This window comes from Myiozetetes cayanensis, unplaced genomic scaffold (assembly GCF_022539395.1).
Source record: "Myiozetetes cayanensis isolate MyiCay16 unplaced genomic scaffold, myiCay2020 scf3, whole genome shotgun sequence".
NCBI classification, from domain to species: domain Eukaryota; kingdom Metazoa; phylum Chordata; class Aves; order Passeriformes; family Tyrannidae; genus Myiozetetes; species Myiozetetes cayanensis.
The window spans coordinates 21,672,289-21,794,184 of NW_026087521.1; the positions used below are offsets into that span (position 1 = coordinate 21,672,289).

Below are 121,896 nucleotides of genomic sequence, written 5' to 3' on the forward strand. Positions count from 1 at the left end.
GCTGCCACAGCACCTTAAGCATATCAAAGTTTCTTTGGCAAAAAACTTTCCTATGTATTCTTATTAAGCATGGTGTGCAAGTTTAATTCATTATCTACAACAAGTTCTTTCAGTGCAAAACTGGTGTAATTTTTAATTTAAGCAATTATTTTTTTATCTTAGGATGGAGTTTTAAAGGAAGAAATGTACACACATAGTTGTTTATGTGCAGCATTACAAATCCAAACTGGTCTGAGATTTCATTCTGTTGGTTTTGTCTGTGAGAGTTGTTAGCTCCTTTTTAAACAACAATATCATTCCCATTTTCAAAGCCACTCACCCTAGCAGAGACCATTGCATTTGGCAAAAGCTGATGAAACACAAAAATGCCTTATGATTTTTTCAGCCAGCAAGCCTTTCTCATCTTTTTTCAACTTAAAGACTCAGTGGTAAAAAGGGTATTCAGAAAACATTAAATACCCATGTTCATGAGTTGGGTCGCACCAGGAGAGTTTTATCTACCCCAACTTTGGCATCTGGTGAGGCACTGAGGTCTGAGTTGATCACTGCAAGGAGCTCTCAGTTTTGGGGGAGTTCAGCAGATGCCCTGGCATGGCAATACCCCTTGGAATGATGAGCTGCCCACTGTCCCCCATGGAGGAAGGGATGAGGGCAGAGGCTGCCAGGCCCTAACCTTCCTCTGCCACACAGACCCCAGGGGATAGGTTGCGTGAGCCATGACTGATGCTGCCAACTACATACCAAGGCTGCTTACTCACCATTTATTGTCTTGAGTGACAATACTCACCTTATGGCTTTGCTACCACTTCCTTGTGGATTTTGTCCACTTCCTTAGCCATGGCTCAACTGTATGAGCAGCACAATGTGAATCAGATAGAGGAATTATTCTGACTTTCGGAAAAAAAGCGTTCTGGGGAAGCACCTTTTCTTTAACAAGGGAGATTTTGCCTTGGATGGTTTCCCAATCCAGATCAGGGCAAGGGCCCGTGAACAGCTGTGCCAGCACAAGTAGGGGACAACACACCATGATACAGGGATGGGAGTGAGAGGAAAGTTTGGATCAAGTTGGAACCAAAACCCCACACATCTACCAGTAAGGCTGAAGTGGAACAAAATGAGTCCCAGCCTTTCCACACATTTATGAGTTGATCAGAACATACAACATTAAGGGCAACATCCAGCTGTGGTGAGAGAGACAAAGAAAATAAGCATAACATTTCCCCAAATATCAAAGTTTTCAAATGCTAAATCAGCAAACTTGAGAAAAGCTGAAAGCCTGCCAGTCTGTTGGTATTGTTTATCCTCAACTAATTAGAGGACTCTCCAGCTCAGCATTTGGGAAGAACTGGGGTCTGAGTCCATGATCATCTGATTTTTGTCTTCTACCTAAGACAACCTTGTGATGAGGATAACGAACTGGGCTTGCAGTTCTTCACAGAAATATATGAGCCAAATTAAAACACCTTTGTGTCCAGGTAGATGTACTACCACAGACACTCATACACTCTTCTGTGTGAAACAGTAATCTAATGACTAAAGAAGAGCCATTGGGCAAATTTACACCTGATATAAACTGACAGAGCCTTATGGACTTGCACAGAGGTCTACCAGTATTCCCTAATAGGGAATATACACAACAGATTGAATCAGGAACATTCATGCTTCACCCACAGTATTTGTATAGTTTGCATAAACTTCCCACAAAGTAGCAGAACTTTAGCTGATGAAGACCTTATGTCAGTTAAGTTGAATTTATGCTACCCAAATAAACTGTGTATATGTCACAGCACTGTTTATTCTTATAAGCCTACAGAAATAATGAAAATGCTTTACAAAGTGACACAGAACATTTTATAAACACATTTCACTGCCGCAGTGCATGAGCATTACACCCTTTACCCATCAGTTCTGGTTTCAGAACACAGGACAGCATTACACAAAACAGAATCATCCAGTTTTAATCCAGACCTATACTGGTGACAGGTATTTAGCAAAACTGGGCTAATTGTTTCTATGCTCTCAAGATACTAAAGTATGTGTACGTTCCCTTGAATTTTAACAAACTCTGAACTGAATGAAGGAGTTAAAGCAGAATATATATAAAATCAATAAAACCTATTTTAAAATGTAAACACCATAACTTCAGTCTAAAGGTATACGCCTTAATAGCTATGCATTTTTCTAAACTTTAATTTTAATCCTATCTCTCCCACACCAAAGTAATGAAGTTTTTTATCTTCCAGTATACTGTCATCTATTGTCATCACACATTGCAAAGCAAAAGGCCAGTAGCAAAGTTCTCCTGTAGCTTCTCAACACCTGTCATTACAGAGTGACTCACTACAGCTATCACTAAGTCTCTGTTTAACTGAAGTCAGTCCCATTTCGATGTCTGAGTTTGCAGCACATATCCACTGCAGATATTTTGTGAGCTGGGTCTTTGGTTGAGTGAATCAAAGCTTTACGTTTCACATTGGTTGTGAAGCTGGTCCTGGCAAAGCAAAGGTAGGGTTTTTTGTGGGGTTATCATGAAGAAATATTCAGAGATAACCAGAGATTACACAGAACACAGGACACCCTAGCAGATTATAATGTATAAAGACATGTTAATGTTTCAAGTATTTTAGGGCAGTATCAAGAAGGGAGCCTGAGGGCCAGATCCAGACCTCTTTACTCAGCTGAGTATTCTCTCCAGATAGCCTTGCTGATCTTAATCAAATTGCTACAGTAATAGGGCGCTATGTACTGTAAGCGATGTAGTCAGGACACAGATGATCAATACAGCCACTGGTAAGGGCCAGAAAAAAGTTTTAGACCCGTATGTGGGTTTCTTATTAATGTCTGTGTCTGTCATTGGGAACAATATTCAGTTCAATGCATCACACAAAAGCCTCAAAAGAAAATCCTCTTAGTATCTTCCATAAGTCAGAGAGAGGTAGGGAATATTTTGGCTTTGTCTTCAATTCAATGAAAGCATCCATTGTTATACTGAAAGGCTGTGTGGAAGACAGAGAGGTCTTTGATGAAAACACATTTGTGCACACATGAATGTGAACCAATGAATAACTGCAAATGAACATGCCACAGTCTGACAGCATGGCGTGTTATGGATGCTAAATTAACCAGTAATCAGTAGTTCATTAAGCTATACCACCTTCAAAGAGGTTCCCATCTGAAGTTGAAGGCTGCAAGCCAAAATATTCCAATGAATAGAGTTCTTCATTTTCTCCTGCCCTGCATCAGGCAACTGCACAGCGAGAATGGGATTTGTCAGCCTGTTCCTGTTTCCCAGTCACTGACCAGACAGTGGAAAGCATAGACCTGCAGCAGCTCCAAAGGCAGCAGGGGTGCCAAGGAGCAAGGCTGTCTCCTTACCAAGGGCTTGGAATGAGCAGAGAAGTGCTCCTGCCCAGGCAGAAGGAAAGCAGCAGCCAGCACTGCTCTCAGAGCTCAGGAGCCCCTCATCTAAAAGGAATTGCAGAGGTGTTCAGTCAAACAGTACCTTTGAAACTGATGGCATTGTAAATACTGATACCTCTAGAAGTGATACTAGTCAAATTAGGCCTCAAAATACTGAAATATACAATTTTAAAAGTGTGTGCTGATGTAGAACTCAATACTCTTCACACTGCCCATGCAGAAGCAGTAGTATCAGTGAGCTGTAGTGGATGTGGCTTTGGGCACAGCGCTGCTGCTCACACAAAGTGCCACTTGACTTCAACAAGAGCTACAGTGAACAGTTTGTGATCCCTGGTCCACAGGAAGACTCTCCTCATCACCATGTTAAATCACCCAGCCCTGAAATAAAGAGGCTTCATGTTCCTTATTTTTTTTTTTTTTAAATAGTTTCTACGTGGTTGAATCTTTGTACAATTTCATTCAACTTTTTTACTCAGGTAGAAAAGTTCCACTGCCACTGCAGAAGTATCTGTTGAACTTATGAGTAATTCATGAGTTAGGAGTAAAGGAGCTGTTAAAAAAAAATAAAAATATCTGCTTTCAAAATGTTTAATGTCTGAAGCAATTCCAGGAGTGGGAGGTGAATAAACCAGAATAAAATCATTTAATCCACAATGCCTTTTCCCTGTGCAATAAAAACTTGCTAAGGAACAGAACTCCTAGAGGCACCACTTCTTACTTCCTTCCACTGCCTCAGAACACTTCAGTGTGTGGAACAAAGCAGAAGAAGCTGTGTGACTCCTAAGAGGAAGATAAAAAGCTTTTGTTTCCTTGATCTACTGAACACTACGTGAATCCAGCGCTCCAATAGCCTTTGGTCAGGCAATTCACAAAATATTCCTGTCCAGCCCTGGTAACATTGGCAAATGAATCTCTGCCTCATGGCTTCAATACTCTCCAGGCTGGGTTCACCAGTCACCTGGAATCTGTGACCCTTTTCTGAGTGATGGCTTCGGATCTTAAAATCAGTAGATGACAAATGGAGGTAAGCAGAAGAGTTGCTGATTTTACGGATACACCTTCCATTCTTCTGGCACAGGACTTTGCTACAGAGTTTGGCTGCTGAGGTCACATTAATGACATAATGTCCTAAAGGTCCATCAACGTACTGTTTCACAGTTAAACAGCTCTCCTGTAAATAATAAAAAACCATGACATATTTCTCAGTAGTTAGCACTATGCCCAAGTTTATTATATCTAAAATGATAGTACTAAACTGTTCTTGGCTAAAGTAACCAGTTGAGATAAATCTTGCTGGACTTACTTACTGGAGTGATTTATTTGGTTTAATGGTCTTACTTCCAAGTGTAAAATTAGAAAAAGATTGACTTTTACTATACTGTTTATTTGAGTGCCTGGTAGAAACATACAGTATTAGGCTAGGGAGGAGTCCCAGGAAGCAGAGTTTATGTGTTAGTCTGAGACTAACTAGTTCCTTAAGTACATATTCCTGGTGACTGTGGACTAGGAGCACTGCATGGGACTAACAGGTTTTAAAGCACATATTGGGTCACCACTCTGGCCCTGATTTCTCCAACTCCTTCATTCAGTTTACCAGGAGCCACATAATTTTCATCGACCAGCAGAAAAGTTGTTGCAATTGCAGCTAGAAAGTTCAAGTTCAGATTTCCTGCTTCCTCTGCCCCAGTCAGCAGTGCTTTGCCAGAGACTTAGGAGGAGGAGAACAGACTGCATGAAAAGCAGAGTGGGCATCAAAGCCTAGCCCTAGGATTGAGTAAGGGCTAGCCTGCCATGCCACCTGAGAAACCCCAGTGCAGCCTTCCATCTCCTCCATCACTTCAAGAAGGATTATTTGTGAAAGCCTGAAGAAATTGGCCATAGAAACTTGGGCTTTTCTTGTGGCAATGTTATTTCCCATGTGTAATTTCAACACTAGCAATCAGAGAAAATACTCTGCCTTCAGATTCCATTTCTTCTCAGTGGATCTGTACAACTGTCATAGCTACAAAGTAGAACAGAATAAAACAAGCTGCACTTATATTTGTATGGCATTGTTCCAAAACATGTCTTTCTTCTCACCTGGACTCATTATTCCACTGAGCTACAAATGACCTGCCCAAAGCAATGTGATCTGAAGCAATGGGACTTCTCAACCTAACAAAAGTATAGAACTAAGAAGGCCTGAAACTAATACTGAGCCAGCATCCTCAGTTGCTGGTTGATGACATTGATAAAGATAGATAGGTACTATGGAGGGTGTGATGGCAGAGAAGAGTTATTGAGCTGACTCCTAATTGTTGATAAACTGATAAGACATACCTTTGAGCTGGCATATTGCATACTGCCCCAGAGAACAACTCCTGATGCTCCCAAAGCTGCACTTTCCCCAATGGTATTGACCAGATCTGTCTGAAAAAGAAGGCAAAAATCACACATCAGAAAAACAAAGACACAAAAGTGAAAGTAAAAAGGCACTGGATATGGACATCATATTTCCCCCCCCCCAGAGGCAATATTTTTCCTGTGGCATATTCTTCACAATAAAATCCATGTTTAGTTTAGAAAGCTCTTCCATGTCTCTCCAAAGGTTTGCATAGGCGGCATTCATGAGTCTGACTACTAAATAATAGTAATTGAAATCCTTATAGTTTATTCACAAGGGTTTTTCCAACCAAACTAGTGGAGTAAGTAAGAATTGAGTGATCAGTTTTATCTACCAGTCTTTGAATGATTACCAAACCTACGCAGGCACAATTTTTGGCAAGTGATGATAAGTATGATCACACATCGTTGAATCACCCTTACAGTGTCTAATTACTGTTGATGGGCTTTAGGTAGGAGTCTAACTCATGCTTCTTCAGCCATACCAACATACTTATAGGGCTGCTGTATCTACCAGAATGAATGCCATTAATCCAGGAAACACAGCTATGAAAAATAAGCCTCTCTCCCTGCTACATAGTGCCAAATGGGGGGGGGGGGAAGAACACACATATGCATACTGATTTTACCATGTCCACTTTAGTATTGAACAAATAAGCAGCCAAGCTGTAGCAATAGCAGTAGCAAATCTACCAGAGCAGCCTGAGTGTAGAAGAGGAGTCACTGGTGCCTTGCCAACAGCATAACAACGTATCCTGCAAGTGTCTTAAAGTCGTTCCCTGAGCCTGTGAATATTTTGTCTAGAGAAATGCAATTCAATCTTAGAAAATACGAAGGAAGGAACTTATTCTTTCCCTGAATTTCAAGGCATGATCAATTATATCTAAAACTATTTCTGCCTACAGTAATTGACTAAAAAGTAATTTCTGATCAATATTTGTAATGAAAGATATTACAAAATGTCTTGGGTTGATGAAAAAAGAGCAAATTCTTTTCACCACTTTTATGAAAAAGCAATCCAAAAGACCAGCCAAATTATCTTGGTATTGTGGCAGCATCTTAGAAAAGCAAAATTATAGAGTGGATGAACCATGTTATTATTGTTAATTACTACTAAATAATTTATTTCTCTGTGTAAGTTGGCCTGTTCATTTATCAATGCATAGTTATAGAGTCCCTGTTCCTGAAACATTTATGGTCAGAGATATAAAATAAGGCACAAATAAATGCTCTGGGAAATGGAGGATCTGCTGAAGAGCTGAAGACAATTACAGAAAAGTGAGAGTGAGCAGAGGCTTTGGCCCTGAACTAAAGGTTGGACAAAGCAGTGCAGGAAAACCTGCAGAAGTATGGAAGAATAGAACTCACCTACTGGCTTTTAGTGCATGGTTCATATTGATATAAAGTATAACCAATAATAATCAATAATCAACTGTCAAGTTCAGCACTTTTCTCAGGCTAAGGCCAAAATGTGGCATTTTATTGGAATCTGTGTTTCCCTAGGGATGCTTAAAGGACTCTTATAACACCTGCACAGGTACTGGATGCTGGAGAAAACAGCAGCTCACTACAAAAAATTTGCGTGGGACTTCATTTAAACACTCTCCTTATAGCTTACGTTTCCTTTTTTTGTATTCTTTACAACAAAGGTCAAGTGCTAAGAGTCCTTCCCAGGAAAAAAAAGAATTAGAAAGACATGTTCTGAATTTTTCTCTCTTTCCCCATGCTTAACAGATACACATAATTTCCAGCTAACCCTCCAGAGAGGGTTACCTTCACTGTGTAGTTATAGATGATATTTCTTTCTGATACCATTTCACTTTGCACAACTCAATGAAGGTTCAAATTAGAACAAGAAACAAGTGGGAGCCTGACTACATCTTATGATAAATTCGTTTTAATAGGTAGCATACCCATAAGGAAACAATTAAGGTTTCTAACTCTCATAGTTACATATTTTACTGAATGACTGTGTCATGTTCAGTACCTCAAAAGCTATCAGCACAGAAGGGCTCTTCCCCAGATAACCTATGGACCTATGGTTGTGCCCTTACTTTTATTTCTCCTCTCTCATCGCTTGTTCTTTTTGGTCTGGTGATTCCTTAACTCTTTTCTGGTGCCTAACACATGGTTCTGGATTCATCCTGAGTGGGCTGGGAAGAGAACAGAAGAGCTTCTACACCAGAGGTAGGTGCTGTGATCAGTGGACAGTCACACAAAGAGGGAGTCACCACCACCACCCTTCCCCTGCCACAGACAGGGTTATAAAATAAAGATTTCACTCCCCATTTGCACATTTTGAGAAAAGGAAAGGTGTGCCTCTCCAAATGGCTGAGAGTAGCAAACTGGGAGCAGAGACAGGGAGGTGCCTTCATGAAGATCTGAATGAGGCATACAATTTACACCAGCAGCCTCTGGTGAACACAGCAGTCTTGTTTTTGGGACTGAACCAAGTGGCCCTCCTCACACAGCACAGCCTGGCATTGGTGGGGGCTCACTGGCATGGCTCTTCTGTGTGAGCATAAGAAGTACCTCATCAAGAAGAAAACATGCAATTAAAAAAAAAAAAAATAGCTATTTTAAATACGAGCATCTTGGCATTTGTCTAGGTGGAGAATTCTAATTTGTTCCTTGTATCAGACATAGGCAACTGGTATTTCTCCAAATGATTAAGTTGACAAAGTTTCTTCCCTTCTGTTGCTCATTCTTGTTCAAGCTTTCGGGGACAGTGTTCATCAGCCAGAGATTCTCAAGACTATGCAGGGCTATCTCTAACCAGAAAGCTGATTTGGCAGGGAGGAGAAGGCTTTAGTTTCTGTCAATGTTTTTCCATATTTAGATGAGCCAAGTCACTGCATTGAACACTAAAAAAATAGGTGAGACAAACCATTTCAGTTTTGGAGCTCGACAGTAAACAGGACAGTCAGTTCTAGTTACAAGTTGAGGAAAGAAAAACAAGTACATCTGTAATCTTTCCTTCAAATTTTGAACAGTCTTAGTTACAGATGTATTTTCTGCATTCAGGAATGGTACTGCAAGCCTGGCATGGTTGCAGGAAATGGTCTCTGTACACATGCACACCTGGTCATCAGAGAAGACTATCTGTAGGTGAACAAGAGAATTGTTATCCATTATTCATCATTTGTCAGTTGTCATCCTGCTTCATTAATGACTTCAGCCATCTAGTCAGGAAGCACAGATGTTACTGTGTGACTTCCCTCTCCCACACACTTAGCAGTGAATTGTCAAAGCAGAAAGTTTCTAAATACCCTACAGATGGCAAACTTCATTTCTAGAAAATACAGAAATCTTTTATAATGATTTAGATCCAAATTCAGAATTTATAAATTGTTTCCAAGATAAAAAGCAGGATTAATTTCTCAAACTCCTTATGCACAACTCACCTGATTTCCAGATGCAGTTGGGGTGAAAAAGTACATTTCACAAAACTACAGCATCTGTCTGGGACCTGGGCCTTTCATCCTTCTAGACCCATGTCTCTCCCTCAGTGACTTCAGCTTATAACAATCCTTTCTATTTGATTCCACTCTGTTATTTACTATATATTTCATACTTTGTACAGAAGAGCTTACACACAAGTCTTGAATGTGCCAGCAGGGTTTCTATTGGAATAGAATGCACAGCTCTTGCACAGCTTGATGGAGCAGGACAGTGGTTTTCTTGGCCCAGTCCCTGACAGAGCTCAGGTAACTATATAGCCTGCTATCTCAGTCTTTCTATGGCCATTTAGCCTGGATGTCATTGTGCTACACTGGCACCTTTCCTTGTCATCTTCATACACACTGTTGCTGGAACTCAGAGGTCTGTAACTTAGTGAGCATCACTTAAGGGCATGACATGGATCAAATGAGAAGCTCCAATCTAGTCTAAAATCTGAACACACAAAACCACATTTAAAATATCCTGGTGACTCCAGGACTATGAAAGAAAACAAGGACATTATTTTCTGGATCATTCCTATTTAAAATGTTATTAAATGCAGCCCTGCAAGTTCCTGTCAGACCCCAAGCTGTTCTCACAGATGGTGTGCATAGTCTGGAGACACGTCAAGCTCTGTCCCATGGTTGCCTGTGGTGCTGGGTACTGTCCCTATTAGAAAATACGTAGTGAGCAAAGTCCAAATATGTTTCTCTGGATATGCAAAGATCTTCTCTGGCTGCAGACTTGTAAAGTGAACTTTAAAGCATCCAAAAGTAAATTGCTACATGCAATTGGAAAACAGGCTGGTGAGTTAAAGAGCGTTAACTTGAGAGAAGCTTCACTACTGTTCAGAAAATACCTTAAGGTAAAACAGTAACTATATACTACCACAGATTTTGAATTCACACAGAGTTGGTAACAGCATGTTAGTTGTTATAGCTTTCAGTAACATTCATGGTATTTTTATATCAATCAAGAGACTAATTAATTTTTTTTAAAAGTATTAGTACAGGCTGCATTTGAAGAATGCTTATGTATTTCCTAGCCTGAGTTCTTCAGTGAAGGTGCTCTGGGTGAAATCCTGCCTGTTCTGATCCCACTTCTGTTCTCACTCCTTGCCTTCAGTGGGACCCAGCCTTGCCTATCTGCCCACGGCTTCTGAGTCAGCTAGGATCTGCAATTTCCACACAGAAAACATCTTCAAAGAGTCCCTGGTTGCTGAAAATAATCCAGAGCAAATTTGTGTACAGTTTGCTTCCCAGAGGTAATCTGAAAGTACCATTTTCTCCCTGGGGTCAGTTTGAAACAACTCTCAGGCTCTCAGGGCTCTGTTGCACCTCTTCAGTCCCAGCTCCGTGCAGCCACATGCAGCCTGTGGTTCACTGGACCAACCTTTGCCTTTCCTCTTGACACTTCTCTGCCATCTTCTGTTCTGGTTCGAGTAAGAACTTGTCTCTGGCAGTAGCAGAAGTAACCTTTCTTGCAGTTGTCCATAAAACAAAGGGAGGGAGCACCCCCAGAAGCTCTTAGTCATCAAGGGGTTGTTTCCATGAGTTCTCTGCCCCAGATTTTGTCTCCTCTCATGGAGATGATAGCAAATGAAGAAAAACTTTTGGCACTTGGGACAACTACTAGGGAAATGAATAAGCATCTGTGCCTCTCTATTATGTGCATAACGAAAGTGACAGCAACAATCGTCATGACATATCCAGAAAGTCTGGGATCTGAGTATATATAATTTACCGTCAAAGTTGTGGACACTGTATATTTATTGCACTTGATCTTTGGTTGAAGGAATATTGCATGACTCAAAAACTTGGTTTCTTTAATAAAAGGACTCCACAGTTTATGACTAAATGTTGGGCATGAAGACGATGTTCCTCTGAAAAGTGAGATAGGTGGTCAATTGTCATCATGCAGGAATTAGGAACTGCAGGCCCGACTATTTTACTTGACTGGTTTATTTCTATACTAAATGAATTTATGTTCGCATAAAGAAACAAAAAACCCTGAGGGTCTTCTCATGAAAGTTTATCTTTCCATTACACTAATTAGTTTTAAACTTCACAAAATTTGTCAAGTTTATTTCACAAGCTATCCTGAAGAACTGAAATATCAGAATGAATTACTTCCTTAAGGAAATGATTTCCTTGTACTTTCTTTCTAAATTACCCTCATTAAAAATATACAATGCTATCCTACAGAAGCAGACCAAACCACTGCAATATTAACACTTTAAAGGTATAGAGTTTTGTACTGTGACTACAGTACTTCCTTTCAGAGGGGCTGCCTTAATATGAAAAACAAATGCATAACTGCTTTTATACAGGAAAAGCTTTTAGAAAGCATTTCTTCTAAAAGGCAGTTTCTACTCTCTCTATTTCTAAAGAAGTCTGTGTGCTTACCTCTGTTAAAACATGAAAAGTATAGGCATAAAATGGTCTGGAGTAAACAAACACAGGCAAAACGTAGTCTTTTCTAGCAATTGAGGCAACACGTATTGCCTCTTTAACCCGATAGTGAACAAATTTTAGTGCATTTGGACTCGATTTCAATATGTAATCCAGGTATATAGAAGGGTAGAGAGCAGTGCTTTGCTTCCACAGCCAAAGCAGGAGGTCATTGCGGAAAGACTCAATGGGTGGGCACTTGCCCGTGTATGTTTGGGGATGTTCTTTGTAATCATAATTGTAGCAGTCTGGGTAAAGATAGTAACCCCACAAACCATTTGGTCTCATATGCTCAGCCAGAAGGATGGTGTTGTTCATAAAACTCCTGCCAGCATTTTCAAATTCCTCTTTAGCCACTTTTCTAATTTTCTCTTCTGACCACCGAGGATGCCGTCTCCTAACCATCTCAAGTGATTTATTTCTATAAATGCTTTTATTGCCCCAGTTCCTATCCCACTGAGGCCTCCAGTTTTCCCAGTCAATGACTGCAAGTCCCTGAAATTTCTTCATGGGTATGTAATAGTCAATGTCAGACTTTGCTTTACTAAGGTGTTTGATGAGACTTTGATTCTGGGGCACCCCTCCATTAACAGGATCTCCGCTATCTGAGTAGTAAGGATAGTATCCCAAATGAGTATGGTAGAAGATTGTCACATTGGATCCACTCAAAGTCTCATTGATGTTGGATGCAATGTCAAAAACACTGAGATCCAGGTCCACCTTGTACCGCAGCCTGCACTGCTCTGTTGGTGCGTTCCAAACAACCATGAAGGGCCTGTGCAGAACCAGGGGGGCCCGTGACGGCTTTGGCAGATGAGCATCAACCATAGCAAGCAGAGACATCACTGCTAACTGTCTGACCCAGCCATCCATGGTGTGTTTTTCTCTGGAAAATTGCTATGATGTGCCCTTGAAAACAAAACCAAGACAAGACATGTTAGAAGGGCAGCATGGAAGCAGATACAATGACAAGGGGACATCTTTTGGTTTGATTTGCTTTTGGTGACAATATACTCAGTGCAAACAGAGAAAAGTACAAAACTGATCTTGTAGAAGTTAAGCCTAATTTCAAATGCTTTGGAAAGCTCTTTGATAGACTTTGTTGTCCAGAAGTGTGTTCTGATGCTCAGCTTTTTTTTTGCATTCCCTTTCACTCAGACACTTCCCACAGCTGATTCAGACCTTCCCTAATGTTTATTTGTTCCTTGATGTCTATAAAAAAATTAGTTAATCAAGTAATAACCTAAAACAACAGTATAAAAATAGAATGTGCTGCTCATCTGAAATTTCAGCTTCCAAGCAAGCTCTGCTATGGTCAGTCTTGACTTGCCTAGAAGATCATCACAGTGGGGCTATGGCCTTCTTTATTATCTGTATATTCTAATGGTCACAATAGGAAAGATAATTTTTAAAAAGGCAGACACTTCTCTACCTCATACAGATTAATGAAGAGAACTCAGAAATGCTGCAATTTTCAGTATATGAAATACTGCTGAATTTCAATTTCATTTTCTAAATGAATAGATGCAAGAGTGATAATCAATCTACAGGCTAGAAGGGAGATACTGTTAATATCTTAGTGGTTTAAGCTCCTTATTATGCTGAAAGCAAATTAAATAACAATATGTTAAAGAAGATGAATTGTGTTAAGCAGATCTGAACTAGCTGGAAGAACATGTTGTATCTTTAAAAAAGGGACCTAGCCTGTAAAAGTGCGGGGTATTAATATTAATTTTTTCCTTCAGGGTCTGCTGTTTTCCCTGACAATCACACTGGTTTGGGGACTGCTAGTACTCTGAGAGCTGCCAGAGCTGGCAGGCTGCTGGCATCCCAGACACCCACACCCCTACTTTGGACCCCATGGGACAGCTGTTCAGCCACTGCCTGCAGGAAGCTGCTCCAGAATCTCTGATCTCTTCACCAAGAAGCACAACTCAGCTCTGTCCTTGGTTTGTCATTCAGGTCTCTTTGTTGGTCTTTTTACAATCCAGAGATCATAAAAATGGTTTCTCTATGAATATATGGAGTTCGACATGGTTTATCAGCTCAGTTTTTATCTTCTATCATTCACCTGTCTAGATTCTCCAATTTAGTCACATGGTAAATCACTGCAATCACTGTCTATTCGTGCACCAGACACGTGAATTTGAAATGTCCTGAAACCAGATGTTTCCCTCTTTCTACATACATTGTAAGGATTTCTTTCCTTGCCTGTAAAGTCAAACCTAAGTTATCCTATTATAATTAGTCTAGCTTCCCTTGTCCCTGGTATTTTCTCCATTAACATCAGTTAATCATTTAACTCCTTTCCTAAACAAGGAGGGCTCTTCATGCCTACTTATGCATTAGCTCATAACCTGGATCTTTACACTTCTTGCTGTCCAAATCAGTATAACCAACACGCCACTCCAAATACTGGATTTTGTAGTACTCCCTGGATATTATCTTCTAATCTATAATGGGATGCCAAATTTACAGAGGAAGGTTGAAGGTATCCAAATCTTCTAGCAGGCTTATAGAAAAAATTTTCCACTCTTTGAAAATATGTTGGTTCTAATAAGTAATATATTCCAGGATTTCTCCCCTCTGTCATTTGTCCTTCATTGCCATTCTTCCATCCTCTGGGTTTGATGTATCTTTTCCTGTCTGCCACTGCTTTCCTTCCTATGTTCTGCCTTTCCCTTAAGTCTCTACTTTGTCCTTATTTCTCCTGCAGAAGAATCTTTCTCTCCTGTATCCTCAGTCTTGTGTTTTTCCATCCTCAGTCTCAGAAAAACACTGAGTTCCCCCAGCCTGTGGTTTGGTACAAGAGTCCCTTCCCAAGGTAGGAAGAAGGCAGTGGCTGGGGGCAAGGAGTGGAGAGCAGGACTGAAGGAAGACACAATGCTGGATTCCCCAGGAGCAAGCTCTCATTAGCAAGCCAGAGATAGACATATGCCCATGCTGTTTCCTCAGCCACTCTCTGAATGCTTGTTTTGCATGCTCAAATATAGATTTAGCACCCAAGTTTTATAACTTTGTTCACAATCCTTTAGATCCTATTAAGGTAAAATCCTTGAATGAAATGGGCCATTGCTACAGGTCATCAAGTTGGTGCTGTGTAGAAGGCAGCCTGTTGGAAAAGAATGTAATGTTATTTTCACTCTACTGAGTTTCACTCTCACTCTTCTGCTGGAATAAAGTCTTATGCTTGCAACTGGTATATTTTTCTTCATTTTCCTGCAGTCTTGCATAATCCTCTAAATAATGCCATAGGCTGAGAAAAACAAACAAACAATCAATCAAGCCACAAAAAGTGACTTTCCTGTTTTATACAAACTGAGCAGCGCACCATAGAAATCTGCATTCCTTTGACGCAGCAAACTATCTTAGTAGTATTGGTAAGTGATTTTTCATTATTTGGACTGGATTACTTTGCAGTACATGAGAAAAAATCCATAATGTAAACAGAGTTTTTCTCAGAAAGTGATAGCTCAAATGAAATGAGAGGAGCACCAAGAGAAAATAAAGGCCATTAGTGACTTTCTGTGTAAGAAAATCTGGGAAAAGATCCCAGCTGCCTCTTCCCACAATCCAAATGCTGGATTGTTCAGCCTTGTGTTATTATGTACATATAATTAGATCATTTTATCAGATATTAATGACTAATACAGTACAGTTCTTGTTTAGATCTGACAGTTTTAGGCATTAGAACATTGCAGATAGTAAATCAGAACAGTTAGGCCAGGAAATAATATTGCAGGGTAATTTTAAGTTATATTTTTAATTCTTGGGCAATTCTTGTTCCTATCCCTGACAAGACTTTAAATCACAGAGTGGCTGAGGTTGGAAGAGACCTTTGTAGGTTATCTGGCCCACGCCAAAACTGGTCACTTAGGACCATGTAAAAAACACCAAAAGTGGCAAAATGAAAATGTTTATCCCAGGGCATGTCAAATAATTCTTGAGAGTCTTTCGACTGGATTGTCCAAATCTTTGAAATTGTGAAGACTGGTCACCTTGTTGAACTGTAGACAAGCAAATTTCAGCATCTGCAAGATGAATTCCACAAAGAAAAAAAAAAAAAAAAGGCAGGAATATGTCTAACACTGTTCAAGTTGTTTTGAATGTATGAGTCTGGTCAAGGACAGTCATTCAGGATCCACCAGTCATTCAGGATCCTTATTTAAGGTCATATGGAATTAATCACCCAACTATCTCTATTAACCTGAAAATAAGGTGGTTACTGCCTCAATAACATGCTTATCTTTTAGATGGCTAAAGCAAATCATTGCAATAAAGCATTGCATTTCATGCAATGAATTTCATGCAATTTCATGCAATTCTCACTTTATCTGCTACTGTCTATTCCACACACTAGACCTTACCATACACACAATTCCTTAAAGGGGACGTAATTAAAAAAAATGTCCTTTGAAAAAGTTCCAATCTAATTGCATTAATCTGTAATTAATTCTGATGTTATTTGCAGACAGGAATTTAATTACTGATACTTTTTTTTTTTTCTTTAAAAAGTCATCTGAAGCCAAGTGAAACAAGTTTTCAAACAGGTAAGCCCATACTTCTGAAAAAGCAGAAAATTAATTATGTGTTGTTTCACAAATGCATGAAGGAACCTCTAAACAAGAACAAAACATCTTTTATTACATTTTCCTCTGCTGTATCTTTGGATTTCCTCCTTTTTACTCTTATGCATGGGCACTAATTGGACTGCCTTAATCCCTGTTTTTTAATGAGCACAGAAAGTAATGATTCCTCCATGAAGCTCATTATCAACTTTGATTCAAATTGTCTCTTTTTTTTTTTTTTTCAGTGACATATTATCATGCAGATAGCTTTCTGAGGCTCTACAGTGTTTTCAGACTGAATATGCTCTCAGTGTTTCTGCTCTATATTCTAAAAACAAAAATGAGTTCTTCATAAGTGAAAGAAGTGGGGCCTGATCACAAATCCATTGAATTTGATGAGAATGAAGTTTTTTTATTGTATTCAGGAAATTCTGGATCATGTTTTCACTGCACCAAATGACATGTAGTTTTTGATTTGCCTCAGTTTCTGCTATGCAATTTAGAATGAAGCAGCTTATGGCTGGATTTCAATATACTCTTCAGTAACTGTGGATTCCACCATTTCTTGAATAGAAAAAATTAGCTCATTTCTGCATATTCTTTTCATAATTTTTGTAAGAAGTAACAAGAAAACATTTTCTTTTCCCAAGAAACTGCTGTTAACTTAGTCCAACCTGTATTCAACTGTATTTATTAGTCCGAAATCCACTATATTTTCTTTTCCAAATAGTTGAAAACAGTTGAACTAGACATCTTAATTGCACACTTTGATTCCAAAATATACCACTTAAAATTCTTAAAAATATAGACTCTCACACTAAAGAAGCCTATTTGAACACCAGGTGTTCCAATACAGACCAGTGGTGTTCTCTAGATGGCCAGTTCTTCTCTGATGGTTCTTAGGGATTATCCTGGCAGTCTTTGCCCTGCAACATGACGTTACAGCTCCTGCTTTTTGTTATGATTTTTATACTGGTCTTATAACCAGGCAACACAACTTCATAATAGCCAACAAATGCACGCTTTCATTCTATACTCATCTGTATGCTGACTTGAAGTATAGTCCATACAATTGGCTATTACACTATTGGTTTTATCTGTGAGGTATGAGTTAGACTGCACATCTGTCACTGAACTCCATAATTACTTCAGAATTTAGAAACACACTGACAAAAATAAATAAATCTGGAGTTCCTATGGTAACAGCCACTTCAGAGTCCCTCATTAACCTGTATCTGACAAACAAAATTTAAAATCCAGAATAGGAAAGAGGTACAGTTAAATCACAGAGTTCCAACAGACAAGAGTCATGTCTTGGGATCTAAATCATATTTACAGTGTTTTTCCAATTTTGCTTTCAGCCTCTCATAGAGCTGTTGACTCCTGCTTTGCTGAGTATAGCTTTGCACTTGCTTTCACTGTAAACATATTAATTTCAACTACTATTTCTCATATTTGTAGAAAGGCATTTTGCTTGGAAAAGAAATAAAATATGAAGACACTTACAAAGGGAAATAATGGAACAGGATTGTTTTCATTCCACCAAGGAATGTAAAAAATTGGCAGCTAAAAGAAATGTCCTTTTTTGAACACAGGCTGACCACATTTGGTATAGAAATCATTATGACGGCTAAGAAATATGGACATTTCAACTGTATTTAAGCATATTTTTGCCATCACATTTAAAAGTACCTTGAAAATAATTTGAAAAATCTGTCCAGTCTGCCTCTGTCTTCCGCCCTCTCTGCTGTTATTTTCCTGTTTCAAAATTGTGTAAAAAGTCGTGCTTTTTCTGCTTTTGTAGAATAATGGCTTGCATTAGTAAGCAGGTAAGACAGACACAGACTACCTGTGTCCATCTTTACAGAAGTATTTCTATTCTGAAACTTTCTGCAGTCCAAAATTGTAAAACTGCATCAGAGAGAAATTAAGCATTCACTGTATCCTCACAACTACCAGTTTTCAGTCTCTTGACTCATGTCTTCATAATTCTCCAGAAATATTTCTCACATTAGATATCAAGTTAAACAGTGAACAGAGGGAAAATAACAACCTGAGAAGAAGGAACTAGGGGTGTTGGTTGATGGCTGATGAGACCAGGACCCAGCAATGTGTGCTCACAGACCAGAAAGCCAACCCTGTTCTGGGCTGCACCAAGAGAGAAGAGTGACCAGCAATCTGGGGGAGGTGATTCTGCCCATCTACCCTGCCCTTGTGAGACCCCACCTTGAGTACTGCATCCAGCTCCAGGGCCCCTAATATAAGAATGACGTGGACCTGTTAGAGTGAGTCCAGAAGAGTGTCATGAATATGCTCAGAGGGCTGGTGCACCTCTCCTATGAAGTCAGACTGATAGAGTTGGGGTTGTTCAGCCTGGAAAGGAGAAGGAGACCTTAGAGCAGCCTTCCAGTACCTAGCAAGGGCCTACAAGAGAGTTGGAGAGGGACTCTGTTCAAGGGCAGGTAGTGACAGGACCAGGGGGAATGGCCTTTAGGTGGTGAAGGGTAGGTTTACATTAGATACAAGAAAGAAATTCTTCCCTGTGAACATGGTGAGACACTTGAACAGGTTGCCCAGAGAAGTTGTGGCTGCCCCATCCCTGGAAGCATTCAAGGCCAGGCTGGATGGGTTTTTGAGCAACCTGATGTAGCGGGTGGATAGCATCCCTGCCCATGACAGGGGGGTTGAAACTGGGTGATCTTTAAGGTCCCTTTCAACCCAAAATATCCTATAATTCTGTGATTCTATGATTGTATGATTCTGTGATTATAGGCTTGTAATCTTCCTTAAAGATCAATCAAAAAGTACAGAAATGAACATATGATTGTGACATATTTCCTTCACAATCCATATTACAGTTCATTTCCAATAGGTGAACATAAATACCACGTTGCAAAGCATGAAGTAGCATCCCTTTATTTTTGTGCATGATACATGTAAAGAAATTCAAAGAGCAAGGAGATGGGGATTCAGGCCTCTGCTCTCACTGTTGACGTTTTTGTAAACTGTGGATTATTCATTTAAAGCAAATGGAAAATGCCAGAGTACACTCTTTGTGTGTATCAGAGATTTACAGTAAGTCATATTTGGGGCATAGATCTGCTAAGGCATTTCCTGTTTAACTTTATTGCTTCTGTTAAGTGCAGCTCATGTCATGCCTTAAATTGAGAGAAAAGACTGCATGAAAGCATGGAAATGACAGGGAAAACAACTGGTATTGAAAAGATACTCTTCCCAGAGAACTCATAATTCTTCTATTAAAAGTACTCATTTCAGTACTTCATGTGTCCTGGTCTATCGTCATCTACCTGTAACATCTTTGTCAGATAGTCATTAGAGGCCAGACTCTTACATGTTTGCACACATTGTTTCTATGCCATAGGACTGGTTTCATAGAAGTACAAATGTCTCCCTAAACTAATTTCATTCCAGTATTACCTCAATAAAAGCAGAAGACTTGTAATTATTTGTTTCCAGTTTGCCTTTTCATTCCCAGAATGACAGCAGTTTTAGTTTTGTCTACAAGTGAGAAATGATGGCACAGGTTACTGGAGAGCAGAGAGGTCTGGCCCTGGTCCCCAGTACTGGTGCAAATCCTCAGCGTAGCCCACAGCCACCTGCACACATTACTCTAGGCTTTGCCATCAACAGTGGACAGCGCTCTTCTGTCCATGCAAAAGCTTGGGCTCTGGTCACTTCCAGATCCCACACCTGTATTTTAATACTTCCACTGGTGAAGTATTTGACCTTTTCCTTTCCACATGTGTACCCTTAACACCTACTGGTACAATGCTCCTGTAGTGCAACAATACTGTAAATTATTACAAATGCCTTCACATCCCATTTTTGGAGCCTGTTTTTTGGTGGTTTTTGATTCTGGCTGGGTACAGCCTACACAACCAGAAATGGGAGTGCTGGCATCCCTTGTCCTATCCTTTGTGCTCTCAAACAAGCAGTGAAGACTGCCAGTGGGCTTTCTCCTTCCCTCCTGGCTCTCCCCATTCACTGCCCCCCTGCCTTTAACACAGGGTCCTCAAACTATTTTTCAAGTGTTAATTCTTAACTTCCCACTGGAGAGATAAAGGTTCCCTATTGGTATATGAAACTTTTCAGGAATTTACTACCAAATCAATGACAGAGGAAAAAAAAAGATACAGGTCATGGTTCCCAGTACTGATTTAGTTAAAAGATTGTGCTGTCATTTTAAATCACTGCAAATTATGATGATACTTTGAATACCAGGGAAAGATAATATGCTTTAAAACTGTCTGTGCAGTAGAGGAAGATTAAATATATATGTGCCACAAACAATTTTTAAATTGCTGAAGGATTGAGTAAAAGGAGTATTGTGTGAGTAGAAGAAACTACATAACGTTTGAAGTATTATACCATTTTATGTACCTAATACATGAATTTATCTTGCATCTAATATATGAAGCATTGATCTAATTTTTTATGAAAAAGCTTCCTGTATTGTTATTTTCAATTCCAGTCAATTTGCTTCTATTGCATTACAATCTGAAGACAAATGTATTTCAGGAAAAAGTATTCCAATATTGAAAGTTACAAAGCTACTGTTGAAAGTATAAACTTTTATATGTAATTTAAATATTTCTTTCTTCCCCGTACACAAAAAATAAAGGGGAAATAACGACTAATGTTCTCAGCAGTGTTCAGTACACTCTTCTGGTTCTGATATTTGATAGGTGAAAATAAAAATGCCTACCAACAGTATTCGGTAAAGAAGTTCTTAGTTTTTTTAGATTTTCCTTCTAATTTATCACTAAATAGTCTTAACTGAAGACCATGATCATTAATTGGCACTAATAGAATACATTCTACCTTCTGGCATGTAATTTTAATAGCTTATAAGAATATATGAATGGGTAACACTGTACAATAAATAATACATGAGTTTACATTCTTGCAAATCATATAAAATAGTTTAGTTTCTTCCGTACCATCTGCTTAATTCACACATTCATTTTCTGAAAGGTTTATTGTTATTAGAGGCACTTATAACAGGGAAAATTAAGTCAAATTGATAACACAGAGAATGCCTACAATCAGGCTTTGGCTTATTCCTGAGAAAATGCTGCAAGCTAAATTGACTTTAGCTCACACAAAGATAAATTATGCTTTCAGACAGTGCAATTCAAGAAAATTCAATTGAAATTAATTGAGGGGTGTAAATCTGGAAAGATTCCAGTTGAATTCATGGAGTTATTAAGGATTTCTAATCTTGTGAGAGGAAAAATATGTCCTTTAGTCAGCTAAAAACCCCTAATATGTTGGCAAATGCTTAAAACATTTGTGTATTCCCACTGTAAATCTCTGCTTGCAGTATATAATTCCTATTCTTTGGATAGTACAAAAGGGAATATTACACTTTGCTGAACAGAAACTCAGGACAATTTGAAAAACATACATAAAGCATTTGAGGTGAAATTAACTTCAGACTTTATTTGCATACCAATACATGGCTTAGTCTGGTGTGTATACTGTTTCAAATAAATGAATTTAAAATACCTCTAGCTCTACAAAACCCCAGCATAATAGATTGACAAAATCATTAATGAACAGAACTTACTGCCAAACAATGAACTGCATCCTCATTTGGGCTCCTTTTAAGATTACTTTAAAATATACCACTTGTAGGTGTGGCATTTTGAAACAATTCCCCTGAATGTTTTGCTTCAAACGAAGGAAGTACTTTTTTGCTTTTCATATGGAATTTAATAGGTGAGTAGCATATGACTGTATATGAGCAGCTCCCTTCTAGGCAAGCGGTTTTGCGTGCACAGCCCAGTACATTTAAGAACTAAATTGATTAATCAAATTCTGAAATAAAGAGAAAACATTACTCTTGTTTTTCAAATGTTAAGTTTGTTCACAGACACACCATTTCAATATCAGTTATCTAACTTAAAATTGCTGTTACACATTGGAGTGTTAAACACCAAATAGCTAGGTGACAGAAGAAAAACCACAAGAAATAAATTATAGTCCAGAATAGACATAATACAGAAAATAATACAGAAAGCCTTCCTAACTGGTAGACTATAAGCAAAATGAAAACTTTGTCTTTATTGATTGTTAATTGAGTAAATAACATGGCACTTACCTCTATAAAACCAGAGCACAGCAGAAAACTTTGCTGAAACAATTTACAACAGCTGATGTGTTTGTCCCAGAAATGCCCTCCTGCTAATGAGTGGGCTTTTAACTAATGAGAAACTGAGGGCATCTGAAGATAAGGGCAGAATTTTACCTTAACACTCATCATGTCATTGCAAAATAAGTAAATAAATTCATTAAAACATACATATGCTACTTCTAAGCAGCTGGGCTCTTGATGTAATAATTTTGTATCACCTGCTTTTATGTCCCAAAAAGGGATCAACTGGACTGGTGTTTGAGAAGAATTAAATTGTGTTTTGAGAGCTACGCACTCTGGGCTACAGTGACAGGCATTACAGCTAGGTCACTGTGGCGTGGGGAGAAGCAGGAATTTTGGCAAACCCAAGCAAATTAAATAGTTCAGGAAGACCTATTTTAAAAACTGGCTGTGTTGCTGAGTCCAAGGAGTGGTGGTGAATGGAGTTAAATCCAGTTGGTGGCCAGGCCTTAGTGATGTTCCTCAGGGCTCGGTATTGGGGCCAGTCCTGTTTAATATCTTTATCCACAACCTGGACAAGGTAATTGAGGGCGTGATCAGTCAGTTTGCAGATAACACCAACCTGGGCAGAGCATAGGAATGGTCCTGCAGAAGGATCTGGACAGGCTGGATTGATGGCCCAAGGCCAAAGGTATGTGCTTCTACAAGGTGAAGTGCTGGGTGCTGCACTTGGCCTGCAACAACTCCATGCAGAGCTACAGGCTGAGGGAAGAGTGTCTGGAAAGCTGCCTGACAGAAAAGGACCTAGGGGTGCTAATAAACAGCAGCTGACTATGAGCCAGCAATGTGCTTGGGTGGCCAAAAAGGCCAAAGGCATCCTGGCATGTATCAGAAATAGTGTGGCCAGCAGAACCAGGGAATTGGTGGTCGTCCCCCTGTTCTTGTCACTGGTGAGGCCACACCTCAAATCCTGTGTTTAGTTTTGGGTACCTCACTACAAGAAAGACACTGAGGTGCTGGAGAGTGTCCAGATAAGAGGAACAAATCTGGGAAAAAATCTGGAGCACAATTCCTGGGAGGAGCAGCTGAGGGAGTTGGGGTTGTTTAGCCTGGAGAAAAGGAGATTGAAAGAGGATCTTATTGCTCTCTGCAGCATGAAAAATTTCTTCACAGAAAGGGTTATCAAGCACTGGAATAATGGTTGAGTCACCATCCCTGGAGATATTTATAAGATGTGTAGATGTGGCACTTAGGGACATGATTTAGTGGTGGACTTGGCAGTGCAGGGCTGCTAAGTTGGACTCAATGACCTTAAGGGTTTCTTCCAAACTGTTTTATGATTCTGTCATTTGTGTGCATAAGCCTCCCTAAAACTAAACATGAAGCACTCAGTCTTTGCTATTGCTTGAACAGGACACCTGCAAGCGGACCCCAGGGACCAGAGGTTTCTGATCACAGTGTCTACACACCATGGGATGGTGTGAGTGACCAAAGCAGGGCAAAAGGGACCAACATATCACAGCATCCTTGTATGCTCTTTAAAGAGGCTTGATTCAGCATGACAACAGCTTAAACAGCTACATCCTACCTCAACTACCTGTCAAAACCCCATGACATGTATAGGGATGGATAGAAGGAGTCCCAACATACAGAAGTATGACAGTCAAAGGCATTTGTGTATCATAACAATGCAGACAAAGAGGTCAGAAATGTTCATATCCCATGTGGAAACTGTGAAGTGTAAAAGAAGGAAACTCTGGGTTTCCGCATCTCGTCAAGCACAAGTGTTGCCATGTAAGTATTAAATTTGAAACAAATACAGGAAACAAGTACAGAGAATTATTGGAACAACTACAGACATTTTGGTTGTTGTTGTCACCACATTTGTCTCTGAATCTGCACAGCTATTTGAATTAAATAGGAAACAAGTAGCTCCCTGAGCCCTGGAAATAATAAAGTCAAGTTTCCTATGGGCCTCTGTCTGTCATCCTTGACTGAGCTCCAAACTAAGGCTTCCCAAAGCTGAGGCATGTACAAATGATCTCTCCTGTACTGGTTCTTCAGCTTGCAGCATGACTCATGTTTTCTTTTCTTTTACTCAGCAGGTTGTTTCCATCAATGAGTAGAGATGAGATAGTCTTTGAGACATGAGCCACTTCTGAGTTTCTGGTTGATGTTTGCTGTTACAGATGGACATGCAACTACACAAACAAACAGAGTTTTGGCCATATCTGTATGGTCAGTGAGGACTTGAGCATCATTTCTACAGCTGTCTGACTACTGACTGTTGCCCTGCACCATCAGCAGATATGTTAGAGGGTGCATTTAACAGCTGTCCCAGACATGTCACGGGTCAGAAAATGCATCCCTGCAGCGCTGCTGAGGATCCCCTCATCACTCATCCACAGCCTGGCAGACCTGTGCCACAGCCCTGCGCTCAGGATTCCCATCCCAGAGTGCAGCCAGCAGGACCACCCAGCGAGCACCACTTTTCCTGAATACCTGCCAGATCTCAGCAACAGTTTATTCAAAACAAAGGACAATCTATTTGCCTAAAACAGACTATAGGACAAAGGGTAAAATTAAACAGACAGCTTTTTATATTTGGCCTTATATCCATCTTTCTTTAAGCCCAATTATCTCAGACTGTAGGCTCAGAAATGGAGACCAATCTGACATGCATTTGAAATGCCTCTTTCTCAATGTGTTTCTAGCTGCATTTTTCCCTTGGAGGGGGGCTGCTAATGCAGATGCTGCTCACCTCTTCCTTACTACGCCCTTACCCTACTGATAAAAGTTAGCATCCTCTTGGAGCCTCAGCTCTGTGCAGCTCAACCTTGCCACCCCTGCAGCAGTAACCCCTCTACTTTACTTTCATTCTTGTTCTGGGTCTCATTTCACTTCACTTTAATATTTTTGTTTTCCTTTTTATTTTATCCTGCACTAAGAACATGAAACAAACTGACAATAATTAATACAGAATTCACTTCAATTAATCTCTTTGTTCTCACTGTTCAAATATACCACACAAAGAATAACTTTCCAATTAAATGATAATAAAAATAGCAATATGTAGGAACACACTGTTCACATGTATCGTTTATATACATATATAGGTAAAATCTTTGATATGGTAAAAAAATACACTTGAACACACTTAAAATAGAGTGGTAGAGTGAAAGAAACAACACAGATAAACTAGTAGAAAATACTACATTTCCCTGATTAAAATCGGAAAAATAACAAATTTTAAATAAATGCCTAGCTCGTCCCAAAATGCCACCCACTCCTGGATTTTACTCAGAACAACGAAGAAAAGCAAATCCTGCAGTATAAACAGCAGACAAGGACAACTCCAGAATTTGCTTCTTCAAGGAATCACTATTCAGGCAGCACTCTGAGCTGCTGGAGGAAGAGAAACCCTTCCAACCACTGGGGAAAAAAAGACAGCAATAGCAAAAAGCCTGTGTTCAGAATGATGAAACAGGCCCAAACTCCCCAGAATGGAAGAAGCAGCTTTGAGAACAAGTATTTTCTGTTTTGCAACACTTCTGAATGACAGTACCAATGCTTAATAAAAGTCAGTGTAATACCCTAACCCAAAATATATTTCGGTTTTCACCTGCACCTCTGTGGGCACTAAGATCTCAGGGTGTTTCATTGCTGTTGTTAATTTTGCTTGATATTGCAGTTTCCCTTAATATTTGGGAAATGAAGATAACGAGGGAGGTGTGACAATTGTCATAAGTCAACAGCTATTAATTCCCACCATCTGAGAAAGGGATGTCTGTGCATATGTATAAACATAATTATGACAGAGAGGAGGAGAATGCCACCAGGATTTGCAGTCTAGCTCCTGTCAACCTCCTCTTCTGTTGTACAAAGCTTCTGCTAAATGCAAAAGCCCTGGCTCTGTCCCCCAAACTCAGGTGGTGGGCATCTACATCGTGAGCCTTCTGAGGTTCTGCTCCTTCCTGACAGCTGGACCTCATCCCCAATCACGCAGAAAATGTTCTGTGGGACAGAAGGAATGACAGGTTGCAGCAGAAGAGAGGGAATTATAAGGAGGTACATTTGGGGAAATAATTCAGAGAGAGATTCATGCTTTGGTTTTATTTGAATTACAAATGAAACCAAAATCTTTAAAGGAAGGAATTTGAGGAAGAAAGATATATTTTATGTAAAGCAGCATTTGTTTAGAGCTGGAGTGGAAGCTCAGCTGCCCCCAGCTTCTTATTATTCATCTAAAAATAAGGTTATTATTTCTAAGTTTTATAACTGACAAATATAATTCAGCTTCCTATGCATTAAGAGAGAAATGTTTCAGGAAATCACAATAGATATATGAGTTGCCACTTGAATAAAATTTAGTATTTTCTCAAACACAGAACTGGTCTGATTTACTGGGTGTTTTTTTCATATTAGTGTGAAAATAATTAGAATGTATGTTTCCAAATTAATCACCAAGTAGTTATTAACATTAATGTTTAAAGACTCTAAGAAAAAGTCCTGATATATATTAAAATCCAGGTTCTATACCACATCACAAATGCATTCTGAACAATAAATGCTACTAAAAACTTCACATCTTGTTTAACAACTGGGCCTAATTACAGTGCTATCAAGAATATGTATTTAATAAAATTACTTTTAAGAATTTCAGAAAACAATGAATTCAACACTGCCTACAGAATAAGTCCTCATATTAAATAGATGAGAAGAAACATCTGAGAAGGAGAGTGGAAATAATCCACTGTTAGTCTGAGTTTTAATACCATTTTAAAAATAAATGTTGTCAGGTTGATTGGACTTGTGGATTATGGGTTTAATTTCAAGCCATATGTGTATCCAGAACTGAATTTCACTCCTAAGGATCCACTTTATTTGAAGTGCATGTGAAGTAAGCTGGCTCATACACCTGTGGTCAGATTTCCAAGTCCTGTCATTGCCTAAAAATGGAAAGAGAAACTTATTGATGCTGTTAAAAGTAGTTGAACTGATTTGGCCTCATAGGACAAAAGTTTCATATCTGTAGAATTTTTCAACTATTTAATTCTTATTTATTGGTGATTTCAGTGCAGTAAGGCTTGTAATTATCATTGGGTGTAAGATTGATTGCACTGAACTAGGTTTGCTGCTTTTGAAAATATTATTAGATAGTTATCTGCACTTTAGGCAATTATGTACTTTTATAAATCTATACCTTCAGGGGTTAAAGGATTAGGTCTCTCTCTTGCCTTTCTAAATGCTTTCAATCATAAATACTAGGCATTTTACTTTGTGGCTAGATGAACTACAATTAAAACACACCCTAAAAATACCTAGCTAACCATGAGACAGAATAAGATGCATCTCCCAGTTTTCTGTATAGACAAGGACCAGTTTGGGATGTTGGTACCAATTGTTAGCTGCCTTTTTGTCCATATTTTTCACCAACACTTTTTTGTGGGTTTGAGGAACCCTATTGTTTTTGGTCTGGCTGATGTTAAGGATGCTGAGGTCACCTCTGCCAGAAAAGTGCTTCATCTCCTTTGCTGGCATTCAGCCTCCAACACAGTGTCATATCCACCTCCCTCAACCTGCAGGACCAATCCAACATACTCCACTTATTTTTTTGGGGAGGCAACTGCCAACACAACCCACAGCTGCCAAACCATAAATACATATATATATATGCACACATATATATAAACTGTTTAAAGTAGGAGTGTCTCCGAAAAACACATGCTCAACCTGGGTGTGAATGGTACCTCTGCCATGCAGGAAAGGACAGTGGGTATGCACAGATTTAGGGTGAAAAACAGGTCAGAAAGGTGAATACCAGGGCAGTTACAAATCAGTGAAAAACAATGTGAAGTTTGGCTTAGTGATCTGATTTCATCAGGAAAAAGATCAGGGATTTAACAGTGTTACAAGGAAATGTTGCAATAAAATTAGACCTTCTGACCAAGGACTATCTAAAGTTTCCTCTTATTCTAAAGCAAAACCTAATACATTCAAGATGACACTCCCTTTGCTTTCCTTATGTTTTCTAAAGATCCTAAAAATCCATTTAAGACAGAACCTCTTACAACAGTGCCTCTGCATTTCCACAAATATTTAATTCTGTAGGTAAATGCAAGGAGTGTGCACTTCAGTAACATTCTCTGGATGTATCAAGTTGCTTGGTCAATCTTAGTATTCTTGCAAGGAGCTCCTGAGAACAAATTTGGCATATTGGGCTTTTGCACTCAAGTATCTGGGATCTTTCTCTGGTGATGGTTGTTTACAATACAAAGATAGAAGATGTGTTTAAAACTCAAAGCCTGCAAACATTTATAACATAGTTTTGGAGATATAAATGTTTTATTAACAACTCTTACAAAATCAGATCTGTGGCTTTCCAGCTCTTAAGATGTCTACCAAAGAGAGAAAAGTTGGACCTGAAGATAAGAGTTACCATAAGGTCTGGGATGCTGATGTCTGAAGAGAAACTTTACTTTAAGAGCTTTGTCTCATTTTTTTTTTCTGTGATATTGCCATTATTTTAGCACTCAAAAGTTGTGTGCATTCACTTTTCTTCTGAATGCAGACTAATTTTCCTTGCCACTCCAAAGGGAGGTCGTAATCCAATCACACAGAAAGAGAGTAAGTAACAGACCTTGTCCTCAGTAGAACAGAGGAATGAAGTTATATTTAAAGTGCAAGGAGGAAGAAATGGAATTTATTGTTCAGCTTCATGCAGAGAGGTGGCTGACTCATAGGCCTGTGTGGTTGATGGTACTTTCAGGCAACAGCAGGAGATAAATGAATAAGGAGAAAAAAATGTCAAATTTATGTTGACTAAAGAACAGCCATGACTTCCCACATATTTCTGCAAGGCAACTTTCTTCTGTTTCTATGGTATAGCCAGAAAGCAGAAGCTGGGCCTGTGGCTAAGTCAAATCTCCACAATTTTTGCAGATTTTCTCACATGATACTGAAACAAGCAGAATTATAAAAACACCTCAAGAGAATGGGTTATTCCTTCATATTGAAAAAGAAGATCTTTTACTTCAACAACACATACTTTTGGACACTCATAGAAAATAAATTAGACAGCACTTGAGAAAAAAACTTTTTGTAAAAATGAATCATTGTTTATCTCTCACATTGTGTGTGTGTATACAGAAGTCACAATCAGAAACACACTGCTCACAAAATGCACTTCAAACTTTAGATTCATTTTCTAAAGTTTGTGCTGTTAAGCAAAACTGGGATAAGTGGGGAAGGTGACTGCAAGCTACCAATAAAACCAAGAGATTCGTTTTTCTGGTTTTTCAAGTTCATAAAATCCTGTCAAAAACTTGTTTGTCATCTGTTTTGATAAATATAGATATTTGCAGAAGTGTTCACTTTGGTCATGCCCCTTGGCATTTTAAAAGTTCTCTGTGTAGGAGAAGTGAAAGAGGAAAGATGCTAAAAAATGTTGAAGATGAAACAGGGAGGGGGGAACGGAGACTCCACGGCACTGCACACCTTTGTTTACACCACTCTACAACAGAGAGTAAACAGGTGATGTTCACGGCACCCTGGGGGCTGCTGCATGTGCAGGCTGCAATGCTCAGAGCCCTTTGCTCCAAGAAGGCAGCAGCAATGAGTGGTGGGGGGAAAGCCAGCTCACACCTCTGACACAAGCCCTTTCTCGTAGCCATCCTTCTAATGCATGAACTTCCTTTCCAGTTTCTTTTCCTTCCTTGTAATATTTTTTCTCAATTCTTTCTGTTTTCTGGTCTGATTGAGAATCCATCTTTATCAGGTAGATCACCTTAACCCTGCCACTTTTAGCTTGGCACAGCAAGATAAAACCTTGTCCCAAACAATCAGATCTAGTTAAAAAAAAAAAACAACAAAAAACAAACAAACAAACAAACAAACAAAACAAACAAAAACAACAAAACCACAAAACCAACAAACCAAACCAAACAAAAACCCACCAAAACAAACAAACAAACAAACAAAAAAGCAAAACACCAAAAAAACCTTTTCCATGAACTGTAGAGAGGAAAATAAGAGCAAAAAGGCAAATGTTTTTCCTGGCCTGAAGAACACAGTTTGGATCATGTGCTCAAAAAGCTACCCAGATACAGTAGCTATATTTTCCTGCCTTTGCTATTCCTTCCTCCTTCCCATTCCTAACAGAGGGCTTTGTTTTGATTTACAAGGAAATATGATTCAATTTCAACCATGAAACACAAAAGTCACTGTCTGAAATCAACACTTTTTTTTTTTTTTAACAGAAGAGGCACTAATTATGACTTTAAAGAATAGTAAAGGAGAGGGCTTTTTCCCTAGAATATTGTATAATATAAAACATATGCTATTATAAAGTGGAACTATTTAGAAATCTGCTGTAGTGATTTTTTTTTATAAGATTTCACCCAAATTATATTCACTTCTTTAAAAATCTTAATTTTTAAGCTTTTTCTGTTTTCTTTCTCTCTTCATTCTATCAATCTTCCTTTTTTTTTTTTTTTTGCCATTTTAGTAAAAACTAAATACAGTTTTGCTTCTTGCATAAGTAGTAAAATCCAAAGGCCTTGTCACATAAGCTCTAATCCAGATTTCTGTGCAGATCAAGGAAGTAGTACAGTCATTTTCCATAAGATTTTTTGTCTCATCTTTAAACCAATTTTTGTTTTTCAAGCACAGGCTGCATATGCATGTGGGGAACTCCAATAAGGAAATGGAGAAACAACCTGTGTGACTTAGGCTGGGACACATTCTTAGACTTGCAGTTCACCTGAACAAAAAGGTGTAAACAATCTTACTACCCTGAGTCACAGAAAATCCCATACTTATGCAATCTGAAGTAAAGGATCTCTTTCGACACCCATTGGAGGGGTGACATGCCTCACTCAGAGGGTGAATAACTTGTTCCCTCCAGAATTTGGAGTTAGCACACGGATAACACCAAATCACCTGGTCCAGGCAGAAGCCAGGGTGCAAGTGAGGAACTACCTGGAGACAATGACTTGCTTCCTGGATCAGAGGTGAGTTCATGCTTTGTCACCAGCTTGCTCATTTTAGGGTTTCTACATTTCAGAAGAGTTTATTAGGCAATAAAAGTACTTGAAAGTATTTCAGTTATTCTCACTGCTGTTCGTAACCCTGTGAATGGAAGCAATTTTGGGTTATACTCTCAAATAAGCCTCACAAGACTGCCTTAGAGATGTAGGAGCCTGCATATTTTGACCTTCATCAGGAATCAGTCACAGAATTAATTTGAATAAAAGGTTGATTTTTCTTAGATTAGGATTTCTGTGATAAAACACAAAATTATGCCTCTATTGTTAGCCAACTTAAACATAGTCTCATCATGTGTTGGACTGATAATGATGACTGTGGTCAAGTTTGCTCGATGTTTTTGCGTCATTGCACAGTATTTTGGGGGTACTTGAAATGCAAATAAAAACAGGGAGACCCTCCCTGCTGTTTTGTGCCCCTGCACTTTTTTGAATGATCACAGAGGAAGCAGCTACCAAATGAATGTGAGAGGAAGAAGACAGGGCAAACAACTGGGGAAGCAGATAAGAGGTTTCTGGAGAAGGTCAGAACCAGGACTTTCAGAGGGACCAGATGAGATGAGGACAGGGGAGCCAAGGATGGAGACAGACAACTGCCAAGGGGCTGCCTCCTTTTCCATCTCCTACTCTTTCGATATCTGATTCAAGATAATTTTACAGGTAAAGTGCTACACAAAACCATAAACTTGTTTCTTCTCTTTCTGTGCATTCTCTTTAAAAGTTAGAAGTGTTTTGCCTCCTTTTTCTAACTGCTAATTTTGTAAACCCAGCAGCAAACTAAAGGGAAGTTAGTAGCTGGTAGATTTCTACCTGATTAATCAGTCCTATCAGTGAAGGCTCTCAGCTACACACTGGCAGCCCCAATCTTCTTAAATTGCAATTATATCTGTACAGATCACCCATCCTCAGCACACTTCCTTAGATATAACGCTTCAACATTTGCCAAATAATTGTTTTTATGGTACACAGAAAGAAGCAGAAACCCACTCAAACCAAGCACCATGAGCAGCTGAAAAGCTGGTAGTGACCATATGCACTAAAAAGCTATTTCTGTCTCATAGATTAGCAAATACGTCCCTGAATTCAGGCAGGATGTATTTTAGCCTTGTGCAGAGGGCCAGCACAAGGACCATATGTCATTTAAATCCCATTTAAACACTATTTTAAAGGCACTAGTAGGACTTCTGTGCTTCATCACGGTTTCCACCAGGTTTAATTTGATAAGTGTCATTTTTATACCAGTTTCAAAGGAAAATTATACTTTAAATTGAGGAAGTGGCACCATCTTGTGGAGGAAAATGAAAGTGGTTTTTTTCTGTAGTAAATTTAGTTCGTTTTTACTTTTCTTTCATTTCCCCTCCTCTTTTTCTTATTGTTCTTGTAATTCTACAGAGTAGCCTATTGAGTCTAAAAAATTATCATTGCTTCAGAAGACTTTAGAGCAGAGCTGACGTCTATTATGCAAAAAGTGCACAATATTTTGATTATTTACAATGTGCTATACAGATTTCTGACAGATTGGCTAATGTCATAGAAAGATTTTTGAAAAGCCCTTTTGAGGTCAGGCCCATAAAATTTAAGGAAAAAAAAAGCTAACTAAAATATGTTTATCAAGAAAATAACCTCTACATTTGCAGTGGCAAAGTCTTATTCCCAGGAGTGAATCAAAATTCTTCAAATACACATATAAAAGATTTATTTACAGATTTAAGTCTGTAAGCCTCAATGAAATTATCCAAATTAGATCTAGGCATACTGTACTAGTTTGTCTTTACTCATGTATTTTCAGGGCCACTAATAAAGTTCCTGAAAGTTTAAAAATAAGAATATAGCTATTTAGCAATTTACTTAAAATCTGATACATGTGCCTTCACTCTGAGAATAATCAAGACACAGTCTCCTTTTTTAAAAAAATGCCTCAGTTTCTTCTTCCTTTACAGGACTAGTCAGAATTGTCAGCTATCTACTGTGGAGACAATAAAAAGAAGAGTAAGGATGTTGGTGATAATGAGTATCACCAGTTTGTTTAATATGCAAACAGCTGTAGATGCTAAGAGTAAATATGTAGTGCTTGAGCTTGTTTATTTAGAGGCATTCTCATAATTACTGTCAGTATGTCAGTGCAACTCACCTCTCTTTAGATGTGACCAGTACAAATGTCTATACCTGAACTGGTCAGCAAAGTTCATTTTAAAGTTTCTAGGGAGTAAGAGTTGATTTTAAGGTGCGGTTCATGTCATCCTGTACCAGATATCTGAAGTAGATCAGCTGACTCATACCCTTAAAGTGCTTATTTCTCTTCTTTGGTTATAAAGGGAAAATGATGTAATTGGCATAGACATAGATAACTCCTGCAGCGATCTGCACACAATCAAATGAAAGTTACCCCTTGTACCCCATAGAAATGACATTATCAAGATTTTTTGAGCCCTGTGAATGATATTCAATTCAGAACTCCAAATGACTTTAAACAGACAGTCTTAATTATGGATTTCAAGAACAAGCTCTAAAGATCAAATCTGAATTAGGAGATATTAAAGTAGCTTAATATAGGACTGCACACACTGTGTCAGGAGGTTGGCATGATCCTTTGTGGTGAACCTACTGGGGAAACTATATATTATAGCACCAGTTGCTTTATATTTAGATGTGTTTTCAGTTCATTTTGCCTTTGCATAAGTGTATATAGAAAGTGGCATTAACAAAAATGAATGTGCAAAGTAACAATAACAGGGTTTTTTTTAATCACTGAAATAAAAGTTAAACCTAAGATATTTGTTGTTACTCAGAACTGTTTGCCACAATCAGTGCCAGAGTATGAACTGGGCTGTAAAGCAAAACCTAACCCAAGAATATCTTCCTTCAAAAAATCAGATACTCATGCAAAGAATATGGTTCTGCATTGCCATTACCCCTGGTGAGCAAAGCTCAGAGGCTGTTCCCCTGCTGCTGAACAGAAGGCTGATTCCATAGCATGTGATTACAGTTCTTTCCCTTGACCATGTCACAGGACTAGCTGCTCCCAGAAGCCTGGGGTCAAAATGGAATGGCTGATCAGTTTTGTGCCCAACAGTTCCCCTACACTTGCAAGGTGTGGAGAGAGGAGGAGGTGGGACACGTCTTGTCCATCCTCCTGGTGTAACACAGGACAGCAGTTCAGAGCCATCTGCTGCCCAGAACTCACACAGGAAAATGGACAGCATCCACATGCTTCCACCTTTAGCTCCCCAGAACCAGGACTTTTCTCTACCCCTCACCCTTGTCACACCAGCTCTGCTTCCTTGCCAGAACCATGGTTCAGGCCTGGTTGGACACACCTGGCACCCTCATGTTTCTGGGCACAGGTCTCAGGGTTTTCAGTTCTTGAAGGATAAGCTGCTAGAGGACTATTCATCTGGGCTTTCTACTGCACCTTACCCTCAAGGAGCTGAAGGACTCTGTTTCAGAATTGCTGACTGTGGAAATACCTACAGGGATTCCAGATGGGATATATCCTCTCTGAGATCTCCTTCCTATGATCTAGTCTTCTCTTGAGAAGGGATATTCCAGGGCACCATGTGGATGCATGTTGTAAAATAATGGAAGCTTTTAAACATGAAGCAGCAAAAGAAAATACGTGTGTGTACACATATATGTATATATTTGTAAAGGCAAACCATAAGAAAATACTTCCATGAAAACTTTTTAGCAAGACCATAATTACTTACCTGTGCATTTCTAGAAATTAAGCAAGACCAGCCCAGTTATTCAATTGATGAGGAAAGTTATCAGAACTTTGTGCAATAAACTGAGATCATACATTAGAACGACAAAAAATTACAGACACACAGTATAGACATAATTTGGGAAGATAAACTGTCTAAAAGTTATATGTCCAATGTTTAAGGAAAGGATAATTCCCAGCCCATTGCAAAGCCCTTTGAAAATTAAGGAGTTTGCTCAGGTACCCTGGCTTCACAGGAAGCATTTGTACAGGCCCAAACCCTTATGGAAATACTGCCTTAGGCAAGGCAAGAATCTGGCTGACCCTTTGGCCAGTTATTGAACTGCAACTCTTTTGATGTTAGAAGCAGTCTGGCTCATCTAAATGCCAGCCACTCCACCCACCTTTTCATCTCCTACTGTTCTTCTTGGGTTGAAAATGTCACTAAGAGTAGAAGCTTCTCCTGCACTGTCCCAGGCCTGACAGTAAATGAGATGCAGCTGGAGTCCCAGATCTCTGCTCCTGCCATTTGCAGCCCATCCTCACAGAATAAAGACAAAAGCATAATTTCAGTGGAAAATCCTCTGAATGTTAAGCTTTACCTCATCAGTTTGAACTGAGAGAACCCAGAAACAGGTTTATAATTGCAGAAAGTATGTCACCATCAGTTGGCATATTGATTGCCATGTTATTTGTCATATTCTCTGCACTTTCTTGATGTGCCTGTACTAGAATTGGCAATACCTTAATATAGTTTCTTTTTTTCACTATATTTGATGGGGCAAAGTGAGGGATCATTAGAAATACTGGAAATAATTTTATTTATCCACATTTATTGTCATCAAGATTTACTCAATCAAAAAAGATTTATTTAACATTCCAATAATAAGACAAAATACAACCAAAGTAGAATTTGAAATTTCTTCATTCAATAATCATATATTTAAAAATCCTAATACTTATTATCAAGTTTCTACCACTGTCTGCCATTAAGTTCAAGAGGTATAAAAGTCTTTTTGCTAATATATCAAAAATGTATTTCATAGTATAGTTTAGGATGTAAGTCTTGAAACAGGCAGTGGCTGAAAAGGGAATACACAAGAGTTGAGGACTGAGCTATGATTGTTTTGGGGTCTGGGATTATTTCCTCATCTTTCCTTAGTAACCATTTCATCTACCTCACTGCAGATAAGACTACACACTGGAGAACCAGTCAGGTCTGCGGTGCATTTAAATTCTCGTACATCTGTTGAACTAAACTTGCACCCACTACAGATCTCTTTGATTCATTGTAAATGTTTACCATAGGAAGAGGTTTAAATTTATAGGCCAACTGCTTACAAAACCTGCAAATACCTCAGCACTTTGAGAGTGGGAGGTTTCCCACATGACTTTGGATTCAAATTGTCTTGCATGACCAGCAGCAACTTAAAAAAATCCATGCAAAGAAGCAGAGCTATTCAAAGCCTTCCAATAAAATGCTTCTTGGAAATCCTGCCTGCCCTCAGGCCCTGGGTGATAAAACCTCATCCAGACAGTAAAGCCACATTAAATGTTCAGTTATAGCTTTAGCTGGTGCAAAAGTTCCAGTACAATATGCATCGGAAAGGCCAAAGACAAATGATGCTCTTCAAGATTGTTGAAGGTAAATGGCTCTTTTCTGGTGAGAATTCTTCTTTACTCAAGTGGCCAGGATGTATCCTTGTTGGAATAGAAGTGCAGGATAAGATAAATCAGTTACAATATATGTACAAATAATACACACATATATACACATAATACATACATACATTCACACGCATGAATAGTCTCATCTCTGCAATACATGGGAATTTTAATGAAACCAACTGTAAATAACTCTGCTGCTTTCTGCATTGTGGGCTGTTGTGAGACATGGAGTACTGATGTGGTACAGACTTGTAAAGTGCCTGTTTTGCTGGGGGGAGAGGGGTTAACCCTGGTAGGAAAATACTTCTAGTCTTAGAAAGTATATCATGGCTGATTAACTTTATGGACTGTATTGGTTAATGGACAGGGGTTTTCCCAAATACTTTAAATATCTGATAACATTGAAACACAACTCACTTGTGTAGACTGTTTACTAAATTTTGTTCATTTACTTGTTCAAATTTTTGGCATAACTTTAGCTATTCAGTTTCATCAAGAGAAAAACAAGTACAGCAAAGCAAAAGCTTTGATCTTTTATTAGTAACTGCTTTTGAGAGAGAAGGGAAAGTTAGAGCAGCTGACCACTAGCAGTAGGCAACAATCTGCTTTAAATTAACAAACAAGAAATAACATGTAGAACTGGAGATGGTGATAAAAATTACTGCTAAAAGACAGAAAATGTTGATAGGAGTACTCCTGAACAGTGGCAGTTCTCTTTTGGCATTCCTCTCTTCTGATAAGCACAGTGCCAAGGTGTACAGGGTTTATGTCCACATGTGTAGCTTGCAATCACCTTGAGATGCCCTTCCCCAGGAAGCTAATACCAGTGCCAGATCTTAAGTGATATAGAGGTTGTGACAGCACAAGGATGAAAACAAGAAATTACTTGCACAGTACCATGTGCCTGACCTGATTGGCAGAAGGGATTATGTTGGGAGTGGTGGTTTTTCCGCTCATGTAGCTGTGTAGGTTTTGAGAATTCCTCTGAGAGTTGCCACCACCAAGGAGCATCTGTGTCCAAAAACTTCACTTAGGGCCCAACACATATACCAGGGGCAGCTTCACAGAAGTGTGATCACGCACTGGCCTTTATGAGTGCTCAAATTCAATGAGAACTGGAATAATACACTCCCACAACACCTGCTGGTGATGTCCTCTCTGTTGTTCCAGAAAGCTGTCCAACATCTTCATATGCCTTCTTTTCAGCATTCTTCCTTTGCATCATTACGACATCATCTCTCTAGTTTTCTCCTTGGTGTGTATGCTCAGCACCCTGACAGGGTTGACTGGCATCACATTCGCCAATTATTTTTAATTTTGACAAGAGTGGTGTTTGAAATTTTTAATTCTTTTTTACACATTTACATTGTTCACTTATAGGTTACCCAGAGGTTATAAGGATAAAACCTATGACCAAATGATGCAGTTGAATGAGTGTGAGCTCAAAATAAAGCAAAACTGATAGTTGTGGGAGATAGAGCAAATATTGATGAAACAAAAAAATAAGTTTAGAGGGCATTACTTTTCTAAATTTTATACGTTCAAAATACAGGCCAGGAAGTATTGTGATAGCTATTTGCATTTTATTGACATACTTGTTTCAAATGATGTTTGCAAGGACAATATTCAGCTCTAATGGAATACTGAAAGAAAACTCAACAATTTTTTATTTATGTTGCCATTGCTTTATTCCTGCAGGCAATCATAGATTTTTTATAATTGTTGCTGGATGATGGGTCCTGTACCATTAGATATCCTGTCCTCCTGACAGGATGCTAGAGGTGTTCTAGCCAGGCAGTTCCAAACCTTATTGCTTTTCATAGCTACCCAAACTCTCTACAAGCCATTCTGAGATACTGCAGCTTAATGCCCCTGCACTCAGTGAAAGACATTTATTCCTCAGCATTTATAGAAGTGCATTGTTTAATAGGATTGCATTTAAATTTCTATAAAGGTTGTCAATCCAACGCTTATGACTCACAGTGGAAAATTCCTCCAGGAGAGACTTTATTTAACCACTGAATTCTAGGTACAGAGCGAGTAGTACACTGCAAAGAGAGGTTATAAACTTTTTTTTGTTTTAAATTAACAAACAATCACTTCTGGCTTCAGCAGTTTCAGTACTTTTTGTTAAACGCAGTGTAGATTGTCTATTATTGGAAAAATGCTAAATAGAATGAAAAAAACTTTTTGACAAGACCCGTTACACATATTTTATCATGTATTTTCTATTCAGAGCAATTTCACTGCTGTAGACTAAACAGAGATTTAAATTAGGATTTGACAGACTTGTTTAGAAGCTACTGTTCTTCAACAGACCCCAAATCCTTTATTAGTTTCACACAGCCTCAGACAGAAGGATTACAAATTCCTTCCATAGCAGTGACCGGGTTTATTATTACTTTTTTGATGGTAAGATATCTAAAAGGCAAAGACAAACAGAAAAACTAGAGATTTTTCTGAATCATTTGATCCTGTCCTTTGGTGGCAAAAGCAACACTTTACAGAATCACTTTGATAAATGTCATGAGCTCCAACTTTAAAGCAGTGTAATTTTTTTGTCCCCACTTAATCCTGCAGGAGATGTGTTACAGACTATCCTCATAATTAGGAGTCTGTAAATTTCTGTATAAATGTATCCATTATTAATTTCTAAACATTTTTCTCTAACCAACATCACCCTTTCCTTTAGAAAAATAAATTTCCTCCCTGATAGGTTCATCGTGAAGTCCCTCATCACCTCATAAGTGAGTCACCGTCAATTACTAAGAAATTACATGTATACACAGAAATTATATCTGTTCAGTCATCAGTAAATAAACTGCATTTAAACAGTTTAATATTTTCTTATATATTCTGTCATTCTGTTTTGCCATGATACCTCACCTCCCCTTTCCTATTCACCCAGACATTCCGTCTTTCCCCTGAAACTGTTCCAAGCAAATTCATCTTCTAGAACATGGGAAGAGAGAATCATACATATTATTTCTGGCAAGGTGCCTTAGGGCTTTGCACTATGGCACTAATAAATACCTCCCTGGCTTTAGTGGGAATCTCTTGCCCAGAAGGCACTGGGACTTGTATTCAATTTTCCAAGGCTCCATTGCCAGGGCAGCTTCCAACCACTCTTGGGTCTCCCCCTCAGTCATTCTCAGCCCAGACACTTAAGCACAGTTCTTTTTACTACTTAATTTCTTTTCATTCCCATGACTCATCCTCAAAGCCACTGTGCTCTTTCTGTCTGATATTCTGGTCTTCCTCATATTTGAACAAAATAAATAATGGATAAAGACAGCTCATGTTGCAAAATTAAGCAGAATGCAGGTTATGGATGGCATTGAATTTGAAATAAACCACACATGGCCTTTGGCAAACGTTCAGTATATTCAAGAACAATAGTAAGAATTGAGTTATTATTTAATAAAAAAAAAATCATTGCAAATATGAATTTTATCTTCTCTTTTGAAAGTTTAGAATTCGTGCATTTATGTCAGTCCATCTGCTTTACACCATTCTGCCGGCAGTCAGCAAACACAAGGTTATTTCAGTGTGAAGGAAGTCTCTGTATTACACAGCCCATGCAATATTCTCTTTTCAGCCTTGAGCTTGCACACAGAGAGAGCCAGAGAAAGAAGTATAGACACAGTGCAGCAGTTGAACATGCCTGAACTGGCTTTGGCAATTGGAACTATGGTTCAGTTATACTCAAACAGAGATTTGAGTTACAGAGCATTACAAAACTTACAAGACCATCCATATTCCTACAGTTATGCTACAGTTATAACCATCAGCAACCTAGAAAAGCAAGTTAATGATGGCAGCCTAGATGACATTCACAAGCAGGAGAACATAACTAAAGACTGTCTCTTTTGACACTAAATGTTTCTCATGTTTTCTTGTTCTGAATCGGTCACTGTAACTAGTAGAAATAAAAATACCTACCAAAAATAATTGTCATGTGTCATCATGGGAATAATTCTATATTGCCTGTATATGCTGAAATATCATACCTCCGTCTATGTGTGTAGGCAGAGTTAAAATAATATATAAATATCTTACTGAGCCTTATTCCATTTGAATTGAACAAATTACTTTCTACCACAGTTAAAAATGGCTTAGCTTTTAGGAAGTTTACAGTGAAAAATTACTCCCCCCCCCTTAAGCAAACACTGCAGGCAATGCTTATGGAAAATTATTCTCACAATAATCAGCTGTACATGCTGACAAACTTGTTCTTTTCTGGTTGCCTAGCTGTCTACCAACCTCCTCTGGCTCCCTGCCATGACCTCTGTGAATGAGCAGCTATAGCAGCAGCAAGTAAGGCTCAGAAAGCCTTATTAGCTGTGCTGTAGGTTTCTAGTTATTGAATAGCAATTCGTCCCACTGTAATTATTGTGAGAGTATTTTAAATCAAAATGCTTGGTTTCATCTTTTGAATAGATATCAGAAAATTCAAGGTCAAGAAACCTAACTGGAGCAAACAGGTCAGCATTACCTGTTACACTGTTGCAAACACTGCAAAACCAAGTCGGCAATTCAAATAAAACCAGATCTGGCCCTCCTAAAATCCACAAAAATATCCTATCGGCTGAAAAAATGGTAGGTCTGAAGTTGTGATAGATATATATGTATATATGTACTATATGTATTTTATGCATTATATGTATACATAGATGTAATTTTAATGCATGCAATGATAGGCTTGAAGAACGACATCTACAAAAAAAAAGTTAAACATCTTCGAAAATTTGTCACAAAGAAATACAGAAAGAAAATCGATTAAAGAAACAGAACTAAATTTCACCACTTCAGGCTGTAGCACACAGAATCAATATTTATTAAAGGATGGTTAGTTTTATGAGATGGACTGCTGTGGATGTTTTCTAAGTTTCACATTTCCTCTCTCCAGATTAGCCACAGAGTTCTCATATGTGTTAAATGGTAGTTGGGCAACAAATCTATACAGAGCTTCAGGCACTGCTGTGCTACACATACAGCAGTATTTTAGTTATAAAAAGAAAAAATCAGCTCTGTTAGTTCTTACCAGACAACTTTTTCAGGTTGACCTGATGAGCATGAGCAAAGTAGATATCCACATAAACCACTGACATAATTTGTATGCACCATCCTAACACACCACGGGAAGAGTCCTTAACTGAAAGTAATAATAGGATAGCTAGGAATGTACCAATTAAAATAACTTAGTTGTCTGTGCTAAATTCCAGATATTCCTAAGGTCTTAAAGAAATTTGACTGTCTTTACTTCATAGAATGAAATCAGAAACAAAGATGCACTTTTAGAAAATTCTCTCTGAGGTGAAACAACTGGACTGACTGGAGATTTTCTTATTGATGGATCATAAGCATTAAGCAACAGTCATTGACTGCACATAATAGTTATAAAAAATAAAATTGATAGTTTTCAGCCGTTTTCTCAAACCAGTTTGCAGCACGCTCAATTTAATTTAGTTTATATATGTTAAAATCCTACAGCATACATTTGTTAAGCTTTTAGAGTTGTTAAGCATATTCTCTTTTTCCTATAAAAACAATATACTTCACCGCACCAGCAGTTCTAGTTGGCCTGGAGCTGATATAAGTGAACTCCCTGAACACAAAAATCAGGCTGATCAAGATATGCATGTTCTCGGTCTTGCTTTATGAGGTGGAGCTATACACCTGCAAGAACACTGATGCATTAAGACTACTCTCTTTTTTCTTCCCCATAAATATTTGCATCAACTGGCAAAACCCACACAGATAGAAGCATGACAATTGAAGTACCAGATACAGTTTGATGCAACAGAGAAGCCCCAGGTCTAGACCCAAGTCTGACCTTTGATGGGACAGATCTTAGCCTTTGGCCTCCTGGAGGGCAGCAGCAGCAGCAAAACAGGACTGGCAGGACAGGGCCAGCCCTGACATACCACACGGCTGCAGTAAGGATCTGGTAGTGTGAGCCCCAGCACAACCTCAACAAGAACCAAGGTGTGGTTCATGCCCATTCCTTGGGGTTGTTACATGCTAGATAGAGAATTCAAAGAAAAAAATAAAAAAAGAAATAAAAACTACATTAGAGTTATTAAGTCATCCATCAGGATCCAAATGTTGTTGCTGAGTTACATTACATATTTGCCAGCTGCTCATTGACTTATTGGGAGTAAACTATCGACCTCAAGCCAGATTTTAGAGGGCAAGTATGTACTTGGTGCTTAGGACTTACAGTGAAAAGGGTGGATTTTGAATGCACTTGCCTGTGCTCCACTCCACTCAGTAATGACGAGGCTTCCTGGTCAGAACCACGCTGAGCAGGGTGGGGGGTCAGTCACGCTGCAAACAAGAACTGACGTTTCAAAGCCAGAGCAAGATTTCTGTTGTTAAGGAAATGTGCTCTAACAACGGATCTGCAGATCACAGTAAGGAAAGAACATGTTTTTCTTTTGCTTTTTTTAACTGGTGAGATTCTTGAGCTCCAGGGTGGCTGACTAATGCCTGAAGGGGGATTTCACTATATTGAATTCAAAAACTGTCAGGAAACTTACAGGAAGGAATAACTGTTCCTTTTAATACCTGTGAATAAATCAAGATTAAATTATTTACTCCACTCATGGCTACTGTTGAGCAAAAAACTCAAGAAGTCATACATCTGCTGAGGTATAAACCAAGTAAAGAATAAAAGGTGTTTCAACAGAACCTGCGCCATACAATTTTGAAGACAAGCTGTGATGCAAGGTTAGATGCCAGCTGGGCTGGGGAAGGAAAAATGTTTTCCTCTAATTTGCAGAGCAGCTACAGAACTGTTCCACAGTGCTGTAGGCAACAATCGATAAATAAGAGGAGAGAGATCTCAAATCCCACTGTGTTGCTTGGTCCATCTTCCCCACAGTCTTGAAAAGGAGTGTGATATAGTCTTATGTTTCAGACCTCAAAGGAACCACTGAGGGGCTCTTGAAACACCTAGATTTCCCCATACCTTGAAAGTATGACTGTACATCCAAAGCAAAATCAATGTTATCCTTTGATGAGCAAAACTTACTTTTCTTGAAGTAAAGAGTCTGATGTAAAAAATGAGGGCTAGAAAAGATACGGCAAACAAAATGACATGTACAATGGGCACTGCAGGGAAAGAAAAAGTTCTAGCTGGCACCCAAGACAGTATTCGTGCAAGAAATGAAAGAACTTCTTGTCCCACAGCATTGGTTCTCAGGCTCTAGCCTGCTCACTCTCACAGCAAGGATGCATGGCCTGCCCACCAAAGGATAGGATTCTTCCTACTGACACTACACTTCCACATCCATATGGAATCAGCAGAGGCCTTATTGTCCAATTAAAGTAAAACTTGTCATCTTTTGCAACTTTTGTTGCTAATTCATGTCCTTCTGTAATTGAAATCTACAGCATACAAATTCAATACAGGGAAAACCTCCCTCCACCATAGCTTCAGATCCTCTTTCTTCCAGACTATTACTTGTCTGAAAGAGATAATGCAAAATCTCTGAGAAAGGAAATGCAGTAACTGAATCTGAAATGAGCCGCAACTTAATAGATGATTTAGTTACCCACAGAATGGGCTGGGATTCCTAAACTTTTAAAGGTTCAGTACACAGAGAGCAGAAGCAAATGAGCCTTTTATCAGTAAAATAACTAATATGTTATTTGACATCGATCCAGTAATGCAAACTCAGTCCTCTTCGATGAGCTCCCTGCAAAGAAAAACAATGTGGTTTACTCAAAAAAGAGAACTTGTGTCTTCACAGCTCCAAACCCACTTCTAACCACAAAGACAGTTCCTCTTTTTCAATTACCAAGCGGTTTTGCAGTGAGTGGGTAGATGTTTTCTTCAGGCCCAACCAAGAAGGGTATTGAGGGTAAGAAGCTCTTCCTCCGTTTTGCTCACTCCTGGGCTGCCCTGTTGACATGTCCCTCCCATGCGGTGACAGTAATCACAGCTCCCACTCCTGATCTCCCCCAGCCATGCTGATGTGGTCGCTACAGCGAGGTTTGCACTTGTTCCAGACAGTTCTACTTGTCACTGAGAATAATATGAGATGGAAGAGACAGTGGGAATTTTTTTTTTTCCTGTGGAGAGATGCATTCTCCATTACACCTGATTGTTCTTTCATGTAATCAACCTTCTCTTCATCTTATGGAAAATAAGAAAACCAAACTGTGACCTAAATTCAGGACTGGGACAAGATCAAGATTTGGAAAACACTATTAAGAAAAAAAAAATCCTTGGAGAACTAACTTTTTCTTTCCTTTATATAATTCTGTCTTTAATAAAACCTTTAATGTATGATTCACAGCACTAGAAAAAATAACTTTAAGTAGAAAGTTTTCCTCACCTTTTTACTTCATTTTTGATTGCTGAATGTTAGTTCTGAAATTGTGTGAATATTTAAACTGTGAAACTCAAAGTATGAACAATTGTTGTAGAGATTCACATTTAAAGACAAAATTCAATTTTCTGTCAAAGCTAAGTCTGACAAGGATAATAAAATCTGTTTATTAAATAGATATTTATAATACAGATCTTTAAAATCATGACACTTGCTTATATTGATACACATTATGCAATTTCCAATTTATTTCAGTACCTTGGTGCTATGAGCTGGTATCCTGAAATGGAAAAACATGAAATAAGAGTAGCTTCCATGAAGTTCACAGACATCAGCAATGGGTAACACAGCTTGAATCCTAAGGATTACAGTGAGAAATTCAGCCTCAAATAAACAACTGTAATTTCCCTAAGACTGCAAGACCACTGCAATTTCTTCAAAATACAGATAGGCAATTCTACCTGGTGGCTTTCCTTGAGAGAACTTTGTTTAAATGTTAAGTTTTATGCAGAAATAAGCAGCTCTTTGCAATTATTGATGCAAACAGAAATATTGAAGATAAAAATCTATTTTTCAGTGGATCCCTTGGATGTACCATACTTCCACTTCCCTTCAGGACTCAATGCTTAGCCATGATATAAAAACAGAAACAGCTTTTGCATTTTTAATGAAACCCAGGGTATGAAAATAGACCTTTTTTCTTCCCTTTCCTGCATACCCCTATTAAAAAAGCAAACAAAATCCTAACAATAAAGCCTGAAGGTTACAAGGCCCTTAGGAACACTACCAGCCAGCTGGTCTGAAAAGAACAGTGTGAAGCAAAATGTACCACCTGTAACACCCAGAACTCTCTTTGAGTGGTAAGATCTATACAGGAACAGCAAAAGCTAACAGAAATGAGAAAAAAAAAAAAATAAATCAAGGAATGCAAGTGCTTAGAAGGTGAGGACAGTACCAGCAGGTATCCATCAAAAGTATACTATATTTTTAGATACTTACACTATGACCACACAAGGGAGGTGTGTAAATAACCTCAAAATGGCTTTGGCTATACAATAACTGTTTGTTTTATGAAATAAAACATGCACGCCCCCCCCCCCCAAAAAAGCCAAAAACCCAAACCAAAACCAACCCTCCCCAAAATCGCACAAAATATTAAATATCTTGTAAAGTACTTCCATCTGCTCTTTATGTGCATTTGCAACAAAAAAAATGCTGCCTATATTCTATAGCTAAAATATTTTCCATTCCACTAAAATATGAACACACTTATACCCAGAAGCGTGTAAAGCTGAAGAACTTAGGATTGCTGAGAAGTACTTTGGAATCTTTGGTTCCTACTATTTTTGCTTTACAATAAGACCCAACTCCCTTCTGTGACACCTGCAGACCGAGGAGTCCTGTATATGCACGCATTTCAAATTATTTTAATGCTGCAATATCAAGATTTTCTGCCATATTCTCCCTTCCTTACACTTTTTGGACACAGTTACAGGCACTTAAGCAGGGGCAAAAGGGCCTATAAGTAGAGCAGAAGGGGCTGCCATCTGTTCCAGCCTGATCTTTTGGAAGATATGAAGAGAAGTCAGTATACAGCTTTGCATAAAGACTTGTGTCCCCAGATTTTCCTCCTGTGCTTCTTCAGCTCTTTCCTGCAATACAAAGTGATGGGGGGATTGCTTTAGCACCTGCCAGATGGACAATTAATTTATCAGACCATGAGAAGCCAAGACATTCACCTCAAACCACAGAAAACTAGCAAAGTGCTCATTTTGATATCAAGTTTTCACCTTAGTGAGCACTCCAGTTGTGCAGCTGAAAGCCACGGTGGGCATAGGACAGCTGCGCTCTGGATCTTTGGGCTTTGAAAGGTCTTCAATCTCCATCGCAGCTATTTGCTGGGAAGCAAAGCAGAGGGAACAGAAATCCGTCTGACAAAGGCTGCTGACTGTGTACGTGATTTCTCCTCAGCAGCTGACCCCCGGAGAGCCTGAAGTGCCTACCCCTATTTCGAGGTGTTTCACCTCAGACTGTGGCAGGCAGCGTGAGGCGGGGGGCGGGTGACACCCCCGGCTGGGAAATCGCGCCGCCAACTACGGGGAAACAGCTTCCTTTCTGCCGCAAGAGGAGGAATGATTTTTTAGTTACAAACTATGTGGGGTTCCGCTGACAATGGAAAGGCTTCCAGCACACGCTGGTTCCCGCACCCGCGGGAGGCCCGGACTCCCCCCACGCTCCGGGGACGTTCGACCCCTGCCGGGCCCCTTCGCGCTCCGGGCGATCTCCCCACGGCCCCTCCCGCAGCACCGGCGGCGTCCGGGCCGCGCTGCCCCTCACGGCGCCCCGGCCGCTCCCACGGCCCCCGGGACAGCGGCAGCATCCCGGAGAATCCCACCCGGGACAGGCGGCGGCGACCGCTCCTCTTCTTCCTTCTCTTCGTCAACTTCTCCTTCCTCATCTTCACCCTCCTCCTCCCCTTGCCCCCTCTCCCCGCCGTCCCTATCCCTATCCCTATCCCTATCCCTATCCCTATCCCTATCCCTATCCCTATCCCTATCCCGGCCCGGCAGGTACCGCGGGGGCGGGAACTGAGGGCGACTCCCCCCCTCTCCCCCCTCATGACGCATGGTCGCGGCGGCCGCGCGCTCGCCGCGCTTCCCCGGCTGCGGCGCGCTGTGGTCTCGCCCGCCCCCGCTGCCATGTTGGATCGCGCGGCCGCCGGGGCCGGGCCGGAGTTGGAAGTTTAGGGGCGGGAGCGATCGGGATCGGCCCCGGCCGGAGCGGCTCCGGCGCGGCTGCACCGCTCCCGGATCCCCGGAACACCCTCCCCGGCGCCCTCCCCGCAGACCGGCAGCTGGCCGAGGCCCCGCCGCCCCTCTCCGCCTCCCTCCTTGTCCGACTCCGCGAGGGAGGGTCCGCGATGCGGCTGCTGTGAGGCCGCGGCGGCGGCGGCCGAGGAGGAGGAGGAGGAGGAAGGGACCGCGGGCGCCATCGGTCGCAGGGTGGCGAGGGCAGCGCCGGGCCGGCCCCGGCCATGAGCGGCGCCCCGCAGCAGCAGCCGCCGCGGCGGGTCACCAACGTGGGCTCGCTGCTGCTCACCCCGCAGGAGAACGAGAGCCTCTTCGGCTTCCTCGGCAAGAAATGCGTGGTGAGTCCCGGCCCGAGGAACGGGGGGCGCGCCGCGCCGTCCCCAGGCGGGCGCGGCGGGCCGGGGCCCGGGGCGGGCGGGGGCGTGTGAGGACAGCCCGGCCGGGCGCCGGGAAGTTGGGGCTGCTGAAGTTTCATCCCACTCCGCTGCCCCGTCCTGGGCCCCGCTGCCCGCCCGGCCCGGCGGGGCGGGGGGCGATGCGCGGCGGCGGCCCCTCGGCTGGCCCTGAGCGCCGGGCCCGGCCTCGCCCTGGCCGGGCGGCCCCGGGACCGCCTCGGATGCCGCTGCGGGCATCGTCCTTCCGCGCCCCGCTGTCCCTCCGACATGGAGCTCCCCCGGCCCTGCAGCTGAGCCGGGCGCTGCGGGGGGAAGCGGCAAGGCAGCAACCGCGGGGCTCGGGGTTCCACAAGTCCCATTGCTCGACGAGGCTGGGACGGGCCCCAGGTGCACCAGCGGTACAACAAAGCAGTGTTGACGAAGTTGTAGGCAGGCTCGTATCAGTGCTAGGCCTGCCTTAGGTTTAGTCTGTACTTTTCTTAGCCTAAACAACAGGTTCGTATACTCTGATGTGACTTAAATACTGCATTTTTTCTTCTTTCTATATCAGTAAGTTTGTATTCAGAATACCTTCTTGCATGTTAATATAAAACTGTGCCAAAGCTGTACTTATCTGTATTAAAGAAGTGCTTGAAGGCTTCAAAAGTTAACCACTTATATTAGAAAAGAATCGGTTTAAAATAAAATATATTGTATTTTTTAAAAAAATGCTGCTTTTTGGAATCCATTGAAAATTATGTCTTCTGATGTTCTGTTTCCAGTACCTAAAATGCTGTTAGGCACTTGCTATAAAGCCATCGAGAGTGTTTCATGAACTTAAAACCGTGACTAAAAACAGGATATCTATGTAGTCATAATGATTCCACGTAATTCTTTGGACTTTGAAATGGTGTTGTTGATCAAACTGACTGTTGCAAGGAAAGTGTAAGATGCAGCAACTGAACAGGAAGTAGAGAATATTTACATTGGGATGGGTTAAATAAGATGCTGTAAGTTAAACATGTCAGAAGGTGCAACGATAAAGTATGTGTTTTAAAAAGTATAAAACCCACCTTCAGTTAAATGAACTGGCATGCACTTTATATCTTCAGCTTTTTTTCTAAAAAAAGAAAAAAGCGCCAAATTTTCTCTAAATATAAAAAATAGCACACAATTTGTGTGTGTAAATTGATTTCTAGGGTTTTTTTCTACAACTTTGATTCTCTCGTCAAGTGAACACACTTTGAATTTTTGTTATACTCAGCTGTAACACTCACCTACTCAAGTTCTCAACTTTTCTGCATGAATAGTATGTTGAAAGCAGACTGGAGGTAAATAGCTTTACACGTCTGGTTGTCATGCGATTTGTGACAGGTTGCAGCTTTCTCAACATGGCTTGCTTGAAACTACACATTCATATGGTTTACTCTGAATGCTGGATGACTTTCCAATGAGGTCCTTCTAATCGTGGTCCGTTCTTTTCCCAACCCTATGCGCTCTCTCAGTCAAACATAGGCTCATCTTACTGCGGTTGAGGGTCTTTGAGTATTGAAGCTCTAGAGATTATTAACCAGGCATTTTGGCTTCCTGCATGGCATGAGACAGAAATTCATGTACAGGTTGAATATCTCTGTCCCTTGGAGGGCAGTGTCTGTCAGAGAAGTGGGATGAGCACCTGGAGATCGTAACAGCTTCGGCTGTCTAACTTGAATCCACAGTGTCTGTCAGAACCCAGCTTGGTACTCTTGACCTTCTAGCCTGACTCAAGGGTAATATGCTATGCTGATAAATATCTTTTTGTTGTAATGTGCAGGATATTTGATCTCTTAATATCTGTGTTTGAATTACTCATTAGTTAAGCTTCAGACCGTAAATGCTGCTTTTTAAGGAAGGAAGATTTTGTGAGTTTTGTAGGACACTACATGATTTCTTTCATATCAGCTGAAATGTCTGGGCTCCCTGGCTGCTACAGGTGGTGTTTCTGTCGCTGTGGGGCATGGAGAGGCTGCTGGATGGGATGTGCATCTGCCACATCAATATAATTTTAGCTTTTGTTGGAGTAGACCTCATGTTTAGGTCACTACTGCAACAAACACCAGAGGAACAGTTGAGACACTAAACTGTGATCCTAGATGCTCTTTGTAGTAATAATTTATAGAGCTCTTAGGGAGCTCAGGCCTGAAGAGCTTGGTTAAGAAAGTATATGGCACTCTGGACCTGATTTATGTCAGTCTTTCTTTTGACTCTGTTTCTGACTGATTAAGGATTCAGCTACCTGAGTTTTCTTCTCTAGAAAAGCAAAGGAATTTATCAAGTAGTATAATTTTGATTGAGCACTTACAATGGATGAACTCCAAAACTGACATAGTTTCAATGGCATCTTAAGTAATGACTGATAAATACAAAAATCACCTGGGAGTGGGTGAAGTGGTGAAGAGCCATTGCCCTGTGTCTTGCTGAGGTTGATACCATTTTCTGGACTACAACTGATACTTTGAGAATCTCACTGACTAGTAGGCCAGTGTACATAGAGAGGGTAATTGATTTTTTTTTTTTTCTTTTTACTCTCTCCCCCCCACCCCCAACTTGCTGATCTGTAAAATGTTTATCTGAATCTATAAGTAATTAAAATACATTTTGCCCATGACAGATCAGGCTTCCAAAATCAGGCCGCTCACTGATAGTCAAAGCTACAGCTATAGTTAATTTGGCTAAAATATAAATCCAAATGTAGAACTACTTGGAGCAGGTATCCAGTGTAAAGTATTCCTTTAGGACTTCATTGTTGTTTAGGCATGTCACTAATTTTCATTCAGGTTTGTGACATTTGTTATCTAGGTCAGGTGTAAAATTTGCTATCTGTAGAAAGTTTAACTATTTTTTTATCATAATGTGGAAATATGCTGTGTAAACTTATAGTAAGGTGAGCTATGAGATTACTTTTGTGCATGTTAATGAAGTATTTTTGTGATTATGCCAAACTTGGAAGTTTTTGCTTAAATCTGTTTAGTTACAAATCAGTTACTTTAAATTTGTTCTGAAGAATGAATCTTGTAAGAAAAAGCAAGCGCTAGATTTCTCATTAATTTGTAATAGGGAAGTAACTTTTATAATTTGCATGATTAATATTATTGAGAAATGTCACTGATGAAAAACTAGTTTATTCTGCAGAAATAATTTTTTGAGAAGCCTTAGGAAAGAAAACAGAAGTATGTACTTGGTTGCATTAGAAGTAGGTCATATGGAGTATGGATATTATATACCAATTAAAAGCAGATCTCAACACTTGGATAAGGTGTAGTGAGTAAGGCTGGGAATATGTTGTTATTTGTAAGATCTTGCCATGGTTGATACGGTAAACAGGAACTGCTGAAGAATGCAAAAAGAGACGTGACACAGCAGTAAACTAAGAAAACTGTTTTGGCTGCTTTTAAAGTGCATGTGACCAGAATAAGTTTGTGTATCGGAGCCAAAGGACAAATTACAGTAATAGCTGAGATAAAACAAAATAAAAACCTGAATGGCAGTTACAGCTCTTAATTGGTAAGATTCAAAGGTTTTATCAGAAAAGGACTTGTAAGATTACTTGTGCACATGAAAACAGCATGAACTAAGACTTGTAGTTGCCCAAACCTGCAGTCCACTTTCAAGTAATGGGCAACTTTACGTGACTGGGAAGTGTTGGGACTTCTCAGTTTGAGTTTAAGCTGCAGTCTGTACATCCAAAGAAAGTTGACATTGTGGTTTAAAAAAGATTTATCTCCAATACAGATAAATAGAACTGAGTCATCAGTTCAGTGGTGATTCTCTCATCTTTGCATTTGTTTTTAAACAAAATTTGGAGGAATAAGACAAAGTGTAAAGGACAGAATCTTGTGGAACAGAAGAGCACTGAGAGTTACTCCTGGATACCTTTTGAGATCTGTCCTGTTCTACAAAAGACATGTAACATCTTCAGATGCCTCACTGGTATCCACTAGAGTCAGTTCCCTAAACAACTTGTCAGCAATAATCTTCCATTGTAGAGGAAATTACGCTGGGTTTTGACAGTTCCTTTGAACCAAACCTGTGGCTACGAAACTGATTTTCATAGTAATGGGTCGTATCGGACCCTTCAGCAAGTGGCTCAGCCACTGTCCTTATCATAAAATGTTTCTCGTGCTTGTTTTTCTCACATCTTGCTATTAAGCTAAGGCAGTGAACTATGCTGTAAACACATTATTTACCCATGGATGAGAAATGTTTTGAGACCACTTGTGAACACTATTGCATCTCATAACTGTATGTATTTGAGACAAAGCAACAATTCATGAGATTTGGTTCAGCAGTAAGAGACAAATTTAGATATTAAAATCCCAACATTGTCAGTAAACCTCACTGTCGTTTATCTAAATCTTCTATTCAACTTACTTTAAGATAAAAACTTCAGCTGAATTTCTGTCTTTGCTTTAGTGGTTCTAGTGGTTAAATCTCTACTGACCGTGCTTGTACCTCATGTGCTAGACACATAAATTTGAGTCTTGACCTGCAGAGTGAGTCCTTCTAGGGTTGGTTTGTATCTCTGCTGTGAAGCATTATGTATTACTAAACAGAAGGTTATCTAGTGAGATAGACCTAGAATAAGTGTCTCACTCTGTTAAAGTCTTCAGCGCTCTTAAATTCTTTTCTGAACATCTTCGTAGATCTTTTCTCTGTTTTTGAGGTAAAGTGCCAAAAGTCTCTTAGCATCTCCATGGTTAATTAGCTGGTCAAGCGTACCACTTGTGCTCCTGATAAGAGATCTGGAATCTTATTGTGTACGTATACAACAGTACAAAACCAATTTGTAGGCACAAGCTGTTGTGTTGTAACTTACTTGTTCTTCACAGCTAAGAATCATATTGAGGAATTTAGAGGAGGTTTAATGTAGGATTCAGATGAACACTCATGTTTTGAATACAAGATTTCCACCAAGATGTCCAGATACCCTGTGCTTAGGAGAACACCCAAGGAAGAGGTAGTTTCTTATTAGAAGATTAAGACTTTGCTATTTCATGCAAATATGTCAACATAAAGACTACTTAGTTCTTCCTTTAATGGAAGATTGATGTGATTTCTTGGCATTATCTGATTGTAAATACTGTTTTGAATTTGTTATCACTAGACCATTTTTCTCACTAGACCCCATTTTATTCTGGGGTTCTCAAAGATTTTGTATAAGCCAAATTTGTAGCAAGTAAAATGTGTAAGTTCCATCTTAGACCATGAAATTTCAGGGTAAAAACATGATAATGGAGTGTTCTAATTTTAGGTCTCAAATTTCTTCTTTTGAAGGAGTTCTGGTACTTCCACCTGAAAAAACTCACTCATTTTTTCTTTAGGACTTATGACCCTTATTGCTCCACTGTTAGTGTCTCTAGTAGTGCCAGCATTAAGAACTCATCCACTGCCGTCATTAGTAGTGGCTGCAGGTGACAGCAATGGCAGCAATTGCTTAGTGCTGGAATGAGTGAAGCATTGAAGTGATTTGTATATGATGAGTGAGTGGCACCTAGGAACTTGGCTGTAGTTCATTCCCCAACGTGAAAAAAGACCTGATTCTGTCATCAACCTTTTGTAGACAAAACTGTCTGCAGAGTAGATGGGATTTGTGGAGCTTTTGAATGCTCAGTTTGCTGAGAAAGTTTGCTCTTGACTTAAAGCTGTGTGGTAAGATTTGTGCTCCACTGAGCATGTTTTGTAGGCTTGTCTCTTGAGGAATCTTTGCAGTACAGAAATAAAACTTAGTATAGTGCAGGGGACTTATGGTTTCATGACCTAATACCTCCATAATAAAATACAGGAAGTAACGAAAATGTGTCATAGGTACTAGAGAGAGTTAGTTATGGTAGGTTAGGGTACAATTTCCTCAAGAAAGGCTGACTTTAAGTCTTACTGGGTCACAGAGGGATATATTTTTTTTTTTTTATTGGACAGTTTGTTTTCCTTTTAACAGTAAATCATACAAAGTGGATTTAGTGGAACTAGAAGTGTATTTTCATGAGAGGTTTTAAACAACCTGCTGTACTGAGACATGACTCAGTTACTGTAGAAGACAGTTTAGTTTCTCAAGGTATTTGCTTGGGTACACTGGCACACTAACTTCTGTGGCTTCCAGACATGTTGTTTATGGCTGGCTAAGCAATAAAATGGGAACAGTAGGTGTGCAGTTACATTTAGAGACAGTTGCAGTTAAATTTGAAGATCCTGAAGTGTGCTGTGATTGTCACATGAAGGAGCAGTGTTCTAGAAGGACCAAATGGAAACAGAAAAGGTGCATTGCAAGCAATCATGAGGACACTTTCTTAGAAAGCTTCTCATTTTATTAATTCTTCAAATTCGGTAGTGTTTTCTCAGATACCCATGAGTTAAAGGTAGACAATTTTGCTGATACCTCTTTGTGCAGAGAATGACACTTCAGGCATCTCAAATTGGAATGCTTGTGTTAAGAGTACATGGTTCTGGAATGAGTTCATTAAATGAATTACTCAGTTCCTGTAGACATAATGTTCTGTGGAGATAATCATTGCTGGCAAGGAAACTGTTGCTGCAAAGCTCCACAACATACTGACAGATCTGCAGATCGCAGCTCACCTTAGGCACTTGCTTTCATACATGCATCCCCACCTTGGTGAGGCAGTTTTCCCTCTACTGTTTAGCTGTTCTTTAAATCCTCACTCTTAAGGCAGCTTTTCTTCTTTTTACATTTTCTGAGAAACAGTTTAATACGTTTTCCAGTTTTCGAGTGTGTCTAGCTTAAAGCCAAAAGATCACCCTAAGGCTTGGTAATCAAGGTTGTGTTTCCGTTTCTGTGAGACGGTTTCACACACCGTTTTGCCCTTCAGAATCTTATGTGTAATTCAGAATTCCCCTGCATTCATCTTCTTTCTCTTCAATGCAAATGTGTTATTTTGCCTTTATCTCCCTTGTTAATTCGCCACTGCAGCTTCACAGTGGTGTATTTAGTGAGCACAGATATGTTCCTGTATAAGCTTATTTTGTATGTGAAGGTACTGTGTCTACAGTTTGAGAAACACCAACCTAGCAAAAGAAAATGGCTTTTGCCTTTTTGAACAGCTGAGAAAACTGTATTTAATTATTTGAACTCTTAATTATGTAAAGCTAAGTCTTGCCTCTGAGATTACAAACCCTTTTGCAAACCCTTTGTATTTATTTCAAGTGTTACTGATGATGGCTTTCCCAAAACTTAGACCCTTGCTGAGATTAAGTAACAAGGCCCAATACTTGTCTTGCTGTCTCTTGCTGGAGAACAAGAATATTTGAAAATGGGACTTTAGCAGTAAATTGTAAATGCTTTCTCTTCTCTCAAGGTACTGGCCTAGAGATTTATTTATCTGTATGTGGGTAGTGGATAAGAAAAGAAATTAGTATTAATTTGTTGTATTAATATTTTTCTGTGTTAGGGATAAAGAAAAGTAACAGATGTTTTACAATCTCCTTAGTATGTTTTATAACAGTAATTTATTGACTTAAAAAAATTTTAGGTTCTATGTAGGAAATAATGCTTTAATATTTTTATGCAGCCGATTACTAAAAAGTTGACAATTATGTTTTAGGAATCGATTTAACCACTGTTTCTCTTGTAAGTCCTATCCTGCTGATGTGTTTTGTACAGTGTCCTCTGTCCTCCAAATCTCATGTCTCCATTTTCATCAGGATCTCCTTGACCTCTCTTATCACACATGCTCTTTTTCCCTTTTTTTCTCAAGTTTTCTCTCCTGTCCCAGCAAAAGGGTTTCCTCTGTTTACTTCCTCTTTCCCTCTTGTACCTCAAGTGCTTCCAGGATCTTCCTTCCTTCTTTCAACCCCTGCATCCATAATCTGCACAAAGATCTCCAGGTAGGACTGACTCTCCTCCTCACTGTTCTTCCCTCTACTCCTTTAGTCCCTCTACTTAACAGTCCCACAACTGCTTTGTTCTTGCTGATGAACTTTGTGTGTCATCAGACATGTAGTCCTATCCATACCCAGTGCTGGGATAGGGAGGGCATGTTTTCTTCTACTCAGCAGTGCACTGCACAAGGAAAGAGACAGGAGAGGAGTCTCTGTGCTAGCCAGCCGTTAGCTGCAGTGGACATAGTGTGCTTTAGCCCGAGGCCTGGCCATTACACATTTCTCACCTATTCCATCTTCACTGCCCAAAGTCATTACTAACATTGCTAATAGGCAAAAGAACTTTTGGTGGATATCAGAGGGGGAAGCAAAACCCAGAGTATGGTATTCCTCAGGCTTCTTGCACTGCCCCACCCTCCACTGCTGCTTCTCCAGGGAGGACCAGGCTCTCCAGTTCTTAAGCTGCTATATTAGGAAGCTGTATACTGGAAGATACAGCTTCAGCAACTCTACAGACTCAGATCTGAAACCGCAGAATTGCTTAGTCCTGCTTCGAGTGAACTGTAAGTTATTTCCTGCTCCTCTAACCATGTGACAACTCTCTCTGAGCACAGCTAAGATGTGGTCATTCTTTGTAAGTAGACATTTTTTCCCTTTACTCCCCCTCAGTCAGCCAAAGCAAACAGAAACATCACTTGGCTTATGACACTAAATATACACAAAGGCATCCAAATAGGCTGCACTCTGTAAAACTGTGCTTGATTTTTGTGGTTAACTGAAAAGAGGAAGAAAACTATGAACATCCTGTAGTGGTGTGTGTTCTGTGTAATACCACAGGCAAAAGCTTCCCCTTGCATTTGCAAAGAAGGAAGCAGTATTTTCTTATAAATAAAACGCAGTACTATTTTATTTTATTTGCTTTAGTTTTTAGTTGAAAGTATTTCAGATATGAAATTCATTTTTTACTGAATGCGCATTTATTAGTGTTTATATTTTTAGTAACCTGAAAATTAACAGTTAAAAAAAATACAGGTTTGGGCTTAATTTTTTGCAATGTTACATCAACCAGTATTTTTTAGCCCTACAATAGGTATTGTCATTTTGACCTTTCTTAAACAGTTTTGATTTCTTTGTGCTAAACTGTACTGTTAGCACTGTGCTCAGTTTGTGTAGCTTGAACTTTAAAATTATACAAGGTCTTAAAGTGTGACTACAGCAGAAAGTGCAGGTTGCACTTGATCTCTAGAACTCAGCAGCGATTCAACAAACCATTTATCTCCTTAAAAATATTATAGTTTTGTCTCTAAGAGATTTGTCCATATCAGTTCCAGGTGCCAATATTTCTATTCTTGAGAGACTAATCATAAATCTGTATCTCTGCACAGAGCATGCCCTTCCTTGCATTACTTCAAGCATCTAGATGCAGTAAACCTGTAACTGTATTACAGTTTTGTTTGCTAGGATGCATGGAGATGGATTTGGTGCTGAATATTTTGCTGGGATATGTGGATCTCCATGTCATGGTTTTGACTTCATATTTTTGTGTCATTCTTTGAATGTTTTGGTTCTTCATTGAGACTTTTTCTTAATAACCTCTTTGAACATTTCTGGGCTTTTCTACCTGTACACAAGTAATCCTGTCTGTTTCTTTGCCCTCCTCATATTGTTTAGATGAAATTTTCTTGTGGAACAAGTACTTATGCTGCTGCTCTGCTTCACACTGTATGATGGAGGAGTCCGTCCCTCATCGTGGCCATACTTGTCTGGATCATGCTTTTATGTCCCAGATAACCAGAACTGACAGCCTCAAAGTGGGAGGTACACAGCACACTTTTAAGTCTGGTGGCAGAAGGATGCACCTTGTCCTTTTTCTCACCTCTGATCTGTGAGCCAGCTGTGCTAACACACTGATGCTAACAAACTGAAGTAGGGTAGTAGCATGAGCTCAGGCACAGTCCCATGACTGTCCATGCTGTTCAGTTTATTGGCACGCTTCCTGGCACAGGTTTGAGTGCTAGCAAGTAGTCATCCAAATTAATAATGAGCGTGGGTTTGGTGTAAACACAGTTCCTGATACATGGCATGGATAGGGCCATCATTACCCAATTTGTGTTGTACTGGTAAGAGAGTTTGTTCCTCTGTGCAGATGTGCTTTCTGCTGTACCATTAGCCACCATACCCGGAAAGTGACCCTGTTCTTAGTAACTAATGTTTGCACAAGCAGTGGAAGCTGCCAGGAGACAGAAACTGCTGCTGTGCTCATGACTGACTGCTTTGACATCAAGTCAAAGTCAGATCTAGCTTTCACGATGGCAACAAAATTCAATATTGTCTTTCTGCTCCTAGAAGTTGCTTTTGGAAACCTGAGAAAATGCAAGTGTCTAGAATTTTCCAGCAAATGAGAGTGTTCCTGTACATGTAACAACCTGCTGCAGTGGACAAATTATTAAGTGTATCTGTTACTGATGTCATCATGTTTCTGATCTCCTCTGATTTCACAGGAAAAAAAATGTTGTGAGGACATGTAGCTAACTTGTAGCTATGCTTCTGCAGACTGCATTAGGTACAGCAAGGATGACCTTAAAGGATGCTGCATTTCCTTCACTTCTTGGTTTCAGAGCACTGGCCTATGAAGAAAATGTATTCCTGTATAGAGCTTTCTTTTCTGATGAGTAGGTTGTAAATAATTTAAGAAAAGTTCTGTCCATTTTCAGAGACTCCAGGGATGTCCTGAGTTCTCTTGGAATCTTACCTGAAGCTGCATTTTGGAGCGTTTTAGCAGTTTTTTGTCAGTTCAAATGCAACAGTTTGTTTCTGACTTGAGCTCCAGAGACAGTTTTAAGGTCTGTAGTGTATTTAATGATAGTTTAATCATCACATACTCTGTCTGTTCTGATATCTCACCTTGATCATCCATTCTGTCTGGGATGTAGAGGTACGAGCTCAGGAACCTTTTTGGTTCTGTCTTCTGTGCCCACTAGATCTGTTAGACAGTGTTTGCATGCCTCAGTTATGTAGACACTTTTGTCCCCTCTAGTGTCTGGTTATTCCCTTTTTCCTCCTCAAGCCATTTTTTTTTTCCCAATGTTACTTTTATAAGTCAGCACTAGCAGGGACTGGTCCCCTGGTGATCCTTAGTGCTGTACAAGAGGTTCTCTCCCACAGCAGGTAGCATTTGCTTCAGAGCAGAAGGGAGATAGCAATCCGTCATGGATTTAGAACCTGAGTGCTTTTAGTCTTTATTTCAGGATGGAGGCCTGCATGTCAATTCTGGCTGAAGTAATAGTTCCAGCCATGAAATGGTGCAGTACCAATATGGCTGGAAATAATTTCTCCAAGGTCACCACATACAAACAGTATCACTATGATGCAAGTTTGAATTAGCAAAGGATGTTACATAGTTGGCTTATTCCAAATAAACAAACCAGCCATCTATACGGAAGTCTACCATGCATCGTGAAGGTTGTTTTTTCACTTCAGATGCTTTGGGCACTTCATTAAGTGCAGCATGGTGCCCTGGTTTGTCAGAGTAACGTAGTCCTGAAGTGGGCTGACAGACACCTCATTTCTTTGACTTTGGAATTCTTCAGAGGACTGTAGTGTTTGTTGCAGAACTGAAGCTTTTACATAGGAACTGGCAGATTTAGAGCTCTTAGTTCCACATCAGCTAGTATAGAGAAGTTGTGTGTCATATTGCACACCACATAGTGGATGGCAGTGGCCTATTAAGGATGCACTTTTGAATAACAAATGTTCAGTGTGATATTTCCATTGGGGAGGTTGGCTAACCTTCAATTTATCCTATAAATCTGCTTCATCTTCTGTAAATAGTCCATGTGCCTAGGAGTGCATACTGGACTATCAGGAAATCAAGATCATCCCCCCTCCCCCCGCCAGGCTTCTTCAAGGTTCACCTGAGTGACTGACACAGTCCATCACCATTTTCCTATAGGAAGCGTTTGTACCACAGTATTGAAGCTTCTGGCAATTTAACTTCTAGGTCTTTCAAGGACCCAGTTTTATAGCCTTTAATCTGATGTTCATAAAAACAACCATACTAAACTTCTAGCAACCCGTTAATGCATTGCTACGTAGGTCCCACTTCTGTGATAATTTCTTCTGAGATTGGGAGAATTTCCATGTAAAGCCTTTTGAGTAGGATGTGATTTTTCTTGAACTCTGTCTTAATTGGGTAATCAGTTTGTTTTTTCTAAAGTATATACTCCTGGGACTGGTATTATCTTTCATACATGCAATATTAAGAGCTTTCTGTTTCTGCACTGGCAGATTGAGGCTGTTCAGGTGCTCAGAGCAATCGGTGTGGTTAGTTGAGCACAAAGGAAGGGAATATCTACAAAAACTTGAAACCCAATGTCTGCTTTGAGTCATTGGGATTTAAGTTTCATCAGTGCCCTTAGGAGAAATAACTTGTTTCCAAAGGTGTTGTACATCTGAAAAAAATAATCAGTATGTCATTAATAACTTTTTTCCTCCATTTTAATGGTTATTACTAGTATTAATGCACATTTTTATTATGTTAGTGTGGTGTAACAATATACCTACTGATTCTACTGTCATAAAACACTATAACTTATCATTGCATAGGTGGAGGTTTTCTGAAAAGTGACTAACGCTTGACCTGACAGTAAAGCTGTTGCCAGTTCTCCCAAGCAGCAAGAACCAGTGACACTGAGCATGCTAGCTGCTGTCAGCTCCTGAACAGACTTGGAGACTTGCAGAACAGTAGTTCAGAAACTGATGCATATAATTTTTCAAATCTGGTACTTGATTAGGGTAATGATATTGGCTAATTGGACTGCCAGTGCAGTATAGATTGATTGTCGTTAGTGTTTCATCTTCACTGTGCTCACAACCAAAGCCATCTTAAAATGTTTTTCATTAAAGTTTATCTTTTGGCTCAACTTGATGTATTTCATTATTTCAGATAAAAAGAGTAAAGGTCAGTTTCAGACCTAATATTTCTTTTAAATGTTTTTTGGAACAAGTATTTTTTGTTCGAAGAGTTTTTTAAATATCTTAAAATACTGTGTTCATGTTAACTATATTGGTGTGACTCTATGGATTCTAAACTCTTATACTGATCTAATAAATATTGATTTTCTTTAATGTAAACTGTTTTTCTTACATGAGATATAGTACTACTTTAGTACTGTTGTAAGTAGAGTGAAATAATTTTTATATTACCTGTAATTTCAGGTGGATACATACTTTTAACTTTCCATGTAACATATATATTATTGCTGCTGAAAAATGTTCATAAGCTACAAACAGGAACATAGCAGTTATGGAGAGGTAATTATCTTCAAATGAGGATGCTTTTGTTCTGATCCATCCAAACATATGAATTCTAAAGAATAAAAGATTGAGAACAATATCACTGCCCCTTTGTTCCTCACTTCTGCCTATGGTTGCTCATTAGAACTGCCAGATCTGCACTGAAGGAAAAAAGAAGTATTGTGTGATTTTTATTTTTTTTTTCTTTGACTGGAAAGTGGTGACTGGACATGGGCACCAAAGTGTTGAGTGCAGTGGAAAAATATGTCCTACTGCCCTCTTTCTACAACATTTTTGTCATATAAGCACCCTTTTATCTGTAAATAAGTAGATTCTTTACAGTTTTTACTTTTCTGGTTGTGTCCAGCAGAGCAGGCAGTGTCATGATAGGTAACATTCTGGCACCTTAAGGAGGTACAGAAGAAGAATTTTAGCTCCAGGGAAGGAGCTTTCCCATTCAGCAGCCCTCTGTGCAGTTATTTTCAGATAGTGGGTAGTAAGTTCAGAAGGAGCCCTTTGTAAAAGAATCTAGATGTATGGAGTGATGAGACTGCCCATATTGAAGGGCTGTGTCAGAACTAGGGTAGTGTGCCTAGTTCTCAAAACTACTTTTTTGTTGGGGGGGTTAGGGGTGGTGAGGGGGGTGTCATCCTATATTTTTTCAGTCTTTACATACTGAGACTTCAGGAGTTGTTGTTGCTAAAGGATTATCCTGGAGTAGACCACTGGGAAAGGCCAGGTAGATGGGAAGTTTTGAGTCATGTGCTTTGTACTCTTTATTCTTCCATCTTAAGAATCAAGTGTTAAATATAGTGTGTAAAAATTAAGTGTGATGGTGACTTATAAAAGCATCAGGAAGTTTAGTAGGAAGAACTTGAAGCCATGCTTTGTCCAAAATGGAAGTGCAATGATAACTCTTAATCCTGAGATCTGCATAGAACTGGCCGTATAAGACCACCATTCTGTGCCACTGCTTCCGAACTGCTAAAGTTTGTTTGCACACGGGTCAATTTAAGTGGCTTTTGACCTCCACAGCACATTGGTAAGTGCAGTGCAGGTGCTTGCAAAGAGGGAGCCGCCAACAGGCAGAGACAATTGAAACTCTTTTAGCTGTAATAAATGTCGCTTTGCTCAAGGGGCATATGTTCCCCGTGGTAAAAGAATATCTCCATTCCCTTGTCTAAAACAGCAAACAGTGACCAGGTTATCAGGTAATAATTAATGTTCATTCGCTGGGGAGAAAAATAACCCTAGTGATGTGGAAATTAACCTGTCTTAACCTTTGCTATTAGCAGAGAAGATAATGTAGACACGCATATCCCACACCCCCCAAAAATAATTTATTTCTGTGGTAACATAATATTTTTTTCTTCATCAGTAGTTCTCAAAGCACTTTATAGAGGTAGAGGTCTTTATTAACGTGCTACAGATGAAGAAACTGAGGAACGGGAGAGAAGTAAATGCAAACATCGTGCAATTGCCTGTTGCCAAAACTAAATAAAAACAGCAGTCTCCCAGGCATTCATCTAATGTCTAGTGCTCTACCCCTGTAGTAAGCTTTGAATAAGGCCAGGGATCATAGAAGTAACACATCTTCATACCTTTTTTTTCCCATAGGTTATCTGCTTTTTAAAACTTGTCACTAGGAATAACTTTATTCATAGCAGACTCAGTAGCTGGTATATAACAAAAAATAATCTTATGTGCAGTTATGTTTCCTTGTCTCTGACTTGAATTCCCATAACTGTTCTGTTCAATTGTGAACTGCTGAAGGAGGAATTAATACCTGTTGAATTGTGGCACAGTGAATGTGTGAGGGGGGTTGCATCTCATAAGTACCTTTATGTAAGTGGATTGAGTCTGCTTTATGGGACAGGACACAAGTTGTATACACGATTGCAAGACCAGTTGCTGGCTATTATTCAAAGCGGGTTTACTTTTAATAGCCTTTACTCATATTTGTTAATATTTTGAAGGGAGTTCTTTGTTTTATGTTGGCATGAAATTAATGTGTTCTTATAAAAGAGTTCTTTTCTTTTAAAACCGTTCAGCTGTTTTACTTCAGTACTTTCTAAGTATTAGAAGTCAAAATCCCATATTATTTTCTGTCTTCAAGTGTAAAGATCATAAGTAAAGTTCACCTAAACATCATGTCTGCAAAGCAAATACTTTTTTTTTTTTTTTTAAATCTGAACCTGGAAGTACTAGTAGATGCTGAATAGCATTTTCGAGGGCTCATTAATGAGCATTCCAGAGCTGGGATAATTCATGAATTCCTGAGGTTTATGCTTCACATCCTTTCTTTAATCAATTTAATCATTGTTCTAAAGATTTTTACTTGTGAACTTCATGATACATATACCGTTAAGTGGGTTGATAGGGAACTGCAGTGGATCTAACTCATAAAAAATGGTCTGAATTCTAATGTGGGGTTTTTTTTTCTAAAAGCACCTTCATGTGTTCAAAGTGGGTATGAGGATCTGCTCATAAGGACTTGCATTAAATATGGAACTAGTATGTAGCATCTAGAAAAGTGTTACTCTGTAGAGAATGGAATGACTGGTGAAGGCTGAAGAGAGAGGACCTTAGTACAAGGAGGCTGGTAGAAGAGATGCTGAGAGAAGGGACCTGGTTTTTCTTGTGTCTGAATAGGCAGTGGAACAGGACAAAACAGATTCAAGCTCCAATTTTATCCCATGTGTTGCATGAAACTGATTCTTGACTTGACTCTCTATGGTTTGAAATCCCAGTCTGCAGTTTCTGTGTATGATCATGAAACACAGTTTTGAGAACTGGTTAATCTTTATATCTGTACAATGTTCTAGTTGCTTAAGGATCATCCTAGTCTTAAGAGTCTTGATAAATTTAAAATGGATTAAAATCAAAAAGTAGACCTGAACATTTCGTCTAAAAATTCCCTGATCTTTGGAAAGGAACAGTCATATATGCCTTGAATCTGAGTGTCTCTTGGGAGGCTGGAGATGGGAGTGGAACTGCAAGACAAAATATCTTACTTCTGTAGTGAGAATTTTTGCTCCATGGCAGTGGGACAGTTAAAACTTTATGGACAGACTGTGTGCAGCACACTCTGTTGTGAAAATAACTATATGTACAAATTCAACTACAGAACACAAATGACTACCTTACCATGTGTCTGCTGCTTTCTGGCCAGCCAGGGCTTCAGCAGCGTTGAGCTGTGAGGTGCAGCTCAGTGGGGTGCAGCGATGCTATGCAGGTAAACAGGAAGTGACGGTGTTCAGCTTGCTCATCAGTGGAAACCCCAGGTTGTGCATGTCAGCTGGTAAATGATCTGCTAAGCTGAGATAGCTTGGAATGTTGTAATCTGCAACGTGCTTGTGGTTATGGTTATGTCATATCTCAGGAAGGCTGAAGTCTTCCATGTGTTGTCCTGAACTGAGGTTATAGGATTTAAAAATATCTTTATGCTGTGTCTGATAAAAGCATGACTCTCTTAATCATGTGCTGTTTGATTTGGGTTTATATGCTATTCTGTTTACCCACATTTTAATTGTTGGTCTTCTGTGATCTACTGTTAAGCAATGAGTGTTTTGAATAGTTGCCCAGCTCTAACTAAACTGGGGGTTCTGGGAGGTACTGGAAACATAAATGAACTTATATCTGAAGACACTCAGAAAAATGTGAGCTATCTGAGCTATCTGTTGATTAGGAGTGAAGGATCTTTTTACTGGACAACTGCAGGCTTAAGTCCAGACAAGCACTTTTATGGCTTAGGTTTGTTAAACAACAGCCCCTTGTTTCATCCCTTTTTTATTGTAATATCACTTAATGATCCACTGGTACTTTCTCCACAACAGTGAAGGATCTTCAGTGAGGATATTGCAGCTGACCTGTGTGCTCATCAGGGCACATGCGATGCAGGGAATCTGTTCTTGGATATTAACTATGGGGGGTTTGTAAGTGGTTTGGTCTCTTGATTCCTTAAATGTTTTGAGCTAGGTGTGAAATTGTCTTTTAACTTAATGTTTCAGAAATTATAGGAAATACCTGATGTGCCTTCTTGCTATTTCTGAAAAACCTCCTTTCTTCCTTCTCCCTTCAGTTAAGAACAGGCAGCATATCTTATACAGTGGCTTTATTCTTAACAGCTTAACTTTGTGTAGAGGTGGAAAAAAACCCCTAACTTCTTAACATCTATACATACTGCATTTTTAAATTGTGAGAAATTAAGAAATGAAAAGCAAGCTTTAATCTTAAAATTGGACACTGCAATTGGTGACTGTAGCAAGTAATTTCATAAGCAGTGGAAATGGGGAGGCCTCAGTGTCTTAAGCTGGGTAATTTTTCAGCTTGCACCAAATAAAGCTTTACTGATATGATTGGGTATTTACAAAAGGCTCCCTTATGTCAGTTCTGTCAAATAATATGAAATCTTGCTTTAGTTTTCCTATCTGTGAAACAATCAGTCTGTCTTTGAAAATAATGTCCTGTAAATGGCATTAAAATTAGAAGATTGTTTCCAGCTGCTTAACTTGATGAAATCTGCCAGTAAAATTAAGTTCTGTATGTCTTCTTTCTACGGGAAACTAGTTTAAAATCATGTTGGTAACATCTGAAGATAGCTTTTTTGTAATACACAATTGTCTTTAAAGATAAGATTATCAGTAATTTGTTAAATCTTCAGAAGCTGTAATAGCTTTAAAAATTGAAGTAATTACAGTTTATCCAAATTGCAAATAAAGTAGTATCCAAATCCCCAGTGGATGAATGCTGTCACATGTTACTAATTTGTGAAGATTCTGGAGGCAACTTGGTGTGAAAACATAAACCAGTCTGAGAGTTGCAAAACCTAACTGCTGAAAATCTAATTCATAGTCACAATATTGTGGAGTCCTTGTAAAGTATTTTTAGCAACAGAAAAGTGTATATGTGCACGTATGCTATCACACAGTATCATCACATCTTCCTTTGTACAAGATTCAGTTACCATAAATAGCCTGATACACTGTTCTTAAGGGGGAAAAGCCAAAAAAAAGACAGTTTAGGTGCATTTGTTGTACTTACTCTGTCGTCTGGGGCCATACCCTTTGTGGGCCTTCAGGTGAAGGTGTCAGCAGTAAGCAAAAGCAGTCTGCCTTCAGCATCACCAGTCTTTCTTCACTCCTGGTGCTCGCTCTTTCTATCTCAATCCCTTCCTGTCTATAACTGGAAAGTAAGTAATTAGACACTTGTGAATACTTATTGAGACCTTTAATATTTGGTGGAAGTTTGATTTCTGTTCATATGTCTTGCTATTAGGCCTGAATGGCATCCAAACCATCATGCTAGACATCCATGCTTAAGAAGGTTGGATTACCTACTATCCAGGGCTAATAAATAATGTAGGATTCTGAGCCTCATTAAACTAACTCTTCTAATTTCTGTGAAAATGCTAGGAAATATTTTTGTCTACTCTAGCAAATGCCTCAGCTACTTATAATGTTGAAATTGTTAGGGAGGCATATTTGCATGTTGTTTATGTGGCCTAATTAGTTAGGGATCATTTCAATAGTGGCAGGCTTAGTCAGTTCATTTAAAATCACCATTGGAGGAGATTGCATTGCATGCCTTCTGTAGGATTGCGTGGTGGAGAGAACATTCACCCTGGAAGTGTGTTATCAGCCCTTCTAGCAGGAAGGGAACTCACTGTTCCCACATGGTAGGAGACTCTTCAATGCCAAGAAAAAAGCTACATTTTCTCTTGAAACAGGACCACTGTGCAGAAGGGAAATTAAACTGCCAGAAAGAGCAAGTAGAGCTTGATTGTGTAGGATGCCAAAGCCTTGAGAAAGGGGTGAAAGTTCCAGTACCTGGTCCCTGCAGCAGGATTTATGTTTCTGTATTGAGTGATGAGATAAAATACATAACTGTCTTGAGCACTGCAGAAACATTTTTGGAAACTATATATTTATGACAAGATATTGATACCTGAAGATAAGTCAACTCCAGAACAAGAGGGAGGTCTTATCATTGTCTAGTTCCAATTTTGTTTGCTTTGAATAACATGAATTTATTAATGTACTGACATTTAAAAGTGTAATTGCTTAAACATAAGCCTTTTTTGAGAAAAACAAGATTTCAAGTAATGTCTCTGCTTGATTGGTCAGTGCTACATTTTGGTCTTTTTTGTTTTCTTCAGAATATTTGTAATCAGAGAAAGAAGTGTCAGCCATTGATTTCTATCTGATTGCCTGATTTTCTGTGAAGTAGGCTCTGTTTTCTATAGAGCTCATTCTCACTTCTGCTTCTTGTCTTTCTCATTCATGAATCTTAATGAGTTTCCATATCTTCTTCCATGACTCAGATAATGCTATGCTATTAGAGATTGCCTTGGTACTGAAGCTTCCTGTCCTTGTGGTCAAGATTAGAGTTAGACCTCACTAAGCATTTTTCCATAGTGAAGTGGTACTTGATGTCAGAATGCCTGTGTTCTGAACCCTGCTCTCTGAGGAAAACTATTACCACTGTTTTGATGTCAATGAATAGCATCAACCCCTTATTCTTGAACAGTCACCCTAGAAGCAGACTGTGGGCTCTCTTCCCAGTCTTGTACCGAAGAAAGAAAGTGTGACCCAGGAGCACCCAGCATCACCTGGTCAGGCTTCAACGTATTGGCTTAACCATAAGAAGGATTTCTATCACAGCATGTGTTAAAAAGACCTGCTGTGGGTACCTTCTCACCAGCTCTTGTATTGATTAGGACAATGTTTCCAGATACCTGCTTTGTAGAAAAGACAATTAGAAGTATTGATTTCTATTCTTACGGGGTTTGGATTGCCCACAACTATTCACCATAGCTGCACCCCCCCGAGGAAAAAAAAAAAAGCATTAAAGTAACTGTTGTGTTCACTACGACTTTCAGGCCCAAAGTCCTCAGACTGACTTTGTGAAGAAGATACAGGTATTGTATGGGTTTTTTTCCCCAAGACGTTACTCTGTTTAGAACAGAGTAACTTGTTAGAAACAGTTAACTGATTCTACTTGCATTCTTACATGACCGGGTGAAGTCGTCTTTTTTCCCCAGATTTCTTTGTTAGACAATTCCAGGAGCTGGGAAGGATAACTTAAAAAAAGCAAGACTGTCATGTGCAATTAACTTAAGTATGTATGTAGGGTTCTGCACCTGTATGGGGAAAAACCTCATGACTCTTAAAATCGGAAAAGGATTGAAATTTACTGCTAGTGTGTCATCAGTAGTACTGTCAACACCTAACACATAGCAATACTGAACCATTAGAGGAATACATGAAACAGAGTTGCATTTTTACAAGCCTTTAAAATGGGAGTGATTAAACACTAGAGCAGATTCCCTAGAGGTGAATTTGCAGCCTTTAAACTTAACTGGACAGGACCTTGAGCAACTTTTAATTACCCTTGCTGTGAGTAGGAGGTTGGCCTGGAAGACATGCAGAGGTCACATCCAACCAAAGTAATTTTATAATTCTTTGATTTTTGCACCACAAGCTTGTTGTCAGCTGTACTACAAAAAAAATCCCAATGAATCTTTCTTTCTATTCTGGTGTATACTGAGGTGGGTGAACATCATCTTACAGTCTTAATCTTGTTGCCACTCTTTGTTGTGACTTTTGGCCCACTATGTTTTAATGTCTATCAGCTGTAAGTTATCTATTATGATGACTCTTTCTTGTGCTACTCTCTGTGTTGGCTTGCTTCACTGTTTTTTTGAGAAACACTGAGTTACACCAAGTTATTGAGAGGCCACTGCAGCAAATGTTCACACCAGAAGCTGATCAAAGTACACAGCTATCCGCTGCCCAGTTGGAAACTGTCCGTGGCTGCTGTGATCACATTCTGCAAATGTGTGATGACTAGTTGTGGCTACATTTTGCAGGCAGAAGGTGTTTTCATTAACCTTTTGCTGATACCACATTTCCTGCAGTATGTGTGTTGAAGGGTAAGACCAGCTCTGCCGGTGAAACAGCCAGTGTACAGCTGACAGCACCAGACTTACTGCTTCGTAGCTCATCAGCTTGAGGGATGTGACAAGTCCCTGGAATCAATGGCATGTCCTGCAGCTGGAGGCTGGCTGTGGAAAAAGTAAAGGGAACTGAAGGGGGTTTGGTTTTCATCTCCATAGCCCATCCATTTTTGGTGGGCTACCTTATTTGTTTCCCCTGTGCACCTTTTCCAAATATACAGCTATATAAAAAGGACAAGGTCCTCACTAAACTAGAAAGCAGTAGTGACAACTTCAAAATCCTCCTCCTGAAAATACAGTAATAACTTTATGTATTAAGTAACAAATTATCTCAGAAAAAATGCACTCAGTATATTGAATGTGGTGTGACCTACTCTGAAGAAGTATTTACATGTAGTTTTGAAGAACCCATACTTTTAAATGCAATATTCTCTTCAAGAATGCTATGAGAAACTGAGCTGACAGCAAATGCTCACTCAGAAAATGCAGTGGAATACTCAAATTATGATATTTGTGTAAATGTTCTCAGATGCTGCAATTGTGCAATGAAATTGATTTTTTTAATTGAATTTGTGTGGCTAGGATTCATAATGAATAGCAGTAGATGAAGTTTATGGTTCATATATTTTCTCAAGTTTTAAATTTTGCTGATAGGTCTGTAAATTTCCAAAGGGTGTGAATGATTAAATATTTTTGCCACCTGTCTTCCAGAAGCTGAATAGCAGAAGGCATGGCACCACTGCTCTACATAATGAAAATGAACAGTGGATGAAGTAAAAGGAGTTGGATTTTATTGTCCTACCCTCCTGACAAAAATACACCTTGTATTTTTTTCTGTATTGACCTTTTATTAGAAAAACATGAGTCACGTAACAGCAGAATTTATGAATTATATGTTCTAACATGTGAAAGCCTCATTGCAGTTTGTCAACACTAGGAATTTGTAGAATGCTAATGAGTAAGTTAAAATGTGATTGAACTCTAAACAGAGAAGACCTCAAAACAACACCTACTTTAGATTCAGTGAAATTGTCTCTAAATCAAGCTTAGCTCATATGGTAACCAAGTGTACATTAAACAAGTATTATGATTATGCAGAATGAGGACACACTCTTTTTGTTTAATATTCTTTCTACTCATGGGGTAGGTGTTGGCCCAGGATTTTATACACAGCCGTCATTGAGTTACCACAGTTACTGGTTTACCCAGATAATCCAGTTGGTGCTTTTGCTGTTAGATATGATAGGAAGCAAGGCATAGGCAGCCCTGTCTCAACACAGATCACTGTCTCCTGTGCCTTATATTTAAGTTACATGATTCCTGCCAACACTACCCATTTATGTGGGTAGTCCTGTTGGGTGGAGGTTAGAGGAGCTGGATTTGTTTTGGAGAGTTGAGAAGGTTTCTTGCACAGGTGGCGAGATAGTTGCTGTGATTGAATGTGAACTGTAGAATGGCCCATCTTTGCTCCTTTGTGTTGTCTTGTGTCTACAACATTACTGGTTTAACAATCAAGATGATATTGGAAAAATGAGGGGAAAAAAAGGTGTTAGAGAAGCAGAAGTTTTGAACAAAATCTTGCCAGCTGTGCCCAAAGTTAAGTAATTCCCTGTTGCAACATAGAGGGGAAAATGGTATCTCTTAGCTGACATTAAATTGCAAGTGTAACTGTTTTGTTGTGGTAGCATGGCTAATTCCCAAGTCCCTTTTTACTCATCTGACAAGTGCAGTTATAATTAAATTGCTCATATTACTCTGTAGGTTATAGGGAAAGAAATTTTACTCCACCCTTAGTTGCCTCCTCAAGTGCTCTACAACTACAAAGCGCTCTTTTTGTCAGACAAACATGGTTTAACTTTTTCTGTAGGCTACCAGAAAGATTAGTAGTCAGTCTGGCAACTTCTGAAGAGGTGGCTGCAAAGAGGAACAAAATTATATCTTGACTTGTAAAAGTTAACATCACGGTTCTTCAGTAAAGCTTATATAGCTTCCCCAAGGCATAGCTACAGTCTGCCTCCATTACTTTGACTCTTATCAAAAAACCTTCCAGTTCTGTTAAAGTAAAAGAATCCAATGAAGCTTAGATTATTTTTTTTGGTTTTTTAAACCAGTTGAAAAGTGTGACCATGGTGATAATGATATTTAGTAGATAATCTTATAATGCAACAAGACATGCCTGCATTCTAGATATCTACTGTTTTGGCAAGCAGTCAAATTCATGAAGGTAAAGTAATCCTCGTTGAGCAGGTGCGGAAAACCTAATATGGAGACCATTACTCAAATTAGGTATGATTCATCCAGAAGGACCATGGAACTATAGCAGATCTATGAAAACATCTGTTTAATATTTCATAGTGAAAAGAAATAAAACTCTTTGACTGACAGGGAAATAAATAGAGAACAAAACAGAAGACTGTTATTGTGACCCTGTGTTCAAAAGGCTAACGAACTGCATTCGTATAGGATAAGTCTCATCCCCAGTGAAAGGAAGATTAGGACTAGTTAAGATCCATGTAAGAGTGACAAGGGTAATTAAAGTGTAGATTTTGTTTTTCTTGCTACAAGATTGACTTAAAACTAGTGTCACTTCCTAAACAGTAGAGAACTTAACAGGGCAAAGGTGTGTGACAAACATCTGTAAAAGCATACGCAGCATGGAGAAGGAACTATGAAGCCATTAACACCATCTCCTAGTGCAAGAATACGAAGGGACAGTCAGCTGGAATTAGCAGGTGGCAAACATCTAGATAAAAGTGGCTGACTATTCATACAGTGCATAAGTGAACTGTGAAATATGATCCTGTCCAGTGTTGTGATGCTCGGAAGTCTCATGAGTTTGAAGAGTGATTAGACAAATTCACAAAGGATGTAAAACACATGCTAGCTCAGGGAGCTTTGAGCTCCAACCTGGCATTTGCTAGGGATATGCTTCCATAGTTGTAATGGTGTACTCTTTTATTCCTACCTAGGCGTCTTGTGCTGCTGGAGAGTAGATCCTAGGCTAGATAGCCTCTGGCCTGTCCCATTACAGAGCATCTAAGCTTTGTCCATATGACTTGGCTGCTAAATAAATATTCTTCAAGGACTTTGCTTTTCCTTCTCTCATAGGACTCTTAAGGTAGGACACATATGTACTAGAAAATATGCTGAGGAATATTCCCAGTGATTGAAGCAATCTGGTGTGGAATAATCTTTATCTCTTATTAAAATCTCTCAGTTTGAAAACAGGACAATTTCAAGTTGCCATCTGGGAATGAGCCTAACTCCTGTGAATTCTCAAACTGTACCCAAGAATTTTAGGAGTTTGCTAGTTGGCATAGTGTAGTGGATTGACCCTGGCCAGATACCAGGTACCCACTAAAGCCACTCTATCACCCTCCCTCTGCAACTGGACAGAGGAGAGAGAAAAAAAAAAACCAAACAGCTAAGGATTCATGAGTAGAGATAAGAGCTGGGAGAGATCACTTACTGATTACCTTCACAGGCAAAACAGACTCAAAGTGAGGATAGTACTTATATTTATTACTAACAGGATAAGGGCCAAAGAGGGAGAAATAAAACACCTTAAAAACACCTTTCCCCCACCCCTCCTTCCTTCCATGTTCTCCCTCCTTCCCCCCAGCAGCGGAGGGGGATGGGGAATTGGAGTCAGTTGTTGTTTCTGTTGCTACTCACGAGAGGAGTCCTTCCCTTGCTCCTGTGGGGTTTCTCCCATGGGAGACAGTCCCTGATGGACCTCTCTGGTGTGAGTCCATCCCTCGGGCAGCAGTTCTTCCCAAATTGCTATCCCATGGGTCACTTCTCCAAAGGGGCCATCCTTCTTGAATGAGCTGTACCGACATGGGTTCCCCACAGGGCTGTGAGTCTTACCCAGGAAAAACCTGCTCCATCGTGAGCTTCTCTCTCCATGGGCCCTGGGTCTCTGGCAGGACCTCACTCCATCCTGGGCCTCCCACGGGGTCACAGTCTCCTTCATACATCCACCTGCTCCAGCATGGGCTCCTCCATGGGCTGCAAAGGCACAGCTACCCCGCCAAGGTCTGCACCACGGGCTGCAGGGCCTCAGCTCTGGCACCTGGAGCACCTCCTGCCCCTCCTTGTGCACTGACCTTGGTGTCTATGTTGTTATTCCCATGTTCTTACTCTGTTCTCCCCTGGCTGGAATCTCTTCTGTGCAACAATCTTCTGTTCTTAAATATGTTATGACAGAGGCATAAGGAAGTCTGTCCTGGAGCCAACTGGCATTGGCTCCACGGGACAGGGGAAGCTTCTAGCAGCTTCTAACAGAAGCCTCCCCTGTAGCCCCCCTGCTACCAAAACCCAGCCATAGAAACCCACTACACATAGGTTAAAATTGTGCCAGAGACCATTTGAACAATTAAGCAATGTAGGCAGTTACATTTCAGTACCTGTGAGTGTCTCCAGGCACTGTGTCATTCACAGTTCCAGCTTGAGTATTGTGTTTCTATCCAGTTTGAAGTACTGAACAGAAAGACATTTCCATGCACTTCTCTGTGTGACCACCATAGTTACTGATTTGCTTCTTAAAGGCAAAATCTCTTTGCTGCTTTCATAAACAAGAACAAAAAGTTCAATTGGGTTCTTGTATAGAAGTGAAAATCTAAAGCATAGGAGTCATTTGAACTTTACAGTCTTATCCCATGGGAAATCAGCAAAGTTGCTGCCTAGAACAAGGAAGAAAATTAAGAGATGTTTTGGTAAAGGATCAATTGTAGAATTTATGATTTTTACCTTAAAACTAATAGCTACCTTTTTTTTCTAGACGATGTCTTCAGCAGTTGTTCAAATATATGCAGCAGATCGCAATGCCATGTGGTCAAAGAAGTGCTGTGGCGTAGCTTGCCTTGTAAAGGACAATCCGCAGAGGTCGTATTTTATCAGAATATTTGACATTAAGGTAAGCATCCTTTTTTTTTCCCCCAGACTCCTTAAGCTTGGTTGTATTCAGTCTCCATTTTGAATTCAATGAGTGTAGGTTGTCGTAGCTACAAACTCATAGAAATTCTCAAGTAAATAGTTGTGCTTTAAGCAGTGCAATTACAGTGCTTATTAATAGGGAAGTACAATGCTCAGATATTTGAAATTCAAACAATTTCCTAGTTGTCATCTTTTATGGATGAAATAAATATCAGACTCATTTTTCTTATATCTCTCAGAAACTGTCCTCTACAGATCTGATTAGTCAAATAAGTGAAAGTTCATATAGTGTCACTAAAGGATAGCTGTCACAATTCTAGCAGGTGTCACTGCTTTAAATGATTTAACAAAAAATATGCTGTCTTCTGTATGGGTGGAAACAATCTTTTTGATCAGTGTGTTGGGGCATGTGAAAACTGCAGTACAAACAAGTTGCATGTTTTGACTTTTGGGGGGTTTTTTGGTGGCTTTTTCTTTTTTTTTGGTTCCCTCCTTCATGATATATACACTCATACTGAAGATCATTGTCCCATTATAATATTTCATGCAAGACAGTGGGAACTGAGAGATGAAGTGTCCAAAAAGTGTTTTCATTGTAAAAATGGTGCTGAGAAACCTAAGTCCTAGTGACTGTGCTGAGACTTTGGAAAGATTTCCATTATCTCTACAGCCAGGAACAGCTCATTATCTGTCAGCCTTCAGTGCTTGAAGTCTCTCAGATTTGTTCCAGATTGCCATTTGGTACTTGCATTTGACTTTGTGATTTGGTCACTTGACTGTTAAGACTTAGTGAGAGGCCTCTTCCTTGGATGCTGAACTGTAATGTCATTTAAATACATGAAACTTCCTTAAAAAGGTGAGATTTTTATGTTAACTGTTTTCAAGTCAAGGCTGAGATAAGAAAGCCTCCTTAATTGCTGCTGCTGTTTCCTCACTGTGTTCACAGAATAATGTGAGTTGGGAGGGATGCACAACTCTTAAGTGAATGGCCCATATGGGAGTCAAAACCTTGACCTTAGTATTATTAGCACCATTCTCTAACCAAATGAGCTTCCTATGACTGGTCGCTGTTACTGCTCCCAGTATCCCTATTGCAGGATTGTTGAAGGATGTTTTTGAAAACATCCAGGAATTTCAACAGAATGCAGTGACCCAATGGAATAGGTTTTCAAAGCTCTTCCACAAATTCTGTTGTAGTTTGATTTTGATTGAGCACATTCTTTGGGTTAATAGCAAGGAGGATGATTAACACTATGCTTCATCCAATTCATAATAGGTTGTATTGTGAAAGAAGTTAAACTGTGCAATTTCATCTGAAGTTTTCAGTCTTTGTTTTTTTCTTCTTCTTTTCAGGATGGGAAATTATTGTGGGAGCAGGAGCTGTACAATAACTTTGTATATAATAGTCCTAGAGGATATTTTCATACCTTTGCTGGAGATGTGAGTCTCAATGTCTTTGAATACCTATTTTAAAATGCCTTTGGTTTAAACAGTACCTTCTTTTAATGTAACTGAGATTATGAATTCATTCTGTAAATTATTTATAAAAGTACAATATTACCTGTGCTCCTTGAAACTATTTAAACTTATTTATAAAAGGAATTTTTTTGGTATCTCAACTAGAAAATTTAATTCATAGTACAGAAGCATAAAATGTGGTTCTTTATTTACAATTTTCTTTAATGAAGTTACATTTTGACTTGCAGCTGATGTTTGTGAAGTATCGCATGTTCTTAAAACAGATTTTCCTCTCCCCTCCTTTGATTTCAAGCTACAAAATTTTGCTTAAATCAGTTAGCCATGATCTCTAGAAACTTGAGTAATAGACAGATGTTCCTAAGATGGAATGTTTCACTAAGACTTGCTTCCAAATTTGCAGTGATGATATTTTCTGGTTACACCTTTAGAAGGTGTAAGACAACATATTAAGAAAGCCTTTGAAACATTTTCTTAGTCATGGGTGGGGGAATGTTAATGTTTTTCAGACTTGTCAAGTTGGTCTTAATTTTGCTAATGAAGAAGAAGCTAAACTATTCCGCAAAACAGTAACAGATTTACTTGGACGACGGCAGAGAAAATCTGGTAAATATTCAAATTAATCTTAAATTTAGGCTTGTTTATGTTGGTTTTGGGGGGAGGCAGAAAGCTACTGCTATGTCTGAAAGCTACTGGAGGCAGTACTACCACATTTATATTTTAAAGTGATTATGCTATTAAACCGTACTGCTTTTTCTATTGTGCGAAAATTAGTATTTTGCTGAAATAACTTAACTTGGTGTTCTGTGCTGTGAGTTTCCTTGTAAACTGGGACCCCAAGGTTGTGGTGATTGAAAATATAGACTGGGGAAAACAAACATGACAGTGGGAAAACTAGAAATCTTTCTCTAAGCTGTTTTCACATTCGACTAAACCCTCTTTTAGCTCTGGGCTGTTTATAGCTGATTTGTTTAAATTCAGCCCGAGTGGGTTGTAACAAAGATTTTACCATCTGGTATGTTCAGTAGTTCATGTGAATGAATTTTTGGCATTGATCCAGCAGTTAGTAGAGAAATGTCTTTTATTCAGAACTAGCGATCTTGGCTCAGGCCAAGAACGGAAGACATAATATGCCTATACTGTCCTTAGCAGCTCAGGATAGTGAAGCACAGCATGCTTTTTGCCAGCTGCAGGATGACTTGGGAACGTGGTCAGTGCTTTTAAAGGCAGCTCAGGCTTCCTTCAGATCTTGTCTTGGTCATTTTCCAGGAAGCCCATAAACAACTTGCCTGTCTGACAGCCATATGTCCATGAAGGATAAGGTGATACAAAACATAGGCTGGGAATACATGGATGTGTGCAGGCTTTCTGTAGGCTGTAGTGTGGACTTGTGTTTGAGCTACAGGATGCGTTTTTGTAGTCCATTCTGGAATTCAATTGCACTAGCTATGCAGTGTACTGTAAAAGGAGAGCCATCCTTGCAGGTGTTCTGGGGAACATGCATGATCTGTATGTATTCACTTGGGTTTCATTAAGGTATGGTGACTCAGGAGCAGAGCACTTGTTCCAGGAGCTTAAATGCTCAGAATAAGTTCATAACATTTCTTGAGGAGAGGTGGGATCATTAGAAGTGGCATTAATAATATTTCTCATACTCATGGTGTAAAGGTAATTTTGTGTCTGTTGTTCCTGAAGTTTCATTATATGTCTAAAACACAGTGCTACAGTGCACAGATATGATTTGGGAGGAAGCATGTTTATATTATTGGCCACGACAACTTTTGTTTGAAAATAGTGGTTCAGTCAAACCTGCTGTTCAGTTTTCCTTCCACATAGAGATTTTTTTTTCCATAGGGCCACATACATTTTTCTCAGTTACTCTTTGAACTAATATCTTGGTTTCTGTGCACAAGCTCATGTTGCAGGATGAGTTTACTCCATCTTCTGTCATAAACAACTCCCACTCCTCAAACACTTAAAATTTCAAGACAACTTTATTTTAAAACAAAATAAAAACAAACAAACAAAAAAATGAACCCTTGAAACAAAACACTTCAAGAATTTAAAATACTTATGAGATTCCTTAGTCAAACCACCAGATGGAGTTCTGTATTTGTCTTTGTGACTATTTAATTGTGCTTTTAAAATAGCAGGCTTTGGACATGCTCAAAGCAAAACTGATTTGCTCTTGGTGATTATGTTTTTATTTGTTTATAGATAAATGCTTATAACATTAATTTATGCATAGATTTATATACCGTACAAATGATACAAAAGCTGTATATTATTTATAATATGTGTATATACATTGTGTATATATTCTAATGCGTCTTACTTCTCAATCACCAAGTGTGGTAGTTTTGATGCTTTTCTATTTTAATGGGATTTTTTAGTCTCATACCTTCCAAAATATGTTTCATTTCGTAGCAGTGCCACCTGAGATGCTTTCAGCTCAAGTGAGTACTCCATGTGATCATTTAGCTGCCTGTTAAACCATTCAGGCCTTGCTAAGAGACTTTTCCAGGAGTCTTATGGAAAGATTATGTTGTTGGAAGGTAGCAGGAACAGCAGTTCTCACTCACAGAGCTATGACTTGGTGCTGAGGCTAGTAGACAAAAATACTGTCTCAGCTGAGAGAAGAGGCAACAGTGTTCTGCTGTTCCTCACTGTGCATGAAATGCACTCCAGTATACAGACAACTCTTGAGTAAGTGTGTCTGGAGTTCCAGAGAGGTGAAAGTTTGGCTCCAAATAGACAATTCACAAAATCTTGCAAATGTACAAAATATCAAGTAGAGAATAGAATGAGGAAACAAGGCAGAGAAAGAATTCTTGATCTGTTGTCCTAATCTTTGTAATATTATGCTAGTTTTTATCTGGCTAAATTCTGCTGTGGGTTGGGGTTTTTGGGGGTAGTGGGTTTTTTTCAGTTTTGAGGGTGTTTTTAAATCAAATTCTTAACCTTGAGTTAGAAAGAAATTATTATCATTAGTTAATTTCTGTGGTAGATTTACTTAAATAATCTCTCCATTTACTTATTAAACCAATCCCAAACAGTTCCCCCAGTAAGCAGATTGAACAGTGTTTCTCTTCTCAGTGCTTTTCACTGTAGTACAGTCTCACTTTGAGTATTCTTGCACATAGATACCATTAGTTTGTCTTTTTATTATCTTACCTAAGAAATGTTAATGTGTGTACACACACAAGAGCCCTCTCCACATGCTGAGCACTCAGCCCTAAAAGACACTTGTTCTTAACTGCAGAAGGTTCTTTCTAAAGTACGGGAGTTCTTAATTAATTTTTATGGACAGCTTCTAGCTCATGTGTGGGAGGTCTGTTAACCTTCTCTGAAGCTGCCTTTTTCCTCCACAAGCTTTAGCTCCTGTGTCCCTTCATTTTCAGGCTTAATATGGACAGGGATTTATTGGTTTGGTTTGGGTTTTTTCTTTCATGTTTGGTCACAACTTTTGTTTTTGCCACCTGGGTGAGAAGGGCATCTCTAAAGTACTCAGCTTGAATTGGATTCAAGTCTCAGTAGAGATTATTCTCATTTCCAGGAATGCTTGTTGAAGGGAGCTGTGTTTTTGGACATAAGTACCTACAGATGTTGATTTATTTTCAATCAGTAGGCATCTTGATTTTTCAAAACGGAGAAATCCACCACTCAACAGTCTGGTCATCTGCACTTCAGGAACAAGAGTTCATACTTCCTTGTCAGCAGTGGGAACCACATAAGAAGAGATCTGGTCTCTCTGAGGCCAAAATTAATCTATCCAGCCAAAATTACAGGAAGTCTATAAAATGTCTTGCTTTGTTTCCCACTGTTTCTTCTCTTGAACTATTTCTTCTAATGAAAATTGCAATGGATTCCCATGATTTGACACAAGACACTTAATGTTTCCTAGGAGTATCTCCTGTTCTTGCCATCTTCCCATCCTGTGCCAGATGACTTGCAACGAGTCCTGCACTCTCCTTTACTGTCTCTGAATTGTTGAATAAAACGCTAATTCTGGTCCAGAGGTTGAGTTTGGATGGTTTGTTCTTTACTTGTTTTTGGGACAGTACAAGATGTGGTTTCTTAAACAGAATATTCTAGGAAGAGAAATCACACTATTTGACCAAAAAGCCTTTTTCTTCTCTCTCTGCTTTCTTTCTTCTTTTTCTTCCCCTCAGACCTGATACCTTATGCTGAGGCACCTTTGCAAAGGTTTTTTCCATCTTTATGTCTGAAACTAACCTGCTGTGACCTAAGAATAAACTGTCTTTAGAGGGCTTGTTCATCAAAAGCTGATTCTCAATGGGATTTAGTCTCCTTCCCATGAAAGTTTGATGATTCTGACAGATTCTTGTATTCCCTGAGGATCAGCAGATTCATATGAGGCTGACTTGCCTTGCACACTTAGGAATTTTTTGGATTTTTTAGGTGTTCCTTGGACAAGGTCAGCACCATCTGTGGAGGCACCTTCTCCCTTTTATTATGTTTATGAAAAATAAAAGTTAACAGTTTTTCTGGACCTTGCTGAAAAGTGAAATGCCTGTTACAAATTCTTATAACAAAATTCTTGGGAGCCCCTGTTAAATTATCAGTACTCCAGATCTGAAAGGGAGGGATCTACAGCCTTCCTTACAGAACTGTGGTTTTTGATGTGGTGACATGATAAACTGCTTGCCTTTATGGGTGCTGCTAAATCCAAAATTTTTAAGAGTGTGGTCTAGATAGAAAAATGGTGTAAATGTGTACTGGGATGATAGGAATTAATAGTAAGTGAGACAAATCTCCTTTAAGGGGAAATTTACTATTATACACTGAGAATATTGAGGTGTGAAATGTTTGCATTTTAAATCATCAAGGCAGATTATTCATGGTCTGTGAAACAGTGTGGTGCTGTGAATAGAATATCGTATTAGTACCAAGGAGATTCTAGTTCTTTTCCATATTATTCCTATTATTATACCTGTTGGACAACACAGATGAAGTGTCTTGCCCCTCTCTATCCTGTTTTCTTTTCATCCAGCAAAAAGTAACTAAATATTAGTTTCTGTGGGAGAACAGTACTCTATAAAGTGCTATTTATATTTCAAGTAAAAATGAAAGAACAGTTTCATTCAGTGGACATTGGAAAGAATAATGCCTCAAAAAACTTAGATAGGTTGTACTAAAACAGATACTCCTTGAATATTTCACTTTAGTTCATAGTTGGAATGCCTGAAATAGCTCCATAGCTATTATCTTATGCTTCTGCTCAGTTTGCACACTTGAAATTGGTGCTTATTATCTAAGATTGTGTTTTTATTGTTCTGTAATGCTTTTTTTCAACTGCACGAGTAGACTAAGGATATTAATAGGTTCCTAAGTTTGAGGTTAAGGTCACTGAAAGCTTTACTAGAAAGTAAAGTCTAGAATTAATTTTTCCTGTGATACCTATGATTAAATAGCTCTTTTTCTTTTTCAACAGAAAAAAGACGAGACCCACCAAATGGTAAGCTTTTTGCATGAATCACTGCATTTTATTTTTTCCTACTGCTGTTATTTACTGTTTATGTATAACTTTGTTTCAGGCTTGTTTAGGACAGTCATGTACTGGGAAAAGCAGTAAACTCTTGTTTGCAGGTTACTATATTTCTTTGCTTCTGTTCTTTGGTATTCAGTTGTGGCTTGAAAGATTTGTGGCTTAGCTGGCATTTGTAAAGAACGTTTTTGGAGGACCATGTTTTGTTGCAAATAGGATAGAGGGCCCTTACCTTGCATTTACTGCTTGGTCTCAATATATATGCGTAGGATCACTGTACACAAAGTTAATCTTTTTGTCTTAAATGAAGGCGTAATGATAATGGATTTCATAGAACATTCATAAAATTTCAATTTCAGTGCATCTGGCTAACCATGTAACATAGTCATTTGGTTGTATGTCACGTACTTGTCAATATTAAACTTTTTTTGAATGGAAAATTATTTGAATCTAGTTGCCTTTCAGGCATATGTCTCACTAGTATTAAGATAAAGGTTCCTCAGGAGATCCTCTCATTAAATTAATGGAAGGACTTAAATTATGTATCAATTTCATCCAGAATTTTTTTACTCACTTTTCTTAAATCAAGTGAAAAAAGCACATCATGAATATGAAGTTTAGTGTCTTTGATTTCTGAATTCACACTGAAGTTAAAAAGTGATTTGTCCTGTGATATTTCTGTTGGTGATCCAGATCATAGGTCCTATCACTGTGAGTTTGCTGCTTGAGCAAGGGTACAGTCAGCTGATCTTCTGCGGTCCCCTTAAGGCCTGAGGTGGTAGTCTTAAAATTTGTACTAGCCAAGTCATTCAAGCATCTCTGTAGGTCATGCTAATACGTAATGCTAAACTAATCCTGCATTATGGGAACTACTGATACCTTTTATATTCCCAAATAAAGCCTCCCTCATACTTCTCAAAAAATTGCTTTTTCTTTTTCATAGATATTAAGTTTTGACAATGTTCCAGCAATCATCAGTTTAGACCAGGCAGTTTAATACAGATTCCTTCAACTGTGACTGGGTTGGTAAATTTTGAAACACTTGTAATAATACAATCTGTAATTGTCTTACCAGCTTTTCTGAGTTTTCAGAAGGTTTTAACTAGTGTTTTGCTCATCCCTGATAGCAGTGTGTGCAGAGCAGATAAGAATTAAAACATGTAGTACTACCTACGACAAAAAAATTAAGCCTTTGTCTTTACTGTAATACAAACAATTTTTTTGTCAAATTAGGATAGTTTACTATCCTAGATTAGAATCAGATTTAAGAAAACTAAGCCTGCATAAACTTTTGTGCTTAAAATACTCTTCATAATTCTTGCTGTAAGACCTCAGACAATGCTATTTTTCTGAGAAAAATACTCTCATACTAAACTTGCAGTCATTGTCCCTATGCCTTTATCCTGAATATTCTGTGGAAGGCATAGGGTTTATGCTCAGTCACTTCAAAGATTTCAGTATATCTGCTTTTTAATAAATTGTTCCCCTGGGACATCTACATACTCTTTCACAGTCTGTCCATTTGTCTTTTCTGATTCTGTCAAATTCTGTAATGCCTGATTTCTCTTCTGGTAAGGAGTTGTGTGGCCATGCCCTCAGTAGCCACAGGCCTCAGGTCATTATACTCTATACAGACTTTGCATTTTAGTGTTTGGAATTAAGGCTAGAACAGATATGTACTATCAACATGTAACTGGAAAACAACCCCTATACCTGTTATAATATCAGTTAGATTTTGTTTTACTCTCTAAATGCAGTGGAATCCTATTGGAGAAAAAAAGATGTAATGCCTGGTTTGTTTGTTTTGTTTTGGTTTTTTTGTGCTGGGTATTAATGCATTATTACCTCTAAAACAAAAAACAAGAACAGTCACATTCCTGCACTCGCATGATTCTTGCTTGAAATACTGTGAGGAATTTTGTTTTAGTGGGTCTTGTTAGTCTGGATTTTCTGCATACATTGAAGCTGCATGGAAAAAGCTCGCTGTCTTTTTTTGTGACGTTTTCCATGATACGGATTTCAGATTTTTTTTTTTGTAGAATGGAGGATTAAACTCAAATTGGCATTAACAGTTATGTAAAATGTATTAGTCTGTAATTTCCTGGGATTTATGTTCTACTCATGTGTAATAGCTAGGTCTCTTTATGCAAGTCAAGAAGAGTTATTGTGGTTGAACTGACCTCAGTGAAATTCTGGATGAAACAAGGATTTGTCAGAGTATTAGGTTTTGAGAGAATATTGAAGAACCATGTGGCAGAGTTTTGTGTCAGCTGTTAACTAGAGCAGTTTTCATATCTTTTAGGGCTGTCCATAGTCTGGGACAGATGCCTATAGAGGTTCTAAATAAAATACAGAGCATTTCATAGAGTTAACATTTCATAATGTTCTGTACGACATTTTCTGGAGCCCCTTCTGAAGATGTCACAGATATTGACAACAGTGGCTGCTTAACGCCACTGTACTGTCAGGTGCTTCCTAATGATGAGCTCTATATGCCTCTCTCATCTTCGCTTATTGAGCTGTCTACACCTGATGGGGAAGGTGCATGTCTTATGATGGGAAAAATTTTACTGGATATAAATATGGCAGTTCTAGAAGAGTGCAATTCTTTCCAAGATTCTTTTATCCCTCGTGGACATCTAAGGTCTAAACCTGACGGTAAGAAAAATTTTCATCCTTAAGTTTACTGTGACCTATTGTGTGAATATTATCAGTATCGAGGAATCAGGCTGTTAGTCCTTGATTTGAGCTCAACTGAGTAAAACATCAGTTTGCAGATGGCTGCTACTTTACATGGTTAAAACCATGTATGGTTAGTTCAGGATTTTACAAATGTGCCTTTTTGCATGTAAAGAATGTTAGGAATTGTAAGAATATCACAAACTTACTAGCATTCTAAAAGTACTGGTTTCTTTCTGAATGTCAATACAGCTATTGAAACTGTAAATATCAATATAATAGGTGAAAACAGAGAGAAAAAAGCAAAGAAAATATAATAGATTATTAAAGTGAAAATTAACTCCTAGTGTTTTTAGTTTTGTATCTAATCAAATTAAAACTGTAGTTTTCAACTCATCCCAAAGATTTTACTGAATTTCATTTGTTGGGTTAATAATGCTTGATAATTAGTCAATTCAGTACTAATTTTAACAACGCAGATTGTTTTACATAATTATATGGGGTCAGTTTATGTTGTGGTATTCGCCGAGACCCGGGTTTGATTCCCAGTCAGGGCCACTCCCGGGCTGATGGAGCTCGTTAACCCTTAAAAAGGCAATCCATCTACATCCTAAGGACCTCGCTGCCACCGTCCAAGCTCGCTTGGCCCCGGCAGATGAACCTTAGGATTAAAGGGTGGGCTCAGTTCCACGCACACTGTGTCTCACCTAAAAAATCCAATGCGCAGGCTGGAAGGTGTAAAGACCTTCCCCAGATCTTCGCTCCTGAAGACTGGCCATTCTCAAAGGACAGTTGTCTAAATCATAACATTTCTAGATCAAAGGATTTCTGCTTAGCAGAAAACATTTTAGAAATTCTTTTTCCTGCAGTTTCAATGCAGTTTTAAATCTTATCCCTTGAGACTCCTAAAGGAATGGAGGAGTTGTCATATGTTTCAGATGAGTTTTGTCTAGCACAGTGTTGTGTTTCTGTTTCTTGTCCTGACCAGTAGTAGGTGCTTTCTACTAAGGTATTTAACTACAAATGTCATGTTATCCATTGTATTGTCTACTTCTCCTTTCTGATTTTGACTTTGGACTGTGAACATAAGATTTGTTGGTCCTTTCAAAATGCTTAGAGAGCTTTTGAATTATCCATACAAAATGCAGTTATGAAAAAATAGCGTCAAAATAACGTTCAGCTTTATTGAGGTCTAATTAGACTTTTTTTATCATCTGCCCAGTAAAAGTGGGTGCATGAGTCTTAATTTAGTTAATTTGCAAACCACTGGGTTCTAACTTACAGGAGAGTAGAGAACATTTTCAAACTATTTCTGGCCAAACTAGTCTTAAAGTAACTGTTCAGTCTCATTCTTCGAAAACTGAAATTACTTAACCTTTTTGCAGGTTTCTTTAAAAATATACCTATGTTTATTTATACATACTTAAGAGTTGGACTCAATGATCTTTGTGGGTTCCTTCCAATTCTGAATATTCTGTGATTCTGCTCTGCCATCAATGTATATGATAGATGCATAAATACCTCTTAGTATTTAAATACTGCTATCACTTGCTGATGTCAAGAGTTATCTTCTGTCAAAGCTAAAAAACCCGAGTGGAACACGTGCTAGGTATGTTTATTTGCTAGTACTGCACAAATGACATAATATTAAAATGCTGAAATTGGCAGGAGTATAATTCACATGCATATTAAATAACTAGAGTAATAATTCAGAATTGTTTATAATTATAACAAGGTTTTAGAACATAAATTAAGCATGCTAATTATAAATTGTATTTCTGGTGCTGTTTTTACTCTCTCTTCAAGCTGTTTTTATCTGGGACTTCGTTATTTTGAAAACCTGTCAAAGAGTAAGACATAAGAAATCCTAAATAGTTCTGTAGATATTGTCCTATTGATTTGAAGACAGTACTGTGTCCAGAGCAGCATTCTGAAGTTGTTGTGATGTTCAGTTTCTGTATGTGATGGCAGAAAGCATTTTCACTTGGGGCTTATTAAATGAAGGTTCTGTCTCCTTTAGGGTCAAGTTAGTGTCCTGCCCAGGTAATGGCCTTCTGGGTGTTTGGGTGTTACTGTTTATGCAGGTCACTTCTTTGATCTTGTCTAGGATTGTAGCTGTGTTGTATCTTAGTGTGTCTCATTTCATGTGTTCTGTGCAGGTGGCAAAAAAACAAAGTCTAGTTTAGAAAATTTTTCGGTTGCTCTTTTCTAGCAACACTTTTTTTTTCTTCATCAGATAACTTAGCTTCTGCATCTGACATCCAGAAACCAGCTGGATGCATGTGGTTTGTAGATCTATGGCTCCGTTACAAGTATTCTACAGCTCAAAAAAAGTCCTCAAGTTTGTAGATTAAATATGGCTTTGTTGAAGCACAATAGTGAAAATCCTGTACTTTACCTTCACAGGCCCAAATCTACCAATGGCAACTGTTGATATCAAAAACCCAGAGATTACAACTAACAGATTTTATACTCCACAAGTCAACAATATTTCATATACCAAAGAAAAGAAGAAAGGAAAAACTAAAAAGAGAAGATTGACAAAGGCAGATATTGGAACACCATCTAATTTTCAGTAAGTACTTTTTTGAGTTTGAGTTTGGGTTTTGATTGATGGGGTTTTTCTTGTTTTGGGAAGTTTTGGCTTTTGGTCTTGTTTTTTTTTTTTTTGATGTCAGTTACATTGCAAATGCTCAAGGCTTGAACGTGTGATTGTTCTGTGTAACCTGAACTGCAGCAAATGCTAGCTGGAGTGTGTTTAAAAGCAGGTTAGCTTATACACAGGTGAGGAGTTTACTGCAGCTGTAAACAAAAAGTAACTTGCTATCCAAAATTAGCTTAGAAAACAATTTAGCTGCATAGAGATGCCTTACTGAAGTTGTCAGCTCAGTGGAGACTCATATTCAGCCCCAGTGGTCAACTCTAACATTGTTATTGTAAGCTGTGCTTGCTTAGCTGTGTTTTGTCATGCAAAATGCACATGCAGGTCCTGACTTGTCATAACAGCAGAAATTACTTGCCATATTCTTTATCTTTGGCTTTCTGTTTACAAACTTATTCTGATGTGTGGTCTAGGACCTGTATGTTATGATGGAAGTACAACATGCATGTATACATCTTTGAGGAATGGGTTGGATTTTTCCTAATGTCATTTCATATGTATCTTTCATCTTTTGGAGTAATGATGTATCATTTTAAGCTTCACTTTCATGAAACTTGGTTTTGGTCACTTTACTGAACTAATTGTTGTATTCCTGAAAAATAATTGGTGTCATAATCTTCTGCCTTTTAAAATAAGGGTACTTTATTTGCTAAAGCAACAGCAATTTAAAGAACTTGAGTTAGTTACTGGACAGATCGGTTTCTGTGAAGATTGGAAAACCAGTGTGAGGTTTACATGCCAAGTCAATGTCTTGTTCTTTTGAACCATTATATTGCATCACTTACACTGATGTGCTTTCCCAGAATAAACTTTGTAAAAGTAATGCTGACATTACCAGTTACAGTAATGTTACTGCACAGTGTTTTGACAGAGTGCTCTGTAGAATGGGACAGTGGACAGAGCAGAAAAGCAGAGGTGGGCTAAAACACTTCCCTATCCACTGTGCTTGGACAATTCAGGCATCAACCTTGTTACTGATCTGAGTATCAGTGAAGTGCTGCATCTGTTAGTGTCACTTAAACTGAAAAATACAGAAAAAGAAGGAAAAGTGAAACAAAGAGTGAACTCTTTGAACACAAAGAGTGCTTGGTAGCTGGTCACTCTTGTGGCTCTACTGATGCAGACTTCAGCATACATGGACAAAATTTGCATTAGCATGTCATACCTCTATTAGGAATTTGTGTAGGGAGTTGTGCAGCACCATAGACATAAAATGACTTTGAGACTTTGTTTATAATGTCTGTCAGATTCTGACCTAAAAAGGCTGAGAGTAAGGTGATAAAATATTTAATGAAGTTCAAACAAAAGATAGGTTCCATTATCATTAAATATAAGTTGGAAATGGTGAACGTTTCCAAAAGAAGTCTATTAAAAGTTTGTTTTGTTTGGCTAAAGGTCTGTTTAATTTTCCTGATGAGTGCAACTATGTGTCATCGTACTATGTGAGATACTGTAATTGCTGGTTTTGTACAGACATATGGAAACTGGCATTTGGTATTGTTAGGCAAATATGCCAGTAGAACAACTTATAACTTGTATATTGATGCTGGTGAAGACCAACACAGTCACTGTTTATCAGTAGATAAATATCAATCAGTAGATAGAATTTTTTAATGCCTTTGGTTACGCAGAACCATAGACAAAAAGAAACACAAAGCATGGAGTTCTGGTAACTTTATGGTTCTGTCTTCCAGTAGCGGTAGAATGAAGTAGCTTGGAGGGGCACAAAACTGATCTGCCTTTTTAGCTGATTATAGCACCACATAAAGTAATACTTTATTAGCCACACGAAATGGCAATTGAAAACAGTCCTGACTTCTCCTTGAAAGAAGTGAGTGGGAGAAGGATGATAAGAGAACACACAGTGATGACAGGGAGGAGGACATCTTCCAGCTGCATGGCGCTGAAGACTCTGGCAGTAGGTCAAAGTCTCAGTTGCTGTATAAAGGCTAAACTTATCCTTGATCTCTATGCAGTCCTTCCATCATTATCTGCCTGCATCGCAGGGTGCATGGAGCCTTCATATTTTGCTACAGACCATAACCTAAGGGGTAAGAAATGAATTCTCCCCTTAGTCTTCTGGACACAAGACAAAAAGCAGGAGTAAAAGAAGTTTTATTGTTCTATTCTCAAGTGGGGTATTGAGGAGTAAGAATTGCTTAATGTCTTAATGAGATTGGAGGTAGAAGCTGGTAGTAATCTCCAGTTGTCTTGGTCTCCTGTTATTTTGGTTAACAAGGTCCTTTTTATGCTGATTAAATGGACTTTTCTGCTTTTTTAGACACATTGGACATGTTGGTTGGGATCCAAACACAGGTTTTGATGTAAGTAATTCAATAAATTATTCAAGACACTGAATGATTGAAATTTTAGAGACTTTTTAGTGTAAGTTATAAAGATTGGCATTAAATCAACAGTTAACTGTACATCAAAGTAGTTATAAATTGTGATTTATAATGTGATGTAAACAGATATTAGAGTAGAAGGGAGTAGGAGGGATCTGGGACTAAGGGGAAAAAGATGCAAAACTTTAGGTTTTTTGCAGGGTACTTACCTCTCCTGCAATAGTACTTTCTGATTGAAAAGTCAACCCAGAGACATGTACTTGGCTTTGCTATTCAGCTATGTGGTTTGTGGAGGGTTTTTTTCCCCCAGTACAAATGATATTTTAAAAATATCCTCACATTTCAGCTACTTAAAACTAATGTATCTGACTTGCAGGTGAACAACTTGGATCCAGAACTGAAAAATCTGTTTGATCTATGTGGAATTTCAGAGGCTCAACTAAAAGACAAAGAAACTTCAAAGGTCATATATGATTTCATTGAAAAAACAGGAGGTGTGGAAGCTGTTAAAAATGAACTGCGCAGACAAGGTGGGATTCCTCTTACTTCCATGTAAAAATTAGCAGGGCATTTTTTGCCTTAAGGATTAGGGTAGAAGCTGTTGATGGTGAGCAGTTTTTGATTCTCTTCTTCGGACTTCACGTCACTGCAGTTGCACTGGATTTCGTGTTTCCTTACACTATACTCTACATAAAAATGTTCACGCATCACCCACGAGAGTACTTGTCCCTAAGGAATAAGGGTATTTATGTCAGTTGAGTAATTTCCGGTAGCACTTAGTCTGACTGCAAAGCTACAGAGTGTGTTTGATATAGATTTTTCAGAATGTGTATGTTACATATTTATTTATAATTTCAATATTATAAATAATTTAAAATCTTGGAAGCCATAATGCTGTTTTCAGCTATAGCAGTAGTACCTGGCTGGCAGGTTGTATGTATGGTGCCTGTTTACCCTGTCAGGACTATGTAGTGGGCCTTGCAACAGTACAGACCTGAAAATTCTATATTTTTTTAAACTTCTTTTTTATAATTTAAAGTTAAAAATACTAGTTTTGGGCGTGCTTTTGCTGCAGGAAAATTCTCAAATAAGCTGCTGCCTGCCTAACCTTTAAATGTGATCTCAGCCAATGCATTATCTAGTGGAACACAGCAAGTCAGTCTGAAAATTACACTACCAGTGTCAAACTTTCAAAAATTTGCTTAGAACACTTCTCAAGAGAAATCTGATGTAAATGCCATTGAAATTATAGCAGTTTGAAACCAGTGAGTAAATTGTTCAATAGACTGAAGAGATACCGATTCAGGATACAATGACTTGTTACATTTATTCCTTAGGTCCCCCAAGGTGGAGCGGTATGTATTTGAGCTGGCATCTAAGCATATGCTCCAAAGTATTCTTGCTGTTGTGTGATTTCTTTTCTGGATGAGAAACTTTAATCTGCATCTGTTTGACTAAAATTTTTAGTTTTACAGTCAAACTTCTTGAATTGCAAACAAAACTTCAACTATGATTTTTTCTCTGTAATAAATCTGTCAGCCTCTTTAGATCATATTAACTCTGTTTAAATTTTTACAGAGTTATTGATCCCAGACTGCTAACCATAAAATTGCCTTGGAGTCTTATGACTAGCTTAAAATCTTTTTAAAAATGCCTATTTTTCTATTACGTATGTGTTAACTTCACATTGTGGCCACTTGCATGTGTGCAATTAAAAGAAAAAACTTCCTCTTCTTTAACATGCATGATGATAATCTACCTCTGTGCTTTTTGACAGAGGTAGATAAAATACTCCAGTATTTCAGTGGGTTTATCCACAATTATGTTATTTAATGTGTAGGCTTGACTGCTGTTTGAAGTGTTCTTTCTCAGCTGAAACACATTTTTGTGTTTATTGCAAGAATTTCTGTGCTTACATATTCACCCTGCTAGGATGCTGACTAGAGAGTTGCAGACAAGTCATTCTGCTCAGATCCCGTTTTCCCTGCCCTTTCCCTCGTTCTGGTATTGGTGTTGGGTTTTTTTGGTGACAGTACTATCAATAAAAGATTGTACAAACTTTTTTGTTAATACAGTGCACAGATTAATGTGCATTTATAAAAAACAATATTTTCTTGCTTTGCTTGTACCATCTGTTTGAGGGGGAAGGGAGAGAGGATGAGGTAATGCTGCTCCCTTCCTACTGCTCCTCCTTCATTGCACTTCAGTTGAATGCAGACAGGCTGAACCCTGTTTCCATAGATTGGATGTGGCATATCTCTCTAGATATGATGCAAATAAACCCCTTCCCCGCAGGAAAACTTAAAATTTGTGTTTAAAATCTACAGACAGTACAGACTCTGGGGCATGACCGTATTGAATATCTTCTCAGTAATGCAAAAGAACCCATCTGTCTGTAGTGCTTGCTGAGTTGTTACGTTTGATAATACCGGCCTCCAGTGGCCGGAAAGGAAACTACAGCCATGTCAGCCAAAGGGTGGTGGGAGTTTTTAAAATCGTGAATGTTGGCAGTATGTCTCTTGGAAAATAGATGAAGTTTGAGATGATTCTCCCTGTGTTGTTCTTGTGAAGGCATAGAAAAAAACCGAGCAGTTTGTGGAACTTAAAAACATAGCACGTGATTTTGGGAGCAGTATCTTTCTTTAAAGATGAGAAGGGATGGAGGCACTGAGGTACTAGTGCATCCTGCTTCGTTAAAATCCCATTTTTAGGGATGTTCCCTCTCTATTCCAGTGTAGCCAGCCTGTTTTCTCTGCAAGTAACATGAAGGGGATAATAGAGGAGTAAAGAATGTGAATTTTCTTAGTTATATGACAGCACCTGGATTATTAAGTAGTTGTGTACAACAACCACATGACCTAAAGTACCATAAGTCATTAGATGCTTAATGAAAGAGGAAATGAAACAGTGCTATTTAAAATACCATTAGCAAAGCAAGTACATTTCAAGGCCACTTCACAGAGGAATGATCCTGTGTGTAGCTCTGAAGTTGTTTCCTTTCTACAGTCCCTGCCATAAAGATATTGTTGGAAGTAATTTTCAGTAAAAAGTACTAAGAGTCAGCTTATGCTGCATTGTAATGCATGAATAGGGTTTTTTTTGTTACCAGAAGATACTGCTTCAAAAAATACTTGCTTTTGTAGCTACCTAATAAAATAATGAATAGATTAGAAAGTGGAAATGGTGTATTTTACTTTATTGTCTAAAACCCTTTTCACTCTCTTCTAGCTAAACAAAGTTTTACAGGTTTCTTTTGAATTTTCATCAGTCTTTTTCTGTATTAGACTTGCTTCCTGCAGTGTTTGACTCTTACAAAGTTCACAGCAGACCTAGAAACTATATACAGCTTGGTTTGCCATACTTTTGTTCAGCTGTATTCAGTTTAATCCAGAATTCGTAAAATTTGCACAGGCACAGAGATCCTTGCAAAAGGCAAGGCACAGCCTGTTTTCTTTTTTTGCTAGTCTCCAGAAGACTCAAGGGTCTTGAGTAACAGGTAATTTGAAGTTGCTCTGTTTCATTTCAGCTCCACCTCCGCCACCACCGTGCAGAGGAGGACCCCCTCCACCTCCACCACCACCTCCCCATAGCTCCGGCCCTCCTCCTCCCCCTGCCAGGGGGAGAGGGGCACCACCTCCACCTCCTTCAAGAGCTCCCACAGCAGCACCTCCACCCCCACCTCCATCTAGACCTGGTGCAACAGTGCCCCCACCTCCTCCAAACCGGATGTATCCTCCACCACCGCCAGTGCATTCATCATCTGCACCATCTGGCCCTCCTCCTCCACCACCGCCACCAACAAGTGGGTCATCTGTTCCTCCACCCCCTCCACCTCCTCCTCCCCCTCCTGGTCCTCCTCCACCACCAGGCCTTCCTTCAGAAGTTGATCACCAGCTTCCAGTTCCTGCTGGAAACAAAGCAGCACTCTTGGATCAAATCAGAGAAGGAGCTCAGTTAAAGAAGGTAGAACAGAACAGTCGACCAGTGTCCTGCTCAGGAAGAGATGCACTGCTAGACCAGATACGACAGGGTATACAGCTGAAATCTGTGAGTAAACTGTTTCTCATCCAGGTCCCCTTGGGACTTGCAAATGGCTGCAGTACTGCAGTGTAAACAGTAAATTGTGGCTCTGCTTTGGGGTGGATTGTACGTTTTAGAGTTTCTGAAGTGATGACTTGAGCAGTAGTACTGACAAAATGCAGAGAACACACATTTGCTGTAGATGAGTATTAGTACGTGAAGGTATCCTTGTTTCAAACTCATTTCTCACTTTACTCACTTGAGTAAAGCTTCAAGCATAAATCCTACGACAATGATGCCACAGTATCATGGCTGTACAGAACCTTTGCAAGAATTATGAAAGATAGCTGCTTTTCTGAATACTTCAGTAAAATCATCTAAACATCCATCTTAAAATGTACCTGTGCTTTGCAAATGTTGAAGCTTCTAAGAAGGTGTCTGTGTCTGGAAAAGTACTGCCTGTGAGAGATGCCTCTGCTGTTCCTGCTGTAGCATAGGCTACTGTTGTTACTATTTCTTACCAATGTCACTGAATATCTTAAAAATAATTTTTCCTGTTTGTACTTTTTTTTTTTTTTGCCATTCTTCTGCACTTGAGACTTCTGATTTAAAAAGTGTGAGGGTGTGTTCATATTTATTTGCCATTAGAGGTGTGTAGTATTGATTACTTTCAGAAGGGATTATCAGCCTGAAACAGTCTCAAGTAAACAAACCCAAACAGGAAAAAATATTTTGTGGTATATACCAATGATAAAATAAATAATGATTATGCAACCATACAAGTCATGCCTATACAACCATATCAAGAAGCTTTCCTTTAGATGAGCACTCACTTCATGATAGTCAGAACTGAAATACTGAACCTTGAGTATGGCTAACTACAGTTGTGTTATATGGTAAAAAAGAAAAAGTTGGCTTTTTTTATAAATAAAGACTTTGAAGTTAGAGCTCAAGGAACAAGCTGTTTTACACTTTCTTCTGGTAGAAAATAAACTCATTAATCTTATAAGGAGGTTTCTCTCAAAATACACAAGTTCTGTTTTGCTAATTGCATCTTTCTGTTCTAACCTTTTTTCCAAGGTATCTGATGGTCAGGAAAGTGCACCACCTACACCTGCACCCACCTCAGGAATTGTGGGTGCATTAATGGAAGTTATGCAGAAAAGGAGCAAAGCCATTCATTCTTCAGGTGTGTCTGGTGGAATTTTTCTGACCTCACAGTGTCAGGTTTTCAAGAATTACCATTTCTATTCACCATAAAATACTGTTGGAGAAAAGCAGGGATTTCATCATATAGTCCAGTACAGAATGCTCTTGGCACGCCCTTGGAGAGGGGCTTCTGAATGGTTCCTTCATGCTTTGAATTACTAGGGTGCAGTAATTTGCAGTAATCCTGGATTAAAAGTTACTATTTAAGGTTAATATCCTTCTAAAGATTTCTTTTTTCTTTACAACTAACTTATTTTTATCCACTAGCTATCTGATGAAATAATTTGTCAAAATATTTTGGAAGGAAGGTTTTTAACACTTTGTTTCTCAAAGGCAAAGATTCAGCTCTTGTGCTGTAGCTCGCAGTGGGCTTTGGCTGCCACCTGCTGGATAAGGATTGGATATGTAGTGTTAGTTGACTAGTCCCCTACCAGTACTGAATCAACTTAAGAGCTCGGAAAAATTAGGGCTGCAAGAGGATTTGCATTTCTCGAATACCAGCTTGTAATAAATGTAGTTCCATAGCTGCAGTGCAGCTGTTTGGGTACATCTCTTCCATTTAGGCTTTGATACATTTTTTTTTTTCATAGCTTGTCTTGATACCAGAACTGGGTATGCAGTCTGCAGAGCATTTGACCAAGTGCATGTTGATTTGCTGCCCTATGTAATAATCTTCAGGTTTGGTACTTTACATAAGTTAAATACCAGAAGGGAGCTAAATGCAGTGTCTTGCTAGGAAAGAAAATGCTCTTGCCTAACAAATAAGTAGTTTAAGTTTAAAGGGCTACAATTTTGTAAGTATGATGTATATAAAAAAATAGAAGGGTGAATAAAGTTAAACATTGATTTTGAAGTTGATGTGTATTACACAACTTAGAATATTCCAGTTATTCCAGTATCCACAATGGTGTTTAGCTCTCAACATGTTTTTTTTAAATATGTTGTAAAGGAAACAGAAATTCCATTATGTAGGAAACCTGGGGAAGTAGTTCTGACATTTCAGAAATAATTCTGTCCTTGAAGTTTAAAACCCAGTCTGGAACAAGCTGGCCACTCTCACTTTCTCTAAGAAAGAGTAATAAGTAGTAACTGTTAATCGAGACTTTCTGATTCTTTCTCTCCTAGCACAAAAGAAGATACGTTTTTCCTACCTGGGGGAAGAAGTGAGAAAACAAACAAATTAGATTTAACTTTCAGCTAGTAACTATCTAAACTGAATGTCATGTCTAGCAATTTTCAAATAGAGTATTATCAAACGTGTTGTCGTGACGACCTTGAACTGATTGTTCTGTCTTCAGAAAATTGTGAGAGAAGTCAGTAACATTTGTAGTGTTAATTCCGTGCATTCAAGTGACTTGCTTTTCTTTTCTTACAGATGAAGATGAGGATGAAGATGATGAAGAAGACTTTGAGGATGATGACGAATGGGATGATTGATCATATATTATTATATATATATTTTTTAAGGTGAATGATATACTAAACACTACTTTCTGTCTATGGATTCTGTAAAATTATCATGTAAATGTTCTACCAATTTGCTGTATATTTTTGTTGCCTTTTGCTTTTTTATTAATCTGTGCAATACCTCATTTAATCTGTAAAGGTTTGTCATAATCCTCGACAAAGCTACTCCCTGTTAATGTGTGCAAGTTTACACCTGGATGATCATGTACATGTGAATACTTTCCATTCCATCAATAAGGGAGTTTAAATGTAATATGTGAGACTGACAAAAACCTTAATGTAATTTAGTTATAATGCAAGAAGGAAAACACTATTTTCATACCCTACTTTTTCTGTATCTAAATTTTCTTATTAAAACCTAGTATAGCACTATGTTCTTTAAGTGATGCAGCTCTTAGTTTATTTAGCCCCTTCATTTCAAATGCAATGCTATATGAATGTTGAGGCTGGTTTATACTATTGCATGGTTTCAAATACATCACAACATTGCAGTTCAAATCTTAGCAGTATGCTTTACATAACACAAAAGCACTTCAGAAATGCACAGCTAGTTGTGAAAATTACTTTGCCCTAACTGTAGCAGTACTGACTGCTATTGAACAGCAGTAGTAATTAAATTCTTCAATTAGGGACCTCTATCTGAAGTTAAACAGGGTGGCTTTACATTGTCATAGTAGTAAAGACAACTTTGAATGCAGACAAGTTCCATCTTTTCTTTGGGATTTTTTGGGGGAGGGCGTTTTTGGTTTTGGTTTGGGGATTTTTATGTTTGGTTGGGGGGGGAGGGGTTTGGTTGGTTTTTATTTTTTTTTCTTCCTTCCCAGCTCTTATTTTCAGAATGAAGACATCTAAATTACTGGGGGCTGTACTGGAGGCCGGCAATCGCTACAGTTTGATTTATTTTTAAAATCATTTTTTTGTGGTTTTCAGAATGAAGGGCTGCATTTAAGGCTTGCTTCAATAGTGTTTAATTACTTCTAAAAATTTGTAGGACATTGGTGTACTAATAAACACCAATGTGGTGTTACTTTACAGTCTTTGCATTATGGTACAAAACAGATGCTGAAGCACCAATCCTACATTCTTTAGGTTGGAAAGTCATTAACTCAGAATTATACACTTTGAATAAGTACTGATATTTTATGGCAGTATTCTGTCTTCATATGTTGCTTTAAGACCAAGGGTTGTGATGAAGATCAAGAACCTGATTCACAAGAATAGTATTTGAATAAGGGGACAGAAAATGGGATTTTCATTTCACAGCTTGCACATTTATATAAGTTGTACTTTGTAGTGCAGTAAACATTGGCACATCTGCCTATTACAAAATACTAATCTATGCTATGTGGGTATTTAATATCTGCAGCGTTAATTACTGTACTTACTGTAATTTTCAGGTAGAAAATCTTTATAAAACCACGTTATCTGACACAGAATGTTTAGTTAAGTCAGTCATATTTGGAACGTAGTTAATGCATAGTGTCCTGGGTCTTTGACTGTAGTCAGGGTGTCAAATGAAATTTAAGTTATCAGAATTGTGTCGACTGAAACCCAGTGTTGACCTGATCTTGACAGGCTGGACCTGCATGATACGACTTGGATTTCTAACCCAGTTATAACCTAGTCTTTAGCAAATTAATTAAGTCATATGAGAAGAAAAGAAAGTTGTTGAAAAGTAGTGGGAGAGGTAAGGTTGTAGTTAAATTATTCAGAGGATGCTAACTTCCTTCAAAGAGTAATTTAAGCACATAACTTGAGGAAAAAAATTGCCAAGTGGTCTCACTTTCTTGTGGTAGCTTTTGCATTGGCCTCTGCTGCTGGAAACACTTCCTACTAGCTTTGCTGTTGTAATGGCTTGAGCTTTGTATCAAGTGCAAGTGCAGCCTGGGATAGCTAACAGCAGTGGAGTTAACAACTTGTGTATAAGGAAAATATTTGTATGGCTTTCGTATAACTTCTGGCACTGCTCCCTTATTTTTATTGCATATAGGGCATTTTAAAATTAAGCAGATGAGACCTAGAGGTTTTCCTAACATGCTACTTACTAGATATGTTTAGCTGTTATGTTCCCAGAATTGGAATTTCTGTAATATAGTTAATAATTAAGCATCACAATTTGTTAATCAAACTTCCATTCCAGGTTTTGGGAGCTCTGAAGTTACATTATTGAATAAAACTTTGTTTTGTAGATGCTGGCCAAAGAAAGTTTTTGGTTTTTCTGTTTCTTCATACAAAAATACACTCACAATCTGTGGTGACCAGGTTAATATTTACTTTAAAGTAGTGTTTTTTCAGGCATAAAGACTGCGATGGCAGTTAAGTTAGTCATAACTGCATGCTTCAGCACTCTGCCACTTGCACTCCAAGCAGAAAATAGCATTTCATGATACTGGTGCATTGTTGCTAAACATTGTAATGAAGGCCTCTTATATATTCTGGTTAAATGACTGTCCAGATAGCCTTAGCAATTAACAAACTAGCATGAGGCTTTTGTATCTCAACACTCTATGTGCATAGACAATATCAGCTAGCCACTTGTACGTATGAAATCCGTAAGAATTTCTCAATCATTCAGTTTTCCATTTATCAAACTGAAATTTTTAGTATGTGAATTTTTGAAATGTACAGTGAATAGGATGTTGCACTGGTGGCAATTCATCATGGAGCATAATAAAATTAATTTGACCCAAATAGCGTAAAACTGTGTGGTTTTTAAGTGCTAATTGTGGCACAGGTTTTAAATAGATGTGCAGATTGATTACACACTTTAACTTTGGTCACCTGGCCAAGTCCACAAAGCAGTAAATAGTTGCTGTTGAATCGCAGCAGTTTCATGTCTCTGGAAAGTTGGACTGTGCTATTGAGTAAACACAATGAGTAAGAATGTGACACCCGGTCCTCCTGGCAGATCTCGTGGCTGCTAAGCAGCTTCCTTGGAAACAGCTACTGCTCCGGGCAAGTGCAATAAACCACCAACATTTCAAGGTCAAACAAACATGGGTTCATTAATAAACATTCTAGAAGGAGTACCAAGTAGTTAACTCTTGTCAGTGAATGTTCTAACTTTACAGGTTTTTACAGATGTAAATCTTTGTCTTGTGCATTGTAGAGTTTGAGCTCAGGACTCTTCAGAAGTCTACTTCTCTTCTCTAAAGCATCTGAAGAGTCCATCATTTCAAACTGTTGTCTGGTATGCATTTTCTTTTAAAGTTTAGTGCTTATCTGATTTTTAGGCCTTTAACTACAAGGCAAAATTGTTACTTACAGGATGAGCTGAGGTGTATAATTATTTCCTCTCCACTTAGTAAGCAGAACGTTAAAAAATGCTTTTGAAAGGATGCTTTTCTTTCCTTTGTTTTTTTTTTTTTTTTTTTCCATTTGGCAGTGGTTACTTTCCTAAGTAAGATGTATGTAAAGAGGAAAAAGAAGGAAAGATCCTTTTGGTTTTAAGACCAGTTTTAAGACTGTTAGCTGCAATAGCCTTTATCTAATCATTAAAGGAATTCTTGGTCTAATTAAAGTTCCTGAAGCTTAAGTACAGCGATAAGCAGCTTTATTTATAGAAAAGTGAAAATGGTTTAGGGAAGCTTAGAAGATACTAAACCTCTGTCTCTCAAAAGGCCAGTGTTATCCTCTAGCACTGCAGTAAGTACTCCGGTTGCTATGTATTTGTTTACTGCCTGGAGTTTTCTTGTGTGTGAGAAGATGGAAAGGATGGGGTAGTATGAACTAGGATGTGAGCTTGGGGAGGTTTATTGCCCATGTTTTAACTGGCTTATTAGTGACTCTAGCCTGACACTTCTCTTTAATATACTCAAAAAGTTTGATGATGTTTATACAGTTGTGAAGGAGTCTTTTTAGTTTTTTTAATTGCCGGGCTGCTTTGACATGTCTGCTATTTTGCACTTAAAGCATTAGAAGTTTGAAATCACAGATTTGAAAATAATTCAGATAGATGTTGAGAAGTAGAATCATTGTCTAAATATAAACAGTGGGATTTTTTCTGACAAATTTTATTTCATCTTGAATTTTGCAGCATTTGCAGAAGTAACCTGCTGAAATGAGTTAGCAGTTACTCAGATTTTTTCTCTAATATAGTTTAGGGTCATAACTGCAGGACTTACCCATCTATAAGCAGCTTAATACACACTTGGAATTAGAGAAGCTTGATATGTTACACTTCTGGTGTTTTTTTAATCTATTGGTATCAACAAACATTTAAAGGCTTTTTTTGCTTGTGCTCTAAAGGGTTTTTGGAGTCTCTCTGGAGTGAAATTCTTGAGCCATTACTTCATGTGTGTGTTTTTTCCTTCCTGAAGCTTAATCATCTTTTCTGAGTGTGGTTACTTGAGCAGTATGAATTTTAAATTTGTTACTTGAGGACTAGATGAGGGAGTCCAAGGTTAGCTTGAAAAACAGCCATCATCAGCATTATATTTTTGTATGTACCACTTGGGGGACACAATGAAATCTCATGTTTAAAGCTTAAGAAATTTGATAATGCTTGTATCATATATCAGACAAAAAGTATTTGCTTAAATTACATTGGCAGGCATACAAAAGTGGGAATTGGCTCTTCTGGATGTCGATGCCAAAAATCAGGCACCTGCTGGAGCAGCTGAGCTGGATTCGGAGGGTTTCATTGGTACATGGGTCTTTCCCAGATGCTCAGGATATAAGGAACATGGACTGACAAACTCGAGAATCTTGCACATTTTTTTTTTTTTTTTTTTTCTTCCTAGATAATAATACAGGAATTTTATGGTTCAAATAGTCTTTTGGACCAAACCAGTGCTTATTTAATAATCAAGAGAAGAAGTTTTCAGCATATAGTCCTTCAGGGTTATGCCTGTTCAACTGTCAGCAGAGAATTTGGCTTATTTTTAAAATGAAACAGGAAAAGCAGTCTAGACCCAGTTAACATAAAACATGTTTTCTGTGGTTTGTCTCCTGAGGGCAGTGTGTGTGAATGAGAAAGACCGTGGCTAAAGCAGAAATCTCCTAGCTAGTAGTATTCTTTTTCAAGAACCTACATCAAGAATTACAAGTTTTCAGCTATAGTAGCTTTTAATACTTAATCTTTAGAGAATATGTTACTGAAACTCACCTGCTGCCTCCAAGGCAGGTAAGAGGAGTAGTGGTTTTGGAGAGCAAGCACAGGGCTCAGGCCTGTAACTGGTAAAAGAGTATGAAATGATTCTGTAATGTTTAAAGGCTTCCTTTAGTGCTGTGACATCCTCTGTGCTTGCTTTACAGGAACTGGGATACTCTTCTGAATCATACTAAACTAGTGTCCCAGATAAGTGATTTTCTCACAGATACATTACCACATCTCAGCCCTTGCTAAGCCAATCTGGTCTTCACTAACACTGTCCTGATCCTGGACAGGTCTCCAAACGTCATGATAGAAACACAATTAGCACAATTGCCTAACATACCTTCAGCAGCTGACAGCACGCAGCTGTTGTGTAGCATATGAGACATTTCAAAGGGAACAGAAGTCATCCTGATGTGGATTCCTCTTTAAAGAAAAAATGGTCTTGCCTTCCTTCATACTAAGCTGAAGAACACCTGGAGATACCAAATGATCAGTAGAGAAAACTGCTGGTTGCTCTCGTGAGCAATGTGAGAGGTGGGCTGGTTGGTCAAATGATTGCTGTAATCCAAGGTGCATTCTTAAGGAACCGACCCAGCACTGATCACTGCGGGCATAGGAAACAAAAAACTACTGGAATCTTTGCTTCTTGGCACATTGCCTGGTTCATTGTGGCAGTGGACCTCAGGAAACCGTGCACACCTGGGGCAGTGACCAGTCCGGCTGATCATCATCACCCCAACATTTTACATACAGAATATGTGTATTCAGTCAAGCTGCCTGTCCAGTCTAGAGGTGATACTGGGAATGAGATTAGAGCAGCATTCCTTGTACTTTGTGCTGTGAATGCTAGCTTCTAACTGAGTTACTGTCACCTACACTGCCATGTTGGGGGTTTAGTGAGACCTGTGTATTCTGCCAAGTAGTAATTAATTGTCACACTGCTGTCTCACAAGGTGTCTCTTTCTTGAAAGGCTGTAATTGCAACTTCCTGATTGAAATCAAGTACTGTGGTAGTTGAAGTTGTTACCTGCATTCCTTGTGTTTTCACTGTCAGAACAGCCTTTCTCTTGGTCTGAAATCCTCCAGAAGTGTGATGCAATATGAAATAATTACAGATCTTCATGATTCCTGATTTTGCAACAAAACTAGGTTATATATTTCCTTCTGTCCTTCCCTAAGCCATTTTTAGCACAAAGCCTCTTATCTTCGGCCCATTCTTCAAATGTTCCCTCTCTGCCTAGACAGAACTGGTGGCTTCTAAAAGACAGTAAAAAATCAAGCTGTTTGAACATTTACCATCCTGTCCATTCTCTGCCATAAAACGAATTCAGTTTGTTAGCAGGAGGATAGAGCCCTAAATGAAGCTGCTGCTGCATGTGACAGAAGCATCTTGTCTAACCTCAAGCAGTTTATCCCTCGGTGCTCTTTTGGAGGTGACTCCAGGGAGCCACCAGGCCATTAGGGCAGATTGTCTGCAAGGGGTATCTCAGCAGTGTGTACAGAAACCTGCAGAGAACATCATGGGAGTCATGTCCCGTGCAGCTGTGTTTTCTCTCAGGAACAGATGAAGTGTTACTGAGCAATCAGGGAGGGATGCAGCAAAAAGTAGGATCCTACGTTTGTCCAACTCAGTCATTCTTCAGACCCCTGTTTATCTCCACTGGCTGTAATGAGAGTGTAGACAGTGAGCAGTTGCCATCTACACTTCAGACACTTAGATGCAGGTGTTTTAATGTTTGTGCCTCAGTTGCTCATTTCTATAGTGGTGGTAACAGCACATCAAAAGTAATGCATATAAATACGTCTACTCCATGGTACTGCAGTCTAGACATCTGACACTTAAAATACTTTACAAATGCCATTTTCCTTGTTCAAATTTAGTTACCTCAGTTCTCAGAACAAAACCACTAGGTAAGGCTTCTTTATTTCTCTTAGGCCTGGTTTTTAGAACCATTTTTAAGCTCTCGAAAAAACAAACAACACTTGGATCCTTTCTGTAGAGCAGAGTTAATCTGAGCAGTTAATTACCTGTATGTGAAAATGCGGGGTCATGCTCTAGTGTTGTCTTAAACTGTGCTTTTGGATTTAATATCTCCTATGTGATCAGAACTCTGGAAACCCAGGCACAGCATTTAGTTCCCCATGGGCTTAGTTTTAATAAACTAAAAATATTTTAATACACTATGTGAAAGACATGAGTTTTGGGACCTACCGAGTAGTTCCTAATCCCCAGGTCTGCAGCATAGCTTCTCACGACAGTGCCCTTTGGGAGCACTTCACTGTGATTGATGTTGTCAGAAGCTTAACTGATCCTGAACAGGGAGTCCTCTCCGAGCCCCAGTGCTGGTCACTGCAGCAGTGCTGGGACGAGGGGCAGCAGCCACGTGTGGGCGGCCCTATCAAATGGCCTGTTGGGGGTAGCGGCCGCCTCGCCAGCTGCCCACGGGGGGTCACACATTCCTCCCTGAACATGTAAAGAACATTTGTTTCACGGGTGTAAGTCATTATAACATTGCTGAAATTGCTGCTTCTCTGATGCCTTGTAGGTCTGCAAGGCCGAAGGCGCAGCAGTGCTGCTGCCACACTTCCAGAAAGCGTAGGGGCCTTGGAAGGTTTTGAGTACAGGAGGCATTCTGTTTATGGCTTGGATTTACTGCAGCTCTGTGCGTGCTGGCTCCTGCTGGTTTCGTCTTACTGCCTCATCTGTCTCTATCATCTCAGTTTGAAAGGGGCCATCCTGTTTTCATCAGAGTGCACATTAGAGCTCTGAGTTTGTTAGAGGAAAGGCAGCCAATATCTTTGAAGCGTGTGATAATATTTTTGCTGCCGGATGACAGTCACAGTCTATATTCCCCAGCTTCTTGGATCATCATGGGACATGAGGAGAAATTGTGATTGGATGTGGCTGAAATTAGATTGATTTACTTTCCTGTAATAAATTTCTTCTTTTACTATTTGCACTTGAGAAATACTCCAACCACAGGCCAAAAATGTGTCAGTTGTTTCATCTGAACAATGTGATCCATGCTTACCTAAAAAAACTGCTGCACTGTTAGCTTAGAGAGAGACAGGTCTTCCAAGAAACACAAGGGCAAGTGTAGTGCTTTAAATCTGTCCTCCTGTTTTATTGCTATAAAGACAGTTGGGTGCTTATTTAGCAGTATCTATTTTGTTTCATTAAAGGAAAAAAGAAACAAAACCTTTGTTCTTTTTGTTGCTAATTTGATTGAAACTGGCAAAATGTTTCTGCCCTACCCAAATTCTTAAGGTCTTGCTGAGCAGAAGCTCATAGATGTACTAACCCCAAATTTTTTCACTCAGCTTAAATATTGGCTGTTCTCTGCATGCGTGCCTATGCTGCTGGGAGGGGAAACATGGGAGGGGAGCTCTGCAGCAGCAAGTGCAGCAGTATAAGGGTACTTCACTAGCAATAGTCTCAGTCCTGGAGAAGAGTATGTGTTTGATCAGTGTGATACTTCATCCATAGGAATAGAGTGAGTCCCTATAGGATTAGTTTTCGTAATGATCACTGAGCAGCTCTCGTGTACCACAGCTACCTGCTGGGGACATGGGCCATGAGGTTGTTTCTGCATTTCATCACTGTTTACTCAGAAGCATATTCTAGCTCAGAGAAGCACGTAGCTGATATACAAAATATAAGGTTACACTGCAGATGGGAACATCTGAAACAATCTGCACAGTATGTACAATCAAAGCCCCCTTCTCTCTCTGGGGCACGTGAGGGTTTGGCAGAAATCAGAGAGCAGAAACAAAGATGGAATTACAGAGTTCAGAAGGGATTTGTTAGGCTCTCTGAGGCAGTGCCCCATTACACAGAAAGATACCAGTTTGTACAAGGTTATATCAAGAGATCTACAAATTCTTATTACAGTTTTGGTGATTCTTGCAAACTGCCAAGACGGGGGTCATTGTTTGGCTGAGCAGAGGCTGATTCTGCATGCTGCACTATATGAAGTTTTTCTGGTAGAGAATTTGTAATACCAGAACAAACCTATTTTCTCCTTCAAGTTGCAATTACATATTTTATATGTAGTGCAGGTGATTATGTAACTTCTTTCCTATAATCCATTAAAAAAAGAATTTTAGAATATAGAACAGCAGCAAATCTATATTAAAAATACTTTCTGGATTTTTTGCTTTTGAGAAATTAATGCTGAATAACATTTATTTGGATTCATAGTGGAAGTATCGGTTTTATCTTTGTATACCAAAGAAATCTCTCTTTTATGTTGATCACATTTCCAACTGCTGTCCCGAATATGGGCTTGTTACCCAGTGTGCAGCACTAATTCACACACCGAGGCCAGGTGTTTCTATTTTTTATTCTAGTTTGTGCAAAGTAGGGAGCCAGCTGGTAACCCACAAAAAGCTCTCCATCATCAAACTTGACACTATTTATACATTTTAATAAAGGCACCAGCATTCATTGGTTATAGATGACATAACTTTTCCATTAACTACTCAACCCCCTATTTGCTAGTTCTATCTCTTGCTCCTCATGCTAAATAGGCCACGTGTGCAGTTCTTCCCTCTGTGTCTGGGGTCCGTTTTGAGTAGGAGGTCAATGAGTCAGTGGTCACAATCTCCCACTGTCAGAATTACCTTTCCCCCAGTTAGTGCTCAGTCCTGCTGACTTCACTCCTGGTGACTGTCACCCAGACTGCCCATTCATCTTGGTGTTGTTTTCCCATTTCCTTAAAGGAAAAGATTAGCCAAGCCTACATTATTCGTAATGCAATTGCTAAATCGTAACTGTCCAGCTATAGTTACTGATTAAAAACAACAAAAAAAAGAAGCAAAATTTTACTCAAATCTTGAGGGGCTCAAATCCTGAGGGGCTCAGATCCTGAGGGGCTTGATATCACAACCACCAGGACAGGACCCTTTACCTGAAACACTTTGAGGGATTTAAAAACCTGTGCATTGTCTTCAAGAAGAGTACATTCTTCATCAGTAGTGAAACATAAGATGAAAAGATGTCTTGTTCTTTGTTTTGGTTCAGAACCAGTGGGAAGGAGAAACTACCTTGATAAAGCTTTGATTTAGACTGTCTTCATGGGTTAGGCTTGGGTTTTCCTCACCTCCTGTACTTAAATCTCCCATTACCTGAGCAATGCCAGATGAGGATTAAAGGAGAAAGAAAAGGTTGCAGGGTGTCTTTTGACATACCAATGTGGACCCCAGCAGAGAGACACCTGTGAGGAAAGGATTGACACTGATGAGAGCCTCCTGAGCCCAAGATGATAACACCTGGATCATACTGATTATGCCTCTGAGAGTTACTAAACAAATAAATGTCTCAAAGCAAACACAGAAAAAAGCAAGCCTCTTCTATGCAAAACACTCAAATGAAGGGAAGAGAAAATGGAAGTGATGGAACATGCTTCTTCCATAATTTTGAAAGTAGTTAGTTGGAGGAATGGGAAGAGATATGGAAAGAAAAAAAGAAAACCAGATCATAGTTATGCTTTTCTTGGTGCTGTGCAGCGTGGAGGCCAAGCTGGTGAAAAAGCCCTTCAAGCGAGAAGTCTGATCACTGACAGCATGGTGCTCACTTCTGCCTCACAGCAAGTGATCCTCACACACCGCTTGGTGGAAAGGCAAATGGAATCACATACTCATAGAATGGCCTAAGTTGGAAGGAACATTAAAAATCATCTAATCCCAGCCCCTCTGCCATGGACAGAGACACCTTCCACTAGGAGGTTGCTCAGAGTCCCATCCAACCTGGCCTTAAACACTTCCAGGGATGGAGCATCCAGAGCTTCTCTGGACAACCTGTTCCAGTGCCTTACCACCCTCACAGTAAAGAATCCCTTCCTAATATCTAATCTAAACCTCCTCTCTTTCAGTTTAAAGTCAATTCTCCCTTTCCAACCTTCTTGTAGGCTCCCTTCAGGTACCAGAAGGCTGCAATTAGGTCACCCCAAAGCCTTCTCTTTTCCAGGCTGAACAATCCCAATTCTCTTAGCCTTTTCTCATAGGAGAAGTGTTCCATCCCTCTAATCAACTTGGTGGCCCTCCTCTGGACTCACTACAAGGTAGATGGGGTGTAGCATCTTTACTTCCCTATATATTTTAATGCAGCCTTCCCCTCTGCACTGCAGTGTAGGTCCTTCTCAAAAGCAGCCATATAGGTACTGTAAAGGAAATTGTGCCTGCACTGATTAGCTCAGCGTTTGCATTTTGAAGGATTGTAATATATCTGGTGTAAGAGGCAGGAGATCAGAGGAGAGCTACAGCTTCAACAGCATTTCCGGACTAAATCCCTAACTTCACTTAAAAACTAACTCCTGATCTGCCTTCAGTCATTCCCAGCTGATGTGAACTAAAACAGATGCGCTGCTTTTAGTATGATACTTAAGGCCACTGCTTGCTTTTAAATGCCAGTAATGGCCCTGGAGACCTCCCGTGACCTCAGAGCAGCAGGCAGCATCTTTTGCTAACAAAGACTGGAACAAGGTGGACACATTTGGATCATTCTTTTCACAGATCATTGCAGCTCTCCCAGCCCTAGCAACAGAACTGAATGGCTCTACAGAGGTTTTCCATCCCATGGCTTGTTGAAGAACTGAACTGTTTCTCCATTTGCCCCAGAAATAATGAACTCTCCAGACTTCTTAATGAAAAGCAAATGAGTCTGCCCAAGAGAGACACATTAACCTTGAATTTTAGGGAAGAAAATAACCTCTAAAGAAAACTGGAGTCAAATTGAAAATCTGTTGAGACCACTGCACCATTTGGAGGGGGGGTTAAATATTTATCAGCTTGGAAAGAGGCTGATTTGGAAAGCATGTTCATTGAAATATGACAGAGTGAAGTTTGGGTCTTTGTTTCGAGCCATCTCAGGCATGGGAGTCCCAACACAACAGAAGCACTGGAGACACAGAAATTCCACCCTGAAAGTGAGTAATTGACCCATCTCTGTTGAAAGAACCTCTGCACCCATCACCCAGCTTATGGCAGGTGGCACTGCTGGTGTCAACATAACTATGAGATAGTATCAGAAAACCAACAGGCAGAGCAAGCAAATGGGAGATCAATCTTGCAGATCCCCAAATGTGATAAGGACCCCATGTTCCCTGTTACTCACCACCATGTCTCCCCTGGTGGGGAATGTATCTGGGGAACTGCAGAGCAGCACACTGCAGGGGGGATAGCTGACTGCTTCAGAATTAATCATGGAATTCGAGGGATCACAGCCAGCTAACGTCGACAAGGAGCTGAGGGCCCTATTAGCTCTCCAATGGATGACTGTCAGAGGTCCCAGTGCCCTCAGCACTGAACAGGTCTGCTCACCCTGTATTTAATTAGGTATTAGAATGAAATACAGTATGTTGTAATAGTGACCTGCTGTGCAGTCATCCACAGATAAAGCCATGCATTGCCACTCTGAGGTAGCCAGATGATGAGAATCCAGCATGAATGGTCCTCCACATCCAGCACGGTTGTTAGGAAAAGTAATGGTCTTACTTTTCAAATGAGAAGGTGACAGAGCACTAAATAAGAGGAGCTTTCTATAACTAATTTTTATGCTCTACAGAGATAGGAAGCTGACAAAACTTGCTCAGTGCCCTTGATGAGACATCCCGTAACAGGGTGTCTCATAGCATGGAGCTGGCAGAGCAGGATTAGAGCTCAGGATTGTCTGACACCCAGCTGTGAGCTTAGTTCTCCATGTGACCTGTAGGATTCTTTGCAGTGGGAATTTGAGAGTGGGAGCCAGTGGCATGGTGGGGTTTTGCAGGCTGCTCAGCTGTGCTGGGCTATCAATATCAACATCTGTGGTTCTGTTGTCAGAAAGATCTTCGGGTACCAATCCAGAATAATTTAAATCAAGCTAAATCCGTGCTGCCTCATGCTGTCCCCGCTCTCTTCCTGGCCAGAGGTTCCCACCAGCAACACAGCTCTGAAACCTGCAGTAAGAGGTCTAGGGATGCAAACCAGAAGAATCTTCCCTTTTATTGGTTGTTTTTCTTTTCTTTTTTGGTGTGCTGGTTTCCTGCCCTGAAGTGACTGACTGTAGATTTCATGTGAGAGAGGAGGCAGGCAAGGCATGGACAGGCAGACATGAAGGGGCAATTGGGACCACAGCAGTGCTCATCCAAAGCTGCAAAATTGTCCTAGAGCTGCACCTAAAATCCAGCTCTTGGGATCTTTGGAGTGATCAGTTCTCAAACTATTTTTGGTCACTTTAAACTATAGCAGAGACTGCAAAGTTTAGCTCGTGACTGGCTAGACAGAAGTTAATCCTAGCATGGGATGACATAAGTTGTGCAACAAGGGCTAGTGACACACCCAAACCCGTGCTAAACTGGGATGAAAAGCAGAAATATTTACCCTGTCTGAGAGCTTCCTGTGCAGTCATACACTTTCTGGGCTGGTGCTGGCTCGTGTCTTTCTGCTCGCAGTGCAGGCAGAGTTTGCCTGTACCTGCCCACCCTTCACAACTGAGGCTGACCTGACACGGTCAGGGCATGCTTGGGGCATGGGAAAACAAAGAGCTGGCATTTGGCAGAAGTGTTCAAGAGCACATGAAACCTGAGCACTGTTGCCTTCCAACTTGTTTGTGAAACACAGCAACACACGCATGTGTTGCAGATTTAGAGAGCAGTAAGCTGAGACTGAGCGACAGGGGTGACCCCTCTCTGTGTACACATAAACACTTCCTTCAGGTGTCTGCAAAATTTACTGCTTTAACTGTAGCTCATTGACAGCCTTCAAGAACATTCATGACTATGTTAATTAGCTATAGCTCCAAATGTTTCTCAGAAAAAAAACTGGAAAGAAAAGCCGAGGAAATACATATTCCTTCATTAGTGGATTGACCTAATGCTCTCAGCAGAAAGGCATAACAGAGTACAGAAGGAATTATTTCTTACCTATGGAATTTAAGTACCTCCTACACAAGGAAAATAGTCTCATGCACAGAGGCTATACTTGGTTAGTCTGGTGAAATGTCTCCTAGGCCAGTCCTGGAAATCAGACCCAATTTATCCTCAACAGGGTGCATAAGCACTTCTGATTGTCCTTTCAGTTCTTCAAATGCTTGTTTCTTAGGTGACAAAATTACAGAAATGGCATGTCTCCCTTTCAATGATATTGTTTCACAGCTGAGTCAGCCTTGGGATTCCCATCCTGAGGCTTGCCTCATCTGCATTTACAAAATTTCCTACACTGGATCATGGGCTGTGCTTCTCTTTCCACTTAGAAATACAGTGACAATCATGATATTACCTAATATTCATCTAGTCAAAGCATTCCTGTTTGTAAAAAATAAAAATAGTAATAATGCATCCAATAGTCCTTGATGTTTGAGGATCTTGGAGCACATTTGAGTGCATGTTAACATAGCCTTGCACTACTGTGAGATAGATCAGTAGTGATCTCTAAAAGGCAAAGTAGAGGCATAAGAAATTAAGCAGTACATCCCTTGTGTTATAGTTCTGTAGAAAACAATTCAGTAATTCAAGGCTTTATGAAATTCATATTCATTTGAACCTGAAAATAGTCAAAGAATAGAGATAGAAATAAATACACCCGGCAGACAGGCAACAGCTTTGCTTTCAACAAGGACAGATTTTTTTTTTTTTCATACCTCCATTTTTCTTTTGGACTGATCCAACCTTTTCACACAGAACAGTTACATCTGGGTCTGATACTGCACCAGCTACCCCACAGCCAGTGTGTGACAGTTGTCTTATTTTTCCACTGTCTACACAGAAAGAAAGCAACCTGCTTACTGCCGCATATGAGCTGCAGTTCACTCCTTCACCTTCGAGTTTCAGCACAAAGTTGCATCCACGCAGCAGATCCAAATTTGCAACAGACCTTCAACCCATCCTGCTCTCGCAGGACAGCCCTGGCAAGGCAGGGAGCAGTGTGGACCTGGGGGAAACTGTCAGTGCATGCTGGGAGATCCCCACTGTAGCTAACCCGCACCAGTCACCCACTTGATTTGGATGGTTGCAGATCCTGTGGAGTTATCACATCTAAGAACATTAATTTAATAATGGCAGAGCTTCTGTGTTACCGGTTTCAGGATTCTGCTGCTGAAAGCACCACACCATACTATCTTTTTCATAAGCTTCTTGCATTCTTTAACAATGCATTTATGAATTTGCCCATTCCTTTTTAATGGGAAGTCTGCTCCAAGAACCTTCTTACTCTAAGAGCTAAGCCTTGTCTTCTAATTTCTGATTAAAACTCAGTCATGCACAGTTTCTGCCTTTTTTTTTTTTTTTTCCTTACTGCTATCTGTGTCCTGTAGCTCTTTCCCCTTTGCTCTATTTATAGACATGAGCTGAAATCCTTTGAGCCTTTGTTTGGCTAGACTGATCCCACCACCTGTTCTCATCTCTCTCACAGGACAGCCTCTCCAATTCCCCAATTATCCTAGCCATTTTCTGTCCCTCTTCCAATTCAAAACAATTTTTCCTGGCTGTCAGTTACTGGAATTATACACACTCTTCCAGGTGCTGTTTCACTTGGGCCTGCACCCAAGAATAGTGTTTGGAGCTACCTCTCCCCTTACATCCCAGCATTGCAAATCCCCCCTTCATGGTTAACTCATGGTAGTTATATGCCACTCTCAAACAACCTACAGACAAGTCCTCTCTGTTTGGGCTGTGGGTCTGCTCTGCCTTAATCATTACTTCCATAGACCTGATGGAGGAAAACATATGAGCGGTGATGTGGAAGTCTGGAATACTCAGAGCTTCTGCTCTCTTCTGCAAGAGTTGTAACTGCGTTGTCCTAACATGTGGGCAAGGGAGAGGCCTTGGCCATACCTTCCTGCTCCCTTCTGCCTGCAGCTTCCCAGGACATACATTCTCCCACCAAACCACGCAGGGACTGTCCTGGACCAGCTCTTCTGGCTCCCCCCATGTGTGCAGCACAGACTCGGCCTCCAGAAATGAATGTGGCTTCACCTGGCAGGAGCCTCCAGGGCCGCCTGCCCTGTTTGGAGGGAAGGAAGCACATCTGCAGGGCAGTCAGACCAGCACCTCTGCCCTCAGCTAAATCCCAGCAAAGTGGGTCACTATACAGAACATCAACAGGGGACTCAGCAGGAGGCAGGAAACTTCCAGAAGATGTGGACATACAATTTCTTGGACTTTCATAAGCTCCTTTTCTTTCTATATACTCAGACACTTCCCTAGGTGATGAGGCATGAATTAAAGGGCCACATACTGGAATTACAGGTAGCAGTCAGGCTCTGGTAGGTCAGCTCTTTTATGGAATCACAGAATCATTAAGGTTGGAAAAGGCCTCTAAGATCACTGAGTCTAACCCTTAACCCAGCACTGCCAGATCCACCTCTAAACCACGTCTCTAAGCACCACATCTACACATTTTTTGAACACTTCCAGGGATGGTGACTCTGCCACTTCCCTGGGCAGTCTATTCCAATGCTTGACCACCCTTTTGGTGAAGAAGGTTTTCTTTCCTTCCCTACTGCAACTTGAGGCCATTTCCTCTTGTCTTGTCACTTGTTACCTGGGAGAAGAGACCATCCCCACCTGGCTGCAGCCTTCTGTCAGGGAGTTGTAGAGATCAATAAGGTCTCCACTCTGCCTCCTTCTCTGCAGGCTAAACAACCCCAGCTCCCTCAGCCATTCCTAAGAGAACTTGTGCTCCAGACTTTCCACCAGCTGTGTTGTCCTTCTTTGGACATGCTCCAGCACCTCAATGTCCTTCTTGTAGTGAGGGACACAGGGTTCCACTTGTTCCATTTTACACAGCATTGATGACAGATTTTGGTTTGTTTGTTTCTCTGACTGATCTTTGAGAGAAAATGGATGGCCAAAAACTGGTGGAGCCTTATGAGTCCAAATGAGGAAAATACCTGCATCCTGGGGCTCCTGAGTACAATTCTGATGGGGGCATAGCACTGGCTGTGCAGGAACTGACCCAGGGACAGCATCCCTACAGGTCAAACAAGAGCTAATCAGGCCTCCAAAGGAGATCATTTGTCTCCGTATGACTGAATGGAAGGATACAGAAACTGAACTGAGCTTACAGGCAGGACCTGGGCCCCAAGGGCAATGCACAGTTGCAGGGTGTTTGTTCCCAAGGCAGGAACTCATCTTGGCACCTCCTGGCTCCTGCTAAACCATATTCCTATTGGAATATGGAGGCACAGTATGTCCTGGAGTGGGGTTTGTCTGCTTGTTCATACGGTGCTTGCTTGCTTGTTTGAATGGAAAAGAGACTGTTCCTTAAACACAATCACGAGGGGGCTCAGCAGCAGGGCTGACACCCATCTGAGGAGAGAAGGGGACTGGCTTTCCCTTCAGTGGGTCATAAAAACCTTAATGAGGTGTTCTGGGGGGTTCTGCCTTGTGGCTCTGCAAATAGGAGCCATGGTTTGAATTGCTTCCAAGTGAAACCACTGTGAAATGTATGTAGGCAGAAGGTAATTGCCCAGATCAAACATTGGCTAAGGCACAGGACTGACCCTTCATAGAATCATAGAATCATAGAATTAACTGGGTTGGAAGAGACCTCCGAGATCATCAAGTCCAACCCTTGATCCAACCCCACTGTGATTACTAGATCATGGCACTCACTTCGTGAGCAACTGTGCCCCAGCAGCATCAGTAACCACATATGGCCACCAGCTCCATTACCTTACAATACGTCAGAGTAGGGCTCACACCTGAGAGGGCTGATGGCCACTTCACAGCCTCCTCAGGAGTCAGGAGTTCTGGCCAAATTTTCTTAAGGACTCTGCCCATCACCCTCCCATTCTGCAAAAGAGTAAGACTCAACAGCACTTACCAACCTGAAAGATGAATCCTACCTTCCCTTCTCCTTTTTTCTAGGTTTTTTTCTTCTTCCACATTCTTCTCTTCTCTCATCAGTCACTTTTCAGTATTCATTTTCTTCTTTATCATCTTCTTTTTCTGTATAATTTTTCACCTCCCATACAGGTAATTTCCTCACTTCTCACTCTCCCTCTTTGTTAAAAGTACAATTTGGTTTTTTAAAAACATTTTCTTGTGTCCCACCAAATCCTCTCCATTTTCCTTTTCCTGTGTTCCCTCCCTGTCTTTTATTTTCCCTTGCTTAGCTGCTTTTGCCATTTGATTAAATATCCAGGATGTTTCTCATCCTTCACAAAGTTTCTGGAGGCAAGGTCTGGGGCCAGAGGTCTACTCCTGACTGTGATCTGCATTCCAGTATTGCTTCCATCCTCAGAAAATCCCAAGCCCCAGCTTCCATTTGGTCATGGCAAACTGATCATAGGTTGATTTTTATGCTATGGAAGCCTATGCAACTATAAAGGCAGCTAAAGACTAATTGTACGTACCATATTTCCTGTGACACTGGGTCTAGAAATACTCATGAGTTGTTGTGATCCTGAGGCAAAAAAAAAAAAAGTTGGAAAGTGTTTCAGTTAGTTATATTTTGCTTTTGTTATGTTCTAGTCAATAAATACAAATGCAAAAAGGTATTTTCACCATTTTCTTGCTATGACAGTAACATTCCTGACAATGCACTAAAGGATCCCCTTTCCATTATGCTTCATTTCCCTCCAGTAATTTTTTCCTATGTCTGGGGAAATCTGTCTAATCAATATTTCTAGGAAGAAGCTTACCTGTGTTTTGTCAGTGCCTCTGCAGTGTTGAGTAACTTAGTAATTAGTTTTCTTTGATGTGGTATTATATAAAAGAAATAATAATTCTGTTATTTATAGTTGCAATGAACAAACTAATTAATACTTAGTAGTGCTTCTGAAGATATCTCTTCTCTCGCCTTTCAACATTTTGGCTACTACTCAGTTTTCTTCATGTTATCACTACCTTCACACTAGCTGAAGCACCCAGAACCATAACTAATCTGACCAAGGGAGATGTCTAGTGCTACATGAAGAAGGGCTATTCATGCCATTGCCTGTGATGTGATACCTCCAGCCATGCATCTCCCAGTGATGTTGGCTCTGCTTCCACTGTATCATATTGACAGTTCACACCCTGCTTGTTGTTCAACTGATACCATAGGAAAGCCTTTTTCCACCTGAATGGCAGACTGCTTTTCAAGTTTCTCTGTCTGACTGGATATCTGAACTGGGGTTAGTTCTGCCTAAATACAGCACGTGTACTGAATGGATCTCAGTTGAATAATTCTGCTGCACCCGTAAAATATCAACATTAATATTTAACCTATAAGTCAACATGAACTACGTATCTATTCATCTACCACTGCTTCTCTTAGACCAAGGTTTGGGACGTGGTATGCAACACCAGTGACTCGACACAGCCCATATCTTAGTTTTAGTTGTACATAGCCTTATGAACCACTTTTTCCTATGTCAATAATGAATTGCACTAATATATGGACTCAGGTACTATCCTCCACACAGGCTCAGGTGCAGCTGAGGAAGGTCTCAGGTTCTTTCCCAGGAGACTTCCTGAATGTTCATGAACTTGGTGCAAATGTCTGGTGGGTTTTCACTCACAGAAATAAAGGACTTGAAAGCTTCAAACCACATTTATTGTAAATTCATGGAAAAACCAGAAGAAACCACAGACTGTTAAACTATTACATCTCAGTGTGAAGAACTTGCCAAGTGATGTGCAATCAGATATTGACAAGAATATCTAAATAAGCAGCAATTTCTCAATAGAAATCTCGTTAAATAAAAAAGAAAATAATTTCCATATTTACAGATTACAAGGCAAATGGATCCTTAAAGCATTATTTTGTTTTTAGCGGTTTTATTTCTTTGAAATAAAAGGGAAATGGCTTGAATCTAAGAGTGTACTTTGGAAGCAGCTTGCTAGACAGTCTATGTTACCACCAATGAAAGGACAAGAAGCCTCCCCTCAGTCACTGCAGGGTTCTGCTTCTTCTGTCATCCAGGCTTTCACCGAAGGGCTTCTGGTACCTCCACCTATGAAACAGAGGTGGGAAGGGTGTTCACTACATTTGCTGTACAAGCTGGATGGCAACATTCCTACCAGACATACACTCCCAAGAGCCCTGTGCTATCCACCATCTCCCAAGAGAGAACCTGGGAAAGTACCCCACTTTCACAGTTGGAGAGAAATCAGTGTGCTGAGAAGAGCCTAATCAGGGGGAAACCTCCTCCCAACTACTTTATTATGCTCACATTTCTAAGAATTTTCATTTATTAAATATATGTACTAAAATTAACTGAGCCTGTGCTATTTTTGGGCCACAATCAGTTACTGAAATAGGATCTCTTACTTACCCGCCTTAATTGCTTTAGGCTGCTTGCCCGGATTGCTTCCATAAGGTTGTCATGGAGAGATCTTTGTGGGGTGGATGGACGGGTGGAGGGTCGTGAACCTTCCTCTGATTTTCTGTCTGAGACTGATTTTAGAGAATCTTTAATTTCTTTCAATATATTGTTCTCGTGTTTTCTGCTTTTTTTGCCTTTTTTCTTTTTCTGTCCATTATGTAAATCTTTTTTTGCACTTTCTTGCTGTTTGATGACTTCAGCTATGTTCCTGGTTGGTGCCTTCTTCTCTGGAATAACTGGGGGAGGAGGAGGTGGGGGTGGGGGTGGTGGGGGAGGGGGAGGTGCAGGAGCTGGAGGTTGACTTTTCACTGGAGGTGCTTTCTTAGGGAGCTTTGGAGAAGACCATGGTGAGCTCCTAGGTGACACATAAGGTGAGGACCGAGGTGTCCCCTTCTGCAAGACTTTGGCCTTTGGATTGGTGGCTCCATCACTGCCTGACTCTTGTTGCCGCTGCTCCTGCATACGCTTTTGCCTTTGTTTATCCATATTTCTTGTCAGGATACTTGTCATGCTCATTCTTGGGCCAGCAAGGTCAAAGTGGTAGCCCAGCTTGACCAGAGTGGTGTTCTCTTTCAACAGCTTAACTATGTCCATTTCCACCTGGCTGCCCATGATGTGCCTTTGATTGTGGAACCGCAGTTCTGTTAGAACCTTGTTATTCTGCAGAGCTCTCATGATGGCCAGCACGCCTTTGCCTGTGATAAAATTTGACTCGATATTCAGACTAGTTATATGCTGATTTACCTTTAACATACCAGCAATAGCTATTGCCACGTTGTCATCAGCATGGGTGTTAGCCAAGCTGAATGACTTAACCACTGTGTTGTCCCTCAGGGCTTGGGAAAACTGTATAAGCATCTGTGAAGTGATGTTTTCAATGTTGTTCAGATTGACCTCTGTAGTGTCAGGGTCATTGCTCCTAACTTTTTCCAAAGCATCCTCAATAACTGTTGGATTTCCACAAGGGTGAATGGCACTGCTTTTTAAGCTCTGACTATCATTGTCTTTTCCATCATGGCCATTGAGTAAGTTTTCACTGTCTTTTGAGCCATTACACTTTTTGCGTCTGATGTGGTCAGAAATCCTGCCGTTCTCAGGTCTTTCACCACCTGCAGCATTTTGCTCTTCCTCATTCTCATCATCACTCTCATCTTCATCTTCCTTCTCATCATCTTCTTCTTCATCATCCTCTTCAGTATATGCCTCCTCAGACACTTCGCTATTGCTTTCTGTGAAACATTCTTCTTGCAGCTCTTCTGAATTGTCTTCTTCTTGTTCAGAATCCTGAACAGGAATGTAGGTGTGGGTGTTAAACATGACTGAAATAATATAGCTACTGACTTTTAGCATAAAAACAACTATATTTAAATTATATGTTAATATTGAAACCTAAAAATAAATGCCCAGAGATTTTCTGTTAGAAGAACAAAAATGCTGCAGCACCTAACACCTTTTTAACATTACTTCTTTCACATTCTGTAGAAAATGTTCAGCATAAATTGCAACCATTTTACCAATGTCAGTGATTTTGCCAGGAGAAAACCTGATACAAGATATTACAACAAGGACATACTCCACGTTTTCTGTGTTGGCATGTCTGCAAGGGGATATAATTTGTACCCTTGCCAGCAGAAACAGAAGACAACAATTTCAGAATGAACATGAGCAACAAGCTTCTTCATTTCATGAGGATTAGACATCTGTGTCAATGCTCAGGCTCCCTTGCATATGTTAGTACATCTAAAAATGTTAAAGATTGCCATGATTTAACATAGAAATAGTGTCTGCATGTGCAAGCATGTATACCAGCATGCAACACAGTACAGAATTACAGGAGTCATGTAAAGAAGACTCTGGATGCACTGCATGAACTTAGAAATTATTTGTGAAGAAAGGATTCAGGTGCATTTCCACAGGAAACACGGAATGCAAGGTAACACATGAAGAACCCCCAAATTTCTTCATGTTTACCAAGAGCTCAGTCTGTGCTCACCGGCAGCTGTTGCAGGTCAGCTGCCATACTATAAATCATTATAATTCATTGTCTACAGAGTAAATGCATTTTTTTTCTGAAACATAAGGTTATTTTAGTGTGTTTGGTGAGTACCAGGAAGGCAAATTTGGAACTGTGCCTTAAAGCTCTGCCTGGTGCCATTAGCAGTTATGGTGGCAAAAGAGAATTCTCTGCACTGGAGCAGGAGAAAGTCTTTGTCCCAGGAAAGCTCCAGTCTCCACCTGGAAGACTCTAGTAGCGCTGCAGGGATCTGTGGGCCGTGACTGATCTATGTGCCACAGTCTACAACCAACCTTTTGTCCCAAAATATCTCCCACATCATATTTTGCCTACTGGACAAGCCATGGCTTATGCCTTTTTATTTACCACTGTAAATGTTCATAAAATTTTGGATGAAATATAATCGTTCTGTATGCATTAGGTCAGCAACATTCATGAGGTTCAGTGGGTTTTTTTCAGTCTTTGTAAAATACTAGAGGGTATTTTCCAAAGTAAATAAACTCTGCAGAGACACAGCAATTGTGTTTCTGGAAAAAACTAACAGGACAGCCTACTTTTAGACAACCTGTGTAGTTTTAGGTTTGCTTAATTATCTAGCTCTGAAAACACAGGGAAAGGTTAAAATAACAGTAGTGACAGATTGCACTGTACTGTTTCACAATCTTAAGCAGAATTCTGTGTTGGGACACATGCAAAACAGATGCTAATTGTAATGTTTGCAGAGCGGTGACTCGTAATGAAACAGGACATTGAGCTGTTCCTGCCTGATGTTCCTGATCATTCAGCACCTGGGGGGCTTGCAGGGTCCCATCACATGGACCTGCACATAGAGGTCTTGCAGGATCCAGCCCCATTGCTTCTCCTGTGGATCATGTCCAGGAAGGCCCCTATGCGGAGAGATTGAGAGATACTGTTCTATACCTATACCTAATATACCTATAGGTTTATTATTGGGACTAAGATTTATATCTGTAGCTTCTATATATGTGAAGAGTTTTAAAACCTGAAAACACCATGTATCCAGGAATTTATCTTCACAGCTTTGCTGCTCTCTCTCTATGAATATATACTACAGTCTTCAACACAGCTGCAGATGAGCAGAAGGTGGTGCCTCTAAATGCACTGCTAATATGTTTGATGTCGCTAGATTAATTAAAAAAAAATACTTGGGTTTGGGTTTTTGGGCTTTTTTTGACTGGCATTTCTGGGGCCAGAGGGGGAGTTTAGTTTCCTGTCACATACATTGCTTGGTGTCACAGCAATCCACATAATAATTTTAAAATTGATTACTATTCTCTTTGCAGATCCATAGAGATGTGCTCTATTACTGTGGCAGCACTCCAGTACAGGACTGCTGGAGGCAGCCTGCAGGGCTTCACCTTACATTGTAGCAGTAATTTCATGAAAATTTAGGACTAAGGTAGTCAATGCAGAGGTAAATATCTCTGGAGGACAAGTTATTCCCCCTAAAAGGCTATCTGCAGCTTGTTTGCCTTCTGGAGCAGCTGATCTCTCACCACTAACTATAGAAGGAACACAAATAACCATCTTAGATAAAGGTGTCTAACTTCCAGACAGCTGAAAGCAAGAAGAAAATGGCTTTCGAGGAGCTTTTTTACTGCCTTCAGCATGTCAACATTTTCTTTTTTAAGGATGCATTTAGGAAGCTTCTTCTTAGATCAAAAAGTATAGATGCTTTTGTCAGCACTTTAAGGTTTAGCCATAACCTATCATTAATGCTGTATAAACATGGGGGATGGGGGGAGGGGAAGAAAGATCCTGGCATTATATAAGACACAGAACTAGACCTGTTCAGAAAGTTTTTTAGAACTGCCCAGGTTTCGAGTTCCAGGCTCAGCTGGAAATAAACATTAATCTTGCCATTGCCTCCCTAGGACTTGACAAACAGGGAGTGAAGTCAACGACTGCAAGCTGATACTAATGGTCTGATGACAGCTACTGGTCTGTGCACTTGCCTGCAAAGACATCATACCACTGTTCACAAGCAGGAGAAAACATATGTAAAAACATCCTGGATATTGCAGGGTATTTTAATCCATCTGACATTTCTCTAGAAGGATATTTTAGCTAATGTATAGATTGCAATTATTTTTTTGCAAATGAACCAAATTTCTGAATCAAGGCTGTTAGAGGTTCTGAGTCCAGTTTTACTTACTTTTCCTTTCTTGCATTATTTTCTATTTAAACATAAGAAAACATGTCCCTACAAACAGAGTCAGAGCTTGGTATGAAGCAGCACTTAAAAATTGCCATGTCCCCCCATCGAGCCATTGTGAAAACAGAAGTTGATTTTTGACTGAGCTCAGTCTCAGAAGTACTTCTAGCAAGGACCTGGGGGTGCCAACAGGGACATCAGCTGAGACAGAGTGCTCATTGCTTGCCAAGACTGAGCCCTTCACTCCTGCCCAGCTGTAATGTTCCTTTCAAGTTCAGGGACTGGCTTTTATTAACTTTTTTATTTTGGGGGATGAGTTGCCTAACAAACACTATTGGCTGTTTTTTTTGGGAATACAGTTAAATGATTCAGCTGATCACTCTACCCCAGGCCACTTTTTAAATAATGTAACCCTCTGACAACAGTTGCCAGAAGACTCCCAAGCTGTGCCAAGGCTCCTCAGCACGGACAAAGCAACACAAGCTGCTGACTGCAACACAGCTTCGTTCCAGTGAGCACAAAGCCTGGTATCTGCTTACTAAACTTCTGACATAACGTGTATTCAAAATTATCTTCCTGACATGCTTCTGAGCAGCCAGTACTAATTGTTTTTTAAGAAAAGTAAAAGGTACTTTCTGTGGTTTTTTTTAAAAATCAAATGCTTTCCAAAAGCCCACATTTCTATCTATCAATAATTTTTAACATGCCCTTTAATTTTTTTCCTATTTTAATCACTGATGATAGTTTCTATGGCACTTTCTTCTGTTCTGAATGGAGCATTTAAGGTACCTCCTGCAAGAGCAAAAGCTCTCTGAGCTAATACACAGAGCTCTAGCAGACACAGAAGCCTGGCTAACAATGTTCTTAAAAATGCTACAAGAGACTGAAAGGAAATTAAATCAGTCAGTGAGATCATGCCAGTGAAGAATAACCCCAAATATTTATAGGAAATAGCAAATGCCTTGGCATCTTACCTTGTCACATGCACCCAACCTCTCTTTTTCTAAGAGTTTTTTGGTCTCCCTCTCCCAATAGGCCATCAGCGCTTCCCTGCTGAAAGTCCCTGTCGGTGTTTTCTCCGTCAGGCTTTTCTGCCGTTGCCCCACTGGAAGGTTACGGTCAGGCTCTATGTCCTCCAGCTCCCGCTCCAGCTCCTTCAGCTCCTCTTCAGTGAGAGAAGCGAGGAGCTCATCTTCATCAATGTCTTCATATTTACTGAGCTCTCTTCTGTAGCCAAAGGTAGACATGGTCCTGCTTGGTCAGGCTGGTACAAAGCTGAAGTGACCAGGCATTCAAGAAGGCTGAAGCAAGCGAGCAAGCTGTGTCTCGTGTGGTCAGCAACTGTTTCCCTGCATAGCAGAGGCACCCTTTTAAGAGTAATCATCAGGGGCTTACGACAATGCATGAAGGGATGAAAGCATGCTCTGTTTTAAGCATCAGACGTCAGCTGGACATCTGAACAGCAAGAATGTCCCAACACTAGTGTTTGCAGGTCCCTTAAAGAGGGGGATTATTGACACACTGGCCATGGCCATATTTAGAGCAGGCAGCCAGTGGGAGAATACCAGCC

At 39.6% G+C, this 121,896-nt stretch overlaps 3 protein-coding genes across 3 annotated transcripts; 1 reads left to right on the top strand and 2 right to left on the bottom strand.

Moving 5' to 3' along the window:
- Nucleotides 1–4,162: 4,162 nt before the first annotated feature.
- On the bottom strand, nt 4,163–12,566 carry LOC126644713 (hyaluronidase-1-like). The gene is made up of 3 exons (XM_050324379.1): nt 11,649–12,566; nt 5,740–5,829; nt 4,163–4,591 (listed from the first exon to the last, which is right to left on the bottom strand). Exons 1-3 carry the CDS (start codon nt 12,564–12,566, stop codon nt 4,163–4,165), a joined length of 1,437 nt encoding a protein of 478 aa, XP_050180336.1.
- A 35,223-nt stretch (nt 12,567–47,789) lies between these two features.
- Nucleotides 47,790–98,437, top strand: WASL (WASP like actin nucleation promoting factor). The gene is made up of 11 exons (XM_050324378.1): nt 47,790–48,281; nt 74,225–74,359; nt 75,733–75,819; nt 76,365–76,461; nt 81,311–81,334; nt 86,450–86,618; nt 88,987–89,029; nt 89,427–89,580; nt 92,577–93,097; nt 94,151–94,259; nt 95,655–98,437. The coding sequence occupies exons 1-11, from the start codon at nt 48,168–48,170 to the stop codon at nt 95,714–95,716; spliced, it is 1,515 nt and encodes a 504-aa protein (XP_050180335.1). The 5' UTR covers nt 47,790–48,167; the 3' UTR covers nt 95,717–98,437.
- A 16,904-nt stretch (nt 98,438–115,341) lies between these two features.
- On the bottom strand, nt 115,342–121,676 carry LMOD2 (leiomodin 2). The gene is made up of 3 exons (XM_050324377.1): nt 121,301–121,676; nt 116,086–117,420; nt 115,342–115,764 (listed from the first exon to the last, which is right to left on the bottom strand). Exons 1-3 carry the CDS (start codon nt 121,571–121,573, stop codon nt 115,738–115,740), a joined length of 1,635 nt encoding a protein of 544 aa, XP_050180334.1. The 5' UTR covers nt 121,574–121,676; the 3' UTR covers nt 115,342–115,737.
- Between the last annotated feature and the right edge of the window lie 220 nt (nt 121,677–121,896).

Coding starts and splice junctions, on each gene's coding strand:
- LOC126644713 (XM_050324379.1), bottom strand. CDS start 12,566: ATGGATGGCTGGGTCAGACAGTTAGCAGTGATGTCTCTGCTTGCTATG. Junction 5,830..11,648: donor CTTTTCATGTTTTAACAGAG/GTAAGCACACAG, acceptor CTTCTTTTTCAG/ACAGATCTGGTCAATACCAT. Junction 4,592..5,739: donor TGCAATATGCCAGCTCAAAG/GTATGTCTTATC, acceptor TATTATTTACAG/GAGAGCTGTTTAACTGTGAA.
- LMOD2 (XM_050324377.1), bottom strand. CDS start 121,573: ATGTCTACCTTTGGCTACAGAAGAGAGCTCAGTAAATATGAAGACATT. Junction 117,421..121,300: donor GGTTGGGTGCATGTGACAAG/GTAAGATGCCAA, acceptor ATTCCTGTTCAG/GATTCTGAACAAGAAGAAGA. Junction 115,765..116,085: donor GCCTAAAGCAATTAAGGCGG/GTAAGTAAGAGA, acceptor TCTGTTTCATAG/GTGGAGGTACCAGAAGCCCT.
- WASL (XM_050324378.1), top strand. CDS start 48,168: ATGAGCGGCGCCCCGCAGCAGCAGCCGCCGCGGCGGGTCACCAACGTG. Junction 48,282..74,224: donor TCCTCGGCAAGAAATGCGTG/GTGAGTCCCGGC, acceptor TTTTTTTTCTAG/ACGATGTCTTCAGCAGTTGT. Junction 89,030..89,426: donor ATCCAAACACAGGTTTTGAT/GTAAGTAATTCA, acceptor TCTGACTTGCAG/GTGAACAACTTGGATCCAGA.